Here is a 144,179-nt window from a genome sequence, read left to right on the forward strand (position 1 = left end):
GCCAGTTATCACAGGACCATCAAAACAGTGCCCATAGAGGTAACTCCTAGGAATTCTTTAAATGTTTGGAGAACGGTGTACGGACGTAATTTCGCTAAAAAAGGTGAAGAAGCCTATTTTTAAAAAAGGTGATCACGTAAGGATTTCAAAATCGAAAGGTGTCTTTACGAAGGGCTACCAACAGACTTTTAGCACCGAAATATTTATAGTGGAAAGTGTGGAGCTTAAAGAAGGGATGTATATTTACAGGTTAAAGGACTACGATGGGGAAGTGGTGTCCGATCTTTTACAAGGACGAGTTACAAAGGATACCCGACGACCCGCACAGGGTGTATAGTGTTGAAAAGATTCTGAAAAGGAAAGGTAGAGGTGCTAATAGCCAGGCATATGTCAAATGGCGGGGATGGCCGGAGAAAATTAACAGTTGGGTGTTGGCCAGCTCCCTGAAGGGTGTGTGAGCTGAGGACGTCTGAAAGCTGCTGTTAAGATGGAGACAACACCCTATTATATCACCCTGCCATCCAACGCTTCTAAAGACATGTTCCCCGACAACCAGATTTCTAATTATACCGTGAAATTGGCTAAGCCGGTAGACCTGAAAGGGGATTGGGAGGTAGCTCTAACCAAGATCCAATACCCTAGAACCTGGAATACATTTACGGAGAGCGAGGCTCACGCTTTTCAAAACATGCATTCAGAATCTGTATTTCTATGCTGCCCCATACCCCATAATTAAATTTTTTTTTTTAAAAGACAAGTGAGACGGGTTGAAAAGTTATAATAGTGTTTATTACAAACAGTTATGTAGGTTGCGCATTACAAGGACATCTATTACTAAAGAAATATATGAAGAAAAATCAGACACGATTATACACGTAATAGGCACATTTTATTAATAAAGTCTCTAGAAACATTAAGGATGAATCCATTTGGACAATGGCCTTTTTCTACGTACAGCCGGCGCAAGTGGAGTGCTCCAAGAGGGGGATAGTAGAGGGGCGTCAGAGGCGGCCGGCGATGGAGGGAGGGGTGTCTTTAAACTTTCAAGCATACGGCAGTGATTGTTATTACCCACGAGTGTGGAAGGGATGTTGAGTTCAGCGGCTGCTCGTAGAAACTGATCCCAACCTCTAGGAGCATTTTGATGCGTTAGGGGCTTGGGGTGTGTGAGACCTTTGACTAGGTCGTACATGTGTGAACCAACAACTGGCTGCCCCTTGTAGAGAAATTCACCTCGCTCATTCCACGCTGTTAGGTCTTTAGAAGTGGTGAGTTTACTCATCAACATTTGCACGGCCCCCCTGTGCCTCTGACTTATATTTTTTAGGAGATCATCAACAAAGATATCTGAGGCCGGGGATGGGGTCGGCTGCGGCTATTGGGGGTGCGTAGCAGGAGCAGGCATTGCTGACTGTTCAGAGTCCGGGGCATATACAGTTAGCTTATTTGTTTCGGTATCCCACTAGAAAAATTTTAAGGGTGCTGGTGTAAAGGGTAGCTTTGTTGTACGGGTTTAGATCCGTCCGGTTCAAAATGTCTTTAATGTCAGCATCCAGTCGTAGAGTCTCATTTCGACGTATATCCCAGGCATTGTCCACAGAAGAGCCCAGTTTCTCCAACTGTTGTCTAGGAACCAAATACATCTTTGAGGCATGCTCCATCACCGTGCTGATAGGAGGCTTGTAATTATGGGTATAGCTATGCCCAGCAATGAGCCTATAAAACCCCCAGACTGTTTCACCAGTTTCTTCTTGATGATGAGTGAGGCCCTTTTATTACTGAGCTTCTTGATATGATGGCGGTTCTTCCTCAACACTTGTAACTGGCTCTTTGATATAGGGACGTTGCCTTTTAGGGTGTTTAGAGCTATTTCTGAAATGGCAGCCACTAAATCGACATAAGCAGCGCAGAGGAGGGCCTTTCTGTGCTGGGGACAGGCTGTTACCAACATTTTCAGGAGCGCCAAATTGCGACGTAGGCGGTCAGACATGGTCAACACCTGGGTTATAAGGGCCGGGGCTACAAATGTCTCTAAAGGTCTTCAGCGCTGCTTTTTATAGGCTCGGGACTTAGTCTTTGGGGTGTAAGCAACTGGGAGATCAGGGGGAAAAATATCAGCCCTCAGTCTGTTGTCTTCTAGAGTGTTATTTTTTGAGTTGACCAGCAGGTAGCCGTGGGGTTTTGATGTAGCATCGTTAAAGGCCTCCATGAAGAAGTGTGTGTTTCCCGGCTACATCTGCTTAGCTATGATGGATATTTGCTGTTTGTCACAGGGATTTTTAAATAAAACAAGGTATGAGGCATTGAGTGCCATAGAGCGACTGTTCTTACCCTTGTAAAACAAGTTCTGCACAATGTAGTTTATGCTTAGATTGCGATGGTGTGAATATTGAGTAAAAGCTCGCTCTAGCACAGGATGGTCACCACCTTCACACATTAGGTCATCGACAATTACAATGTTTACAAGGGTCGGGAGTCGCAGCTCATCATCATTGAGATTATCGGGTATACCTTCTATAAATCTGATATGAGGGAAGCTGCGGGACAGGTCTATATCAAGATGTTATTAGGTGTTTGGGATAAAGCACCTGCAGCATTTTCTAAGAGCTTTTTTATAAAGTAGCTTTTACCGCAGTTTGAGGGCCCTGCTAACACGCAGGAGAACGGATGCTGTAATCTGGTGTCCATTGTGCTGTTGGCGTCCTCTCTAATGTGCCTAATAACCGTACAGCAGTGTTTTATAGTCCGTAGTCAGGACCCTTTTGTCAAAAACAACGTGCAAGGTTTTATGTAGGGGCTGGGTTGTAATTTCCCACTTCTTTTTGGATCTGACTATGCAGGGCTGGCTAACAACTATGGGTCTATCATTTTCACGATCGGCCGATGCAGAGTATTCTTGCACCAGATCCTTCAGACTGTCAAAATTAATTTTTAGGGTGTTGCTGACGTTTAATGTTATACCTTTGACCTTCATGCACACTTTGTTGGTGTTCGTTTTCTACAAGTAGGTCTTAGGCCCTGCTGAGGTATATTCTATTATGTGCTCATCCTTATTGAGTTCGCTGTTCAAATTACCTAGATAATTCCCAAGAGGTGGATCTTCATCCCCCGGTTTACTCAGAAAAATCACAGAGTCGGTATCATGATACAGGCAGCGGTCCTGGAGTTTATCTATAACCCCTTAAAGCTCTAGACGGGCGTGTGCAGTCGTGAAGCATGCTATGAAGATGTTTATGTTGTTACACATTGTGGGGTACTCCTTTGTGTATTTCCAGCACACAGCAGCGGTCTTGTCATCGATAAACTCGCAGCTGGACACCTCGTAACAAGGGGCAAAAAGGTACTTAAACAGTTTGTCAGGATCTGCTATTAAGGTCATATTAGACATTTTTGTACGCTGCACAAATTTTCCCTATAATGAGTTGAGGCAAAGTTTGGCTAACTGGCGGAGGGCAGGGTTGACCTCTATCAAATGGGGTCATAAACGTATACCCTCGTGCGTGTGGTAGTCATCAATGTATTTCTGCTTTGCATCTTGACTAGTACACCAATCGGGATATCCCGAGGCCTCCTGTTTGTCTCTGAGACACAAATTAACCCCTTCGCCGCGGCAGGAATTCCGCCGCGGCGCTGGGGGGGTTTGGGGGCAGTTGCGGGTCCGCTGTGCTCGTGACGGAACCACTCCATCACGAGTCACGGTTGAGCTGTGCTCATGACGGAGTGGTTCCGTCATGAGCGGGGAAGGGATTAATGTAGCGTGAAAAGAGATGCTTCGTGGTCCTCTTAAAATGCCACACCTCGTGTACTCTCCCGAGTCTGTTGCCTTTCTCTAAGGCAGCTTGGACCTCGATACTGCACTAGGTCCCTGTGAGCATCCTTTGTTCTTCGGTGTGACTACAAACACCGACCTCTTTGAACATGGCGCATGTTCGACAGAGGGGGAACATCAGCTTGCCATCGACTCTGTATAGTAACACTGGAAAGTAAAGCTGCCGTGGAGGATAGATTTCCCATTTGACTAGCCCAAAGTATTCGGAAAGGGGCTTAAAGTCCCTATATATGATGGTAGGGTGTCCTAAGGGGTATACCTTCATTTAGTTCACAAACGGGTACAGACTGGTGACATCATAATAGTGTATTTTCTCACCTTCACCAACAGCCTCTTTACAGTTGTATGGCATTTGTACGTCCCCCGAAAAAGGCATTGCGGGGTTCCAGAGGTTGTGGTAAGTCATGACTCTGAAGGAAAGAGCGGAGCTCTGTGTCGGTTGTTAGCATATCTAACCACTCATGCTCCCATAGGATCCGCATAGCAAAGCCACATTTTTCAATATACTGTGCCCTCATCAGAGTACGTCTGTGTAAGCGTTCAAATTTGGCACCCATCAGTCTGTTAAACTCATGGGGTTTGTAACACTGAGGACAGCCGTGGTAAAAACAGCCGTTGTATTCAAAGGCCGTCGGCACTCCCTTAATTACAGCATACCCATCCAGGTAATAGGGGCCCAGGCGGTATTCTCCACCCTGTAAGGCGTGCTGAATATGAATGTGTTCCTTTTCAGAGACATACATGAGCCATTGGATAGACGGGGTTGAATAACTTTTCTGTTTACCGTTATAGAGGTCTGGCGGCACTAGAGCAATACTTTTTGGTCTTAAAAACATGTGTTTGTAGATGGACATACACATGGAGGCCAAGGTGATGTTTTGAAAAGGGTCTATGTATTCAACCGACTTTGTCATTTGAGGCATCAAGGGTTTCAAGACCTTGACTTTCTTAGTCATTTGAGACGTCTTGGGTTTCAAGACCCTAACTTTCTTAGTCATAGACACCACAACATCTCTGAAGAGGTTGCAGGCCTGTCGCAGGATCATTACATCGGCCTGGCAATAGGCTTTCAACTCGGTTTGAAAATGAAACTCCTTTTCACGGTTTTCAGAGTACCACTGCAGAAAGCTCTCTTTCTCAGCAGGCATCATATAATCAACCCCCTAGCTGGCCGGAGGCGGCATGGGCCCCACATAATTCTGGTTCGCCCAGGTGTTAAAAAAGTGTGCAAAATAACCTTTACACCCGGGGAAACCAAAGGCTTTTGGCAGCTTGCTCAATTTTATGGATAGGAAATTCAGGGTGTCTATGAACCTTATTTGTAACTGGCCTGCCATTAACAACATCAGCTTGGAACCTTGAGTGATGAGTTCTACTTGCACCTTTTCATGAATCATATTATGTCAAATAAAGAATGAGTCGTATGCTTTTGAGTTATGGGCCAGCATGGTATACCCTTTGAATTTGGATTGAATGAATATATTAAGGAAATCACCAATGCATGTTTGCCCCTCAAACTCCCAGCAGTCATCAGAAGTTAGATGGTGAGCGTAAATATAGGTAGGTTGGTGTACCCCCGTCTCTTGTGAGCACTCTATATCAAAAACAATGTAATCTCCGGTTTTGGTCTGGGGTCACCTTTAACCATGTAACAACGGTTTACAATTCCTGCCCTACATGGAATCTGACACCTTGGGCATGTCTTTGCATTTGTGATCTGTCGCCACTTACCGGCCCCACTCTTGGCAATCCATTTTAGGGCTGTATTTAACAGCTTTGCGGTGTATGCGCAAGCATTCTTGCGAGCGACAAAACATCTTACAGTTACGGCACAGCACCTTCGGGGCGACGTCTACGATGCACCCGTCCCTCTGGCACATCTTACTGTGTATTTCACACTGATGATGTGCCTTAGTGTTGTATATATGGTCAAAATGTTTGCACACGTACTTGACTCCCAGAAAACTTTTAAGGTTCAAGATACCGTAAAAGTGATTTTCATGGTGAAGGACATATACGGTCTTGTTTTTCACACGTTCCCCGGTTGTAAAGTACTTCCAAGAACCGTTGTGATAAAGAACTTTCACCGTAACGGCAAAATAGTTCTCAAAAAGACCTACGTCGCCAAAGCCGACCATGCGGTCTGGAGGTATTTCAAGAACCTCATGGGCTTCAGCCGCTCTAGACAGGGTGACAGCGTCGGTGGTGTTGTGCCCGATCAGCAACCGCACGATGCTGGCCGCCATACAGGTGTTAACTGCTCCGTTGTTAAAGTTGAGCAACCAACGTTGTTTCTTACCAATTATCTTGCTGTATAGGATGCTCTTTAAAGGCCTTGAAACACCCCTCTCACGACCCCATACAATGAGGGCTATGACTCTGAAAGTGCCATAGGTGACTAGTTCAGCCTTACTCTGTAAAAGCCTTGAGAGGTTTTCTAAAAATTCCACGGCATCAAACACATCGAGGGACCTTCGTTTGGTGAACAAAGGACTGTCAAAACCCTGCCCCTGGAAGCATAGTTGGAAAAAATCATTAGGACCCACATTGTGCATCAACCTTTCTATGAGTGTTTGCACCGCCTGCTGTATGGCTAAAAGCCCATGCGTGGAGGACCTTATCTGGTGTAGGTTAATAAACCTAAACTCCTCGTAGTGTTCTGTAGCGTTAAATCTCTCTACAGTACAACTGTAGCTTCTAACGCTCTCTAAGAACACTGTCTCAGAATCCTCATCTTGAGGAATCTGACTTTTGGGGGAGTTTGCTGCTGTATCATTTTGGGGATTCTGGTTTAGTCTGGGCTCTGGGGGCCTTTTAAGCCATCGTGTAGCGCATATTCTGGCTTTCTTTAGTTTACTTTTCAAAAGCCTGCGCTGCTTAGTGCTATTATCCCAGTTTTGTTTTTTACGGGACCATACTTTTCTAGGTAGCCTACCCCCTCCTATCTGAACAGTATGGTTTGTGCCTGTGGGTGATGTGCTCATAGATGCCTCTGCTACAGACCCAGCCCTCAGACCTTCTGTGTCTTCCTGGTATTTGCGTGTTGGTGCTCTACCCCTCGATCCCTTCAATTGCACCCCCCTGGCCTGTCCTCTCCTGAACTTATGTAATGCCTGGTGCATTGTACAGGTGTATGTGATTCAGGCAGTGCTTGTGAAACTGTATGACAGTGCTTGAGGGGTTCCATGTACTTTTGACACTTGAGCAAGCATTAGAAGCGCAGGTACTTTGTCAGTACCGTCTGGACCTTCCTGCTATATTTAGATTTGCGCTTACTTTTATTAATACCAGGGGCTTGTTGGTTCTTTAGGGGCCTACGTAGGCATAGTCACGCAGGGATACTCCATATGTTGGCCGCTGTTGCTTGACACGTTTGGAGGATCACCCTTTTACACTGGTCAACCATTTGTAGTATCTTTCGCTGTGCCTCCAACCCCGACCTGTCGTCGCTACCGCACACCCCTAGTTTTAAGGTGGCGGTGTTCGCTTGGCGTTTTAGCTTTCTGACCACCAGATGAATGTCTTTCACATGGGGCCCTAGTACCTCTTTTGGGTTTACAGAATCGTATTGCGGCGGATATGGGATGAATACAGTGCTTGGTTGTATAACTGTCTGTAACACCCCTGGACTCTCTCTCGCCCCATCTGCCGCAACACCATTCTGTAACTGAGGGACCGGGCGGATCATAGAAACAGGGTCCCAGTGCGAACACCCAGGATCCTCACTAAATACGTCCTCCAAACCCTGATTTGACCAGTCGGCCCAACCCGTACTATTATCGCTGTATATTGCTGGTGGTGATGTGTTGTTTACACTGGACGCGGAGCGGGGTGGGTCATACGCTCCCAGAGGGGTGATAGGTGACATAAGGGGTGGGGTAGTGTAAATGGTGTCAAAATAATCGATGGCACTATCGGAATTGTCGTGGTTGTGGGCGGGAGAATGTCTAACGTCCATATGCAAATCCCCATTGTACGTGTTAGAAGGACTCTTGTGCGCTGCTTCTGAGGGTCTATCAAGTTTGTCTACCAGCCCTGTCAACGACTTGAGACACCAACTGCTGCCATTAGAAGGGGGTCCTGAGGGTTGAGCATTTTCAGACTCTGAGTTCCTAAGCCCATCAGGCATGATTATAGAAGGTTTTGATGGTTGGTCTAAGCGGAGTCCCTCTACATATGCCGTTAGTTTATTTGAAACTATAGAGGGTTTCAGGGTATGGGTAGGGGCGTGCGGTGTAAGGGGCTTGATTAAGGAATCTGCTACTGTTTCCACATGTAACACCAGTACCCCCTGCTTCTTCTTAAGATATTTTCTTGAGAGACGATTCACTTTAGGGGGTTGGGGCTGTACCAGATCTTCTGCAACTGCCGTCACAGCCACTGGCCCATTAGAGATCAGGGATGTAGAGGGCTCCTTCACAGATGTCACAATATTTTTTAATGAAAGATCTAGAGGCATAGTTTGGGGTTCAAGGACCATAGGTTTCTTCTTGAGGTCTAAAGGCTCTGTTTGGGACTCTGGGACCACAGGTATCTTCTTGAGGTTTAAAGGATCGTGTTGGGGTTCCTGATCCCTCTGCTTCTTGTTAAGGGTGGATTTGTTTGAGAGGGGACTCCCTTTTGCAGCATGGAGAGGGTTCAGATACGCAGAATTGCTTTTACACCGAACAGGCGTTACATTGTCTGGGCTTGTAAGCACGTTTCCGCGGTTGACCCGCTCCCTGTGTAGAATAGACAATCCTGTAGGAGTGTTCAACATGCTGGAGGAGGGCTTGATCAGGCATTTCACAACAGTGCCGGTTCTCTGTTGTATGTGTGTGTAGTATGTGCAGAGCTTGTCCTGATGTACACGCCTACTCACACATTTTGCTGCAGGCTCTGCATTCTGAACTGCCTTTGTTATGTCCTTTAATGGTTTCGCAGACCTCTTGACCTTACACGTATTTTCACCGGTGTTCTTTTGAACGCCTTCTAGAATGTAAGATAAAAAAATATATATATTAGAAAAAATAAAGAACATGTATAAGATGCTTACACTACCCACAGACACCCCACCACAATAATTTCTACACGACCCCTTTATACAACCCCTACTACACAACGGTGTCCCCCCTTCTACTTGCGAGAATAAAACACAGAGTTCTTTTTTTCGCACACTTTTGTAAAAACACACCTGTTAGAGGTCTTTTCCCAGCTCCTTTCTTTGTCACCGGTCCCTTTCCAGAGGTTGAAGCTTTCCTCTTTAGCGATCTTTCTTTTGTTGGCTGTGCAGCCTCTTGCAGAGCGGCATCGGCCATGCATGACTCTGAGGACCCTGCAAAGAAAGAAAATAATCACATTTGTGGTATAAACAAGGCCTTAGCAATCCCTTCTGAGGAGCCCTCCTACAGTATGCCCCTGTAGTTTTTGGTCTAACAAAGTCTAACTCTTAGACAGTTTAAAGAACCCTGGCATTTTTTGATTTACCTGAAAGAACCACGTTATTCTGCACACTCTGAGACGCGTCTTGAGTCCCCAGGTACAGCGCTATATCGTCAGGATCTAGTTGTAGAGCGGCATCATAATCTATAAAAGCATACATACATGAGAATACCATTAGAAAAGCAGAGCTTCTGAGACAGCGGTGTACAAAAACTACTCAGAACTATGTAACTCTAAATACATATACCTGCTTGCAGGGCTAGCATTACTGCGTCAGTGATGTTTATTACAGGGATGTCCTGTGTTTAGGGTTAGATAAAAAAAAAAAAGGCGGTTTAAAACTACACCTCATAAACGCTGCATTACAGTTTGTTACATGCACCTTAGAAAACGTAAATACATATTACATAGAGACAAACATCCTTACACTGGGAATACGTACAACAACATCTAGGTACATGTTACATCTGTCAGAAGTACACAAAGTGTAGACATGCCATGACTGCCCACAGCTAAACAGCCTAGTTAAAGTTTTGGGAAAACATAAATTCAAAATTGAAAACAACCTTGCCTTGACATTTACTTTTTTTAAATAAGAACACCTCATTCCTACACACAAGCCCCAACGCATGTACAACATTAACCTATACACATATCTATAGAATGGATTGTGCAAGCTGCTCTCGGGAACCCTTTAATAATTCAGTGCTTTATATCAGGATTTTAACTTATAAACTGTAAGTAACAAACGGATATAGCGCTGATACACAATGCTTTGCACTGAACTTACATTATATACACACTCTGGGCTGCCTGGCGAGAGCAAAAGTATGCATTTAAAATGGCTGACTGGGGCGAGCAAAAGCATGTATTTTAATAGCGCTGCCTGGGGAGAGCATTAGCATACATTTAAAAAGCATGAGAAGAAACCCTGTTCAACAACCCGTGTTTCTGGGCAAATCACTTAATGTACCAACACACACTGTCTACCTGAAATGAGTATACCCGTATGTAACTTAACAGTGGTTTCAAAAAGCGCTCCAAGACCTTCAGGTCGAGTTTGCGGTATATAAAATGACACCTTTGAAAACAAAAAGAAAAGAAAAACCACAGGAACGCTGCTATATGGTCCCTGTGGCTGTAAATACATTTCTGTTGTTTATTTATAGCCCACACACATGGGGCGAGTTTGTGCTAAATAAATATGCCCCCATTCGAAGAAAAAAAAAAGCCACAGGGACGCTGCTAAAACACATTTACATTTTTTTTAAACACATTTTTTATTTTTTTTATTTTATTGAATTTCCCCTTGGGGCACAGCCATCGTGTAGGAATCTCTGCAGGGCGCTTTCTCTTCGTGTCTGCGAGGGTTGGCCCCGCCCCTCAGTGATGTCAGGGGTTTCCCCAGTGACATCATGCAAGGGGCTGGTCCTTCCACAGCAGTCACGTAGAGGAAGCTCCCTGCACCACTACCGCCGCCATCGGAATCCCTGGGGGATCCATGGAAATGCCGCTATCTGCCCAACCCCCAGAGCAGCGTATTCCACACGCATGCTCTGGGTGGCTTCTATTTTAAACAACAGGGCCTCACGCCCCACACCGCCCCAAGACCTCTGGAGCCCCCCAGAGTCCCGCACTTGGGAAGCGGTCTCTGGGGGTGGGACTCTTTATTTTGTTATAAAATGGGGCCACAAGCCCCCACACGAAGCCCGGCCGCAAAAAGGACGATGCAACCCTCGGCCCACACCCTGGAGCAGCTCAAGGACCGCCGCGTGCTCCGGGGGGATTTATTTAAAAAATACGCTGGGGACTGCTTGCCCACCACTGCGGACCCTACAGCCCTTGGCCCACACCCCGGAGCACCTCCATGTCTCAGTGTGCTCCGGGGGATTTATTTTAAAAAAATACCCGGGGCCCAGCCGCCCAGCACACAGCGGACCATGCCACACAACCCTCGGAGCTCCGCATGGAGCACAACGGGCTCCGTGAAGTTCATTTTTATAAAATTTGTGCCGCGAGCCCCCATCCAGCGGACCATGCCGCACAACCCTCGGAGCTCCGCATGGAGCACAGCGGGCTCCGGGGGCTTAATTCTTTTTTAACTCTGGGCCCCACCCAGCGGACCATGCCGCACTCGGCCGCACAACCCCGGAGCTCCGCATGGAGCACAGCGGGCTCCCGAGGCTTCATTTTTAAAAATCAGGGCCGCGAGCCCCACACCTGCCAAAGTCCTCAGGAGCTCCCACCACTGCCGCACAAGCCCCCAGAGTACCACGCATGGAAGCGGACTCTGGAGGCACTTATTTTTAAAACGTTGCAGCCTCAATCCTCAGAACACCACCAGTCTGGGGCCTTTATATGTACACAAGGGGCCTCAAACCCCACACCACCCCAGGACCACCCTCGGCCCACAACCCCAGAGTACCGCACGGACCTCAGCGAGCTCCGGGGGCTTTATTTTAAAATATGCTGTGGGGCTGTGACCCCCACACACAGCAGACATTGCTGCACACACCCAGAGCCCTCCCGGCCATCCGAGGGCTCTTGGATACCTTGGTTGTCCCCACCAGAGGCTCACGCTGCATATCCCCAGAAAGCCCTTAATTAAACCGCATTAAATTCAATTGGTGCCTCTAACACTCCACACCATAGACAACGCTGATTAACCTGCCTCAACCTGGAGCAATGTGGACACTCCCTGTGACCCAGGGCCATCCCTGAGAACCCCAACACATACTGCAGGTACCCTGCTACACTACAGTTCAGATGGGAAACCATACGTTTGACCCTTGAAACTCTACACATATAGTTGTATTATTTATTTATTATTATTTTATTTGTATACAATGTATATTATGTGTACACATATTGGTCGCACACTGCTCGTCACACCAGCAAGTTGCCCCAAAGGACTGTGGTAAATGAAGTGGCGACGGCGGGTACGCCTATGCCACGATGTGTAAAGAGAACAGTATGTGTTGCATTTAGCCATCCCTGGACACGTGTTTCGAGGTAGTTGCCTCTCGTCAGCAGGGAGTAGGACAGTGTAAAGGGGTGCCGTGTGGACTGCCAAAATGTAATTAAAAACAGGTCAAGTACCTCTCATGGCGCACAGGTGCAGATCCAAGGCTCGTCAGCCTGTTAGCTGAAGGGAGCCGTAATAATTTGTACACAAATTGGTCGCACACTGCTCGTCACACCAGCAAGTTGCCCCAAAGGACTGTGGTAAATGAAGTGGCGACGGCGGGTACGCCTATGCCACGATGTGTAAAGAGAACAGTATGTGTTGCATTTAGCCATCCCTGGACACGTGTTTCGAGGTAGTTGCCTCTCGTCAGCAGGGAGTAGGACAGTGTAAAGGGGTGCCGTGTGGACTGCCAAAATGTAATTAAAAACAGGTCAAGTACCTCTCATGGCGCGCAGGTGCAGATCCAAGGCTCGTCAGCCCGTTAGCTCAAGGGAGCCGTAATAATTTGTACACAAATTGGTCGCACACTGCTCATCACACCAGCAAGTTGCCCCAAAGGACTGTGGTAAATGAAGTGGCGACGGCGGGTACGCCTATGCCACGATGTGTAAAGAGAACAGTATGTGTTGCATTTAGCCATCCCTGGACACGTGTTTCGAGGTAGTTGCCTCTCGTCAGCAGGGAGTAGGACAGTGTACAGGGGTGCCGTGTGGACTGCCAAAATGTAATTAAAAACAGGTCAAGTACCTCTCATGGCGCGCAGGTGCAGATCCAAGGCTCGTCAGCCCGTTAGCTCAAGGGAGCCGTAATAATTTGTACACAAATGGGTCGCACACTGCTCGTCACACCAGCAAGTTGCCCCAAAGGACTGTGGTAAATGAAGTGGCGACGGCGGGTACGCCTATGCCACGATGTGTAAAGAGAACAGTATGTGTTGCATTTAGCCATCCCTGGACACGTGTTTCGAGGTAGTTGCCTCTCGTCAGCAGGGAGTAGGACAGTGTAAAGGGGTGCCGTGTGGACTGCCAAAATGTAATTAAAAACAGGTCAAGTACCTCTCATGGCGCACAGGTGCAGATCCAAGGCTCGTCAGCCCGTTAGCTGAAGGGAGCCGTAATAATTTGTACACAAATTGGTCGCACACTGCTCGTCACACCAGCAAGTTGCCCCAAAGGACTGTGGTAAATGAAGTGGCGACGGCGGGTACGCCTATGCCACGATGTGTAAAGAGAACAGTATGTGTTGCATTTAGCCATCCCTGGACACGTGTTTCGAGGTAGTTGCCTCTCGTCAGCAGGGAGTAGGACAGTGTAAAGGGGTGCCGTGTGGACTGCCAAAATGTAATTAAAAACAGGTCAAGTACCTCTCATGGCGCGCAGGTGCAGATCCAAGGCTCGTCAGCCCGTTAGCTCAAGGGAGCCGTAATAATTTGTACACAAATTGGTCGCACACTGCTCATCACACCAGCAAGTTGCCCCAAAGGACTGTGGTAAATGAAGTGGCGACGGCGGGTACGCCTATGCCACGATGTGTAAAGAGAACAGTATGTGTTGCATTTAGCCATCCCTGGACACGTGTTTCGAGGTAGTTGCCTCTCGTCAGCAGGGAGTAGGACAGTGTACAGGGGTGCCGTGTGGACTGCCAAAATGTAATTAAAAACAGGTCAAGTACCTCTCATGGCGCGCAGGTGCAGATCCAAGGCTCGTCAGCCCGTTAGCTCAAGGGAGCCGTAATAATTTGTACACAAATGGGTCGCACACTGCTCGTCACACCAGCAAGTTGCCCCAAAGGACTGTGGTAAATGAAGTGGCGACGGCGGGTACGCCTATGCCACGATGTGTAAAGAGAACAGTATGTGTTGCATTTAGCCATCCCTGGACACGTGTTTCGAGGTAGTTGCCTCTCGTCAGCAGGGAGTAGGACAGTGTAAAGGGGTGCCGTGTGGACTGCCAAAATGTAATTAAAAACAGGTCAAGTACCTCTCATGGCACGCAGGTGCAGATCCAAGGCTCGTCAGCCCGTTAGCACAAGGGAGCCGTAATAATTTGTACACAAATTGGTCGCACACTGCTCGTCACACCAGCAAGTTGCCCCAAAGGACTGTGGTAAATGAAGTGGCGACGGCGGGTACGCCTATGCCACGATGTGTAAAGAGAACAGTATGTGTTGCATTTAGCCATCCCTGGACACGTGTTTCGAGGTAGTTGCCTCTCGTCAGCAGGGAGTAGGACAGTGTAAAGGGGTGCCGTGTGGACTGCCAAAATGTAATTAAAAACAGGTCAAGTACCTCTCATGGCGCGCAGGTGCAGATCCAAGGCTCGTCAGCCCGTTAGCTCAAGGGAGCCGTAATAATTTGTACACAAATTGGTCGCACACTGCTCGTCACACCAGCAAGTTGCCCCAAAGGACTGTGGTAAATGAAGTGCCGACGGCGGGTACGCCTATGCCACGATGTGTAAAAAGAAAAAAGTATGTGTTGCAATTAGCCATCCCTGGACACGTGTTTCGAGGTAGTTGCCTCTCGTCAGCAGGGAGCAGGACAATGTAAAGGGGTGCCGAGTGGACTGCCAAAATGTAATTAAAACAGGTCAAATACCTCTCATGGCTCGCAGGTGCAGAACCAGGGCTCGTCAGCCCGATAGCTCACGGGAGCCGTAATAATTTGAACACAAGTTGGTCGCACACTGCTCGTCACACCAGCAAGTTCCCCCAAAGGACTGTGGTGAATGTAGTGGCGACGGCGGGTACGCCTATGCCACGATGTGTAAAAAGAAAAAAGTATGTGTTGCATTTAGCCATCCCTGGACACGTGTTTCGAGGTAGTTGCCTCTCGTCAGCAGGGAGCAGGACAATGTAAAGGGGTGCCGAGTGGACTGCCAAAATGTAATTAAAACAGGTCAAATACCTCTCATGGCGCGCCTTTATCCCCTGCACACACTCTGACACAAACCTTGTGCTACACCCCAAAGCTCATCTCTTGGTTGGGCTACCACACATTCATCATGTCCCCAAACTTTTTGTGCACCAGCTGTCACTTTTAAGGACACACAGGCCTGTCAGTTTTAAGGACACACAGACCTGTCACTTTTAAGGACACACATGATGTGTAAAGGTATCCCGACCTTCTACTAACATATCACCCAACTCCATGGATGCATCAGAGCAACAAACAAAAAACATATCACACACTGCTGTTGCACGATCTGAATAAAGCAAAGACAAATAAAAAGCATTTGCTCCACACACCAAACCACAGAGAGAGAGAGAGAGAGAGAGAGTGAGAGAGAGAGAGAGAAGTGCCTCTCACAACTGAGAGCAGTTGAAAATGAACGGGATCCACCAAGTTTTTGAAAAATAACAATGCAGCTCTGATTGGCTAAGCTTCGGTTACACACATCCATCCAACATCCCTTGTCCCTGGTCAAAGGTATACACCTACTCTACATTGCTCTGTTGTGTTCTGGGAATTGTAGTCCTGGGGTCCCAGTCACAACTACAACATTCCAAAAACAAGGAGACAATTAACCCCTTCGCTGCGGCGGAAATTCCGCCGCAGCGCTGGGGTTTGCGGGGGGGCAGCGCGGTGGCACGGTGCTCTTGACGGAGCCACTCCGTCATGAGCACACGGCAACCGTGGCTCATGACGGCGTGGTTCCGTCATGAGCACGGAACGAGTTAAATAGCTCAAGCAACAGGCTGTTGAAACACATGGCACATCACAATCCTTAATGAGTTCTTAGCATTATCTGCCTCTCTCTGGTGAGCTAGTGCTGTTTTCCACCTTGGAAACTGTTTACCTAAACATAAACATAAACATTAACATTATTTGCATGGGGAGAAAGCATGTGCCAGTTGCTTCTTCCCCTATCCATTAAAAACAACCTGTTGTTCACTGAGGGTAGATCAGCCTAAAATAGTGACCGATATGCACGCTGGGCAGAAACAAAATAAAACATATGTTCCCTCAGGAGGAGCAACCGTTGGGCAGCCAACCGCTACCTCACACAATCAAGAAATCTCTGGGGGTCTGGTGGATTATATGCCCTCCCAAACCCCACAAAGAACCTGCTGATATGTGCCTGGGGGCTGAAACAAAATATAAACAAATGCCCACCTTAGGGAGGAATGACCATTAGCTAGGGGGCCAATCCCTCCAGTAACGAAAATAGCCTTTGGGTCCAGTGGGACATTCCCGCTGAGGGATCGTGGTCTGGCTCACGATCCTGAGGATAGAATGCACTAAAAAGAGAAAGCGGAGAAATAAGAAATAATGACAGATCCCCTCGTGTGTCCTTTTCCTCCCAATTCCTCCCTAGTGTGCAGATCTTCCCAAATGTAGATCCTGCTGGGAGATGTGCCGCTTACAAAATGACTTCAGGTTAGTCTCTGACCAGCATTGTGACATTGGGGGGCCCTGCATGCACTGATGTCAAGATCTCCTTGAGGGAAAGTTCAGAGGTAGCAGTGCATGTACTTACGCTGCCATCCCCGGAATGGGAGTGCAAGAGAGGTTAACAAGGGGGAAGTGCAAGCACTTTCCTGGGGTTTGGTTTCGAGGAAGTGCTGGGCATGTCCTGAGAGGTGATACTAGCGATGTGTCCCCCACGTCCTTAGCACCCAAGTGGTTAAGGATTATTACAGAAAATTAGAAGAAAATATATATCTTCACATAATACAATTTAGAATGAAATTCAGCTCACTTTGCTGGGACACAAAATACTAACATTCTGGGATTCATATTGAAAGGGCCTGGGAATTATTTAGGCAGTCAGAACAGACAATATCATTAAAGAAACAAAGAGGTAGAGATAACATCAACTATGCAAATGCATTGCCGTGACACTGATAAACTTCCTTGTAAGTCCTAAGAATAGGCTGTATTTTTCACTACCCCTGACCAATATTCGTATTGCAAAGAGGCACAACGCACATATTGCTAATCATAAATAAAGCTGCCCAGGCAGATACAAAAACAAAATTAGAATGGCACACTTGGCAAGGCCCAATTGAGAGAGGTCGTAAACATGTGTGGTGCAACATTCTTGAAACCACAATTGAGAGGACTAATGAAACCCACAATAAAATTGCTATTTCTTTTCCATTCTCGGAAGAATCTTATATGTTTGTTCGCTGAAATCAATAGAATTGCTATGAATGGAAGGGGACACAGAGGGCTAAGCCTAGAAAATATGCTTTTTTTGTTTAATTCTCTAGATATGAGTCATTTCTAGGACAAACAATGTGGAAAACTGAAAATCAGCGTGGATAAACGCTAAAGAAACAAATATACATGGTGTTCTATGAAGGTCCTTGTAATATTCTTTTCAGTCTGTGCAGTGAGTGCTGATTTGTAACACAAGTCATGATCCTACAGGATAACATCAGCATATACTCTTTTTCCGGGTGCAGTATGCAAGCCTTTGCTTTTCCTTTTTTTCTGTGAGGTGTCACATCCTTTGCTGCCCTGGAGTGTACTTTCTTCAATGATGCAATTTAGCCTCAAATACCAAGATGACAGGATCGTTTGTCAAATGAACTCGGTTTGCTGGGCTATGGTCTCCTCGCCTAATATTATGAAAACACATGAGAACCGCTGCAGAGCGGTTAGAAAATGCTCCTGCTGCTCTGATTATTTAACCCCTTGCATGCCCGCCCCTTTCCCCGCCCAGTGCCGCGCCTTGCATTAGCGGGCGGAGTTCATGACGAGCTGGACTCGTCATGGGCACAGCGCCACCGCAGCCCATGACGAGTCCAGCTCGTCATGGGCACTGAAGGGGTTAAGCGCCTTAATATCTATCCCTCTGTTGCTGTTACTGCTTTGTCATGAGATTTTCTAAGCCAGAAATATAGGGGCATGTTTACTAGAAATTGACACAGCGCAGCACTGCAAGCCACCTTGCTACGCCAACATGCGTGATTAGGAAAGTGCAGGGATGCGTTGTATTCACAGCAATCCAACGCATCCCTGTGCGTTCCTCTGCGCTGGTGCACAATTGGCTGCCTAGCGCCACCGCAGACACCCTTGCACCATGGTGCATGGGGGCCTGCATTGCAGGGATGATTGTTTTTGTGCAGGAAGGGACACCTTTCTGCACAAAAACAATAATTGATGCTGATCCTCCTTCTATGGGTGCTCAGTGGCGGCTCCTATGTTATGGCAAAGGAGTGTCGCCCCCCTACTGAAATCCAGCAGAGGCACACAAGAAAAATAAAATAATAATAAAACAATTGTATTGTCATATTATGTTTCATCCTGAAATCTGCAGCCAAGCCGAGGAAGAGGCGGGGCCATCCATACTGACACTGCAGCTGCAGCACCAGGGAGGAAGGGGGAGTGATGGGCACTGTTAAGTTTGCATGACGTTTTGGCCAGCCGTCTGGGACCAAAAAACCGTCATGTGCTCTTAGCCTTTCTCCAACCCGAGCTTTGTTGTACAGCCGAGTGGAGAACCAACACAGGCTCCCAGTCCCTGTCTGAGTGCCAAACCAGGGCACTCACTACACACCCAGCACTGCTCTCATGCTGGAAACAGTATTCCCAGCATGAGAGAAGCACTGGGATTGGCACCTGGCAGCCTGTGCAGGGTGCAGTAGTTCTTGGACGTCTGGAAGCCGAGGGTCAGGAGCAAGGTGGCGGCTGTCGGAGTGGCAGGTTGTTGCAATTTTATATATGTATAATTCTGTCTTCCATGATTTTTTTGGTTTGTATTCTCCCACCCCACCACTTTGTAATGTGAGCGGCCACTACTGTGTGTGCTGCAGAATGCAGCACAGATAGAAAGAGTAAAAAAAAACGAAATATAAAGGTATTTCTCCTCCTTGCGCCACTTTAACGCCTCCCCTCGGCAGGCAATAGAATCTGATGCATTCCCAGGTTTACAATACCTTGTAAATCTGATAATGCGTCAGAATCTGTAGGTGATCTGTGGGAACACCCACAGCAACACCCATGGTACATCCCTTTCACATAGAGTAATATGTGAAAGGGTGCCATATTTACAATGCCATGAAAAGCCATGCATGGGGGCTTAGTGTGGTCTTGTAAACATGGCCCTGCATTGTGTTCCACCAGAGCATCAAAAAAGTGACAATCCGGTGATGCAGGGGCTTTGCAAATGTGCCCCATAGTCTCTAAGTCATAGTTTAGATTGCACCACATGCCTTTGGGATGGTATTGCTTACTACTATGTACAACGTTGTGAAAACTTGTGCTAAATTTGAGTGAGAATTCACAGTCTGGCACCATCCCACTTAATCTCCTTAGTTAGAGTTGGCCTTTCTTTTGCTAGTTCTTAAGCTTTTGTGATGAGCATTCATCCCAAAGACATGGAACTCACCAGTTCCCAAAAAATAACTCTCCAAAATATTTCAATGTACATCCAAATTTCTATTTGTTTTTCACTTCACTCCAGTCACTATCAAAAAGCCAGGCGACGCACATGGCTTTTTCTACAGGATGCTACGCAAGAGCATCCATGTTTCTATGGCTTCCGAGGGGCGAGGACACTAAGGTTTGTAATGAGGAAGAAATGGCCAGTTCTCTGTCCTCTAAAAGTATATGGTAATTGATATAATGTTAATTGGCAAAGACAACCTACCTGTAAGTCCCTAGTATATGGTAGGGAATGTAGGTTTACAGACCCCAGTGGACTTAATGCACTGCTATGGTGTCTGGTGTCATTATAAAGCCAGGCCTACCTTTCAGGCTGGTTTTAAAATAAAACTAAGCCCACATTCGAATTGGACATTAAAAGTACTTCCAAAGTCCACAACTACCTTTTTATTACTTATAAGTCACCCCTAAGGTCTGCCCTAGGTGCCCGATAGCTAGGGTGCATAGTTATGGAATGGAAAGTACATTTGTAAAGCGCAGCTATCACTCCAAGGAGCATCTTGGCGCTTATAAAAAGCATGGACAATATAAAATATGTTTTATATACCCTGGTAAGGAATAACAGCTAAAACACTTTTTCCCTATAGTAGTGCTGCTAACTCCATAGGCTAATAAGGGGCAGGCTTTATTAAACTTAATAAAGTCTTTCTTTGCTTGGGAGCTAGCTAGCAGCATTTTTGAAAGTTTCAAATTAAAGGTAACATTAAATTCAGCAGCTTGCCAATGCAAGGTTAGATTTAATGTAACTATTACAGGAAAGTAGTTTTAGAACTTACTATCATGAAGTTACCACAAAAAAGCAGATGTAGCAGCATCTTCTGATTGGTCAGCTTTTGACAGCCTGAGCCAAGCTGCTCTCTGAGTAGGAGTGAAGATGTCTGGGCCTGAAACAATACATCCATTCAGTGGGAGGAGACTTGCTTCCTGGAGAAGCCAGGGAGAAGAAGGAGGCTAAAGAGATAAGCTGGACTCTAAAGGCAGGAGCACAGATGTCATAAACCCAGGCCAGCTGCACTTTCTTGATCCCAAGTCAGATGGGAGCCCCCTAACTAAATTATGAGAGGGATTTTAAAGAGAGTGTAGTCTGATGTTAGCCATTCCTTTGGGCTGGGTTTCACAGACACACAGACCAAGAAGAGATTTGATTTTCTCCATTTTGAGTTTTAGAGAATAATGGCTTGTGGTTAAAATATGCCACACTTCGCAGGAAGTGGCCATGGCAGAAGAAGGTAACGTTGCCCCTGTTTGTTGTGGTGACTCCCTCTTGCCAGCCCAGAATGGTGGATAAATATTTGAGAGCTGCTGGAGCTCCTGAGAACACCCGTCTGGAATAAAAGAAGGACTCCCCTGCTGGACCCCTGGACTGCACCACAGGAGGCTTGCACTCAGAAGGCTGAACCTACTGCACTCACTAGGCTCCACAAAAAAAGGACTGCATGACTTAAAGGAAAAGAAGTGGAGTCCTTGATCAGCAACGGATACAAGAGAGCTAGAAGAAGTAACCTGCAAAGCCAAAGAGATCACCCAAGCTGACCAGTTGCAACTGGATTTTTCCAGGACTGTGCAGGTGTAGTGTAGGAAATTGAGTCCTAACCACCAAGAGGCAGTGCAGAGTATTGGAATCCTTGCCTGAAGCTACTGTACCTTTATTTTCCCCCAAAGGAACTCAGTAAAATCCAGAAATTAAAGTTTGGAAATTTTCATCAAACCTTTGTGGAAAAGCTCTAGGAGGAGACCGGCTCGCTGGCACTAGTGAAGCAGTTGTTGTCGAATCGTAAAATGGTATGACCATGCTGGTTTGTTCCGCTGAAAGCTCCAGATGTCCTCATTGTGCATGTCAAGGTCAAAGATTTCCAGAGGCTCACCAAGGCATCGTGCTGCAGCAGGCCACCGTTTTCGAATTTAACTTCCGATCTTTGAAGCCCAAGAACTCACCGATGAGTCCGCTGATGAGAGAAAAGCCCCAAGAAAAAGACAGGACCGGATTTATATCTTGGCGGGGCTCCCATTGTCCTTCCACGGCAGAGATTACCTGCGGGGTAGAGTGCGTTACCTGACCTCCAAGCATCACAGAGAACTGTTGGTGGTTCTCCCAGTCCCCCCCCTTACAACTTTTCCCCTAGGAGGCGAGGTAATGCAAATCCTACATCCTGTAGGATTGACAGAAATATTTTTTCAACAATATATCTTTGCTCACATTGAACATTCAGATTCAATTGCTTATAGCTGTAATTACTCTTTCTGTTTCAGTTCTTGCATGCAAAACCTTTCTTTTCTCAATCAATCGCCAAATGTTGGTATCTTTTCATGTAAAGTTCTTTAAATCAAATATCCATTTTTCCAAAATCACTTTGACAGACTTAGCCAATGCAGTTCATCCCTTATAGGGACTTCATCAGGGCCTTTAAATTGACATGCGGTGTGTGTTTCCGTAGCCTCCTCAAATTGTTCTGGAGGACCCTGGCCCCCATCGACCAAGTCTTGGGATCTCTCCATCAGTCTGAAGACATGATGGGTCAGGTCCTGACAGAGTTTCGGGAGATGAAGCAGTTGAAGAGGGAGCACAATGTACAGATGGAGAGTCTGAACTCCATTTGGGCTCCCTGACTGGGGTGATGCATGATATTTTTACCCATATATGCATGGCTTTCCCAGCAACATCTTCCCCTTGTTGTGGTCCAACAACATCTGAGCCAACTACATCTGCTACAGCCACGGAAAGGGAGGCCTGCCACAAAGGGCAACAGCTGCACCCACCTAATCCCTGCAACTGTGGATCCAGCAGCTCCCCTCAGGAGGAGATGTTCAGCATGACTAGCAGGAGAGGATGGCAAGATCTCCACTAGCAAGAGAAGAAGAATCTAATTTCCTCCAGTGTGAGACAAACATTCACTGTGGGGACTCATTTATGGACACATTTACTTTTTTTCATGCCAGTTGTATTTTGAACATTGGATTCCAAGCAATGTAGGCCCTTCAAGATTAGTTTTATTCACCATGATTGACCTTTTATGCTTTTCTTTTTTTTTTGTTAACATCCTGTTTTGCTTCATGTGGTTTTATTAATTAACAAAAAAATAACAAAAAAGACTGGTGTATCTTTTTCTAAATTTGTTCACTTTTTGTAGTTTCATTATACATTTTAAAAAGGCAAAATAAAAAAGATTGTTTCATCATAAATAAATTCCATAAAGGTCGTGTGTTTCGGATGTTTGCAAATATGACAAAAATGAACAAAAATCAGAAACTAGGATATTTTTTAATTGAAATAAAGAAATGTTACTCATATTCTCCTAATACATAACCCAAGCATATTGCAAAATTATATTTTATTTTATTTTCATTGACAGTTCCAGACCTTGCCACCATGGAAGAATGGGGCATAATCAAAAATCAGATTAAATAGCCCAACTCTGGTTGATGGATGTCATCAGCTGGAGCTAGATCTTCTTCCTATACACGTCAATGACATCAATAGTCCCTTTGGTGGGCAGAGGATCATTCCAATACACTGTTGCAGTCTCTTGTGGAATGTCACAGCCAGCTTTAAGTGATGTGCTATCAATCAGTCAATCAGGATTTGGCGAGCTCAGCTGCTTCACCCGTGAGGGACTTGCAAGCTGTCTGATAAAACAAGATTGTTCTACTATCGGTTGAAGAGCCACGTCTTAAGGTCCTTCCTGAATTGCTGTAGCAATGGTTAGGCTCTGGTTAGGCTCTGAAGTGCGGGGGGTTGTTCCAGTCTTGCCCACCAGATGGGTGAAGGAGCAGCCTCTGCTGTTTGTCTGGTAACAGCTAGGGTGCGGGATCTGAGTTTCTTGGTGGGCTGGTAAAATGTTGCGTGTTGGTTGAGGTATGCAGGTTCTTCGTTGTGTAACACCTTGTAAGCATAGGTGAGTAGCTTGTACTCTTCATGACTGGTAGCCAGTGGAGTTTTCTGAGGTGAGGGGTATGTGCATCCATCTGGGGAGGTCAAGGATGAGCCTGACCACTGTGTTCTGAATTGTCTGGACCCTCTTCATGAGTTGGGTTGTTATTGCCGTAGTCGAGTCTACTGGTAGCACGAGCCTGGGTAACAGTTCACCTGGTGTTAGTCAGGAGTCATCTGAAAACCTTCCTAAGCATATGGAGCGTGATGCCAAGGTTGCGGGCGTGTTTGATGGGGATAGGGGTTGGTCCCAGCTCCGGGGGGGTATGCAGACAGATTACCGAGTTGCAAATGTCGACTTACACAAATATCGAGTTGGAAATAGCGTGACACAGAAATATCGACAGCAAGAATATCATGGTCAAGAATATCGAATTTAAGGTAAGAAATATCGTTTAAAAAAAATAGAAGTCATTAATATCGTTTGCAAAAATATAGTTGTTTAAAATATCGATTTTTTTCTTAGGGGCCGATTCCGATCCGGGTTGGAAAGCAGTCCGACCGAGCTGGATCCGTAGTGTTGGAGTTCTGCAGTCCAACCGAGCGAGTACGATGCGGCCGTATGCTGTCGGACTCGGTTCGGTCGGACTCCCATAGAAGTCAATGGGAGCCAGTCGTACGACGCGTACATGGGCTCCGATTGACTGAATGGGTACATCGCGGACAAGTGCGCCTCCTACAGTGAGTACGCATCGATGCCATCCGCACCGTACATGCCTGTGTTGGGGAGACCCATGGGTCTCCCCCTGTGTCCGAGTCATAGGGCTGCGGGTGACAGGGGGTTCGACCCGGACCCCCAAAGGCAACCACCCGGACGATTTGCGAGCCGGACACTGCGGTTCGCACAGGCTGTCCGACGCGTGCATCATACTGGATCGGTCGTGAATCGCATCCATTGCATGCCACGGTTAGCTTCCGACCGAGACGTATGGAGCGGTTCAGACCCGGAAACGAGTTGGTCGGTGAATTTCATGTAGCTCGCATCGTATTTGCTCACTCGTACAGCTGTGCGAGTCGGGCGGAAAACACACTTACAGCACGTAGTTTTTCTGGCCGGATCGCGTTCGGTGCCCTTCCGACCCGGATCGGAATCGGCCCCTTAGTGTTATGTATGTTAGTTTATATTTTAAATGTATGTGATGTATGTTCTTTTCATAAGTATTGTTTATGTTTTTAATATATGTGTAATAGTACTAATCAATTTTATTTTAAATAAATTGGGCTTTTTTTAGTACCGTAGCTGGTTGCGGGTTTATAGGGGACTAGGGTTGGAAGTAATGTAATTATAAGTAATTAATGATTATTTTTTATTTATTAATATATATTTAATTGAGATTTTATAGTGCTAATTGCGGGAAGTAAATTATTTGTAATGAATTAATAATTGGTTGTTAATTATGAATAATGAATTAATTGGTAATTAATTAGGGTAATTGTGCAATATCTTTTAGGTGTGAGTTGTGGGGTTTATAGGGTTAAAGGGAAGGAAGTAATTTATTTTTGATTAATTAATAATTAGTTGTTAATTAATAATAAATAATTGATTGAAAATTGATCATGGAAATTGTGTAATTAATTGCAGGTGTGGGTTGTGGCGTTGATAGGGGTAAATAATTAATATTTAGGTGCCGATTCCAATCTTGTAAAACCTGGGTACGAATGGTCGTACGGAGTGTACTCTCTGTACGACTCGTACCCGAGAAATCCACCTTACAAACCAGCAAGTACGAGTCGTACAGAAATACCATTTCCGTACGAATCGTACAAAACTATGTACGGCTAAAAATACCAACAATTCTGATCCGGGACATCGCGTCCGTGACGTCCGTACGGAGTCAGACAGCGTTTTACGGACCAGCAAGTACGATTCATGCCTACGTCACTCCGCACGGCTCATTTTTTACGGCAGCCAAAAACTCCTGGGAAATTGAGTAGGACGCGAATAAGGAGCACCGGTACGCGATGGACAGCCATGGACCCCATCCTACGTGTCATCCCGTCCCACCTAGCCTACGACCTGGTGCACCGAACCTGACGAACACGCCGCAGAAGGTGAGAAAAACACCCATGGGTCAAGGGGGGTGAGGGGCATGAAACATACCCCCTACCCAAATTAAAACATACAATATGGAGGACATACATTACCTACAGGGTCTGGTTTCTTCGGGGGGTGTGTCCACCAATCCCTGCGTACCGCAACAACGGAAGTGGACGTGTACGTGTACCCGTCACCACTACAATGACGTAGGGGTATGCGTGGTACGGACTGTGCCCACGCCCTCGGAGCATGGGTACGGTCCGTACCACGCGTACCCCTACGTCACCACTACAATGGTGGTACGGACCGTACCCACGCTCTGAGGGTGTGGGTACGGTCCGTACCACCATTGGAGTGGTGCCGTAGGGGTACACGTGGTACGGACAGTACCCACGCCCTCAGAGCATGGGTACGGTCCGTACCACCATTGTAGTGGTGACGTAGGGGTACGTGTGGTACGGACCGTACCCACGCCCTCAGAGCGTGGGTATGGTCCATACCACCATTGGAGTGGTGACGTAGGGGTATGCGTGGTACGGACCGTACCCACGCTCTGAGGGCATGGGTACGGTCCGTACCACCATTGGAGTGGTGCCGTAGGGGTACATGTGGTACGGACCGTACCCACGCCCTCAGAGCATGGGTACGGTCCGTACCACCATTGGAGTGGTGCCGTAGGGGTACATGTGGTACGGACCGTACCCACGCCCTCAGAGCATGGGTACGGTCCGTACCACCATTGGAGTGGTGACATAGGGGTACGCGTGGTACAGACCGTACCCACGCCCTCAGAGCGTGGGTACGGTCCGTACCACCATTGTAGTGGTGACGTAGGGGTACGCGTGGTACGGACTGTACCCACGCCCACAGAGCGTGGGTATGGTCCGTACCACCATTGTAGTGGTGACGTAGGGTTACGCGTGGTATGGACCGTACCCACGCTCTGAGGGCGTGGGTACGGTTCGTACCACCATTGGAGTGGTGCAGTAGGGGTACGCGTGGTACGGACCGTACCCACACCCTCAGAGCGTGGGTACGGTCCGTACCACCATTGTAGTGGTGATGCAGGGGTACGCGTGGTACGGACCGTACACACGCCCTCAGAGCGTGAATACGGTCCGTACCACCATTGTAGTGGTGACGTAGGGGTACGCGTGGTACGGACCGTACCCACGCCCTCAGAGCGTGGGTACGGTCCGTACCACCATTGTAGTGGTGACGTAGGGGTACGCGTGGTACGGACCATACCCACGCTCTGAGGGCGTGGGTACGGTTCGTACCACCATTGGAGTGGTGCAGTAGGGGTACGCATGGTACGGACCGTACCCACGCCCTCAGAGCGTGGGTACGGTCCGTACCACCATTGTAGTGGTGACGTAGGGGTACGCGTGGTACGGGCCGTACACACGCCCTCAGAGCGTGGATACGGTCCGTACCACCATTGTAGTGGTGACGTAGGGGTACACGTGGTACGGACCGTACCCACCCTATGAATGCGGGGGTACAGTCCGTATCACCCGTACCCCTACGGCACCAGTACATTTGTGATACAAGGCTTACTGACGCCACAAATGTTGGCTTAGGGCCTGGTGCAGCATATAACCAGTATATTGGGGGGGGTGTGTGTATGCCCAGGACAATAGTGTACTGCACCAAGAGTGCTTGGTTACCTAGGATTCCCAGCAGTGGACAAAGACATGTGAGGGGTGGGTGCCTATCACTCCCAGCAGTGGACAGAGACATGTGAGGGGTGGGTGCAGAGGAATACCAGCAGTGGACAGAGACATGTGAGGGGTGGGTGCAGAGGAATACCAACAGTGGACAGAGACATGGGGGTGGGTGCCTATCACTCCCATCAGTGGACAGAGACATGGGGGTGGGTGCCTATCACTCCCAGCAGTGGACAGAGACATGGGGGTGGGTGCCTATCACTCCCAGCAGTGGACAGAGACAAGGGGGGGGCTATCACTCCCAGCAGTGGACAGAGACATGTGAGGGGTGGGTGCATATCACTACCAGCAGTGGACAGAGACATGTGAGGGGTGGGTGCAGAGGAATACCAACAGTGGACAGAGACATGTGAAGGGTGGGTACAGAGGAATACCATCAGTGGACAGAGACATGGGGGTGGGTGCCTATCACTCCCAGCAGTGGACAGAGACATGGGGGTGGGTGCCTATCACCCCCAGCAGTGGACAGAGACATGTGAGGGGTGGGTGCCTATTACTCCCAGCAGTGGACAGAGACATGTGAGGGGTGGGTGCAGAGGAATACCATCAGTGGACAGAGACATGGGGGTGGGTGCCTATCACTCCCAGCAGTGGACAGAGACATGTGAGGGGTGGGTGCCTATCACTCCCAGCAGTGGACAGAGACATGGGGGTGGGTGCCTATCACTCCCAGCAGTGGACAGAGACATGTGAGGGGTGGGTGCAGAGGAATACCAGCAGTGGACAGAGACATGGGGGTGTGTACATCATTATCAGATAACCACAACTCCATGGGTGTATGTACGCATCCCTAATTTTCGAATATGTTGGTAGTGCCATAACAACACATCACTGACAGCAGTGTCCCACTCCCATGAGGATGGATGTCTTTCCCCCACTGCATGACACACCACATGTGGGTGTGAGGGCAAATGACACATGCATACCCACCCCTGGCGGATGCAGCACAATACACACACAGAGATCATGCCACAAGACTGTATAGTCATGTCAATGCCTACTAAACTAAGAGAACCAAAGGGAACACACACTGTCACGCACATCCCAGGACAGATAGGAATGTACAGGTGTTGGACAGCCACCAAGATGTTGTCTCTCATGGAAGGAATAGGGTGGAGTTCCCACAGATACAATGCCCACGATTGTGAGTCAGGTGCCCAAATACCCTTCAGAACAAGTACCATATGTGTGCTAGGGTGGAATTACACACATGCATAGTGCGGAAAAGGGAGAATTTCTCCATGAAGGCATGTCAACATACTCAATATACAAGTACAGTGACTAGCAAGGATGGCACAGACGATGCAGCCGGAGACATTGCTGAGCAGGCATGGCCATAGTTGAAGGGATCCGTCACCAACAAAGGGAATGTATACACAGGTCAGCACAACAATTGTGCAACTCTCTGCAGGGAAGATGTCAGGTGCCACGGAGGAAGGAACACTCCTTGGTACAATGTCTCAAAAAACAATAACACACACGACCAAAGATCCTTTGCAGAGACCTTGTGATGGCATGCAGATCCCATGGTCCACCTCATGACCATCAAACTCGAACCTTTGCCAGAAACATAACACATTACCACAACCCCAACTCCTGGAGCATCAGCACCAACATCAATACCTGAAATGCAATAGTGTTCAAAGTAAAAAGAAAATGCTTTAATCAGCATGACATTTTTTTTTTCAAGAACACTATATACAAAGGCCAATGGCCAGTCCAGAATAGAAGTCCTTGGGGAGACACATGGGCACGCGTCTCCCCTAGCTTGCCTGCACAGTGGAACCCTCAGGTTCGTCGACTGGGGGGGGCATCATGTGGGGAAGGACCAGGCACCGCAGGGACAGGAGGTGTAAGGGTAGGTGTGGTGGGTGCAGGGCCGGACGCCTCCACCACCGGGGGTGGGGCAGCCCCAAAGGTGGAGGTGAGGTCGGCGCTGCACACTTCTGCCAGGGCGTCCTGAGTATCCCCTGCACCGGAAGAAACCACAGGCACAAAGGAGGGGGGGGTCGGAGGGATGGGGTGCAGCGCTTCTGGGGGAGGGGGTGGACATGAGGGGGACTCAACTCCCCTGCCCGGGGAGGCCCTTGCCCGCTTGCGGGCTGGTGACACACTGGGGCTGAGGCCCAGCACAGACATGTAGCTCACCTTGTCTGACTGTGTGGCAGGAGAGCCAAGGGGAGTGCTTTTGGAGCGACTGGGTAGTGAGGCATGCAGACTCAGACTGTGGCTGCGTGTATGTCTGTGTGGCCCAGACCCAGTGGGTGTGTTATGTTATGTTATGTTAAAGGGACTTGTAAAGCGCACTGTTACCGTTGGTTGTCCCGGCGCTGAAATGCGTTGCCTACTGGTTGAGAGGATGAAATACATGATTTGAATTAGGATCTGTTTGGAAAAAAGCCAGGTTTTAAGGCGCCTTCTAAATTCCAGGAGCCCAGCCGCTGCTCTGAGCTGCAGAGGGAGGCCGTTCCAGAGTTTTGCAGCACAGCAAAAAAAACTTCTGCCCCCCCAACTAGCTGTTTTAACACGTGGGACTTTTACCAACCTTGCTTTGGTTGAACGGAGGACCCTGGAAGGGGTATACCATTGAAGGTATTTACTCATAAATGCCGGCCCACATCCCCCCAGGGTTTTGAAAACCAGGCAGAGAGCCTTGAATTCTATCCGCTGTCTCATGGGTAACCAATGAAGGTTCCGAAGTCCCTTTCTTATGGATACAAACTTGGGAATGCCCAGAAGAACTCTGGCAGCAGCATTTTGTACCGTCTGTAGACGATTAAGCTGCCTTTTATGAATATTGATATATAAGGCGTTACAATAGTCTAGACGAGACATAACAAGTGCCGTTACTACTGTCCTAAGGCTGTCATACGAGAGGAGGCGCTTAATTTTCCTCATAATCCTGAGTATAAAAAAGCAGGATGATACCACCTTACTTATCTGATCGGCAAAGGACAGTCTGGAGTCTATCATAACTCCCACATGTTTTGCCTTCTCAGTGGGAGTTGGAGGTGAACTCAAAGATTGTGGCCACCAATTGGATGACCAAAGATTTGAGGGATTACCGAAAATAATCACCTCAGTTTTTCTTGCATTGAGTTTTAAACAGTTTACTGACATCCAGCCGGCAACGGATTGCATACAGTTGTAGCAGTCCCGACCGGCCTCAGCCTCTTTGCCTTTTTGGATGGATAACACAATTTGAGTGTCATCGGCATAAGAGGTCAATTGGAAACCAAAAGAACGAATGAGGGCTGCCAGAGGAGAGACATATATATTAAATAGCGTGGGACTGAGCGCCGAGCCCTGGGGAATCCCACAGGGCAGAGAAAAAGGCTTTGAGCAATCAGAACCAATGTCTACTGTTTGAGTTCGATTTAAAAGAAAGGATCTTAAAAGAGCAAGAGCCTTGCCTGTAACCCCCTTTCCGCTTAAACGGTCCAACAGCACCTCATGGTGGACCGTATCGGAGGCCGCCGAGAGGTCCAACATGATCAGGATTGCCGCGCCGCCCTGGTCTAGTGCTTCTCTAATTTCCTCCGTAGACTTGATCAGTGCAAGCTCCGTACTATGTTCTGTACGGAATCCAAACTGAGTAGGGTCAAGAAGTTCATTGTTATTAATAAAAGCACTCAGCTGGTTGTTCATTTCTCTTTCGATCAGCTTGGCAGGTAGAGGAAGTCGAGAGAATGGCCTATAATTATTCGGCTCTTTGGGATCCAAATTGGCCTTCTTAAGTAGGGCGAGAATTGAGGCTTTTTTCCAGATTTTGGGAAACAAGGCACACTTAAATATACTATTAAAAACCGGGGCAAGAGCAGCTCCAATGGTGTTAAATGCTAGTTTGGCTATGTGTGCAGGACAGGGATCTAAAGGAGAGCCTGATTTGATTACCTGCAAATCCTTAACAGTATCTTGGGCACTCATATTCTCAAAACAGTTCAATAAAGGCACTATCTTCGTGTCCGTTGGACAATCCCAGACATCCTTCTTTATATCTTCTGCCAGTGAGTTACTGAAGGAAGAGAAGATTGTGCCTACCTTTTCTTGGTCATTAATTGCAGAGCGCTAGACGGACACAGACGTCTTTGCCGGGAACACTATTAAGTGGCGATCGTTTTGACCGCACCACTCTTTTCCAGTTGAATAAATCACTGTAAAGAATTCATGATTAATTCAGATGTCGGCTGACATCTCTAATGTGAGATCAGGAAATTAAATCCTATAAAATTCTGATTCCAGGCAGCCAGCCCAACTTTTTGTCCTGAGGAAGACCCGCTCTAGATGCATACAATCCAGCACTACTATATAGGGTCGAAACGTCGACGTTCTTTGTCCAAATTGTCCACGCACCTCCACAATCAGAATTAGGAAATCATGTCCAATTGTGGTTAATGCTCTTGAGTTTGGACTTTGTCTGTATTACTGTATTTTTGTTATTCGTGTATATGGTAAATGTGATTCTATGTCAATGAGTATGTTCAATCACTGATTGTTGGATGTTGTATGTGTATCATGGTTGGTCAGACCTGTAAATACATACCTTTTTGAGAGAAAAATTTCCGGATACTGATTACAGAGTACAAATTAATTTAATCTCTGAATCCTTCTGTTCATGTGTGTATAATTTTTTCGCTCTGTGAATGAATATTTACTTATTGAGAATTAGCATTAACTGCATATTTAACTAAGCTTACAAAATTCCCAACAGAACCATTTTTTGCCTTTGTCATAAATGCCCAGGTTCTGAGGGTTACTGGGTTACCCCATTATCTTTAATGGTTACCTTTTCTTGAAAGGCAGAGGCGAGAAGTTCGCAGAATTCCAGGTCGCCGTGAGGTTTAACCTAAGTTGGTGTTGTGAGCTTTAGAACTGTATTAAATAATTCTTTTATGGAGGATTTTGCTTTACTATCTGTTCCCCATAAAACATCTTTTTGGTTTCGGTGAGCAGTTTTTTGTAACTGTGGAGGCTGTCTTTATACACTTTTTTGGAAGATAAGGTATAGTCCGTCCTTCACATACTTTCTAATCGTTTACATTCTATTTTTTTGTGTTTTAAGCTCTCATCGTACCAAGGGGCCGAGGGTGTCGTTCTTCTAGGGGTGTAGACTTTGACTGGAATTGCATTTTTGCAAGCCAAATCTAGCCATTCAGTATATGCCATCACGGCCTTGTCAACCGATGAGGGCCAGACATTCAAAGTGGACTTCAGGTGGTTTTCGAAATTCTCACTGTTAATATTTTTCCAAGCCCTGATATTAACTTTGGGTAAAAATTCAATTGTTGGCTTGGAGAGCCTAGTAAGAGAAATCTAAAAAAAAACGGCTGCATGGTCCGACCAAGGAATTGGTAGTACATTGCTGAGTTTAATATTAGGATTGTTAGAAAAAATACCATCTAGGGTATGACCGGCCTTGTGGGTGGGGACTGAGACTAGTTGAATGAGTTCCCCCCCACCAAAAATTTCCTGAAGCTTGGCGTTGTCTACATCCAGATCATCCTCCAGATAAAAATTACAATCTCCTAAAATAGTAAAAGAGTTTGCGCTTAGTCCTTCTTCAAGGAGTGATCCTGCTAGATCTAAAAACGCACCTCTTGCTCCGGGAGGACGATATAAAAGAATAGCATAAAAAGTGTCATGAGGAGAAATGCTAACATTCACTGCCAGAGCTTCACATGTCGAATTTGGTACTGGTCAAAAAGAGGGTTTTAAGGAATTGTGATAAATTATCACCAGTCCTCCCCCTTTCCTGCCCAGTCTGTCTTGAGTATAACATAGATAACCTGGTGGCAAAGCTTTAACTAGGTCAGGGCCAGAAGCTTCATCTGACCAGGATTCAGTGATAAAGGCCATCTTGATACTGTGGTCCTCGATTAGCAGTGCATATTCATCACTGTGTTTAATTAGAGACCTAGCATTAAGAAGCATTTCTTTGATAGGTGCAGAGGCATTCTTATCTTTATTCCTGGGTTTACCTCTATTCAAACATTCAGTAGAGGACGGGAACTTCCCAGAGCAGCTCGAGCATGAGGCATTCTTATCTTTATTCCTGGGTTTACCTCTATTCAAACATTCAGTATAGGACGGGAACTTCCCAGAGCAGCTCGAACATGATGCAGGAGTTGCTTTTAGAAGTGTCTCCTGATTTATTCTAGGACAGCACATATTACTTCTATTGGGATTTAAATATAAGAGAGCCTCTCTAGAATACCTGATAGAATCTGGTGTTGTAGAACCAGGGGGACATGCCCTGAGCCCGGACCGAGCGCGGATGGGCGCAGACGGGCTTGCCTTAGGCGCGCCTTTGGCGTGCCAGCGGCGCACCCGCTGCGCGGGAGTGTCAGCGCGGAAGATATGGGCAGCAGTGCAAGGCAACTAGAGCGCTAACCATACCGGCTCAAAAGTTCCACTTCCGCTTTTACCGCGGAGCAAAACCGAGTACAGGCGTCACGAAGTAAACAGTGCACAATATATACTTGATATGTGGACACAACTGAGGGCGAAAAATTAGCAGCAACTAAGAATCAATTTGTAAAACCGTATGTGCAAATGAGCAATTATGTGCAGAAGCAGGATCAGCTAAAGTTCCGTTTAAGAACACAGTGTGCAAATAAGCAGTTTGACCAGATAGCGAGTGTAGGAGGATGTATGACGTTACAACGCATGCTGTTACAACGAAAGTTTTACAACGCGAGTGCATTGACAACGCAGGACATTACAACGCAAGTCTTTACATCGACCTGCACTAGATGGCGTGCTAACATTAAAAAAGTGTAATTTACTATTCCAACTCCAGTCCACGTAACAGTAGGGAAGGTGTTGAGATAGTAAACTACACTATTTTTAATGTTAGCACGCCATCTAGTGCAAGTCGATGTAAAGACTTGCGTTGTAATGTCCTGCGTTGTCAATGCACTCGCGTTGTAACAGTTTCGTTGTAATGGTAGTGCGTTCTAAAAGTTGCGTTGTAAAAGTTGTTCCCCGTGTAGGAGGTTGTCCTACCTGTCAGGCATTCAACACAGCTCTGACCAGGAAGGCAAGCGCTGCACGGTCGCATCAGCGCGGAAGATATGGGCAGCAGCGCAAGGCAACTAGAGCGCTAACCTTACCGGCTCAAAAGTTCCACTTCCACTTTTACCGCGGAGCAAAACCGAGTACAGGCGTCACGAAATAAACAGTGCACAATATATACTTGATATGTGGACACAACTGAGGGCGAATAATTAGCAGCAACTAAGAATCAATTTTTAAAACCGTATGTGCAAATGAGCAATTATGTGCAGAAGCAGGGTCAGCTAAAGTTCCGTTTAAGAACACAGTGTGCAAATAAGCAGTTTGACCAGATAGCGAGTGTAGGAGGTTGTCCTACCTGTCAGGCATTCAACACAGCTCTGACCAGGAAGGCACGCGCTGCGGGGTCGCGTCAGCACGGAAGATATGGGCAGCAGTGCAAGGCAACTAGAGCGCTAACATTACCGGCTCAAAAGTTCCACTTCCGCTTTTGCCGCGGAGCAAAACCGAGTACAGGCGTCACGAGGTAAACAGTGGACAATATATACTTGATATGTGGACACAACTGAGGGCGAATGATTAGCAGCACCCCCAAGAGCATTTGTCACCCGAGTGGGACGGGTATGCTAAGACGTGAGTCCCGTGCTCTCCATGCCACTGGAATCAAGCTATCCTGGCTGAAGAGGGGTGAAACCCCAGAACCGGTCCTAGGATGCTTGTTTCCTGTCCAGGGAGGACCTGGCTTGGCAGTTCGGGCTGGACTGTTCCCATGAGGCACAGGGTCAAGACTGATTTGCATATGGCTGGGTTCAAACTGGAATGGCATGGTGAGCAAAAAAACTCTGGATTTAGGCCCAGATCTCTGTACTGGGGTGAATGTATGACATTGTTCTGCATTCTGTCCATCAACTGTTTTTCTGCATTTGTCACCCCGAGTGGGAAGGGTATGCCCAGACGTGAGTCCCTTGCTCTCCATGCCACTGGAATCAACCTATCCTGGCTGAATAGGGGTGAAACCCCGAAACAGGTCCTAGGATGCTTGTTTCCTGTCCAGGGAGGACCTGGCTTGGCAGTTCGGGCTGGACTGTTCCCATGAGGCACAGGGTCAACACTGATTTGCATATGGCTGGGTTCAAACTGGAACGGCTTGGTGAGCAAAAAAATGATGGATTTAGGCCCAGATCTCTGTAGTGGGATGAATGTATGACATTGTTCTGCATTCTGTCCATCAACTGTTTTTTTGCATTTGTCACCCCGAGTGGGAAGGGTATGCCCAGACGTGGGTCCCTTGCTCTCCATGCCACTGGAATCAAGCTATCCTGGCTGAAGAGGGGTGAAACCCCGAATCCATTCCTAGGATGCTTGTTTCCTGTCTATGGAGGACCTGGCTTGGCAGTTCGGGCTGGACTGTTCCCAGGAGGCACAGGGTCAAGGCTGATTTGCATATGGCTGGGTTCAAACTGGAACGGCATGGTGAGCAAACAAACAATGGATTTAGGCCCAGATCTCTGTACTGGGGTGAATGTATGACAATGTTCTGCATTCTGTCCATCAACTGTTTTTTTGCATTTGTCACCCAGAGTGGGAAGGGTATGCCCAGACGTGTGTCCCTTGCTCTCCATGCCACTGGAATCAAGCTATCCTGGCTGAAGAGGGGTGAAACCCTGAAACCGGTCCTAAGATGCTTGTTTCCTGTCCAGGGAGGACCTGGCTTGGCAGTTCGGGCTGGACTGTTCCCATGAGGCACAGGGTCAAGACTGATCTGCATATGGCTGGGTTCAAACTGGAACGGCATGGTGAGCAAACAAACGATGGATTTAGGCCCAGATCTCTGTACTGGGGTTAATGTATGACAATGTTCTGCATTCTGTCCATCAACTGTTTTTTTGCATTTGTCACCCCGAGTGGGAAGGGTATGCCCAGACGTGGGTCCCTTGCTCTCCATGCCACTGGAATCAAGCTATCCTGGCTGAAGAGGGGTGAAACCCCAAAACCGGTCCTAGGATGCTTGTTTCCTGTCCAGGGAGGCCCTGGCTTGGCAGTTCGGGCTGGATTGTTCCCATGAGGCACAGGGTCAAGACTGATTTGCATATGGCTGGGTTCAAACTGGAACGGCATGGTGAGCAAAAAACGATGGATTTAGGCCCAGATCTCTGTACTGGGGTGAATGTATGACATTGTTCTGCATTCTGTCCATCAACTGTTTTTTTGCATTTGACACTCCATGATCATGGCACACACTGTGCATCACAAGCAACACCAGGCTGATGGACAGCACCTCCAAGCAGTTACATGCCCCAGGCCACTGACGCAACCTCAGCAGAGTACACAGACACACACAGGCACAGATCAATCACCTGCTATTGGCAACAGCGGATACAAACCTCACTCTGCACATGTGCCACTTGCCTGTGGGGTGTCACAGGTGTGGGGCTAGCTCAGCAAGTCAGACACACAGCACGGCTTACTTCTTACATCAGATGGGTAGAGCTGTTGCCTCCTCCATGCAGCTGTGGTGCAACACTTCACATAGACACTCACCCACATGACAAGGAACATTCACACACATCAATGTCCATGGGGCGTACACATCACTTGGACACTCTCACCACAGCTCCACTCAACTCACACACATCTGTGGGTACAGTCACCTGTCACACCGGGGGGACCACTGAATCACCTCAGGACTATAGACAAAAAATGCCACAAAGGATTAGCCAGGCTGAATGTGTCATGCACTGTGCAGTGAATGTCACAGTAAGCACAATGCAAGTGAGGAGTGCACACATGAACTACATCATGCTCTGCATGGGAGACATAAGCCATTCCTCCCCTGGGACCCACTCTAAACAACATTGCATGTCTGTCACACCTGGACACAATGCCAGAAGTGACAGTCACAAAAAAGGTGCACAGTCAAAGGTAGTGGAGTCAGCACTCACCTGCTCCCCTGGTCTCCCTTACAGGCTGGTGTACTGTGGGAGGATCACATCCAGCAATGCCTCATTCTCCTCCTGGGTGAATGGCTGGGCCCTCTCCACAGACCTTGACATGGTGCCAGAGGAAGCACAGACAGGTTCAGTGTTGTCAACAGGAAAGTTGTGCAGGCGAGTGCCCTCTCATGGGTTCTGGCTGACTTATATCTGTCTTGCTGAGGGGCATTCATTTGGAGGAGTACATAGTGATTGGTCAGATTCATTCACATCTTACGTTTACTCCAATCCCTTTCCACATACACCAGTGACAGCATTTGCATCGTTCAAATTTTGAGCATTATGTCAAGTCAACAACCACTTTGCAACATTGTATTTTGTGGCCAACTGACTTTTCCAGGACACCTGATGGAAAAATTTGAACTGAAAACTCTGTATCCATGACAATCAGCATGCATTTAGTGCCTAATACTTGTCCCTTATGTGTCCCCTATGTAATTTTCAAATCCACCCACAGGTACGGTGCGTTTGACACATACCCCTACGGTACCAGTTGCACAGTGCGTTTGACACGTACGTGTACGCACTGGAAGTACACGTACCCGTCCGTGTACTACCAGTACCTACACGTACGTGTACTACCAGTGCCTACACGTACGGGTACGCACTGGTAGTACACATACGTACGTTTACTACCAGTGCGTACACGTACATGTAGGCACTGGTAGTACACGTACCCGTACGTGTACTACCAGTGCGTACATGTACGTGTAGGCACTGGTAGTACACGTACGTGTAGGCACTGGTAGTACACATACCCGTACGTGTACTACCATTGCGTACCCGTACGTGTAGGCACTGGTAGTACACGTACGGGTACGTGTACTACCAGTGCGTACCCATATGTGTAGGCACTGGTAGTACACGTACGGGTAGGCACTGGTAGTACACGTACGTGTGTACGGTCCGTACCACGCGTGCTCCTACGGCACCACTACTATAGTGATACGGACCATACACACACCCTGAGAGCGTGTGTACGGTGCGTTTCACACGCTTACACTGTTGATAGGATGCGCACACAAAAGGAATGGAGGTCTCAGACTCACACAAGGATGTACATCAAGTCATTGTCATTGCTGTCCTACATGTGCAGGGCCTAGGTGTGTCAGGAAGTGATATTGCACGTCTTCTCATGTATTTGCACAATTGATATGTGATGACCTGTGTACACATGTCATGTGTGATGGGGCACTATGTGGCACACTTCCCCTTCACACTTTGCACATGTGTGCATGTAGTACAAACGTGTCAAGCACAGCATCACTGGTATGGCACAGTCACCACCACCCGCAACTGTCCCCTGATGCCAGGGACAGGGACACTAACAACTGACATTTAACGACCAGCATGCACCGATGTGACTATGTCATGTGTGTGTCATGTGTTCCCATGAGCTTGCTGTTGGTGTTCCGTCAACTGCATCTGCTGTTGCTGCATCCAACATGTGTCTGTGTGTAGATGGGCATGGCACACATCTACGCACACCATGCCACATGTGGATTTCCACGTAACGTGTGTCTGTATGCATCGGACATCATATTTTGACATGAGGACATATCTGCGTCGTCTCAATGTCTATGTTTTGTGTTTTCCCATGTACCCCTTCATCGCAATGTGTGTGATCTGTACATTTGACATTCCATGTGATCTGTGCGTCTAGCTTGCCGTCAGCTGTCTGTATGAGATGACATCCTTCAAATGCAGATATGTGGATGTATGTCACTCTTGTGATGTCTCTGGCTGTTCACTGACACTGGCCACAGCTCCTTTCAGGGCATGTCATGTAGACTTCACGATCAACGGGTGTAGCTGGCTTTTCGTAGGAGTATCACCTGGCTGGCATACGTGTCCTGGATGTATTGCACAGACCAGACTCTGTATTTAGCAGATGTGTATTAGCAGTTGAGCATGTGCTCAGTTCATTGACATTGATGTTGTTATGTTCTCACTCTTCGTTATTCATTCCAATTCTCTGCAGGGCACCGCCTGTCCCCAGACCAATGCCATACTTGGGTGCCATGAGGTAACGTGACTGCATACAACGTTACAGATTCACCCAACAGTTGATTGAGGACTTGACCGCCAAACTGGCACCACACCTCCAACCACGACACAGGTATCCTACTGCGCTGACCCCCAAGATGAAGGTGATGGCAGCCCTACATTTTTTTGCCACAGGTACGGTTCAATTCACCATAGCTGATGTTGGTGGCATGTCACAGACGATGTTCAGCCGTGTCCTGCATGATGTTTTAGCAGCCATGTTGGAGCACCTGGATGAATTCATCCATTTTCCGACTCCTGAGGAGTTGACAGGTGTCAAGGGTGATTTCTATGCCCTGGGAGGGATGCCCCATGTCATTGGGTCCATTGATGGGACACATGTGGCTTTGGTACCACCACAGGCACAGGAGGTCGCCTATCGCAACCGTAAACATTACCACTCTATAAATGCCCTTGTAGTGTGTCTTGCTAACATGCTGATTTCTCATGTCTGTGCACGTTTTCCAGGGTCAGCACATGATGCCTACATCATGAGGCGTCATGAGGCGTAGCAGGGTGCCAAAAATGATGCTGTGGCTGCACAACGAATGAGCATGTCTTGTTGGTGGGTATACTCTGTCCTGTGTTTTGCGGTATCTTTGTATCTTACGGCATCTCCTGACCCACTTCTTTACATGATGTTTCCATATAGGGGAATCTGGCTATCCCAACATGCCATGGCTGATGACGCCTCTCCGCAACCCAAGATCAGCTGCAGATCACCGTTACAACAATGCACACGGGCAGACCAGGTGAGTGATTGAGAGGACGTTTGGCCTCCTGAAGAGCCGATTCCGGTGCCTTCACAAGACAGGCGGGTCCCTCCAATATGCCTCGGCAAAGGTCTGAAAAATCTTCCTCGTGTGCTGCATGCTGCACAACATGGCAGTGGAGAAGGCAGTGCCACTCATCCTGGAGCCGCTTGAGCAGGAACATCCACCCGTGGAGGATGAAGGGCTTGGTCACGAGGCAAGTGAGGAGGAGGATATCTGGAGCTCATACGCAACTTCTTCTCATAATGGTGAGTCACTGGGTCTGAGTGTGCATGCTTGGAGCCTTGTGTGTCACTCGAGTGATGATGTCATTTCACACATTTTAGCTGAGACACTAAATTTTCAATTCGCATGGTGACAACATTATTCCTGTAGAGTAAATGACCATGTATGCGGATAACAATCTTTTAGCTGACTTCTTGTGTGTCTGTCATCCACAGGTTCTTGCGCATGTTGTCTGGTCGTGTCATCGTTGGCCTCCTGCTATTCCTCATGAGTATTGCAACGTGTGCTGAATCAGCATTCCATGTACGGACATGGGGAAAAGTAATTTTGGGTGAGGATTGCAGCAAGGCATTTTGGGGGTGTTATGTGTTTGGAATGTGTGGGTACTGCTCCTGTGCATGTTGGGTTACAATGCATACATGTCGACTCACCATGGGGCACATGACATGTAGCATGACTCCCATGAATTGATAGTAAACCTTCGTGACAGTCATCTGTAATGGTTTGTGGATTCTGATGAAGGCATCAATGTGTGTAAAACTTCCCTCAGAAACATACAGGATGCTACGGGTGGACATAGTGTGGGACATCCCCATAAGAGGCTCAATGGGGAATTGCAGTCTCTCCGTGTGCAGCAGGGGGTGTTTGGCTCATCCCCTTAACTTGTGTGCCAGGCTATTTGGATTTACAACATCTGTGTTGTGAAGGGGGTGTCCAGTGTAGGTCCCACATGTTCAGCCAAATGACCTGTGAGTCTGTTCATATTGATGCATTTCCCTTAGTGTGAGCCTGAGTAATAAAGGTGTTCCTCACCCTCCAAGGTGCCTCATCTCTGTCAATGCAGGTCTCTTGCCACTTTGCATGTGGCATCTCTGGCATAGTTGTCAAAGATTGTGCATATGAGTCTATGTGTAGTTTGGCAACATGCATGCAGTTCTTCATGGGTTAGAATCTCTATTGTGCATGAAGTCCATGGTTGTGTATGTAATTGGGCATGTTGGTCCCCACGACGGGCCGTCAACGCCTGCTGAGGGTGTGTCTCCTGTGCGCAGCTCGGCCTTCTGTTTCCTGATCCTGTGTCAGTCATCTTTGGTGATTGTGCATCCATTTTCTCTGGGTGTGCCATGGGTAACCGGACACTCCTTCCTTTACTTACGCCTGTTGCAGTTGTCCTTTCTCACATCCTTGTCTTTGTGTGCTACTTGTGGCATAGTTTCCAGGACATGCCGCCTGCTGCTGCGGCCCCTGCAGCAAGGGCCCACAAAGTAGCGGGATTCGGCAACACACACGCCTCAAAGATGCTCCTCCCTTCCTCACTCCCCCCATTCATTTGGCTGTCATCATCTTGTCTGTGCCACTGTTGCGGCCACGCGGTGCCAAAGGCAGGACCGCAGCACATGCAACGTGCACATTGCACAACCCTCGTGTCCTTCCATGACCCACATCACACTACAGTCTGATGTTGCAGCCACCCTCCAAGCAATGTGCATCCGAAAATCAACCGCCTGCTCTCAGGCATACCCTGAACGCACACACAAACCTTTGCATGCTGAGTGTGCAACTCCAACTGCCTACACTGCGCTGCCCCGCCTTCCAGGCCCTGTCACACCAACCAGGTCATGTCCCTCCTACTCCACACCGGCTCCGTCAACCAGCCATGCCATGGGAGTGGGACTCAAGCCTTCAGCATGTAGTATAGTGGCGTCATCTGGCACATGGCCCTGGGATCATCTCTCAGCGTGTCAATCTTCAATGTGTCCAGGACCCCCCTCTCCACCATCACATGCACACACAACCTCATCATCATGTCGTATGCCATTGACAGACAGGTTCTCCTCACCCTCACCAAAGACGCAGCCATTGCCAGTTCCGACATTCAAGAAGGCATGAGGTCCGTGGATGAATGGCTGAACATCAGCCACCTGAGGCTGGACTTGTACAGGACTGAGGTAATCATCTGAGGATTGTCCCCTTACAGCTGGCTCACCTCCTTGTGTCCACACCCGCAGGGGCCCTACACAAGCACCCAGTGGCCACGCACACAAGATGGTGTGCATCATGGATTTGTCACTCACATTTGCCATGCAAATCACCAGCATCTGTACCTCATGCTGCACACCCTCTGCATGATGCACATGATCCATAGATAGATCCACTCCAAGGAAAGACAGACCATCCCCCAGGTCCACGACACCAGCCGTGTCAACTACTGCCCCGCCCTGTACGGAGCAAGTACATCCAAACTCACGGGAAACTTGTCCACATCCAGGGTGCATCTGCACACCTCAGCTTCAACATCCCGCACCACAGCCACATCACCGTCCACCTGAGATAGCTGCAATGGATCACTGTCTGCTGAAGGATGACCTTCAGACTCCTCAACCACACTCAGGAGGCAGTCCACAACCCCAGACCCCAAACCAACCTTGGACGTCTGTCTTCCGAGACCCCGTTGGGCCAACTTGGTGCATCCAACCTTGCCCTGGCCACCATTCTTCACATGCACCGTACTCCAGCATGCAGGACATAGTTCTCACACCTGGCCAAACATACCTGGTACTCCCTCCCCAGGACAATCCACATGAGCCATGATCTCTACGCCTTAATGATACTCTTCAAAATTGGTCTGTCCGCACAGTATTGCAAGCCCCCCCTCAGCAGCTTGAGGCCATCACGGGAGAGTATTGTGCGCCATGTCTCTATTGGATGATACATTGTGACCCATGTGTGTCCTGTACCAGACTCAGATCCCAGGGTATGGAACGCTGGAGTTAGTTCAACACTCAGGCATAGTTTGATATTTTCCCACACGTAGGTTGTGTACTCATGCAAAATGACGGCAACATCTAATTAATGAAATTTACTTTTATTCTAGGTGGGGGGTGTGTATCGTGTTGAAAAATAGTTGCTATACAGTGTGCATAGAATCCAAAGTTCACAGGGGGAGATGGGATCCTTGTCATTTGAAGTCATCAGAGTCCAGCCCACAGTGTTTGGCATCATTGTGACCAGCAAGTCCATGTGGCAGAGAATGTCATTGAATGAGGTGCTGCTGTTACATATGAGAGCCAGGTGCCAGGCCAGGTGACCTGGGAGATGTGGATGGTCCGCTGCCTCTCACGGTCTTTTCCGTGGACGACCCACCTTCCTCGGGGACCCTCAGATGCAGCCCTTGACGATGCTTGGGACACTCCGACAGACGAATCTTCCTCCTCCTCCCTCCCTGTGGCTGGTGGTGGTCTTCGCCTGGTGGCACAGGGAGGGTTGCCCATGTTGTCGGCGATCCGACGGAGTGAACTGCTTATGTGCGTTTGCACCGCCAGGAGCTCAGCCAGTCTTGCCTCCATCCGTCCTTGGTGTTGTTGTTGACTGGCGTGTTGCTCGGCCTGCTGGTTCTTAATCTCTGTGAGGGTCTCCACTACTTGGCTGATGGCCCTGGTGTCACGCCGGTATGTGTCCAGGATGTGGCGTATGTGTGACATACCGGTCCCTTCAGCTGGCTGGTCAGGTTCTCGCCTCCACCTGCCTCCACTCCCACCACCCCTGCCCACACGAGCCTGGCCTGCCGTTGTGGGCACATCAGATCTACGGGACCCCTAAGGGCTGGCATTTGCGGGGTTGTCTGCCTCCTCCTGGGTGCCCGGAGAACCTTGTCCCTCCAAGTCAGACTGGCTCAGTTGTTCAGTGCGGGCAGGGCTCCTGGGTGTCTCCTGGGATGTGGCAGGAATGGGGGCGGTGGTTGGCACAGATGTACCTGAAGCAGGTGCTGCAGGGGCTTGGGCACCAGAGGGTCCAGGTGGGTTGGGTTCATCCACGGAGTGTTGAGAGTCGTCGCTGCCGGTGGGATCAGCTTCCTGCCGAGCCTGGGACTGTGATTCTTCCCCCCCATTGTTGGGGGGAGATCCATGACGTTGCCCTGTGTGTGAGAGAGAGACAATGTTAATGCTGTTTCATGCGACATCCATGTTTCATGCATATTCAAGTTAGCACAGTTCCTCCAGGTAGTTGGATGTGCCTAGCATTCCTCTCAATGTTCACTTGTGGATGGGTATGTTGCGGGGGACAGATTGATATGTTCTCATGAGTGTTTGGCATGTAGATTTTTGGCTGTGATGCTTCTTTGGCTATGGATTGATCTTGTTGTGTCACTTGTCCATTGTGAGAGTGGGTAAATCCATTGCCTGCCCCGGGGGTGTGTGCTTGGGTAAGGGGTGTGTGTGACAGGGCCTGCTGGTGGGTGTAGTGTGATTTGGCTGCGGGTCTCCCAGGTGATGTATCTGTACCCTCATTGTGCATGCTGCCATGCCAGTGAGTGTGAGTTCCTGTCCTAGATATCTGAGCTTGTGTTGTTGGTGTTTGAATTAACAGTGGTCACAGGAGGGCCTTGTGCTGCCTACAGCAGGGCCAAGTGTCAGCTACCTTGTCAGTACTTTGCCAGTCCCTGTGCATTGAGCATGGTGCATCGGTATGTACCTGGGCCATATGGGCTGAGGGCAGTGGTGTCTGATTTACAGTTGGACAAAGTGTTTTGTGAGCCCCACCCTTCCAGCATCCCGGACATCCAGTCTTGGGTTTGTGCTTCGTGTAGCCTGGGACATGGCATGGCCTTGCTTTGTGGATGGGGCATACACATGTTAGTGGTATGAGCGTTGTTTTTGAGTGTGGTGGTGTCCGGTGAGTGCTTGGAGGTAGTTGCGTACATTTGGTGTAGTTGGGGTGTGGATGCCATTACCCCCATGTTACGTAAGTTGTTTGTGTACTCACCAGGCTCTGCAACTCCTTCGACTCCGTGTACTCCCACCGGCGGAAGCAGGGCCATCCCCTTCTCCTCCCAGGGATGGTAATGTACCGGTCTGCGGGGCAGCCCACCTCCAGTGATGTTGCTCTGGGCGTAGTCCTCGTTTATTTTGCGCTTGACTGCCCTCCGCAGATCGTACCCCCTGGCTTGGCATTCATTCCTGGTCCTTCTGATGGGCGCAAAAGCATTCACCCTATCGACGATCCTCTGCCACAGGTGTGATTTTTCGGCTATGCTGGTCTGTCTGACCAATGTTCCAAAGAGCTGTGGCTCGACTCTGATGACTTTGTTGACAAGGATGTCCAGCTCATCCCTTGTGAACTTTGGATTCTTGACTATGGGCATGGTGTGGGGTGTTGGTGTGGATGGTTGTGGGTGTGAATGTGACGGTGTGGGTCTGAATGTGAAGAGGGGGTCTGTGTGAAGGATGTTGTGTGAAGGTGTGTACGTTAAGGTGTATGGGTGCAGTTGTTTGTATGTGGTGTCTGTCAGCAGTGGGTCTGTTGCAAAGGCTCATGGTTTGTGAGTGTGGGCCATTTTTATTGGTCCATTTGTGGGTGTGGCGGGGTTTGAAATTTTGGTGGGTGTGTTATAAGAGGTGGTTGTGAGTTTGGGTCTCTGTTTGGATGTGCCAGGTCAGTCATTTAGATGTTTTTTCTACTGTAGACGTGTTTTGTGGTGTTGTGCGAGTTGAATTGACCCTCCTTGTGCTGTTTTACAGTGTCGTGGTTCTGTACAAGTCGTTTTAGCGTATGTAAGGTGCGTACATACACGATGTTGTTGTACAGTGCTCACATATGCAATGTTGTACGGTTCGTACATACGCGATGCTGGGGTACGGTGGTGGGGTACGGTGCGTACATGTACGAGGCTGGGGTACAGTGCGTCCAAGTACGGTGTTGGGGTACGGTGCGTACAAGTACGGTGCTGGGGTACGGTGCGTCCAAGTATGGGGCTGAGGTACGGTGGTGGGGTACGGTACGTAAAAGTACAGGACTGGGGTACGATGGTGGGGTATGATGCGTACATGTACGGGGCTGGGGTATGGTGTTGGGGTACGGTGCGTACATGCACGGGGCTGGGGTACGGTGCGTCCAAGTATGGGGCTTGGGTACGGTGTTGGGGTACGGTGCGTACAAGTACGGTGCTGGGGTATGGTGCGTCCAAGTACGGGTCTGGGGTACGGTGGTGGGGTACGGTGCGTACAAGTACGGGGCTGGGGTACAGTGGTGGGGTACAGTGCGTACATGTACGGGGCTGGGGTACAGTGTTGGGGTACGGTGCGTCCAAGTACGGTGCTGGGGTACGGTGCGTCCAAGTACGGGGCTGGGGTACGGTGGTGGGGTACAGTCCGTACAAGTACGGGGCTGGGATACAGGCATACATGTACGGGGCTGGGGTAGAGTGCGGACATGGGGGGGGTACGGTGCTGACATATGCGGGGGAAAGGGGGGGCTGTACGACTCGTATCCCGGGCACAAGTTTACCCGGATACGAGTACGGGGCCTTTTCCATGCGCTTGTGTTTTCGGAAGGTCGGTACGGATCGTACTTGCGCGCTCGGACTTCAGTTTTACGATTTGTATGTCCGGGTACGTCTCGTAGACTTTTCCCGAAGCGATTCGTATGTATTTTTCACGTACGAATCGTACTTCACCGGTTGTATGGGACTTGTACGATTCGTACGTAAAAAAATACGGATACGAGTCGTACGGTAATTTTTTTTAACGGATCGGACTTGGCACCTTAGTTGTTAATTATTTAATTTAAAATTAAATATGGAAATTTTGTAATAAATTTTAGGTGTAGTTTATGGGAAGTAATTTATGCTTAATTAATCAATAATTAGTTGAACATTAATATTTGTTTATATTTTTGTGTGTGGGTTTTACTTTTATAGGGGTAAAGGGTGGCGTGTAAATTAATTTTGCTTACTTTATAATTAGCTGTTAAATACTATTATTTTTTCAATTTAAAATAAGTTTAAATTGTGCAATGATTTTTTTTACAGTTTAATTTTATCTGTGGTTTTTGGAGATTATAAGGGTAAAGTGTGGGAAGTTAATTAATTCTTATGAGTTTTAATTTGTTTTTTAATTAATAATGTTTTTTTAACTGTTAAATAATTATGTTGATTATGGAAGTACTTTTTTTAAATTTAGATGCGGGCTGTGAATTGTGTGATGTTATAGGGTAGGACGGTCTTTCCGTCAGCCACGGTGCCCCCGCCATACTAATATGGCGGGGGGTGAACCAGGGACATTTGGCGGGCGGACCGCCACCGCCGGCCCGGCGATCCCCCCGATATACTAATGACCCCCTATGTTTAGTATAACAACTGTATTTACCCAGTGATAGAAACACCATAAAGAAGCTTGCGCTGTAACAATACTTGGCAGCAGAGGATGGTTTTATCTAGTGAAGTGAATGATTTGGGGTGCCCAAAATAGATTTCCCCAGTCCAAATCCCATGGTTAGGCACAAGGATTGATAGAGTTCTAACAGAATGTCGCCTCGATTCCAACGACTTGTAGCTGCAAATAAGGGTGAGTATTAATAGGGATACACATTGCGATTGCTTTGGCTTAGGTTGCCGTGTTTTAAAATGGCTGTGTGATGTAATGCGAAATTAAAAACTTGTGTGCGCCTTATTGCTTAATGCAAAGAAGTTGAAGTTGCGCCCGTTTGTGGCCTAAAATCTTGAGATGTACACCATTGTGGTGGTCTCAGTTAAGAAGACACTGAGTACGTTGTCTGCTGTGGTGTGGTGTTTATCCTGAGACGTCGCTGACATCATCTAATGGATAGAACTTTCATTTGGGTGTTAATGCGAAGTGGAGGAAATTAGCTAAAAAACAATATTTGACTTGCAAACCAGGTTAGAACTGTACTTTTAGAATAATTTTAAAGTTGCTGCAGAAATGTTTTCACTTAGAAATGGGACACAGACTAAATGTGCCCTCATTTTAATGTGAAAGAAATCCTTCTAATGTATAACTAATATATGCAAAAATAGTTAATTTCCATTTTCCAACTTTATTTCGGTTCGATGAACCATAAAAGTGCACGGTGAAAAAGCATTATAAATACTTAAAAACATAACATACATATCACAGCTCATAACAGTAAAAGTATATAAAACAATTACATCCATTGTCAAAGTGCTGCAACAATACTAAGACATAAACCAAATAACCAAAAATTTCAGAAAAGTCCTTAGAAGTGGGCTCATTAAGGGTCTGCTATGTCACCCCGATTGTCTGTACTGTGTTCTGGTTTGGGGAGCTCAAGCATACTCACTGAGATCGGTAGGATAACATTTCGCACTACAATGATTAAGAAGGTAGCATTTTAAAACAATAAAACCTAAATAGTGTCTTTATACGGATGCATCTCTCCCTACTGTTCTTGCCCTGGTATAATCATAAGAGCATAAATCATGATATCCGATGTTCGGTTTATGCATGTCCAGGTTAAATGAAAGACATTACAAATGTTAATTTGATTGTAGAAGGGGTTGCCTACCCAGCTCTTTATCATCATTCACTATTTCAGCTTTATAAAACCATATTAGTACCGAAAACGATATCATACTGTTCATCATGTACTAATTAATTGCATCCAATTTAAAACCATAAAACACACTATATAAAAATTGACCTATAAATCAGCTCTACAGATAACGGTACATTATATGCTCACAAAAAGCCTGTTCTCAAATTCTGCTTCTCAGATTGGCTGGCATAAAATTACCTTAGTTTGACCAGTTTAAAATCCAGAGTTTAAGGTCCTAACATCTGTTTACCAAACTTTATATGAATCCTTTTCCTACACAACATATAGAAAACAGGTACCTTGAGACAGCAAAGACTATTGATTGAGAAGCATCATATTTCAGTAATCTAAGTGCCGTTTGGCAGCTAGATATTCCTACATTCCTACAAATCTGGACTATCCACTTATTGTGCCTATGCTTTTTGTAAACTAGGCAGAAAAAGAGAACATGAGCCTTGGTTTCTTCTAAAACTCCACATAAGAGACATTTGAGATCTTGCTCCAGACTGCAGACGCAAGTAAAGACACGGAACTGGAGGGTACCATGCCTAAATGGTAGGTGGAGTTTCCTGGCTGTTTCTCATCCACAAATGTCTTTGCACTACAAACATCTTTGATCTAAACAAATCTCTCAGTAAGAGAGGCGAAGGTTATTCCTCTAAGCGTCCTCAGACAGCATGGTTTTCCCCGCAGCTCCGAGCTCAAAACAACTATGTAAAAACCAAGAAAGACGCTGGCGTAGTACCCATGATGAGAGATAGAAAGATAGATTAAAAATGACACTCGCTGTGGCTACCATAAAAACATTAAGGCCGCACAGAAACCCTCCACCAAATTCTTCAGTCCTTTACCAATCTCAAGGCCTGTGATAATCTAGAGGCCCCTCACACTCTCTCTGCAATGACATCGCACAACATTTTCCCCAGAAAATAGAGCTTATTTATGACAAGATAGTCTCATCAGGGAGCCAGCCTTCGGTCGCTATGACACCTGACCCACCAGAACATACAAACCCCCGGCTGCTAGAGAGCTTCCCCCCTCTGACCTCGATAGACGTAGAAGCACTGCTTCATGCAGAAAAAATCTGGCTCCCCCAAGATATTATCCCGGCCAAAATCGCAGCCTCCCTGTCCCGTCAACTGTCTCCATACATAGAGTTTCTACTCAATCTCTCCATGAGAGAAGGCCGTCTTCCTTACTCCCCCTCCTGAGCAAACTACTGGAAAACCATATCAACAAACATCTGTCTGACCATGTCAAACGTACTGGCAGCCTAGATTCTTCCCAGTCAGGCTTTAGGCCCAAATTCAGCACAGAATAAGCCCTGCTAGCGGTCACAGATAACATCAGGATGACCCTAGACAGGGGCCAATCTACAATTCTGGTGCTGTTGGACCTCTCTGCTGCGTTCGACACGGTCTCACACCAGATATTGCTCAGGAGATTGGAGGAGATTGGACTTAGAGTGTCACGTACCTGGCTCCAGCCCCCGCTTTCCACATCCCGCAGCCAAAGGAGGCAAACTGGGAAACCTGGAAATCCGTCCTTCGGCCGTTACTGTCCGGCTGGAAGGAAGCATAGAGGCAGTAGGCTCGCCCGCCACGGAAAGAACTACCTCTCCCAGCATTCCGTGCACCACGTTACGCATGCGCGCACAGGAAGTAGGGAGAAGCTTCCGGCCGGCTATGAAAGCCGGCGGCTTCAGAGAGACTCCACAGATTATTCGAACGGGTTGGCGATTACAGCTGTTTGGAATCGGGACCAAGAGATCTTCGGGAGGCGCGGTAAGGGTGTCGGTGACACCAACATTCACTACCTTCCTATGTTCAAGGGGTTGCTGGCACTTTCGGAGCCTGAACGATATTAGCGCTTAAAGGGTGTTCACAATAGTTTGGGGGACATCTGCTCTGAAGGCGCTCGAACATTTGTCTGCTAATTGCCTTAAGAATACCAGGTGGTATAATCATCTATGTGGAAGATTGGTGTGTTATGCTCAAACATGCTAATAGTACAAACAATGTTTATCGATGTTGGAGTGTGTGACGTAACACGCTGGATAAAAAACGAATCTTGGTTATGAATCCTAAAATTGTGTGACGTAACACGCTGGGAGTGCACAAACAATCCTTTGATGAAAACAGAGTGTGGGCACAGCGATAAGCTGGATTCGATGTATATACTGTGCATGAGTGAAACCAACAATGTGGAAGGTGCTAAACAAACATACTGTCTGTATGGGTGTGCAGTGAGCCACAAGGCACTATCAATCATAGAGTTTGGCCTTCTACCATATTTATGTTAATTGGAACACTGTGTGTTTTGTTGTCCATCTTATAGCAGGGGGACCAGTGAGAGGTGGAAGTTGCACCTTCCTCCCTTGTGAAGCACGACCTAAACCAGAGCATGTCATCCATCAGGGGCACAATAGAATCTACGACAATACAATTCCATGGTATTTCTTGGTGATTCAGGAAAGGCTTGCATCGACCTTCCTTGCTTAACCATAGACGGAAGTTTCTTTTCTTTGCAGGTGTCTCTCCCCGCTGTTCCCTTCCTTTCCTTCCCCCGATTGACCACCTTAAGCTTCCTTGCTACTATAGCTTTCCGGAATTAAGGGTGTCAATAGGTGGACCCATTTGAGCAACAAGCTGATCCTGAGAGGCCTCCGAGGGACACGTGTCAGAATAATCTGCATCAAAATAATATACCTCTCCCGGTTGGTTTGTTGTGATCATGGCCACCTTAGAGGATGTGTTGGCCACCTTAGCACTCTTACAGCAAGACGTGGCAGCCTCTAGGGCCGAAACCGCAGCTCTACAACTAAAGGTAGATAATATACAAAAGAATCCCTTCCACATCCCGGTAGGAAGGGGAACGGAAGCTAGTACCTGGCAATTTGGCACTACTCAGCAGCAGGCACCGATTACCGTAGAGATTCCCACTCCGATACCTCTGGCCGCACCTGAACGTTTTCAAGGAGACGCCTCCAAGGTGCAAATATTTCTAACCCAAGTAATGCTGCATTTCACCTGTAGGCCCAAGACCTTTCAGACCCACCAGGCTCAGGTGGCGTTCATGATTTCTTATTTAACGGGGGACGCTGCTCAATGGGCAGTACCTTTCGTGCGTAGGGATGACCCCATATTATACGACTGGAACGGGTTTAGGAAAGAATTTGAAACCGTATTTGATCGAAGGGCAGCGTCTTTTTCCGCAGACCGGGAGTTGTTAGAGTTACGTCTAGGCAATAAAGAGTTAGTGGTTTATATTAACTCCTTTCAGCGCCTAGTGGCGGAAATCCAGTGGCCTGAAGAAAATAGGGCGGCTCTTTTTTATCAAGGCTTACGTGACGAGATGAAAGACGTCCTAGCTCAGATAGACCCTCAGCCCTCCCAATGTGTCGATCTTATCAATCTAACATTGAGGTTGGATTATCGTATGGGAGAACGTAAAGGCGACAGAAGGAGGACGGAAAGGCCCGCACCTCGTTTTGATTGAACTAGAAATCCAGGTGCCTTTTCGAATTCAGCCGTGGAACCCATGGAGATAGGAGCGATACGCGCTCCTTTGACATAAACGGAGCGAGAAACCAGGAGAAAGAATGGCTTGTGCATGTATTGCGGCAAGAAAGGCCATTTCGTGAGGGAATGTCTTAGTAAACCCAGGACTAACACTGCATATATAAAACCACAGGTGGCAGTAACAGAGCAGTGCAGGAAAACTGACGAACCCAAAGATAACTGAAGGTCAATCTTTGGGTGGTGTGACTGTCCCTTCTCCTCAATCTCGTATTAGTCGTTCCCCCTACCATTTTTTTGTCCCGGTGCGGTTGAAGACAGCTACAGGATGGCAGGAGGTAGAAGCTATGATAGACTCTAGAGCCACAGGGATTTTCATAGATGATAAGGTTGTTAACGAGTTAGGGATAAAGCTAGTGGCTAAGGACAATCCGGAGGAGGTACTCACGGTAGATGGGACAGAACTAAGTACAGGTCCGATTCGATATCACACAGAGCCTTTGTTAATGGGGTGTAGCACAGTCCATCTCGAGACCGTGAGTTTTAATGTGATTCAAGCCCCCCAATATGGTGTTATATTGGGGTTACAGTGGTTGGTACTACACAATCCCACGGAAGATTGGGTTAAGAGAACCTTAGACTTTAGTAGTCCTTGGTGTCAGGAGCACGGTTGTTTGCAAATAACACCCTTGGGGCAGGGTTTGGGTCTAGTGCACAACATAGCAGCAGCGGCAGAAACCAATGTAGCGCTACCAGACTGTTATGTAGCATACTCAGAAGTGTTCTGCGAAAAGATGGCAGACACTCTCCCCCCGCATAGGCATTACGACTGCCAAATTGACTTGGTGCCTGGGGCAGTCATTTCCTGTGGGAGGCTTTATGCCTTGACTGAACCAGAAAACACACATCTGAGAGAGTACATCGACAAATACTTGGAGAACGGGTTCATACGACCATCTAGATCCCCTGCTGCTTCACCCCTTTTTTATATTCCCAAGGCTAATGGTGAAAAAAGGGCCTGCATAGACTATAGAGCCCTCAATAATGTCACCATAAAGAACAGATACCCATTACCCTTAATCCCTGTTTTGTTAGAACAAGTCAAAACAGCTGTCATATTCACCAGGTTGGACTTGAAAGGGGCCTATCACCTGGTACGAGTAAGAGAAGGCGATGAATGGAAAACCGCCTTCCGTACCAGGTATGGGCTGTATGAATATACGGTAATGCCCTTCGGACTTTGCAATGCTCCCGCTGCTTTTCAGTATTTTGTAAATGAAGTATTGCGGGAGTTCTTAGACATCTTTGTAGTGGCGTACATAGATGACATTTTGATTTATTCTTCTTCTGTTGGTGACCATGTACGCCATGTGAAACAGGTGTTCGACGCCTTAAGAAGGAATAAGCTGTATTGCAAACTAAGCAAATGTGAGTTTCACATGCAAAAGGTGGAGTTTCTGGGGGTAATGTTATCCCCAGGAGGTCAAGAAATGTTCGAGCGAAAGATCCTGGCCATAAAGGATTGGCCTAAACCCACCAATGTTAAAGATATACAATGTTTTCTTGGGTTCGCCAACTTTTATAGGCGATTCATAAGTCACTTCTCTTACATAGTGGGCCCAATCACTAAACTCCTGCGAAAAAGGGTCCCATTCAGCTGGGATGACAAAGCCAAAGCTGCATTTCAAACGTTAAAACAAGCCTTCACGACAGCCCCCATTTTGGCTCACCCCGGTCCGGAAAAACCGTACATTGTAGAGGCCGATGCCTCAAACGTGGCCATAGGGGCCATATTATCACAAAGAAAGGAGGAAACCGGCCAATTGCATCCGGTAGCTTATATGTGCAGAAAACTGAACGAGGCCGAAAGTAGATACACCGTAGCAGAAAAGGAACTTCTCGCTATCAAGGCCGCCTTCAGCGACTGGAGACACTGGTTAATGGGGGCTAGACATGTAGTAACTGTGTATACGGATCACAGGAATCTACAGTTTATGGGATCCACTAGAATGCTTTCTCCCAGGCAGCTTTGATGGATGCTCTTCTTTTCAGAGTACAACTTTATGGTAACATATCGACCCGGCACGACAACAAAAAAGCAGACGCTCTATCGAGACAAGAGACAGACCCTATAAACACGGTTGAAACGACGCATTCCATTCTACAGCCACACCAAGTAATCGGGCTGCTACAAACCGATTCCTTTCTACAGAAAGTAGCAAAAGGGGTGCAAAGGCGTTATTGGACGGAGTGGATGAAGAAACATACCCAATGGACCTTGGTTAAGGGACTAATGGTGAATAACAAACAGCTGTTAATTCCAACCGTGGCCTTACGAAAAGAGGTGTTTCACTGGTGCCATGTCTATCACAGTGCAGGACATACCGGAATAGAAAAAACCCTGGACAGAATTCGACACCAGTTTTGGTGACCGTCGATGGAAAAGGATGTCAAGGATATGATTCACAAGTGCAAAACTTGTGCACAGTCAAAGACCGAACATGGGAAAACCTGTGGGTTGCTGCAACCGCTTCCTACTCTGATGGTACCGTGGAGTACAATATCACTGGATTTTATAGTAGGTCTCCCTAAAGACAAAGGCTGCACAGCCATCTTGGTAGTGGTGGATAGCCTTACAAAATTGGGGCATTTCATAGCCTGTGCACAGGAACCCACCTCGGGGCAACTAGCACGATTATTGATGCAAAACGTTTTTAGGCTACATGGATTCCCAACTAATGTTATCACGGACAGGGGCCCCCAGTTCACAGCCAGGTTTTGGACCGCATGGTGTAAGGCTCTTCACATAAAATCCTCCAAATCAACCAGCTTTCACCCGCAATCAGACGGGCAAACAGAACGACTAAATCAAACATTAAAACAGTATCTACGATGTTACGTCGCTCAAAACTCCGATGAGTGGGTAGAACTCCTGTGTTTGGCCGAAGTAGCGTATAACAGCGCAAAACACCAGTCCATGAGAACAGCTCCGTTCTACAGTAGTTACGGATTCCATCCCCGGATCATACCTCTGACCAATCCAACAGTCAATCTCCAGGTGCCAGAAGCACAGAAAAGAATAACCCACATACAACACACCTTGAAACAAACCTACAAAAACCTGAACGAAGCCAAGGTCAAGTATAATGCGGCGGCCGATAGGCACCGCCAGCCTAATCCTATGAATCAGGTGGGAGATGCAGTTTGGCTCTCCGCGAGAAATATTAGTTTCCACAAATATAGCATCTTTAATCCCCGATACATCGGACCCTACCAGATTAAAAAGGTGATCTCGCCTGTGGCTATGCTATTGGCGCTTCCAAGAACCATGAAAATACACCCTGTTTTTCACGTTTCTCTATTAAAACCCTCCTATACACCGGTGAAAAAGCAACCGTGTCCCATCTGGGTCAACAAAGAACCAGAGTACGAGGTTCGCGTGATACTGGATTCCAAACTAAGGGGCTCCAAACTTTGGTATTTGGTGTCCTGGAAAGGATACGGTGTGGAAGAGAACTCAGGGGAACCAGCGACAGGAATGCACGCTCCAAGAAGAGTTAAGGCGTTCCATGTTAAATACCCCAACAAACCGGGTCCGTGTAAACGGTTGAGGGGAGAGGGATGTGCTGTCACGTACCTGGCTCCAGCCCCCGCTTTCCACATCCCGCAGCCAAAGGAGGCGAACTGGGAAACCTGGAAATCCGTCCTTCGGCCGTTACTGTCCGGCTGGAAGGAAGCATAGAGGCAGTAGGCTCGCCCGCCACAGAAAGAACTACCTCTCCCAGCATTCCGTGCACCACGTTACGCACGCACGCACAGGAAGTAGGGAGAAGCTTCCGGCCGGCTATGAAAGCCGGCGGCTTCAGAGAGACGCCGCAGATTATTCGAACGGGTTGGCGATTTCAGCTGTTTGGAATCGGGACCAAGAGATCTTCAGGAGGCGCGGTAAGGGTGTCAGTGACACCAACATTCACTACCTTCCTATGTTCAAGGAGTTGCTGGCACTTTCGGAGCCTGAACGACATTAGCGCTTAAAGGGTGTTCGCAAATAGTTTGGGGGACATCTGCTCTGAAGGCGCTCGAACATTTGTCTGCTAATTGCCTTAAGAATACCAGGTGGTATAATCATCTATGTGGAAGATTGGTGTGTTATGCTCAAACATGCTGATAGTACAAACAATGTTTATCGATGTTGGAGTGTGTGACGTAACACGCTGGATAAAAAACGAATCTTGGTTATGAATCCTAAAATTGTGTGGCGTAATACGCTGGGAGTGCACAAACAATCCTTTGATGAAAACAGAGTGTGGGCACAGCGATAAGTTGGATTCGATGTATATACTGTGCATAAGTGAAACCAACAATGTGGAAGGTGCTAAACAAACATACTGTCTGTATAGGTGTGCAGTGAGCCGCAAGGCGCTATCAATCATAGAGTTTGGCCTTCTACAATATTTATGTTAATTGGAATACTGTGTGTTTTGTTGTTCGTCTTATAGCAGGGGGGGACCAGTGAGAGGTGGAAGTTGCACCTTCCTCCCTTGTGAAGCACAACCTAAACCAGAGCATGTCATCCATCAGGGGCACAATAGAATCTACGACAATACAATTCCATGGTATTTCTTGGTGATTCAGGAAAGGCTTGCATCGACCTTCCTTGCTTAACCATAGACGGAAGTTTCTTTTCTTTACAAGTCTCCCTCCCCGCTGTTCCCTTCCTTTCCTTCCCCCGATTGGCCACCTTAAGCTTCCGTGCTACTATAGCTTTCCGGAACTAAGGATGTCAATAGGTGGACCCATTTGAGCAACGAGCCGATCCTGAGAGGCCTCCGAGGGACACGTGACATAGAGACTCTGCTCTCCAGTTGATTATGAGCTTTCTATCCTCCCATTCCCAGACCATCAATCTCGGCCCTTATCGCTCGGCGTCCATGGAACTGACCAAGGGAGTACCTCAGGGCTCTTGTCTGAGCCCTACCTTGTTTAATATCTATGTTGCTGCTTTGGCCAATCTCCTTAAGACCTGTGGTTTTATTCCTATTTCATACGCCGACAATACGCAGCTGCTATTTCCTTTTAGCAAATTCACTCCATCTATTCAGTCGGCCTTCTCCTCTAGTATGAGGGCTATTTCCAATTGGATGAGGTGTAATTTCCACCAATTCATTTCGGGAAGACAGAGATCTCGCTCTTTGGAGGGGCCCCTTTACTGTGGACTCCTGAATGGTGGCCGGTGGACCTTGGTGCTCCTCCCGCCCCCAAGTCCCTTGTTAAGAACCTAGGCATTCGCCTGGACCAGGCTCTAACCTTGAAGGAGCATGCTGCTCGAACAGCTGGCTCCTGCTTTCATTCGCTGGGCCTATTAGGCCGAGTTTTTCCCCTCCTTCCTGACTCAACTCGGAAAACCTTGACGCAGGCACTTATACTGAGCCGTCTGGACTACTGCAATGGCCTCCTGGTCTCAGCCAATGAGTCCTCACTTTGTAGATTGCAGGTGGTTCAGAACACCGCGGCACAACTGGTCTTGAAGGTCCCCCCAGGACCACTTCCTGCTCTCTTCTCCGTCAGCTCCATTGGCTCCTAGTACACGAGCGAGTTAAGTTTAAAGTTTGCTGCACCGTTCATAAAGCCTTATACAACCTCGGTCCTTTCTATCTTGCCGAGAAATTCACGCCGTGTATGCCCTCCAGGTCCCTCCGTTCAGGTACTAAATCCCCTCTTGTGGTCCCCCGAATCAGGAAAGCCAGGCTAGGTGGGAAGTCATTCTCCCACTTTGGCCCTCTTTACTGGAATCAGCTCCCCATTCATTTGAGACAATGCCCGGACCATCTTCAATTCAGAAAGCACCTAAAGACCTATCCTTTTCTGTTTCTGATTTTGTTCTTGTCCATCCGTTTTTCCTGTTGCCTGTCCGAGTCGATTCAGGCATTATATAAATAAATAAATAAATAAATAAATAAATAAATAAATAGAGAAGAACTCTAGAACCCCCTAAAACTGTCCACAAGTTTTCTCCTTGATATTACCAATAATGCTTCGCAGGATCACACTATAAAGATGCTACTCCAATGCTGAACAGGGTATCCCTGATATAGGAGAGCCAGGGTAACCTTTTTGCCCCACTGTTGCCAATAATTTCTCCAGGGCAAGTCTATATGATATGAACTCTAGAGTGGCCCAGATTCTTCGTAGTAGGTCTCAGTCCTAAATCTAAGCAAAGCGGGATTAGGGGAGTGCTGGAGGGAAGATTTGCTAGTTAATTAATAGTTAAAATGTAGGGAAAACTTACTTGTGTGTAGAAATTGGAATACTTTTGTAAAAAAAACAATTGTACCAAGCTATCATTCTTAAACGTGCACATTTAGTTTAGGCCTCAAAACCTTTTCTTTCGACTCTTGCTCATAGCTTAAATAAACGTTCATTTAGAACATCTGCTTATCACCAGCATTTTCCTTAGTAATTTGCTGACTCCTATCATGTGTTTCACTCAGCTTCCTCACCCCAAATTAGATCATTTACCTTGCGACTCTTCTCCTGGAGAGTTGTACTTGCTAAGTTACTGACAGATACTGCTAAAGGTGACTTATTTTCCTTTACCTAAACCTTTTTATCAGAGATAATATTGATGAATGTACTGCAGCTGTGGGAAACTCGGCTGAACTTCCAGAACTACCTTTCATGGAAAGTTTTTACTTATGTTTACTCTTCATGGGTACTATTTAGAGTAGGGTAGGTCCCTTAGCTAGTTTAGTGACACTTTCTATGATGGAACACTGTGTATTGATTTATGCTGTCACTAATCAATTTCTAGAATGATATTTATGCAAACCAACTAATCTGAATAAAATGACAAAACAAATACTAATCCTTTAATATAAATAAAGGTGTTGAAACTTTTACAAACTCTCATCATTGACTGATCATCTACAATTATAATTGTCGATGATATATGCATGAATTATTATTTGTTTTTGCTACATTCATACCACGGTGGGAAAGGTCCATTGACCATGTTTAAAAGCCACCAGGATTTACCAAGGACAAAGTCTGTAACTTGGGTGTTAATTTTTTAACATAAACTTGGCTCAGGCTTTTCTGCATAAGCTGTTGGTATAGTTGATCTCAGGTGCACAAGGAAAAACTGTATCAATTATGGTGAAATCCCGCTGGTTGAGATTTCTTTTGAAGTGAATGATTATTCAGAATATAAACAATTTTTTTAGTTACCCTGGAAGAGTGATAATCGGGTTTCCTTCAGTGGAGCAGAAAGATTTAATTGTTGAAATTGCTTGAATATTATACCATAGATCGGTACACAGAAGCTATATCGGATGCACAACAGAAAGTATGGAGAGCAGATATTATTCTGGGAACAAGAATGTATCCTTTCCATAGCAGTCGAAGGAGACATTATGAGAAAATGAAAGGAGAAGAGGAAACAAATTGACAGAAAAGAGTGATGTTGAAACAGAAGGAAAAAGTAGTGACATAGATTATGATCTTTTAAATGACTTGTTGATGAATCATCCACCACCATACAATGAATCTCAAAGTGGCAGTCTTACAAATGGAAATACAACAGGGATTCCATGGCTGAAATACCAAAATAGACTGCACCTTGTTTCTCATTTAAGAGAGTGAACATAAATAACAGTTAATTTGAAACAATTTGATTTGAATGCTCCAGATGCTTTAACTGTTACTTTTACTATTGGCACTGTTGTACCTCTTTTTTAATCTGGGTCACAGATAAATAATGCACATACTTTGCCTATATCTTCTGGAATAAATATTGCACATGGTACTCCACTAGAATTGATGACAATATCTTTGCTTCATACACCTATGGTCTTGACTTGAAGCATTACTACAGGTACTAATAGTACAGGTTCCATTTTAAATTGTACACAATTTGATCCTAGAAGCAGAATGGTTCAGAGGTTACCACATTTGTATGTCCTCAGAATGAGTGAAACTCCTTTAATAAGTTACAATACTTCTGAAAAGACTCTGCCAAAGAGTAATTTCAGTTCCTGATACGTCCTCATTAAATATGCATCCTGGAACAAGTAGAGATTTTACCAATGGAGATTTGCAGTCAGATACTCAGATAGAAGGATCTGGATTTACTCCTCAAGAATTGGATGATTAGCTCAGAGGGTTTAGTACCCAGATTAATAATCAAAGCACTAGAACTGTTCCAGTCCCAGTGAAGGGAAGAACATCAGATGTGGCCAAGCTAAAGGTAGAGTTAGAAGAAATGATTTTGGGAACTCTTAGACTATCTCAAGTAGATACCTACCACGAGGAGGAACTATTGTTTCACTCTAAAGACATTACCCAACAAGCTAGACAGACACACAAGAAGCTAGGTGAATTGGCTCAGAAATATGAAACTGATGTTCAGATACCAAAGGTTTTGCAAAGGACATACAGATTATACTTTAGCGACAGAGATTTTGCTAACATGAGGCCAAATGGAATGTTATTACTGAATAAGACAATAATGACGCTAATCAAGAAATGGATCAAAAGAGAGAAATGAGAAAGTAAATGTTCAAAAAAGAAGGAAACACAGCGAGTTAGGACTCAGATACCTCCAGTTGTAATTGATGGATGAGTTGGAGAAATACAGATGCTTCCTTTGAGACAAGTACTCAGTGGAGGATATGTGCATGTGTCTTGGACTAGGGCTAGTATTTTGTCATTCACAAATGAATTCCTGAAATTGAGAGGTAATCCAATTGAAAGGTACAGATAGATTGAAAGTTTTGTGAAATTTCAAAAGTTCTGTGGATAGATTTGAATACCCTTTTTGGCATTGTGGCTCCTGGAGATTTGTGGACCGAGTGTCAAGTTTCTGTAGAGTGGCCTGAAACAGAAGCAGAGAGGGATCCTAGAACAGGTGTCCCATCTCCAGTGGTACTGAGGTAATATCTGCAAGAGATTACTTAACTGAAAACCAAGCTTTCTCCTAAAGACATCGATTGGCTAAAAATTGACTAAATGACGCAAGAACTTAAAGAATCACTTCATGCCTATTATGAGAGACTGATACAAAATTTTCAACAGTACAGTGGGAATGAAAAAGTGGCTGATAAAGATATAAGACATGTTGTTTACCGAGTTGTGAATGGTTTGAGATCTGAAATCTCTTCCATGATTCATCAACGTTTACTATGCTGCTAAGGACATATGGGCATTCTTTATCAGTTGGCTAAGGGTGGTAGGAGAAGATGAGTGCTAAACCTGGGGTAAAGGTTGAGTCTCATTCACTGTGTCAAAACAGCAAAATATATATACACAATAGGCGGCTGTGGACCGCAGGGTTCGAAACAGCAACACCTGTGAGCTGTATCGCAAGCGTGGCCACATTTAACTGTTCATGATGCTACACAGTGTACTGTGACTGTGACGATGTAATATGTAACTCGTGATTTACTAATGATGGCGTTTTTTCTTTTTCACTTAATTGTATCCCTTTGCTTTGTTTCCCTTCCCCTTTTTACTTTCATGTTGATTTCTGGTTATTGCAAAACTTCAATGAAAAGAATGCAAAAAAAAAGTTTACTATGCTGGCAGAACAGACAAGTGATGAAATTCTGTGTTATGCAAAGTACTGAGGAGACGAGTTAGAAGTTAACATAAGAAAGTAAAGGAAAAATTGATGAAAGCACAGATAAAAGCAGAATCCTTCGGGTTTTAACAACGCAATTCCAGCACAGGGAGGATTTAATTTGGCTCATGTAATGCAAGGTGTTAATGATTTTCTATAGCATAATTTTCAGTCATAAGGTACAGGTAATGATGTTCCAGTAGGTTCTAGAATGGGTGTTGATGTGTCAGCTTTAAAGAAAATGAATCCATGTCATGAGTGCGGTAAAATTGGGCATTAGAAACACAAGTGTAGGATTAAGGTGAACAATGCTGGAAATCAGATACAGAATGGAGAGTATGCACAGTCTCAGGAAACTAACATGGCTGAGACTCAACAGACACAAAGGCAGAGAGTTCAAAATCCGAATGCATCCGAATCAATGCAGATACCACAAGCTCCGATGCCTCAACAGATTGTTCAGGTGCAAAGGTACAACATGAATCAGAGTCAGCAGATGAACAGAAACTCTTTCCCAAAGCAAAACGCATTACAACAGTATTTGAATCAGACAGGCGATTTCAATCAGGATCCGCCAGCCTGACGGTGACTGAGGGGGAGGAGGACTACCTACTTAGTGCTGCTTTAGAGGTAGACCAGAGTTGTGCATATCTGGACGGAGAGGTAATGGGAGTCATGTCTCCTTCCTTGTTGACACTGGTGCTACCTGTTCTACTGGTAGAACAATAGATGCTTCAAACCTACCCCTCTAGGGAGAAAGTATCCAAATTGTAGGAGCTCAAATAAAATGTTGTCCACCCCAATTTCTGAAGCAGTTTCTGTTAAAGTAGGGTCCTTTGAGGATAGACATCGATTTTTGGTGTATGAGTCAAGTCCAGTGAATCTACATGGACGTTACTTATTGTGCAAGCTTAATCATTCCATCTATTGCATTCCAAACTGTATTGAATTTCATACCAATGATGAGGATGTTATATTTAAACTTGTCCAACAGAGTTCTGACATGGGAATGTACCCTCTCCTGGTGAGAGATGATTTGTCCATTGTATTGAGAAACACTGTGTTACCTAAAGTCTGAGACTTTCCGGGTAAAGATATCAGATGAATCAAAGGAGTTTAATCAGTCCAAATTACAATCAAACCAAATGCAGAGTTTCTGAGAATTCCACAATACAATTTGACTCCAGAGACTATTGCTGGCATTACTCTTGTGATTGACTCAATTATTGAGCAATGAATCTTAAAAGGGATAATGGGGAGTCCATGTACCTCTCCCATTATGGGCTTTCAGAGGCCAAATGGCAAGTATTGTATTGTGGAGGATTTGTGGAAGGTGTATGAATAGTTGTTCCATTTTGTCCTGTGGTGTTGAATCCAGCTGTGATATTGTTTCAGATTCCATTGTTTTCAGTCATTGACTTGTGCCAGGTATTTTTCTCTATCCCTTTGCATGAGCATAGTCAGCTTCTTTTTTTTGTTTCGGCAATTGTGTTTTGGCATGGTGCCTCATTCTTCAATCAGATTCTCAAAACGATTCTTGACTTTTTGGTAATGCCAAATCATTCAGTACTAGTACAGTATATTGACGATCTGCTGGTAGTGTCAAATACTACTGATGCTATTGCCCTTTTAAATTATCTGGCTGAAATTGGACATGGAAATAGCCCTGACACAGTTTTGCCATACTGAAGTCAGGTACGTAGAACACCACATTAAAAAAGGAAGAAGGAAAGTGTCACAATAAAGCATCTCTGTGATTATTAACGTGAGTCCTCCAACTACCCAAAAAGAAGTCTGCATGTTCTTTGGTGAGCTACTGTCGACATTGGATTCCAAAATTTCCTTAACAGCAAAACCTCTACAGAGGATGACACACAAAGACTTGTCTGATCTGGTACCTTGGGATGACAGTTGTATGACTGCCTTCACTGAGCTGCGAGAATGCCTTTGTAGGGCACCGGCTCTGGAAATGACTGATTATAACAAATGCTTTGTGTTGTTCCGTACTCGAAGAGAAGGCTGTGCTCTTTAAGTACTGACACAAATGCATGGAAGTAACCGCAGGCCTGTAGCTTACTTTTTTGTGACTTTTGTTGCCGCAGCGTTGCCTTGATGTTTGAAAGCGGTTGCATCTGCATGTGTGAGTCTTGAGCAGTGTAAAAGCACAGTTATAGGACATCCATATCTTGACCCACATTCGGACACGGTATCTGACTTATAGTCGATTGACAAAGTATGAACAAATACTTCTGGGTGCAGAGATTATAACACTTAAAAGATGCACTATTCTGAATCCATCCACTCTATTGCTACTGCCTGGAAATGAAGCCGTAACATTTCGATGAACCACGATGAACCATTGCCTGCATCTGATGATGTGTTGATTTTAGATGGTTCCTGTTTGCGAGATATTGAAGGAAATCTGAAAGCTGCTTATGCTGTCTATAAAGTTGCAGGTGTTGTGGAAGAGACATGGTTGCACGGAGTGTAATCAGCACAGGTTGCTGAAATGATTGCCTTCACGCTGGCTTGCAGCATTCCAGAACAACTCAGAGTGACAATTTTGGTGATATTACAGATTTGGAGTCGCACATGACTTCGGGCAATTGTGGTCACAGCGTGGGTTCATGACTTCCTCCGAATCGCCTATATGAAATGAAAAAAGTGTTTTTGTCCCTACAATTGCCTGCCCAAATTGCAGTGGTCAAGTGCATAGCTCATAGGCAAGACACTACCATTGTGAGTGTTGACAATAGATATGTCGACGGGATCGCTAAGCTTTGTGCATTAAAAGCCCACACCTTCAATTGGGTGATAAATAATGAAACATCAGGTGTCACAAATTGCAACATGTTGTTGCCTGCTATATACACATGGGAAGAGGTTAGGATATTGTAGAAAGAAATGACAGAAGCTGAGCAACAAATTTGGGTGCGAGCTGGATGCAGCAAAAGGGAAGATGAACTTTAGGTTTACACTGATGGCCGACCTTTATTTTCTGATAGTTTGTTACCTCCTATGGCTAGACATTATCATGGTTCTGCACCTTTCAGAAGAGATGCGCCTCTTTCGACAAGTGTGTTTCCACCCCAGATTCAGATCGATTGCTGAGAGACTTTGCGATCGCTGTGTAGTGTGTCAACAACAAAATGCTGGAAGAAAAACATCAGTTACAAACAGTCATGTAGGGATGCCCCTTTGCAATGGTTTGAAATATGTTTTGATCATTGTTTGCATTTTCTCAAAATGGGTGGAAGTTTATCCAAGAAATGGCAGTCTCACAGTAGCTAAAGTGTTGTTGAGGGAGTTGATTCCAAAATTTGGATTTTTGACTTCTCTTGAGTCAGACCGAGGAACTAATTTTAACAACGAGGTCCCTAAAATGGTTTGTGCAGCACTACAAGTTAAGCATATGCTCCATTGCAGTTACCATCCAGAGGCTTCTGACTTGTGGAGCAGATTAATGGCACATTAAAATTCAGATTGGTGAAGGTTGGTGTTTCAACATCTTTGAAGTGGCCTGATGCATTGCCTCTTGTGTTGATGAGTCTGAGAAGTACATTAGTAGGGAGGATAGGACTGTCACCCCATGAAGCCATTTTGGGCAGAGAGATGAGACAGCCAGCTGTTCCAGAAAATGCTCTTGTCAATATTACAGATGACCTAATATTGGATTACTACAAAGGTTTTGCTTATGTGGTACATTCTGTATCTAACCGGGTGAGGCTGCCCTTGGGCCTCAATAAGTGCAGTGCCATGACTTGGTGATTGGGTAATGGTGCTGAAGCACATGTGGAAGTTGTGCTTGGAACCCCATTGGAGAGGGCCCTATCAGGTGATCCTGGTCACCAACACTGCTGTGAAGTGCAGAGGTCTTCCAAATTGGATACATGCCACACACACTCACGGAGATCTATGTCCCCTTAATGATACAACAGCACATTTTCCTGATGTGCCAGTGGTTACAGTGAGACAGAGGGAGCAGGTTAGTCAAGCTGTTGGGGGTTCAACAAGCAGCTGCGATAGCACTCCTTTGGCCTGAGGGGGGCCTGGGAAAGGCAACTATTGTCGGTACCGAAGGGTCCCAGCCAGTAGAGCTGTCTATGAGAGATACGGATCCTAATGAAAGGCTTACTGCAGTAAGAAACTGACGGAGTAGTACCCGGAAACAGTTGGCCCAGAAGAGGTGAAATACTAAGGCACTAGTAACTGAAGGACCACACACCATTCCTGAAAGCTCTGAACAGTCCGATCAGAGTGACAGTGATGATGATCGAACATCTGTAAGGAGATCAAAAAGAGAAAGAGTTCCCAGTTGAAAGTACTCATCTCCTGAATTTACTTATCTAGTAGCAAATTAATGGGAACATGTATTGTCTGCCTTTTGCTTTAACAAAACTAGTCCAGTTAAACCTCTTTGAAACAAACTGTGTTGGGAATTTGAATTTCAATCGTGGGGTACAACTTGATGGACTGACACATGATATAATAAATATACTCATCAATGTAGCTTATCTCTGTATTTTTTCACACTGAACAGAACCATTGTTTTTTTAATGCCGAATTTTGTAGTGGTGCTCAAATCACTTGATGCTAATTTTCTTTTTTTTTTATGACACGCTCTGAAAAGCCAATAAAATCTCTCTTAGATGCAAACGTATATATGCAGGAATCTTTTCTGTTATTCCCTTGATATTAGTTGCATTGCTTACTATTTTCAACTTGCCGCATTATGTACCCATAGATGATTCTAAATGTATAACTTCTTTCAAAACTGCGGAAACTAATAGCACTGATTCTAATGCTTTGAATGACAAAACTTTACATCTTGATTTTCAGTGCCTTGAGACCCTCGCAGGTGAGTAGTGCGCTATATAAATACCTGATTGATTCATTGATTGATTTTCCAAAAACTGATTGTTCATTAAATGTGCACACTAGTTTAATAAATGACATTGACACAATGGATGCTAGTGATTGCTACGTGTGTATGCAATTACCTACATCGGTTGCTGAAGGTGTTACCTATCATAGTCTACTGTTAACATATGTAATTTCTTGCAGTGTATTGACTAGTTTGTTTTATGGCACTGATCACATGCAGTATTACTATTCAATTGACAATATGGTCTTTTCTGAACTTCCTGTATTAAAAAGCTTAAATCCACATCCTGAATTGTCACGAGCTGAAACTATGGGCTGTCAATTTAAAACAACTGAGTCATTGGACATGGCTTATGCACATAGAAATAACCTAACATGTAAACTAGGGAGAGCTCAAAAGAAATTCATGGATTTAGTAGAAAGGAGATGAGGTAATGTAACAATTACAACTACTACACCTCTTAAAGTAACTCATTGGAATTTACCAGATGTAAAACATAAAATAGGAGAAGGATAGGCTACCTTTGCTTTAGACTGACAACATAGAGGAAAACATTCTGTATTTCGAAAAAGACTTGTGGGCACCGCACTCCGCACCCCCTCCCTTCACAATGCCGCCTTGGTAACTCCGACAATGCCGCTTCATGCTGACATTGACACCGCTGCTTGCACTGTGGTTCGAGGGCACTACTCATAAAGTTACCCAATGCACCACCCTCATCCTGCACCACAGCCTTGGCCTACCAACGCCAGCGCCATTGACTCCAGTTCATCAGCCGCTGCTGCCTGCACCATGACCTGCCAGCACCGTGATGAGCACCACATCACTTTGCACCGCGACCCTGGTCTCACCGACAGCACCATCTGACGCCACCATGTGCCGCTGCTCGCACTGCGACCTAAGGGCATTGCATGCCGCACTTCTGCACTTTGCACCACGGGACCCAACGCCCACTGATGCCAGCGCTCCTGACTTCAACCGCGAGGAGTTCAATCTGCAATGCGTGTGACTTCGAGGGTCTGACGACTCTTGCACCGACCCCCGGAACTGATGCCTGCGGATGCTGTGCTTTTGGAAGCTCAACGAACGAGAGGTTGCCGACACCCTGCATTTATAATGTTACTGTTTTGCGGGTCTCCCCGACACCGTAGCTAGCCCGGGACGCAGCGGTCAGCCAGAACTGTTTTGATTTGTGTGTTCACGACGCCGTTATAGCCCCGGATGTAACTATTGACTTCAAGGAACTTTATTTCAATGTTATTTTGATAACTTCAGATTTTTATGTACTGAATTGTGGATATTTATCATTTTTGGCCTTGTCTTAAGTATATAAAAATATTGGATATTTTTCTAAATTGTTGTGGTGTCCTTTTGTAGTGCTTACACTGTATTACTGTTGGTTATATGCAAGTGCTTTACACACTGCATCTAGGATAAGCCTGACTGCTCATGTCAAGCTACTAAAGGGGTGAGCAGGGGTTATTTTAGGAGTGTAACTCCCTTAACCAGACTAGGAAGAAGGGTCCTTATTTGGATAAAGGTACCTACCTCTGCCAACTAGAGACCCCCATTTCTAACATTGGTTGCAACGGTGGGGTAGGATTTGTGTTTGCACTTGACGTACAGTGATTGGTGTGCACTACTACCATATCGCAGACCATTACATACCACATACTGTTTTTCCCTGTTTCCCTTCAGAATTTGGTTGTCGAACTCTGGTTAGGTGTTGCACCTGTGGGGCCTTGGCAAAATGGAAATCAACTTTTGAGACCTACATATCTACAAGATGAGGGAACTAAAAGTATTTAGCAAAGAGAGGGGGCTACCTGTGAAGAGGAGATCCACAAGGCAGAATCTTGAGGCAGCCCTGCATAGCTATTAGGTGCTGCAATGGGAGGCAACCCTATCAGATGACTCGGAGGAAGAATCTGAGAGAGAGGATCCCCAGCCAGAATACCAAGAGGGCAGTGGCCCTGAGGAGGAAACATTATGGGAAAGATTCGCTCGTGAGGAGAGGATTCAGATTCATGCTCGTGACCTGAGGCTGAGGCAGCTAGACCGGGAGTGTGAGGAGATGGAGCAAGCCTTAGCTGAAGAGAAAAAGTATGTAGCTCAAGAAGTCAGCTTGGCTGGGCTGGAGGTAGAGTCCAGCTCAGATGGTGGCAGCAAAAGTGTTATGTCCTACACTGAGGGTGAGGTACACACACACACAGATTTGGTGCCAGCTTCAAGGAGGGGGTTGACATACACCAGGGGATTCAGGATTGTGAGGTTACTCCAGTGTTGTGCGGTGTCCCTGAGGGTGATTGGCTAACTGGCACAGTGGATCATATTCCTGGTAGTGGGAGGGACACTATACTGACTCTAGATGAGAGGTGCAGGGAGAGGGGTCCCGCCATGGTAGAAGCCCCGGTAAGTGAGGATGGAGCCCAGCCAGAAGTGTATGGGTTGCAGGACAGCAACATTCAGACACTGTCTCACCAATCTTGTGAGAATGATGTGGGGTACTTTTTGGAGTCACTGGATGGTTGGGTGAAGGGTCGTTTGGTTAACACCTGTGTGGGGCTGTGGGATTCAATTGTTGGAGAGCATATTTTAAGTCCTTGTTTTCCAGAGCTATGCCAACACCCAGTGGAGTGTGAGTTCTCTGACCCCAGGGAGCTTGCACTGGAGGCAGACATTTTGGTGGATTCCAGAGGGTCTGGAGAAGCACCTGGAGGTGAACCTGAATGAAGTGGCTTAGGTATTTCCCAACTGAGGGTGGTGGGAAAGGTTCCTGGTAGCCCCGATAGGTCCCGGTGTTGTGGGAAGGGTGTAGGGACTTACGTCTTGTCTCCGCGGAGAAGGAGTGGGAATGGGATGCAGCCCAAGGTGCCCAAAACCCGGTCCCAGAGCCTGGGTGGTTCCACGAGGAAACACCAGATGGGGAGCCTAGGCTGTACTGGAAGGCCACCCATTGAGGGGGAACCCCCAGTGTCTGGGGAAGTGGGGGGGACTGCTGTAGCGACCATCCCACCGGTTCTGGTGTCTGGCAGCACCGCTCCAGTTGGGAGGGCGCATGAGTCCAGAGAAAAGGTTGAGGGGACGACGCCTTCCCCAGTGGAAGGACCAGTGGGTCAGAGGTTGCTAGCTCTGAGGTCAGAGCACCCCAGGACTGACCTTGGTGAGGCCACTTCTGGCCTTGGGGGGTCTTCATGCTCTGTCAGGTGGACAGGAGGCTGGAGACCTGTGCCAGGCAGACTCTCGCACAACTCATGAGGAGTGTGTTTCCCTTGAGGGCATTGGTGTACCCCCCGAAAGTCCTGGGTTGCCAGGCACAGGTCCAGCCTAAGGGTGCAGACCTTGGGTTAGAGCACCAGGTTCACGGTGCCCCCCCTGACCAGGAGGAAGGGGAGACTGCTGACAGTGCCCCTACCAGTTTGCCTTCTGGGGGTGCCACTCAGTGTGGGAGAGTACAGAGCCCCAGGGAGGAGGACCAGGTGTGGGAGAGCCCACCTCAGTCCCTTGTGCAGCCTCAGGGTACAGACCCTGGGCTGGTGTACCAGTTGCAGGATAGCACCCCTGAACTGATGGGCGAATTGTGCAGGACAACTGCCACAGGTGCCCTGACAATTCTGCTAGGGGGAACTGCTCCAAGTGGGAGGGTACAGAGCCCCAGGGAGGAGGACCAGGTGTGGGAGAGACCACCTCAGTCCTGTGTCCAGCCTCAGGATACAGACCAGAGGCTGGTGGACCAGTTGCAGGATAGCACCCCCAAACGGGTGGGAGAATTGTGCAGACTACCTGCCACAGGTGCCCTGACAATTCTGGATTCAAGGGAGACTGCTCCTGGTGGGGGGATGCAGAGCCCCTGGGAGGGGACAGGGTGTGGTTTGAGGGCATCCCTCATACAGTTACATGATGCACTGCCCTCATCCCACACCCCAGCCTTGGCCTTCCGACGCCGGCACCATTGACTCCAGTTTGTCATTCGACAACAGCAATTCAGCAGGGACGACGCCGCTGCCTGCACCGGGACCTTTAAGCACCGCGTCGAGCACCACATCACTTCGCACCGCGACCGTGGTCTCACCGATGATGCCATCTGATGCCGCCCCCGAGCCGCTGCTTGCACCGTGACCTGAGGGCATCGCACGCTGCACCCCTGCACTAAGCACCTACGACTCCGCGGTCAGCCAGAACTGTTTGGATTTGTTTGTTCAAGACGCCGTGATAGCCCCAGATGGAACTATCGACTTGAGCTTTATTTAAAGTTTTTTTTGATAACTGAAAAATTCTAAGTACTGTATTGTGGATTTTTTAAATAATTTTTGGTCTTGTCTTAAGTATATAAAAATATTGGATATTTTTCTAAACTGGTGTGGTGTCCTTTTGTAGTGCTTACACTGTATTACTGTTGGTTATGTGCAAATGCTTTACACACTGCCTCTAGGATAGGCCTGACTGCTCATTCCAAGCTACCAAGGGGGTGAGCAGGGGTTGTTTTAGGAGTGTAACTCCCTTATCCTGACTAGGGAGAAGGGTCCCTATTTGGAGAAAGGTAACTACCTCTGCCAACTAGAGACCCCCATTTCTAACAGTAATGCACCATAACAAAATGAAAAATCTGTGCAAAAGGTTTATGCGATGTGTTATAGGACTGAAACTCTCAGTATAAGTGCTTGACATTATTAGGGTCCAATATTTCTTAAAACAAATGTATTTGAATGATCTTCAGGAACAGTTCGCAAGTAGGTATTTTTTAAATTTTGGTATTAGGGCATAATTAGAGTTGCACATGTTTGTGCAATAATCATTTTACAATCGATTTGATGTATGATTTGTTTTGATTGATTTTGTTATGCTGGAAATTAGTTATGAGTTCATTTTACTACATAAGAAATGCTAACTTTAAAATGTATTAAATTGCCTTTTTCCTTAGGCTGCATTATTTCTTAGCCTGGTGTCAGGATATTTGTTACATTTCGTTAAATGTAGCTTTATCTGTTTTGCTTATGCAACATTCTTTGATTAATAAGATTCTTTTCCAAATACTTCATTGTGTGTGAATTGGTGGGAATGTGACCTCTCGACTTAATTCATGATGGGAAAAAATGGGGATTATTTACAAGCCCCTTGCGCCGATGGTGCATCACTTTAATTTCTCTACATTTTTTCCTCTTTCTCTGCCGGTTGCATTCTGCAGCATCCATAGAATGAGGAAAACAAGCAACGATTGTTTCTGTGCAAGAAGGTGCCCCTTCCTGCACAACAACAATCATCTTCACAACACCAGCATTCTTGCACCATGGTGAAAGGGTGCCTGCATTGGTGCATGGCAGCCAATTGTGCGCCAGGGCAGGGGAAATCACAGGGATGCGTCATATTGTTGTAAATATGACGCATGCATGTGCTTTTAAGTTGATGCAGTATGGAGCAGCAAGATGGCTTGCAGCGTCATTATGTGGTAAATTAGGCCTATAGTAAATACGCTCCCTACCACCTAACCTGTGAGGACAGAATGGACAGTTGTTTCTCACGAGCAACATGGGAAAATAGGTTGGAGAATCAATTTTGTACCTGGTGAATGGAAGAATGGTCACATTATGGTCAGATTATTGTATGGTGACAACTGATGTCACTAATGGATGATGTGGAGTATAAAAAGTGACTCTCCAAGGAGGAGGGTGTCTCAGGAACAGAAGAGCCCCTTCATGTCCTCTTTCCCACATTACTGACTACCTGCCATACCATCTTTACATGAAACTTGCCTTTTTTTTCCCTTTGCTGATGAACTTACCTGCAGGACGATTTGGAGCTGTCTGGTGGGAGACCGGACCTGAACTTTCCTGATTACTGCTCTATTCTCCTTGCCAATGCCCATGGACTTTTTCCTAGTGGACTTTAGCTTGATTCCCTTGCCCATGCTAAGAAAACTATTTTGTACAATCCTACTGCCTTTGTTGATGGAAGGAATCTTTAACCTGAACCATCCTCTTTATGGATACATTTATTTAGATATAAAGTTACTTTGATTAAATGTGTGGTTTTATGTTGTGAGCTGTAAGACTAATGACAGAGCTACTTAAAATGCTACTTATCTGCATTAATTTTGGTTCTTTAATACAATAACCAAATTGTTTAAAATTGCATGAGTCTTTTATTGTGTCTTAATGTTCTTTCAGCAGAAACTGTGCTTATAACTGTCTGATTTCTAAATGCATGATAGAGAGTCTCTGATTATTTTTAGAGCATCAGAATCTTTTGCTCATGTTCTATGTAGCCACAGCAGAGTTCCGGGTTTGTATAATTCTTGTTAGATTGAACTTCTTTAGAAGGTTGAGTCTTACAATTGCAATACTCAATTTCTATAGTAGTGTTCTGAGATTAGTGTACTTGTGATGGAGCAAGGACTCGTAGAAAAGAGACTTGCTTGGAGACAATTCTCTCATATAACTCATAACGTCATACTAATTGTGTATTGTGTTATTAATATGCACCACATTTCAAATATCAAGAAAGTTTTTAGATTGTTATTAATGAGAATTTAATGCGAATTTAAAAAGAAAATGCGTTTTCGTATTACCTTGTGAAAAGAGGGCCAGGCGGCGGAGTTGTACTGACGTCACTGAGAGCCGCATTGGGATTGGTTAAAGCAGGTGGTGTGTGTGACGAGAAAGGGAATTGTGAAAGAGGGGTCAGTTGTAAGGAGTACTACTGTCATCACAGAGTGCCGCGCTGGGATGGAGGAAATCGTAGGTGTGAGGCAAGCAAAGATTGTAAAGGAGGGGTCAGTTGTAAGGAGTTATACTGACGTCACAAAAAGGCCGGGCTGACATTGGACAGATTACGAGCGTGTGCTGGATTTCGATTGGAAGTTTGGATAAAAGCTGATTTAGGATTTGGTTGGTGGAAATTTGTATGGTTGATTTTTATTTGGTGCACGTCAACCTGACAGGAAAACTTGAGGTTTTGCAGACTATTGTTTTATGTATTCACAGTACAAAATGTATGGGGAAAAGAGAAAAATGGCACTTGTGAAGAGAATTAAGAATTTCTTTAAGAAAGACAAGCCAGTATTGACTAGAGAAGGAATTTCTATTCCTCTGCCAAAAACGCCTGCTTCATTCATGATGATGGAAAGAGGCTATCATATGTGTGTATGGATGGAAAATTGGATAGAGTACACGAAAGGCGATGGTGTGTTGGCTTTCCCAGAACATGGTACATTTAATGAAAGAATTTAGCAGAATTTGAGAATGCATATGAATGATTTGGATCCGAGACCCAGAATGACACAGTATGAGGCACTAGAAGAGTGGGAAATTGAATCATATGAGATAGAAAAGAAAATAAGTGGGAGGCATCTGGGTCATTTTCCCAGGTATTTGCGTGAGTCAAGTGAGGGTCAGATGAAACAATGGAGAAAAGCAATAGTATCGGAAGGATTATATCCAGTATTAACAGTTGATGAACAGGCAGGAGGAAAATGTAAGGAGAAAACTAAACCCTTGACAATGAATGATTTTGGAGAATCAGAAGACGAATTTATGGAGGACATTTTAACAAAAAAACATCCACCATATCAGGAAGAACCAAGTAGGACTACTCCTAGTGCACCAGTTTTTGGAATGCCTATGGTTCCACACATTTTACATGATACAACAGTTAATAGGGTACTTCAGAATACAGAAAAGGATGCTTTATATAAGAACAGAGAAGAGTTATTACAGAAAATAACACAATTGAACATACACCCTGATGCATTGACTATACCAGTAACCATAGGTCCAGTTATTCCATTGTATGGAGATAAAGCGAACTGTCCCAAGCCACCAGTTGCAACAACCCCTTTGAATAAACCTAGAAAAGAAATTGTAATAACCGATGACCAAATCAGTGAATGTGGTTCAGTAATATCTTTAATGGATTTGCCAATAAGAGAACAAATCAATAAAACCCCGAGAAAACCTAGTTGTTGAAAAGAAGGACGATCAGTGAAATCCTCCCGAGTCAGAAGTGCTACAGCAGTGACTCCAGCGGATCTGGAGAGATGGGCACAGAGAATAGAAAAACAAAGTTCAACCCCAAAGATTTTAGACATTTTCAAATTGAAAGTGGAGTTAGAAGAGATGATAGCTGGAAATGTGGGCATAGATAGGCTAAACACTTACAGTGAAGAAGAGTTGTTGTTCATATGTAGGAGCATAACTAGAAATGCTAAGATATTTCATGAAAAATTGACAGATCTTGCCTCTGAAATGGGGATTGAAATAGGGAGATCGAAGGTACTACAGAAGCCATGTAGAGCAGTATTTACTGATAAGGATTTGGATAATATGAATATGTCTGGAAGGAGATTGCAGATTAAAGAGTTCATGACCATTTTACAGAAATGGGGAGACTTAGACAGGTGGAAAACTAGGTGGACAAAGAAGAAAGAGGAAACACAGGCAAGTCGGACCGCATCTGAATATTTACTAGAAGAATCTGGAAAAACAGAGAGATTGTGCCCGATGAGAGAAATTCCCAGGGGAGGGTATGTACATGTTCCATGGAGTTGACAAGATATTTTGTCATTTACTAATGATTTTCCAAAGTTGAGAGAAAAACCAGTTGAATGGTACAAGCAGGATGAAAGGTTTGTTAAGGTTTCCAAGGTTTTGTTTAAGGATTTGGATGGTCTGTTTGACATAGTGTTACCTGCTGATTTATGGACAGAATATAAAATCACAGTTGATTGGCCTAGTGATGAGTACCCAAGAGACTCAAAAACAGGAACCCCTTAAGATGAGGTAATGAAGAAGTATCACCAAGTGATCACTTTCTTGAAAGGGAAAATTCCACCAAAAGAAACAGATTGGGTAAAAATAGATAGAACAATCCAGGAACCAAATGAGTATGTACATACTTATTATGAACGCCTATTGCAGGTATTCAAGCAGTATAGCGGATTTGAAAACATTGGCGATAAGGGCATTGGTCATTTTGTGTATCGATTTGTATATGGTTTAAGACCAGAAATTAGTCAGATGATTCAGCAGCACATGCTGTGCTCGCAGGGAAAACCTATAGACGACATACTAAAGTATGTCAAGTATTGCGGGGTCGATATTGAGGCCAGACATAAAAAGTTAAAAGAAAAGATGATGTGGGCACAAGTGAAATTGGCAGAACAGCAAGAACTTAAATGAATTAGCCAGACTGATGGTCAATCAAAAGAACAGGGTCAGAATGATAATGCAGCGAATGGGGGCAAACCAAAACGACGAATGAGTAGAGAGGATGCAAAGAAGAAATTTCCTTGTCATGGGTGCGGAAAGTTGGGACATTGGATAAACGAGTGTAAAAATATTTAGAATAATAATGGCCCAAATCATCATTTAAATCCACAGACGCAGAATGAGGTGCAAATGAGTCAACCGCAGCAGGTTGTTAATCAGCAGTGCCGCCTGCCCCTATGGAAAATTTTGTGAACAAGTCAAAGTACAGTGACGATACCAGATTCCCAGGAGGAAGTGGTAAGAAAAGTTCCACTGTGAGAACAGCAGACGTCTCAAACCTACCCCTCTCGTGAGAAAACATCCAAGTTGTAGGCATGTCAAATAAGCAGATTAGAACCCCGATTACAGAACCAATGGAGGTGCGGATTTGCAATTTCAGAGAAATGCACAAATTTGTGGTGTGCGACTCTGGTCCAGTAAACTTGCTAGGCAGAGACTTATTGTGCAAGATGAACTGCACAATTTATTGCACACCGGATGGTGTTGCGATTCAGACCCCTGATGAAGACAGTATTTACAAAATAATGTTGGCAAAACAAGGCACAGAGGTGGACGAGATGTATTCATTAATGACAAAAGATGATTTACCAGAAGAATTTAAAATGACTGTGAATCCAGAAGTGTGGGATTTCACTGGGAAAGAAGTGAGGTTGAGGGTAAACGTAGATCCAGTGAAGGTGACTGTGAAGGAAGGTGTAGTTTATTCCAATACCAGGCAATACAAAATGAGCCCTCAAGTTAAAGCAGGTGTTGCATCGAAAATTGATTGAATGATTAAACAAGGCATTTTGCAAGAAATAATGAGCAGCCCTTGTAATTCACCTATAATTGGTATTAAGAAACCTAGCGGAAAATACCGGATACTGCATGATTAAAGAAAAATCAAGAAGATTGTGGTACCTTGCTGTGCTGTAGTCCCAAATCCAGCAGTAATTCTGTATCAAATACCCTGGAATGCAGGATGGTTTACAGTAATCGATTTGTGTCCAGCATTTCTTTCTATACCTTTACACCCAGACAGCCAGTATCTTTTCTCTTTTAGATTTGAAGACCGAATTTTAGTTTGGAGTCGTGTTCCTTAAGTGTATACAGAAAGTCCGTCAATTTTTAATCAGATTTTGAAAAAGTGTCTAGAAACGCTAGTTGTGCCTAAAAATTCAGTTCTAGTCCAATACATCGATGACCTGCTCATAGCATCAAGGTCGCGAGATTATTGTGTTACTGATTCCATTGCATTGTTAAATCATTTGGCTGATGGTGGACATAAGGTATCTCCAGAAAAGTTACAATTTTGTCGAACTGGAGTCAAATATTTAGGACACCAAATAGAAAGGGGAGTGAGAAATGTGACCCCTGAGAGAATAAAAATAATAAAACAGATGCAGTTGACACAAACTCAGAGAGAGGTCAGGATGTTTCTTGGTGTAGTGGGGTACTGTAGACAGTGGATTGTAGGTTTCTCTTTGTTAGCAAAACCATTAATTCAGATGACACGGAAATAAGCGAAGGACCCAATAGTTTGGGATGATGAAAGTGTGGAGGCTTTTGTTAAATTATGAAATTGTTTATGTGAAGCTCCTGCCCTAGGTATGCCAGACCATACAAAAGAATTAGCATTATTCTGTTGTGAAAGAGAAAGCTGTGCACTTTCAGTTTTAACCCAAAGACATGGTTTGAGCTGATGTTCAGTAGCATATTTCGCTGCTAGCTTGGATCCTGTAGCTTCAGCATTACCTGGTTGCTTAAAAGCAGTAGCTGCTACTTGTATGAGCCTGGAACAAAGTGAGTCAATTGTGATGGGACATCCTGTGAAAGTAAATGTTCCACATTCAGTGGAAATTCTTTTGATTAGAACACAGTACCTTACCCCTAGTCGGATGACTAAGAATGAAAGAATCATTTTGGGAGCCGAAAATGTGATAGTGGTTAGGTGTACCATGTGAAACCCTGCTACTTTATTGCCAGATGGACATGGAGAAGAAGTGATAGATGAAGTTGAGCATGATTGTCTGGATGTAATTGAATTATGTACTAAGCCCCGTCCAGACATACAGGAAGAACCCCTGAAAGAATCTGATCATGATCTATTTGTAGATGGCTTGTGTATGAGACATGAGGAAGGAGGACTAAGTGCAGCCTATGCTGTATGCACAATAGCTGGAATAGTTGAAGCATCCTGCTTACCAGGAGTCAAGTCTGCACAAGTAGCCAAATTGATAGCTTTATTTAAAGCATGCAAAATTGGGAAGAATTGGAAAGTAACCATTTTTATTGATAGCCAGTATGGTTACGGGGTTGTGCATAATTTCGGCCAGTTCTGGATGCAGAGGGATTTCATGACTTCTTCTGGATCCCCTATTAAAAATGGGAAATCTGTAAAAGAACTGTTAGAAGCAATACAATTGCCAAAACAAATAGCAGTGGTCAAGTGTGCTGCTCACCAGTCAGGAAATGACTATGTGGTAGCAGGTAATCCATAAACTGACCAGGTTTCTCAATACTGTGCCAGAAATAAAATGGCAATAAACAAGAAAATTGAAACAAGTGGAATCAACTGCCAACTTATGCTATTCTCTGCTCTAGAGACATGGGATAAGGTGAGACAATTGCAGGATAATGTGGAAGTGAGTGAAAACAGGTGTCAAAGGAGGGCAGAAGATGACCTATGGATTTATCAAGATGGCAGACCAGTCATGTCAGATTGTTTGCTTTTACAAATGGCTAGAATGTATCATGGAGACACACACATAGGCAGGGACGCCATGATCAGACTTTTCAGACAGGATTGGTACAATCCAAGATTTAGGGCAGCCGCAGAGAGCCTTTGCCAGTGATGTTTAACTTGCCAACAGATAAATCCAGGCAGAAAAACAGTGGTCAGATTGGGGAAATATTGGAAAAGCAGAAGGACCACTTGTAAGGTTGCAGGTAGACTTCATACAATTACCACCATGTAGGGGACTAAAGTACATCCTTGTTATAGTATGCTTGTTTTCACGGTGGGCGGAGGCATACCCTACTAGAAGAAATGACAGTATAACAGTTGCCAGACTGCTCTTGAGGGAGTTAATTCCGCGGTTTGGTTTTCCAGTAACTTTGGAATCAGATAGAGGATCTCACTTTAATAATGAAATAATTTGATTAATCTGTGAAGGATTTAAAATTGAATACAAACTGCGCTGTGCATACCACCCAGAGGCTTCTGGAGTGGCTGAACAAATGAATGGCACAATCAAGTCCAAGACTGGCAAAGGTGTGTGCATCCACATCACTGCGATGGTCAGATGCATTACCTCTTGTTCTGATGGGTCTCAGAAGCATTCCTGGAAAACAGAACTGAGCCCCCATGACATTCTCATGGGAAGAGCAATGAGACAAGCATTTATACCAGGACATAAACTGTAGAATCTAACTGATGATCTGGTATTGGACTTCTGTAAAGGATTGGCTGACCTAGTGTGTTCAATCTCTCACCAGCTTGGAGAAGATGCAGTTGCCAGACAGCCGGATCAAGCACATGATTTGAATCCCGGAGACTGGGTGGTAGTGAAGAATCACACCCAAGAGTCGTGCCTAGCACCCAGGTGGGATGATCCGAGACAAGTCATACTGGTCACAACAACAGCAGCAGTGAAATGTGCAGGTTTGCCTAACTGGGTACATGCCAGTCATACCAAAAGGATTCCAGCTCCTGAGGAACAGGGATCACAACTGACATAAGCAGTTGAGGCCGCTGAAGGTTGTGCAGCTGAAGAATCTAGAATAACAGATTCTGATGAAACTGACAGAGAACAACCGAGGACAAATCAGGACGACTGGATACCAGTGGTTGACATACCTGAGGTGATTGTTAAAACCAGAAGCAGAACCAGATTAGAAAGACAGAAAACTAGAGAGGATCAGTCAGGTGTAGAAGAACAAGCTCAGGAAAGGGTGAATAAAACTGCTGGAGACCCTGAACAGGACCAGACAGGGAGAGAAGCAAACACTCAGACAAACAACAAATTTATTGAACTCGAGCAGGGACAGACAGGTGTAGAAGAACGCATTCAGGCTGCAGAATTCCAAGGCGCAGTAAGACCTGTACAGGACCAGTTAGGAAAAGAAGAACAAGTTCAGGAAGAAGAACAAGCTGGAAAAAGACCTGAACAGAGTCAGATAGAGGAAGAAGAACATGTTCTGGTGGATGATGCCCAGATAACAAACCCTGAACAAGGTCAGATAGAAAGGGACTCTGAAGACAAAGAAAATCTAATTGTGCCACAACTTAATGAAAATAAAAGGGTTCTCGAAAGAGACGAGGAAAGTGAAAATGTAGTGCAAGCCAAAAAGATCAGAAAAGGTGATAACTGGCCAGGTAGTGTCAAGAGGTTAAAATATCACTTGAAAACAATAAGTGAGGAACCTGAACAAGTGAATGAAGTCACTAGTCAGTCTGGACAGTTAATTGAGAAAGCCAGACGAAGAAGTCAAAGACTAGAATCTTGAACAATAAGTTCAAAGCTCCTGAATAGACCTATGTGATTCTTGAAGAACTTGAGAATCTAGATTTAAATGAAGAAAGTGACGAAGAAATAATTGCAGGTCAGATTGACGAAGGAGAAGTGAGACCTCCTTGAAGTAACAAAAGAAACAAAATTTGTAGAGCAAATTAAAGAAAAGAAGAGAAATCTTCTTAGACTAAAATGGTTGAGGATAGAGTTGCTGGAAGACCAAAGCGAAATTGTTTAAAGAAGTGCTGTAGAATCTGTATATGTAGCATATTATTAGTGATCATAGTTTGGCTATTATTAACAATAGCAGTTCCTTACTTAATGATAACAGAAAAGAAAAATAACACTGATACGAGTGAAAAGTTAGCTAACATAAAAGGAGAGAGAGTAGAATTAGAAGCACCAGATGATTTAGATTTACATCACACTGTGACAGATAACGACACTGCTTTAAATGTATTCACAAAGTTATTGTTTCAGTGTGTACATACCATGGAGGTTAGTGATTGTTATGTATGTATGAAATTACCAGCTTCAGTAGCAGAAGGCGTCACATATCACCATCTACCGTTAACATATGGCCTTTCATGTAGTATATTAACCAGCATATTTTATAGGACAGGAAAGTTAAAGTATTATTATTCAAACTTAGATGTGATATTTTCAGAGATTCCTATTCGAAACAGTATGAATCCAGTACTTACTACTCAAGCTGCACAGTTTATGGGTGAATTTTTCTTGACACAGAAGACAATAGATATAACAGAAGCACAGAAGAGCAATTTAACATGGTTATTACATGAAGAAGAAAATATATTTTTGAATTTAGTAGAAGAAAGGAGACAGGACTTCCAAAGAAAAGCTTCCAAAAAGAAACCTCAGATTCGTCCATGGGCTGAGAAAGAGAGAATTTATACAGCTGGCAAGACTCATGCTGCAATGTCCCTAGATTTTGAAAAGAAAGAGAAGATCTGACTCTATAGACTGAAAAGTGACTATAACAATGTATTTATTGGTTCCAGTGAGTGTGAACATAACTTTTTAATTCTTGGGGGTTGGGGGAAAAAAAGGGGGAACAGATCTAGTTTTTCCTGGAGTTTATTTGGTGTGTGGGAATAAAGCTTATTTTAAGGTACCTGCACGGTGGTACGGGGATGTTGCTATTTTGGAATAGTATTCCCTTAAGTTTACCACGTAAAAAGAATCACTGGACACAATGAAAACAATAAAGAACTAATCCGTAGTAAAAGAGCTAGCTTTTCAGAGAAAGTAGGTGATATATTTATTGCATTGATACCTTCAGTGGGAGTCATTCTGAATTCACGTAAAATGTGTCAATTGTCCACAGTAGTTGATCGCTGGGGGTTTCTTAATGATCAATACTGAAATGGTTGCAATTAGATCAATGGTTTTACAAAATCGACTTGCGCTTGATATATTATTAGCAAAGTAGGGCTGATTCTGCAAAATGCTGAAAGCGCAACATTGTTGCACTTATATACCGAACAAAAGTGTAGAAATTGGAGGATATGTTAAAAATATTTTGAAACTGGAAGAAGAATTGAAACCACTGGAAGGTGATAGTGTATGGAAGAAATTAACAAATAGTATAACCTCAATAGGGACTTGGGGCCTCATGTAGGTAGCTAAATACCGGTCGGTAACGGCCAAAATTCGGTAAATATCCCGTTACCGACCGGTATTTAGCTATTTGAGATGTAGGAGGCATAATTTCAGGATTCTGTAAATTACCGAATCGGTAAAATACCGAATCGGTAAATACCGAATCCTGAAATCATATGTAGGGAGCACTCTAGAGAGTGAAAATTAGTATTAAGAATTCATTATTTACCACCAAATACAGGTTGGTGATAACTAACGAATACCTTGCAAAAGTTAATATTTTGCATATTTAAGAGTGCCATGTGGCAGACATACATGCCCTTAGGGCATGTATGTGCGCCACATGTGCACACATGCAAGATTCAGGGGTGCAACAGGGTGTCAATGTGACACCCTGCCACCCTTGAATATGCTCCCCCCATTACCGAATCGGTATTTACCGAATCGGTAATGAGGCATACCTTCCCATTGATTCCTATGGACCTCCAGGCCCATAGGAATCAATGGAAAGGTATGCCTCATTACCGAATCGGTAAATACCGATTCATAATTACCGAATTTTTCCGATTCGGTAACATTTACCGAATTATTACCTACATCACATTTACCGATTCATAAATACCGAATCGGTAAAATTCGGTATTTATGAATCGGTAAATGTGATGCTACCTACATATGGCCCTTGGTCTGCTAACGTAGGGAAGAGTTTTATAGGTCAAATAATACTACCAATAATTGTTATAACAATATTAGTCTTAGTAATAATGATATGGTCTAAATGTTGTAAAATTAGAAAAAGATATTAAATAAATGAAAAGGGAAAGAAAAGAAAGTATGAAGAAATACAATTAGAAGAAATAAAGGGGGAACTATACAAGAAGATGGAAAACTTAAAAGATAAAAATGAGGAAGAGAATGAAAAGAAGGGTAAGGGAATTGAGATGTGCTAAAGTTGGCATCTGGTTGGTGATGGGTAATTTTGGGATGGCACAAAATGCCATCAGAGAGGGGATTGACGGTGCAAGGACTCGTAGAAAAGAGACTTGCTTGGAGACAATTCTCTCATATAACTCATAACGTCATACTAATTGTGTATTGTGTTATTAATATGCACCACATTTCAAATATCAAGAATAGAGAACCTTGCATATGTGTCTTATTAACAAGTAACTTGAGTGAAATCTAAAATTGCCGCTAACGCGGGAAATTGCATTACACATGCTTCAACTACACCTACGTAGTATGACGAGCTTTTGCTTGGAGGAAATTTTCTACACTTGCGCAGACACCTAAAATGGCCACTTGAAAGCTCACATGCTAAGCATCTGCTTTGCTGAAACTAAATGACACTATTTTACTAATTGCTAATGCGGAGAGAGCATTTACAAGTAAATGGGATTAGAGTAGAGATAGGTGGTATGCAGTGAAATCATTTTATTTTGAAATTAATATATTTCTTTCTGATTTTCTTATTAGTTCGTTCGGGCCTTTTGAAAGAGACTATGGTCTATATCCCATGTGACTGTTACACATGCGCAATCTAAGTGAGCCAGAAGCCGCACTGGCATTCTTGAATGCCATCCAAGAAAAGAAACAGCAACTTACCCTGGGAACCAACATGATGTCCTGAAAAAAGAAAAAATATTACACCAAATGTATACTTTGTGTGATAAAAATGTGAATACGGGTGGGAATAAAGATTTTTGAACAAAGATTAAGGGGAAGGATCACTAGACAATGAACTAAAGAAAATGACGAAACTTAGCATGGTTTGATGATCATCCCCTTTGCCTGTCCAATCAGAATTAGGAGTTCTATGAAACTGAAACATGAAGGCGTGGTACGTGGCATTAGAAGGGTATAATTGAGGTAGTTTAGTTAATTATTTAGAACAGAGAGACCAGAATGCTGCAGAGTTTGGGATGCTGTCGGAGAAACGAGCGAACGCTGGAGAAGAATCATATTGCAGACTTAGAAAATAAGCCAAATAATTAGAAGAAGATCGCGGAAGAATCGAGGAGGAAGATAGTGTCAGACAGAGGTGCGACGCAGGCGTCGGATCTAGAAGAGATCATCTTATCCTGTCCTGAAATCCTGTCCTGAAACCTGAAGCCTTTTGTCTCCTGTCGTTTCCCGGGGGACCCTTCCCAACTCCTTGGCTAAGGGGTCGGTTCTTCACACCGTCCTAGGTAACTATAATGTTCTACAGATTTAATTTGTGCTGCTCTCTCTATCCTCTCCTTTCCAAGTACCGTCATTGAAAGTCCTATTAATTTGAATCATTTTTCCTTCTATGGGTGACGGAGACCGTTCTGTACTTTGAATTTGGCTCACATGAATTTCATTTAGATAAACATTAAAAATTTTCCCAAGTCTGTGGTTATTTCATTGCAGAGAAAGTGGATTTAATTCATGTCATGTCACCATCAACTAGTTCAACTAATGGTCCATTGACCAGAGGAAAAAACTTTTTATCTATCAAAGATTGGTTAGAAATGTCAGATAATGAACCTGAGAGAGGTAAATATAAAAATTGACTCCAGTGGATTTAACTGGCCTGTGTGTGAGTGTGTTTATGGGCCCAAGGTGAGTATGAGGTATTAGAGTATCTGTGGCTGGTTTACCGCTGGATCACTTGAACCTGATTTCTAATTTGTGAGTTTGTAACCAAATATTGGTCCTCGTAGGGTGGCCAACAGTTGATTTCTCACCGCTCACTACGACAAAGAAAGGTCCATCTGAGTACCAATGCCTCTTTGCGTGAAGTAGAGAATCTGAATGTAATGGCTAAGTTTAACATAACAACTGTAATGGCCCAGTGAAAGAAAAGCCAAAAAGAGCTCCCGCTACATCCTAGAACACTTACACATAAACATTCTATCACTATGTTATAAGATACAACAGAATGCTCCCCTGAAACCTCATCAATACCACAGGGTACTGGTAATTTCAGGGGTAAATCAGCCCTATTATAAGTGCATTCCAAGTTTTCATGCAGAAAATGGGAATATTTTAGAGAATTTGGATTATTATGCCCCATTGCCGCTGTTTTTCCCATTAACATCCTCCCAGTATTTGACCTGGACAATTTCTGCTGCTTTCTACAGCTAAAGTATATGAGTGAAACACACAGGATATGCAGATCACTTAATCTTGTAGGGACTAGTGAGGATTTGTAGGCCACAGGCAAGCAATATTGTGGGTCCCCATGTTAAGAACATTGTTCAATTTATTACCGATATTCAGCTAATTCAATCTGTATGCTGCCAACCAATATTTAATAGTATGTTGATGTTAGACCTGGCACCTTGGTGTGGGTCTCCCTTCCATTTTTTTGCTGTTACCTCATGTGTTTTTGCTGGTGTAAGATGCTTTGGGCACTCTGCCACTGCTACCCAGTGCCACAGTGCAAGTGCTCCCTATTGTAAATTGATGTATGGATTAGTAATTCCATGATTGGCTGGTTTGGTTTACCTGTCAGACCCTAGTACAGTGCACCAGGAGTGCCCAGAGCTGGTAATCCAAATGCTGCTGGTGGGCTTGCAGCACTGGTTGTGCCACCGACAGAAGCAGCCTGTTAAAGTGTGTCTAGGGCTTGCCATGGCAGAGCCTGTGTGCAGTCTGGTACAGTCATACTGACTGGGCAAGTGCACCCACTTGCCAGTCCCTAAACCTTCCCTTTTCTTCATATCAGACACCCCTGTGGTAGGCCCAAGGGCAGGGTGCATTGTAAGTATAAGGTAGAACATGTCCTGGTGTGTGTGGCATGTCCTAATAGTGAATTACAGCCATTTTCGTTTTTCACTATTGCAAGGCTACATGTTCCCCATAGGCCAGAATGGGCAGTTTGATTATTATATATTATAATCCTAACTGACTCAGGGAACTAAGTAGAAATTTAAGTTTAGTATGCCTGAACTCAGAATGATAAAATGCATCTTTTAGTGAAGTTAGTTGTAACATTCTGTGTTTGAAAATACCACTTTTAGAAAGTAGGTATTTTCTTGTCTAACCATCCAAGCCTGCCTCTGCTAGGTTGTGTATTACTTGTCTGGAATTTGAGGGACAGGGGCTGGGGGATTCCAGGAGACAGGGTGAGTCAGCACAGGGCTGAATAGAGAGATCTGCATGCAGATGGGTGAAAGGAGTGGACCTGGACCTGAAGAGGACCTGAATAGGGCTGTACCTTCCCTCCACACTTCTGGCTCCACCTCCTGTGGTGCATCTGATGTCCCTCCCCTGCACTGTGAAAGGAAAGAAGGAGTCATGTAAACAAAGTGCTCCAGGACTGACCAGAACTGGTTTGGACTAGGCAAATGCCTCTCTGCCTTCAGAGAACAAAGAGAAACTGTGTATAAAAGGGGGACCCAGATCCCAGAACTTTAGATCACTTTAGGAAACAAGAAGAAACCTTTGCTGAGTAGAGGAACCAGAGAGACCGAGGAGAGACTATCCCTAAGCTTGAGGGATTGACCTGCAGTGGTTGCCTGACTGCCAAAGAGAGGAGAAAGGAACTTTGCATGTACTTTATTCAACTTGTGAAGTCTCTCCAAGGGCTTGAGAAAAGAGCTTGCCTCCTGCTGAAGTCTCAGGGACAACAGACTTCACCAATCAGCTCCCCAAGAGTTCTTTGGAAGTGCCTGCAGTTGTGTTGAGCTTTCTGAGGGACTGCATGTCGCAAGAAGCTGGAAGCGTGACTCACGAGCAAGAAGCATGACGCCAAACTGCCGCTGTCATTTCACAATGCGAAAGTGCCTTGCATCGCCGGAGAAGAGGATCGACGTTGCATCAGACGCTGCCGCATCACTGGGAAGCGTGTCGCAGGGCCTGTCTCGGCTCAGAAGAATTGTTGAGTCACCGCAGGGCCGGCGCACTTGCATCTAGATTGTTTTTCCACCAACAGCAATATTTTACAAAGACATCAGTGTCTAAGCTGCCCCTTCCTCCCATTGTATGAAAGACACGGTGGGATGACTTGGAGGATGTTTGTATCTGGTATTTATAAAGCGTGAACTAATCACCCCTAGGGGTCTCAAGGGGCTGGGAGCCTTTGGGGAGATTAAGTGAGCTATTGCCTAGAGTCACAGGGTGCTGAGCTAAGCTGCGGCTGGGGATCAAACTGGGTGCCCCGTGCTCCGGAGTCAGCCGCTCTGGCCGCGGCACCACACCTCTAGTGCATAACTTTCAAATAGGGCACATATACATTTTGCATAAAATTGTAGCTTTAGTTACCAAATACTCATAATCACAAATAATTCTCCTTCACAACTGACATTCTCACTGCACCTGTGCAAAACAAAGCATTGTTTCGAGCATTTTTACTATTCTCTTCAATGAAATCCGATACATTACTTCTCGATTCTCTTCCCTGCTTTATCCTTCCCCTTCTCTTTCTATGTGTATACTTCTTTGGTTAGACAATTCCCTTTCACTTTGTATATTGAGAGAAATGGTAAAGAGGCAAAGTGAGGTAGTTAGAAATGAAGATACAGAGGTAGACAAAGGAAGAGGTATAGAGAAAGATTCATACGTCGACAGATAAGGTTTTAGAGTGAACTAGACAGATCTAGAATAGGGAGAGGAGTGGAGTATACCAAGAAGTGAGGTAGAAAGAGAGAGGTAAGGTACAAAAATGGTGAGCTAGATTGAGGTAGATGGGTAGAGAGATAAGGTCGTGAGAGATTGATAGAGAGAGGCAACTTAGAAAAAGTAGTTGGGGAGAGAAAGGGTCAAAATGATAGGAGGAGTAGAAGGACATCTTGGGTGAAGAGAGTAGCGAGGATTTGGAGAAAGGTAAGGGGAAGAGAGGTAAAGGGTAGAAAAAGATGAGGTTTGAAGAGAAAAGCAAGAAAAGCGATGAAGTCATTAGACAGAGTCAAGGTAGAGATAGAGAGGTTTGGTTCATACAGATATATAGAGAGAGGATGACTTAGAGAATTGTGAAGTATAGAGATAGGTACTTAAGAGAAAGATATGAAGTGGTAGATAAATGTATAAAGAATAGCAGAGAGAGGTGAGTTGTGGAGTTTTTGTTGAAATAGAAAAGAAGGTGAAGAGATCAGATGGAGAAAGAGAGTTGTGATATAGAAAAAGGTAGAGAAAAATTTGTAGGAAGAAAGGAATAAAGTATTGACAGAATGGTGAAGTAGACAGAGGAGTGACAGAAGAAGGTGAGATGGCAACAGAGTAGTGATGTGCTGAGAGAAATGTGAGTTAGACAGAATGTTTTGGTAGCGATAGAAGATAGAAAGGTAGAGATGTAGCGGTAGCCACAGAGAGTAGTAGTGAGGGAGGTAAGTTTGTGAAAGGGCGGTGGGGTGAAGGTGCATTGTGAAAGAGGTGAGGTAGGCATAGGCGATGTAAAGAAAGATTAGATAGAGTGTGTGTAGGGTGATAAAGATGTGGTAATGGAAGAGGTAAAATAGAAAATGTGAAGTGAGGAGGGAGAGACAGAAATAATATTTTTAATTTAATTGTCACAAACTGACTGAGAGAGTAAGATTTAAAGTTGGGCCGTCCAAACATCCCGGGCTGTCAATTTATTTAAAAATGTGTTTAATTCACACAGTTAAGTTATCAGCCCAGCTGGAAGATGGGGGCACAATACAATAGTCTGCTTTCCCCATACCTTAAAACATCTCTGCAGCAGCAGTTAACTCACTAAGCTTTATTGCTAGGTTTGTAACTTGTTTTGGGCAGTTTACTGAAAGGTTTCTGTAACAAAAGCACTACTTCAGTCAATCAATCAGTAGATCTGTAGAGCGGTTCTTGTGATCCATGAGGGTATCCAGGTGCTGGCAGGGTCAGTTGATTAGCTGAATAGTCAGGACTTCAGGGACTTTCAGAACTCTGGAAGAGATGGGGAGGTCCATAGATAAAAGGGTAGCTCGTTAAATGTCTTCGCTGTTAGGTAAGAGAAGGAGCGACCTCCGCATCTGCTACATCGGATGTGGAGGATGAAGCTTAGAGAAAGGAACGTGGAGCGGAGGTGCTTGGTGGGCTGGTGGAAGTTCAGGCGGTGGTTCAAGTAGGTGGATCTGTAATTATGTAGGGCCTTGTATCCATGGGCCAGGAGCTTGAAATTACATATTTTCTATACAAGGAGCTATTGGAGTTCCCTGAGGTAGGGGTGATGTGGGTTAATCTAGGGAGATCCAGAATGAGTCTGGCTGCAGCGTTTTGTATGGTCCGTAGTCATTGAAGGAGGTGAGCTGCGATCCTTGCATAGAGAGCATTAACGTAGTTCAGTTGGCAGGAGATGAGGGCTTGGGCAACGGTGCGTTTTGAGCTTTCGGGGTAGCCATTTGAATATCATTAGGCTTTGTTAAACAGAAAACAAAAAGTTGACCTACATCTGGCAGACTATGTGGAACACTAGGAACATTTGCTGTCTAAACTAGTGCTTTAACCACTTGAGCAACCTTACCAATGTTATACCCTGCTAAATGCTGGAAAGGGTTGGGTCTCTGCTGTAGGAATCTTAACCCCTTTATTTGTCTTAAGAGGCAGCCATTTTTAGACTTATTACAGACAAGGGCATAGCTTGATCAGTAAGTCTGAGGGGTGAGCTTCTGCTTTACTGACAATCACGCTGGCATATCCTGTTAATCATATGAGAAACAGCACCTGGGGGGAGCTTAAGATCAATGGAAAGGAAAGGGCGCGCAGATTGTTCACAAGTAAATGTTGGAGCGCGGAGTTGCGCCAAATTTGGCAGTGTAATGCTTTGGCATTTCCAAAATGCAGGGATCTGCCGTACTTAGAACAATATGGCACACCCCTGTGTTTTCTCTAGCGCTGGTGCTAAAATGAGATGCTTAGCGCCAACACAGGCACCCTTGCACTATAGAACAAAGGTGCCTACATTGCAGGGAATTAATGTTTATGTGCAGTAAGGTTTTCCTTCCTGCACATAACATAAACAATCAATAATGACAATTTGTTACTTCTAAGTGTGCTGCATTCTGCTGCACACATAGAAGAAGCAAATCATAATTATTTAATTATTGTTTATGTGCAGGAAGGGCCACCTTCCTGCACACAACCAATCATTTATGGTGTTTTGCTCTATGTGTGCTGCAGATAGCAACAAACATAGAAAAAGCAAAAACGAGGAGAAATACTATTATTTCATTGTGGCATTCAAATGCCTGCTATTGCATTGCACTGATTTAACATCCTGCCATTCTGCTCGTCTGATCCTGGCTCCATAGGAATTGCTCATTACTGATCCTGCACGCACGGCGCGGCTCGCCGCTCCCTCATTCACCGGCCTTATTCCCCTTCCATTCTGCACGCCACAGAGGACCTCAATCTTGTCACTCTGCCAGGCCGACCCAGGAACTCAAGGAACCTGCTCCTCGCTTATCCTGCCCGCACGGCGCGGATCGCCGCACCTTGTTTCATCTGCACAACTTCCATATTTATCCGCTAGCCACAGAGGACTTCTACAAGTTTGCGAGTCGGACCGGGCACAATTCCGTTCCCCCATGTCCACACGCCGTCTGAGCGGCTGCGCTCTATCGCCCTTGACCTCGGACCTCCAGCGCTGCATCCATCTATCTCTGCCGCTCCCGCAGTTCTCCGGCAACTAAGCTACTTCCCAGGCACCCTTATTATCGCCTTGTCCTGAAGAGATCCCACTATTCGTATGGGGATCGAAACGTCGTCGACCGTCGTCTCTAAACTCAAATCTATACTATATATTTGTCATTTGAGTATGAGATGTTGATCTGACTTTTACGTAATTTCACCCTTCACCAAAAAGTCACGTTTTAAGTCACCAGCCTGGATTAAGGAAATCGGCTGATTTCCCTTTTAACCACCGCACAGCTAGTTCACTTATTGTTGTGTTTATTATGTTCTGTGTATTTTCATCCTAAATCATTCTTCATAAAATTGCATTGATTGCTCCTTTGTATTCCAGTTTCTCATTTTAGAAATTGTGATAACCTTTTTATCTTTCTTGCATGGGACCTCTGTTCCTTGAAAATGCTATTGCATTGCATTAAATTTTGGTACTGCCCAGATTTACACATCCTTGTAAATCTGGGGCAGCGTCAAAATGCAAAGGGTGTTGCAGTGGAACGCTCACAGCAACACCCTGTGCATGGCCCTTTCACGCAAAGTGATGTTTTTAAAGGGGACGTATTTACAAGGCGGCGTTAAGCCATTCAAAGTGGATTAGCGCCGCTTTGTAAATATGGAGAAGGGCATAGCACCACCAGAACGCCGCTAAAGTGATGTTCTGGTGGCGCTGTACTCCAGTAAATACACCCCAGTATTTTTTTTAAATAACCATACTTTAAGAACTTCATAACAGAGACAAGAGTGTGGATGTGTTGTTTTTTTTGTCTGAGAGAGTATTTAAAAATTCCAGGTGAATTCTCACTGATACCTTAACATACCCAACTTAAATAAAGATCCTGTTCCCAACTATTTAATAAATAATACATTCATTAGGGGGGTGTAACACCCCAAATACTTCCCTTGAAGCTACGCCCCTGATTATGAAATGCCAAGCCAGCTTTTCTATCAGATTTTCGTTTTTAATTTCATTAAAGGTGGAGTTTCTAGAAAACGAATCCGACTATACTGGTACACCACAGGTTGACTGTCATTCATTCTCCTTCTCATGCGTTGCCCATCGCGACCCCGTTCCCTTCCGCTGATGGGAGGGGTCTCAGGGGGCATTTTATACTGGCGCAGCTCTGCCTAGTATCCAAGCTCGCTAGCACAATACTATGGGGCAGATTTACAAGCCCCTTGCGCCACTTTTGCGTCACATTTAACATGGGAAATGGAACGCAAAAGTGGCGCAAGGGGCTTGTAAATCTGCCTCGAAATTTTTAAAAAACCCAAACATAAATGACGGGCTTAGCTGGCACGCCAGCACAGACATCTTGCTGCTCTTATGTTTAGTTGTTATATGTCTATAAAGAGGGCGGTATCCTAATGATGTCAATAAACTGTGTAGAAGTGCACAATTCGATAAATTATAGGAAGCGTCAGTGAAAAATGTAGACCAAAAAATACAAATTGAAGGAAAGTTTGCAATCTCACTTTTAGATAAAAGTGTGCATATTCTTCTTACTTATGACTTTTACATCCAGTAGAGATGTTTGTTTCTGCGTCGCGGTCATACACACGTCTACCTTTATCGGACTGGAGTAGTACCAGGACTGTTAATCAATCAATCAATCAATCAATGACATTTATAGAGCGCACTACTCACCCGTAGGGTCTCAAGGCGCTGGGGGGAGGGGGGTGCCGTTACTGCTCGAACAGCCAGGTCTTCAGCTTCTTCCTGAAGGAGAGGTGGTCTTGGGTCCGGCGCAGGTCGGTTGGGAGGGAGTTCCAGGTCTTGGCGGCCAGGTAGGAGGAGGACCTTCCTCCTGTTGTTGCTCTTCGGATGCGGGGGATGGCGGCGAGGGCGTGGTTGGCTGATCGGAGGTGGCGTTTGGGAGCGTAGAAGTTGATTCGGTTGTTGAGGTAGCTCGGGCCTTGGTCGTGTAGGGCTTTGTGTGCGTGGGTGAGGAGGCGGAAGGTGATCCTTTTGTTGACGGGGAGCCAATGCAGGTCTCTTAGATGTCCGGAGATGTGGCTGGTTCGTGGGATGTCGAGGATGAGTCTGGCTGAGGCGTTCTGGATCCGCTGGAGTCTCTTCTGGAGCTTGGCGGTGGTACCGGCGTAGAGGGCGTTGCCGTAGTCCAGTCGACTGGTGACGAGGGCCTGGGTGACGGTCTTCCTGGTCTCGGTGGGGATCCACCAGAAGATCTTCCGTAGCATGCGTAGGATGTTGAAGCACGCCGAGGATACGGCGTTGACTTGCCTGGTCATGGAGAGGGAGGAGTCCAGGATGAAGCCCAGGTTGCGCGCGTGGTCTGTTGGTTTGGGTGCGGAGCCCAGGGCGGGAGGCCACCAGGAGTCGTCCCAGGCGGAGGGCGAGGAGCCCAGGATGAGGACCTCCGTCTTGTCTGAGTTCAGCTTCAGGCGGCTGGTCGTCATCCACTCGGCTACATCTTTCATCCCTTCGTGCAGATTGGCTCTGGCGGCGGCGGGGTCGTTGGTCAGGGAGAGGATCAGCTGGGTGTCGTCGGCGTAGGAGATTATGTTGAGGTTGTGTTTGCGTGCGATGGCCGCGAGGGGGCTCATGTAGACGTTGAAGAGGGTGGGGCTCAGGGAGGAACCTTGAGGGACGCCGCAGATGACTTCGGAGGCTTTTGACTTGTACGGTGGTAGGCGGACTCTCTGTGTTCTTCCGTCGAGGAAGGAGATGATCCATTCCAGTGCCTTCTCCTGGATTCCGACGTAGCTGAGGCGCTGTACTAGGGTGCGGTGGCAGACAGTGTCGAATGCCGCGGAGTGGTCTAGGAGGATGAGCGCCGCTGTGTCTCCATTGTCCATCAGGGCTCGCATGTCGTCGGTGGCAGCGATGAGGGCGGTCTCGGTGCTGTGGTTGGCTCGGAAGCCAGACTGTGAGGGGTCGAGGGATCCATTCGTCTCAAGGAAGGCGGCCAGCTGCTTGTTGACGGTCTTCTCGATGACTTTGGCTGGAAACGGGAGGAGCGAGATGGGGCGGTAGTTCTTGAGTTCGGTGGGGTCCGCTGTAGGTTTCTTGAGTAGAGCGCTGAGTTTGGCGTGCTTCCAGCTCTCAGGGAAGGTGGCGGTGTCGAAGGAGGTGTTGATAATGTCCCGCAGGTGGGGTGCGATGACAGCGTCGGCCTTGTTGAAGACGTGGTGAAGGCAAGGGTCGGTCGGAGATCCGGAGTGGACGGAGTTCATCATGCGGATGGTGTCTTCGGTGCTGATCGGAGTCCAGGTGCAGAGGGTGGTGGTGGGGGGCGGTGGTTCGGTCGTGGTGTGCGTTGGTTGGGTGCTGAAGCTGTTGTGTATGTCTGCGATCTTGTTGTGGAAGTATGAGGCGAGGGAGTTGCAGAGGTCTTGCGATGGGGTGATGTCGTTGTTTCCTGCGCTGGTGTTGGATAGCTCTTTCACGATGTTGAAGAGTTCCTTGCAGTTGTGTGCGTTGTTGTCTAGCCGGTCCTTGAATGCAGTTTTCTTGGCGGCGCGGATCAGCTGGTGGTGCTTCCGGGTGGCCAGCTTGAAGGTGGTCATGTTGTCCGGTGTTGGTTCCCTTCTCCAGACTTTCTCGAGGGCTCGGCAGTTCTTCTTGGAGCTCTTGAGTTCGTCGGTGAACCATGGGGCTTTCTTGCTGCCGGGTCTGCTGGGCGGGGTCCTCAGCGGGGCGAGTTCGTCCGCGCAGTTGCTGATCCACTTCGTGAGGTTGTCGGCGGCCTGGCTGGGGTTCGCTGAGCTGGCAGGAGGGTGCTGGCTCAGGGAGGTGGCGAGCTGGTCGGCTGTGATCTTGTTCCAGCTTCTGCGGGCAACCTGTTGCTGGTGGTGGTGGGTCGTCGTTCTTCTGAAGGTGAAGTGGACACAGCTGTGGTCCGTCCATTGAAGCTCTGTGGCGTGGCTGAAGGCGATGTCTGTGCTGGATGAGAAGACTGCGTCGAGTGTGTGTCCGGCGAGGTGGGTGGGGGTGGACACCAGCTGCTTGAGTCCAAGATTGGCGAGGTTGTCGAGCAGGGTGCTGGTGTGGCGGTCGTTGTTGTTCTCCAGGTGGAAGTTGAGGTCCCCCAGGAGGATGTATTCAGCGGAGGGGAGGGCCTGCGGGCTGACGAAGTCGGCGATGTCCTCGCTGAATTGAGTGCGTGGTCCTGGAGGTCGGTAGATCAGGGTGCCTCTGAGGGTGGTCTTCGGGTCTGTGTGGATCTGGAAATGCAGGTGTTCGGCGGTGGTAAGGGTGTTGTCGGTGTTGGTCGTGATACGGATGGTGTTCCTGTGGATGATGGCGATACCTCCTCCCATCTGGTTGGCAGTGCGGTCCCTTCGGGTGATCTTGTATCCCTCTGGGATGGCGATGGCGATGTCGGGCGCTGAAGAGGCGTTCATCCAGGTCTCCGTGAGGAAGGCCACGTCAGGGGCTGTGGTGTCGAGGAGGTTCCAGAGTTCGATGGCGTGTCTGTGGACGGAGCGGGTGTTGAGCAGGATGCACTTGAGGTGGTTGCTGCTGGTGTTCGGCTTCGGCTTGGCGAGGCAGGTCTGGATGCAGGTGAACTTGCAGGCGTGGCAGCTGAAGGGTCCGTGGGTGCATCGTGGGGTGGCTTGGTAGCATCCTGGGAGTCAACCCGTGTTGAGTGCGCTGAGGGTGGCGGCGGTGTACACCAGGCGGGTTGGCCGGGGTCCTCGTGGGCCAGAGGTCCTGGCACTGGGCGCGGTCCAGGCGCGGACGGGCGTAGACGGGCTTGCCTTTGGCGCGCCTTCAGGGCACAATCGGCGCGCCCGCTGCGCGTGACCGCTGCGCGTTCGCACGGTCGCCATATATGGCGAAGTGCGCGGGGGGGGCGGAGCAGCTGGGAGGCGGGAGCGGGGAGGGAACAGAAGGAAAAAAGGGGCGGGGTTAACGGCGGTGGCGGGAATCGGGGAGGGAGGACGATGGGCAACGAAACGTCCAAACAGGAAGGAAAAACAAGTTTACAACTATTACAGGAACAAAAAGATGAGAATAAACAATTTAAGCAGGCAAAACAGCAAACACAGCAGGGGCAGGACAGGCAGGCACGGACCACGCTGCTCGAAGGCAGGGGGCGTGGTCACGAGGCGGCAGCGAGGCAGTCAGGCAGGGGGCACACGCAGCAGCTGGTGGCCGTGCGGCGCGGGGGTGTCCTAGAACTAGGTCACACTCACCTGCGTCGCACGGTCGCCATATATGGCCAAGTGCGCGGGGGGGGCGGAGCAGCTGGGAGGCGGGAGCGGGGAGGGAACAGAAGGAAAAAAGGGGCGGGGTTAGCGGCGGTGGCGGGAATCGGGGAGGGAGGACGAAGGGCAACGAAACGTCCAAACAGGAAGGAAAAACAAGTTTACAACTATTACAGGAACAAAAAGATGAGAATAAACAATTTAAGCAGGCAAAACAGCAAACACAGCAGGGGCAGGACACGCAGGCACGGACCACGCCGCTCGAAGGCAGGGGGCGTGGTCACGAGGCGGCAGCGAGGCAGTCAGGCAGGGGGCACACGCAGCAGCTGGTGGCCGTGTGGCGCGGGGCTGTCCTAGAACTAGGTCACACTCACCTGCGTCGCACGGTCGCCATATATGGCCAAGTGCGCGGGGGGGGCGGAGCAGCTGGGAGGCGGGAGCGGGGAGGGAACAGAAGGAAAAAAGGGGCGGGGTTAGCGGCGGTGGCGGGAATCGGGGAGGGAGGACGAAGGGCAACGAAACGTCCAAACAGGAAGGAAAAACAAGTTTACAACTATTACAGGAACAAAAAGATGAGAATAAACAATTTAAGCAGGCAAAACAGCAAACACAGCAGGGGCAGGACAGGCAGGCACGGACCACGCCGCTCGAAGGCTGGGGGCGTGGTCACGAGGCGGCAGCGAGGCAGTCAGGCAGGGGGCACACGCAGCAGCTGGTGGCCGTGCGGCGCGGGGGTGTCCTAGAACTAAAGCTTCGTTTTATGTCCCAGTCAATGAATCTGTCAGACAAGACATTCTGTACCCATTCTGTAAAGGTGATGCCACTTGAGTACTGTGACATGTCACAGTACTCCTAAAAGTGGCTGAGTGAAATCTACAAGATTTATTGCCAATGATTCTACAAGATTTATTGCCAATGATTAGCCATGTTAGACTGAACCTTACTTTCTGTTACAGTACAATTCCAAGCGTAGTGATTACTTGAGTACTGTGACATGTCCACGTGCACTGAGCAGTTTATTTCACCCTCTCTTTACGGGCTTTGATAATTAATCGGTACACGTCTTGATTAGGGTATTGAGCTGAAAGGCCATGCCAAGCACAGCTGCACGTCTGTTATGTGAGTAGGTCACCGATCCCTGGTGGCACAAGTGATTTGCGGGGCCTTTTCTTCTGTGAAGCTCACAACTGAGATGACCTTTGCCACGGACGCTATAACGTATGCGTGCTGGGTCATGGCGATCCGGCACTCATGGCAGTCTTTGACCTCTATTATACCTGCATAATGTATTGAAGGATGCTATGAGCCCACACTCACTCGCTTCCATTCTGGTAGGAAAGATATGGTGAGGAACAAACCTGTTAATATTCAACATGTCAGGAACTGAATACAAGCTCCTTTTTTTAAACAGGCGCAGAAGACTTGTTGGATGGTAAATTGTTCATGCTCTTTGTGGTATATTATAAATGCTCTGCTTTGTTGTAAAAAAATGTAATAAAAAAAGGGAATGTGGCCTTGCAATTGGAGGTTGGCACGCCGGGGATGGGATTTACTAATATTTCACGCAACGCAGTACAGCAAGTCACATTGGGGCAGATTTATGTTGCACTTGCGCCACTTTTGCGCCGCCGTTGCGTCACTTTTGTGACGCAGCAGTGGCGCAAATCCTGCACCATGGTGTGGGGTATTTACAACGTGACGCATCTGTGAGATGCGTCACGTTGTAAAGCCCTGCGCCACATGTAGGCGTTCCAGGGCAGGTGGGGGCGTTCCGGCGCAGGCACGCCTCCTAAAAGTGGCTGAGTGAAATCTACAAGATTTCACTCAGTCACTTTTAGGCCCATGCTGCGTCAAAACCCTGCGCCTGCTTGAAGCAGGCGTAAGGATTGACGCAGCATTGTACAGATAGGGCCCCCCAGAACATTGCTGGAGCTGCGTCGCGCTTGCGACGCAACTCCAGCAAAGCGCCACTTTAACGGCACAGATGCGTCACGCATCTGTGCCGTTTTTGCCCCATGGTGCGCCGCATTTATAATGCGGCGCATCCATGGTGGCGCAGCTGTGGCGCATTATAACTGGCGCATCCCTGCTGATATGCAGGGATGCGCCAGTTATCATAAATCTGCCCCATTGTGTGAAAGGAGAAGGGCCAAATGCGCCATGTCTACTAAGATATGCCGCACCTCTGTTCTCTCAATGCGCTGGCGCACTTCAAGCAGCCTATCTCCAATGCAGGCACCCATTCACCATGGTGCAAGGGTGCCTACGTTGCAGGCAGAATTGTTTTTGTACAGGAAGGTGTACCATATTAATGTTATGTGCTCTAGGACACTCATGGTTCTGGCTGGACTCTGAAGAGGAAACACGTCATATTCGAGGAGATGTTAGGAGAGTGGTTAACGTGAAGTATAATGTAATGAGCAGTATGTGAGTGTATGCTGGAGAATACAGTCATGCTTGATAGCAGCTCCTCCATCGCATAGTTTATCTGCATGCTCCTCGGCTGGATAAGACATTATAGGGGGGATATCTTCCTGCAAAAAAACAATCCCACCAGGCATTTTCCTCTTTCAATGTGTGCAGTATGCAGCACACACAGAAAGAGTAAATAAGGAGAAGAAGAATCTCTTGCGCCATCCCCTGGGAGACCTGGCAATTTCACGCAATTCCAGGGTTACAAACCTCTGTGAATTTGTGGTTGCGTGAAATCAATGGGTGGAGGTACAGGAACACCTATGCTCAGCCCATGGAAGTCCTCCCCAAATGAAATGTAACACAATGCAGCCCAAGGTGCTGCATTGAGTTACATTTCTTTATAAAGCCACACAAGGCTGTGATAATTGTAAGGCTTTGTAAATATCTTCTAGCACTTTGCATCATGGCTATGCCACGATGGAAAATGTTAGTAAATATGGCTCCTGATTTGCAAATGTCAGTTCTCTGCGATAGCACAGTAGAGCAGTAGAGTATAAGAAGATACATAGAATAGATACAGTAGAGTATTAGAAGTGCTTTATATCGATTAAAGCATTTCACTCCAACAGTTTTGTGCTGTCTGCTCTTTCATAAATGAGGGAAAGTAGAAATACCATTGATTTTAGTTCTTCTGTGAATGCAAGCTCTCAAATCTTAACAGTAGGTCACTGTGCGTCAAGAGTTCTGCTGAATAATTTGCTGGCCACAGATCACAAACAGTATCTGCACAGAACAAGTATTTCCACTTTTGAATGCTAGTTTATGTCAGTGATTCAGAAAATGCTTCAGTTCAGTTTCAGTTCATTTGTTAATGTTTTGTCCTCTTTGACATCGTAGTACAATCATGACACGTCAAAAATGTATTCTTAAAATATTATAGAGTACTGTATATAACAGCCTACCCATTCCTTGCTGTAGTCTACGACAATAATCACACATTGAAGACAAGTACTGGTCATGAGACCTTGGACTGCTCCCATCAATACCTTACACCATGTTGATGTCAGAAGTGCAATAAGAAACTTCAAAAGGCCATGAAAAGTTTTATTTTTTTATTTTGAAATTATTTTATTGAGATCACAGATGCTAAGAGCAGCAAAAGCAAATACAATCAGTGGAAATCCAAGACAGTGATACAGTTGTGAAAGGTGATGCATGTGGATCTGTCAAAAGGGGGCAGCTGAGCCAGTGTAACCAGATACCTGTCATCATATTCCACTCCCAGAGGTGGAGGGGGGATGGGGAGGGGGAACAGGGAGGGAGAAAAGAAAATATGGCAAAGCAGAATATGGCAGGGCCATGAGGGGTCTTGAGAATGACTAACTTAAAACCTCAAAGTAGGCCTTTTAATGGGGTGAATTGCTGTATAAAAGTCAATAAAAACTGCGTTGAGCTGCGTAGAGAGGATGCCGTCTATAATATCATAGTTATTTTCCATGGCTAATTTGTAAAAGGCCAGCGATTGAGCATTGAAACCCAGATGCTCTATAGGAATAACCCCTTTGTCTAAGTGTTCCAGAAGACTCTTAACAAAGCATCCCAGAAGCATCCAGGAGGCCAACCGTTTATTGCCAATGATTAGCCATGTTAGACTGAACCTTACTTTCTGTTACAGTACAATTCCAAGCGTAGTGATTATAAGCATATTTAATCCAGAGACTTTCTAGTAATCAAGTTGGCTCAGGAGCCTTCTTTGTGCCTACATGTAGGGCAACAAAGTACCAAAAATTCCTAGTATGTTTTTATGTAGCTTCTTATAGAGTTCACACCATGACAGATCTTCATGTCTACTCTTTCACTTTTTCTGATGCTTCTTCATGAGGGCCTGAATGTGTTTTGAATGACCTGAATGACCAAGCATTCCACTTTTAGTTCTGACATTTGAGACAGCTTTAGCTGTCGCGCCAGACTATTGTTAAGAAAAATATTACATATATTACAGACATATAGAGCTGTTTTATCAAACATCTTCACTCATTGGTCAGTTAGTTGCCATTCACTCTTTGCTTCCGCCCACAACAGCATTCAACATGAGGGAATAGGATAGCGCATGTCGGCCAGTGATGCCTATCACCGTAAGTGAAGGTATACTGCTTGTGCACATGCACATGTGCACATCCTTCCAAAGAAAGTTTATTTCAACTTCGTTCACTAACATTTTGAAAGATTATTTCATGGACTTTCCAATGCTGTTTTGTTTAATTTGCTAATTTTTTCTTTTTGTTTGAGTTTTTAATGAGCGTCCAACAAGTCTTGTCAGATTATATCGGGCAGATCTCGCTGCCTCTTGTTCAGATCGTTGCTCAGTGAAATGAATTAATTTTAGTTTACTGCCACATAGTGGGGCATATTCACAAGGAGCTATCGCCGAATTAAAGGCACTTCATCTCAGTCAAAGTCGTGATACATTTACCTCCCCATTCACAAGCTGGTGATAACAGCCCACAGCACCAGTTTACCCGTGATAGAAGCTGCAAAAAACATCGCCACAGAGGCCCCCCGCATCTGTCGCTAATGAGATGCAGACTGGGCGTTCCCGTGTCAAAAGCCGCGACAACATCACACCTCAACATTCTCAACGACCAGACAGATCTGCGATAAAAACACAGAACAGGTGATAAGGCGCGTTAGCACCAGGAAATCTACACCTGCTCTGACCTGGTGTAAAGTTGGACGGAAGCCTGGACCACAAAAGGGAGACTAGCCCAGGGCCACATCGGAAGGGCAACAGATACCATGGAGCCATCCATCATGCGGCCCGGACACCCAAGAGGGCCACAACACCCTCTGACACCACACCCAGACCCACAACACCCCTCCCCCCCCCCCGGGACCACCCCCAACTCCAGACTAAGAAACTGCACACCAACCCCACGAGTCCTAATACAAACATTTTGCATGATGTCGCACAAGTAGGAAAATCAACAAACATGCATGGCCAGGAGATGGAGACTCAGTCAAACAGCAATGCAATCCCCAACCCAAAACACAATACAAACAAAAGCCAAAACTACCCTTAGGATGAGTCCTAGAGACTCCTCACTGGACAATCCGTAGCACACAGCCTGGAAGACCAAATCCAAGAGAAGAAGGTTTGCCATGCGCCCAACAAAGGAAAGACAGGGAGAGAGCGAGGGAGATAGACGGAGTGAGATTGCACAAGCAGCGCAAGGCCCCTCGGGCACCTGGCTCCACATGCCAACATGTGTGTGTGTATCGCCATCCGTACACCATGAGCCCAAGGCCATGTCCCAATCTCAGTGCCAAAGCCACATCACATTCCGAAAACGCAAGTAGTAGTCAGACAAACATCAGGGTTGAAAGCTCCATTGTTCCAATGCAGAAGGCAGGAGGACACCTGTACCTCTGACCTTGGTCCAGAATGCACCTGGAACACCCCGAGAGAGATGCCATGGCAGACGGGGATGACTCCCACACCACGCATTTCACAAATGAACTATCCGACTCATCCACACTCCACACACAGAAGCCCCTGCCTGTGGTACCCCCGCATGGGATGCCCTTGACACTCAAGGAAATAGCAACCCACTCTCCCCAATGTTGCACACACATTCGAATAATTGCTCAGAGCTGTGGCATATCCTCCACACAGCTGCTGCAGTTCAGAAGAGTGCTGGTTCCACGAGACGCACCAACGCAATGGCAGGCCATACCGGGGACATTCACAACCCCCGTCATGTGGAACAGTACCGTGCATGTATGCTGTATTTACTGGGCGCAGTGCCACTGGCAGTACTGCGGATCAGTTACCGGCTCAGCTTCCGCATTGCCTATTTCACATGCATCCAGACCTGGTTCCACAGCCGAACATGCACATTCGAGTGTCCCATGGATGTCTGCCTATCCAGCACAACTGTTTATGAATTGGACTATGACTTGTGTCAGCACCCCCTGTTGGATCACGAACAGAAGTGTAACCGAGACAGCCGTGCATGGAATGCCCTGACATACTGCATATGTATTGGTAGTTGTGCATGGGATATTGCACAATTCCTTGTGTGCAGTGACCACATCGAGGCGCTCCCCTATTGGGCTGTGTTGCGGATTGGTGAAACGGCGTGGGCTGAGCACACCTGCCCAGACCACTTAATGGATTGGCTCACCCTGGGGTTCCTTGAACACGATACCAAAGTACTATTGGAACACATTGCACATGAAGCTGCACGGGCATTCATGGACGAGTAACTACGTTCCTGCAGTCACATTAGATTGTCACCCACAGCACATGTCCCAACAACTTGTTGCATCATGGGGATTGCTCACACATCCCACCACAACAGAGGATACGTCTGCCTACGTCTGGGCTCTGGATGCATGTGCGTGGAACAACATGTGTGTACACACACCTGTGAAAGGTGATTCAGGTCCATGCCCGGTGCAACCCAGCGTCGTTTGGCAACATTGCCAATTCGGACACACTGCTGGGGGCGAGCACACACATGGCATTGGAGCACGACATGTGAAGCTGTCGGACCCTCACACCTGATCACTGTCAGCAGAGCAGACAATCAGCGTACTCCGGAGGCAGAGCACTATGCAGATCCCATGGGCAGTGAGTCATGCCCCCTCACACGGGGCAATGGGCAGACGCCAAACAACACATGACTCATCCAGCAAGGCAAGGTGGTCTGAGAGCGTTGCCATCCATGATGAGTGTTGCCCATTTTAGCCCCAACATTTTCTGAACTTCGACATGTACCCATGCTGCATGTAAGTGTCTTAGGCATGTCCCTGCCTGTTGTGGCTGTTGCCTCGTCCGCACTGACACGCACATGCCAATAAAGTCAATGCAACTCCACTGGTGTCTAACTGTGAGGTGTGTTGTTTGGATTGTCCACTCATGTGCCACAATGGGCATGGTCCCTACACAGGGAGGAACTGACTGACACATGTGCAATGGGGGGTGTCCCTTTGGCAAGCTCCACCTCTGTGAGCCAGACATTTTTATTGGTTAGGTGCTAGATGCCATGTGCAATTCCGTGACTTCAGCAATGTGAGTATGGTGTCCAACCCCTGACCATGTGGAGCAATGTCATATATCTCAACAGAATGTGTCCACACAGTTGTGTGTGAGTAGGTATGCGACGTGAACTTCTGGTGTCACACGTGCTGTAGGACACCACTCCTGGCCTGCTTTCGTTTGGGTCAGTCCTACACACAGCCCTATTCAATACATGGACGTGTGCCTACGTTGGGGGTTGTGAGATTGCTGTTGATGAGCAATGGGGACACAGCTAGTACTCACTTTCACAGTCATCCAATTGGCCATGTGTCTCAGGGATACACATGCGCATAGATGTCAGTAACCAGGGTGTACCATCATGTCCAATCATTGTACCTACATCCTGCCATACCTCCATACGTGAGTGAACATAGTGATGACACATCTGTGTGATTTAGAATGTTTTAGTCACATTCAGGTGATTGTGGGAGCTGAGGCTGTACATGTGATGCATAGTTCATAACCAGGCAGGGACAGGCCATACGGCGGTGATGGCTGCTACTGTCTCCTACCCCACACAGTAGTTCACATCCCCTTCTTACTTCCCTGATACGGGTTCTGTGTCCGGGGTGTCCGATGTGTCCAGTGTGTGTGGCGGGGTGATGGCTGCATTACTGTGTGCCACTGACACATCAGACTGTGAAGGTGATGGGGCAGCATCACTGTGTGCCACGGACACATCAGGGGTCAGAGCTGTGTGTGTCGATGTTCCTGCTGCAGTCATCTGGGAACGGCTTAGTGGCAGCAATGGCAAGATGAAGTACTGCAGGACATTGAAGTCCCCAGCTACTACTCGCTGGTGTCCATTCGTGTCAGACATCCTTCCAGCCTGCATCTGCTCCATGGTCTCCATTGACCTCCGCATCTGTCCCAACTCTGTGCTGTCATGGCTGGTGCCTGTCTGCCCACACAGTTCTTGTGTACGATTCATGGAACCAGCGAGGTCAGCCAAGATCTGTGGCGGAGCATGCTGCGGACAGGGGGTGTCCAATAGGGACTGTACGTGGTCCTTGATGGGACTCAGACACCCACGTATGGCATCAAGTTTGGCTGCCATGAGCTCGAAACCCACCCGCAGCTGTTCAGCCAACTCCACCTGGGAAGACCACAGATGTTGTATGTGCTCCATGTATTGGTCGGGGGGTCCTGGGAGACAGCCGTGGTGGTGTTTGTTTCCTGCTGTGTGATCTGTGCAGGTGGTAGGGTCACCTTGAGGCAGCTGGCCTGCCCTGCTCCTGGGGGTGGGGTGCACAGGCTGTCCAGTATCCGTTGGAGGGTATCTTGACATATGTGCAGGTTGTCCCCTACATCATCAATGATGGTGTTTATGTTCTGGTCTGCAGTAAGCGTTGATTGTCCCTCTAAAATGTTAAGGGGAGATGCAGGTTAACAGAGTTTCACATGTATGTTGTTGATTTGCATATGTTTACATTCAGACTGCATGCCAATGTATATTATAAATGTTTTGGGGGAGCTGGCTATTCGATGGCAGTCAGTGTGTTTTCCGAATACATGACGGATGTGTGGTGGTACCCATTCATTATCATCATACTGTGTCAGGCAATACCAGATGTGAGTGGACAGTTACTACGCACGAACAGAACCTGTTGTGGGCTCTGTCCTGTGGTGCTGGTGTTGCACATTGTACCACATTGCCATCGTTGCTGATGTCCTGTGATTGCCATGTGTGTGCTGCATTGTAGGGGAGTTGCCCCTGCAGCTCTGATTTCGTGTGGCCTTCTCCCTTTGTGGCAGAGTGCATTTGAATTGTGTGCTTTTGGGGGCCTGATTTGCTTTTGACTTGGGTCATATGTGCTCTTGGCCAATTTTTGTGGCCTGGTGCATTGATCATCTGCTGCGTGTACTGTACGGCATGTGTTGTGGGTGCACGTGGACATGTCAGGGTGTGACCTGCTCCTTTAGGGATGTGATCCGCACTGGACTACCTCCATGTCGATTCGTGGGCCATGTCATTTTTTTGGGCTGCTGCCATGCTATTGGACATGCAGTGTTACTTGCTTAGTCAGTGTGGGTCACAGAGCCGCTGCTTTGCTGGATTTGGCACATGTGCATGGGTCGGTTGTGATATTGGTGATAGGGGGGGCCCCTCAGTGCACATTGTGGATGGGGCCCTATATGGCATTTCTATGTGTGCTGTAGTGTGCCAAAGCAATCATGGACATGTTCCAAGGTCATTGTGGGTGTGCAGTGTGCTACGCATACTTGTGCATGTGTGCCATTGTGTCCATCTCCCCCATCCCCCCGTCCCTGTCGTTACTCACCCTGTTGCTGTTGGGTCAGGTCGTATCGTGTCCAGGCCCCCAATCCTGCCACCGTCTCCTCACTGCTGACTGTGGCCACCGTTTGCTCCAGCTCATCCAGCTCCTCCTGTGTCGCAGGAGGCCCACCTCCAGTCGCCATTGCTTCCTCCCTGTTGTCGGTGAGCTTATGTTTGGTCTGCCTTTTCAGATCATGCCAGCACCTCTTGACCTCCTCCAGTGACCTCCTCGACACTCCGACTGCATTGACATTGGTAACTATGGCCTGCCATATTTCGGTTTGGGTTGCCAATGCCGCAGTGGAGGTGCCGAACAGTTGTTGATGGTGTTCGGTCACCTCCGTGACGAGGATCCGGTCTTCCTGCGGACTGAACCCCGTCTTCCTCTTGTCCTTGCCCTTCCATGAATGCGGGGTTCCTGGCTGGTCCTCCGTGGGGCTTGTGGTGTCCGGCTTGTCCACTCAACTCGGTCCAAGTGCATCCATGTTGCTACGCAGTTTGAAATGTTTTTTGGCTTCTTTTTTTCTTGCTTTTGTGTTGCTTTTTCCCACCAGACGCCTGGGATTTGCAGGCCTGTGGCTGGTCTTCGCTGATTTGTATATCGCGATAGTCCTCATTGCATGATTTTTCGCGTTTTGCATTTTTGCGGCATGGCGTCGATTTTGAAGCTGACATTTGACGCGTTATCTGGTGTCTATCGCATGCTACCGCCTTGTGAATTCCACGTTCACACAGGGTTATTTTCCCGTGATGGGCTGCGATATTGGAAGCTGCGTCACGCTACTCTTGCAGTAGTTATCACACGTTCTTGGGAATATACCCCAGTGTCTTTAACAACACCACAACAGTGTTGTGTTAGGATATTATTGTGTACTTCAGCAACATTGGAGAGACAGCACAGATCCACATGCAGTTATGGAGCTTGGTCTTAAAGAAGGAAATTACACACTTCAACTAATTTTCTGATAGAGCCCACTTCAATATGGCCGAAATAGTCTTTTTCAACACTATGTGACCTGTCTTTTTCCCTTTTTTGATTGCATTAGGGATTAGTTGATGGGTTGGAAGCTTTTAATTTTTTCAAGCTAAGTGTTGCACTGTTAAATTCATTTAGCATATTCTTTTAAATTGCAAAGTAAAGACTTAAAGGTTTTATTGAAAGTACATGCATTCTTTCAAATATGGCTGCTGAGTTCGGGCTTTTACTTTGGTTTAACTTTTCATAGCACGTTCTAGTTCAACGAATCCAACAGCAACATAATTGAGGATGCACAGGGCCTGACCTCATTGGCAGCCATTTAAAGTAAAAATTATATTTGCCTGCCTTGCTTTGCTCTTCGTCAGTAGGATTGAGAAATTTCATATTTGGAGGAGGACAATAACTTCAATATTGTGGAAAGGATGGATTATGAACTATACCTGCATGTTGCTAAGAGGCAAGAGAGTGCCCTCTTTATTTTTGGGTTTCCTGAAAGTCATTCTATAAGAGTGCAGGATTTTTTTACACCCTCATCCCATCCCCTGCCTTCAAAACTATAATGAATGTTTCCTGTTGACATTAATAATAGTTTACTTTAAGGCAGGGCCACTCTGTCTGCTTCTTCCTGTTAAGTTTACAAAAGGCCTTTGATTTAACCACAGGAAATATTCTCTACTTGAAATCAGGAAGATTGACACCACCAGACTTCACAGCATAATTATAACCCTAATGCGGGAGCATGGCTTGTGGGAAGCAAGATGGCTGCAACCTAGGAAGGCTCTGCCGAGCCAATCCCGAGAATCTCCCCATAAATCCGTACACCATCGGCTACGGGTCTAAAATTCACATTGTTAAAAGCCAGTGGGTGCCCTGAGGTCAGTGGCCCTGAAGAGAGACTCTACCTGCTCCAAAATGCTGGTATAGCAGATGCGGCGAGTACAGGCCCAAAGCTGCAGACTCCAGTAGCGGACCCCAGTGGCGCACAATGGATGTCGTAGGATGGATCCGGCGGGTTTAGAGCTGCGGTACAGAGGCCCTACAAGTCACAATTGCTAACGGCTCAAGGTGAGTGACGCTAGAGCGTGACCTGCTGTGATGCGACCAGTCTGATGTGAACTCACACCGGGGGATTGGCACCAGCAGAATAGAAGCAGGAAGTCCTAGCTATGTAGAGCCTGGGAGGAAAGAGCAGGCCATCCACTGGGATCAGATACAGGGCCTGATAGAGCCGAAGCAGACCCGGCCAGAAGAGGCATCGCCATATCGGACAAAGATGGCCAGTTAACCGCGAAGTGGGGTGCTCTAGAAGGAGAAGCAAACGGATGGTAGCATTCTCTATGTAGGAGAGGAGGTCGAGAGAAGTGTACCTGCTCAAACAGTGAACTGCTTCCCTCCCTCGAAGAGGAAACAAAATAAACTTGTCCGGATCAGGCTCTGGGCCTCTTGAGACACACCGAGTTTAAGGCTGTGCGATGTGCTGAGCTGAATAAGGCCTAGAGCAGGCGCAGGGCAGTGGCATACATAACCAGACCAACTGGAGCAGGTCACCGGCAGGAACCCTGACAGGCCACCAGGAGAGTGGTACATACCTGGGCAGGCGGCGATTCTTTCTGTGGAGACCCCTTGGGAGACTCCTCCCTCTAATCCACGAGTGCACTTGGTCTGTGAGGGACAGCGCTGGTGGAGCCACAAGCATTGAGCCATGATGGGCAGAAAAGGGCCTCAATGCGGTCATCAAACAAAACTGGACAGATATACACTGCTCAAGGAGATGGGGCAGACAGATGACAGTGGCTGATCCAGACCCTGCCTCATCACCGCCCGCAGCAGAGGCAGGACTAACTTTACAAGTAATAATGTCGGTATTACAAGGAGTAAGGACAGATCTTGCTGGGAAGATTGACACAGTGACTACAGAAGTCTTATTGATTAGGGAGGACCTGAGAAACATGAGCGCCAGAGTGAAAGGAGTGGAGGATGTTACAAGTTCTCTAGTAGTCAATACAAAGGCACCACAAAAAAAAGCGCAGGACATTGCTGTCACAGCCAGTGCTCTGGAGGCAAAGCTGGAAGCCCAAGAGGGCCGCTCCCTCTGCAACATTGTCTGCATTATCGGAGTCCCGGAGAGGACAGAGGGGTCAGCTGTGGACCTATGCGCAGTGGATCTCATATTAAAGTCGCTCCAGCCAAGAGGGCCATCCAAATACTTCTCAGTGGAAAGGGCCCACAGAGTCCCGGGCAATCCACGAGCAACCCCAATACTAGGGATCAGAACTTTCAACAGACTATGGCGATACAGATAATAATATGATTTGTACTTCCCACTACTGCAATTGCACCTGATTTCATAAACACTAAGGGGACATAACTATGCAAGATTTATAATAAGCCCTATAGTTCTAACAGGGGGATCAGGGTTGACTTGCAAATGGCGCTATGTTTGAAAATTCAGTTTTTGGGTGACAGGCACTCTGCAAGTTGAGGAGGGGGTGGGAGGTTCTGTGCCCACCATGCAGGGAGTAGGGAGGGGGAAGTTACAACATTTTGGGTTAGAAGTTTGCATGTTTATTTTTCAATACAGTAGATTTATAGATTTGATGCATAGCGAGAGATGGCGCCGGGGAGGGCGGCAATGATGCCACTCCTCAATACACTATCACTGCAACATCAATAGCTGAAATAAGAATCCTGCTGAGCGAAATTTATGTACTCACAAACATCTGATACATTCCCTCTGACGCCACCTACTAGACCCAGACTCACAGGGAGAGACCTAGTGGTCATGACTTGGAGCGTAAACGGTTTGGGGAATAAAATCAAACATATGATGGTGATGCAATATTTTCCATGACATACCCCAGATACAGTCCTGCTACAATAAACGCAGTTGATGGGAAACACTTCATGCTTTAGATAGATTTGGATACAAACTAGTGTCACATGCTGGATTCACCACTGGGTCTTGGGGGTGGGAATAATTATCAGAACAACTTTGCCATTTACACCCCGCAAGACATGGCCGTATCGCCTAGGAAGGTATGTGGCCACCACTGGGATGTGGGAGGGTCAGCTCGTCAACTTGTGCTCAGTAGACGTACCACCCAGAAAGCACTCGAACACATTGTTGACCATAAGTACATTACTCCTAGAACTCCCATTCGGAGAGTTGATACTGGGTGGAGACCTCAATGCAGTAATGGACCCCTCCAGATATAGACTGTCAAGTGCAGGGAGAGAGGTTGGAAATGATGCCCTGAAGACATTTGTAGAAGCCTTAGGCCTAGTGGATCTTTGGCGCAAACACTACACCTTAGCTACAAAATACCCCTTCTTCTTGGCACCACATGGAAGATACTCCTGGCTCGACTATCTAATACCACATTCTGTCATGGCAGGCAGGTTCAGGGGGACAGTGCATTGGGTGAGAGATATATTAGATCATTCGCCAGTAGAGGTGCAAATATTGATATCGACTAAAACTAGTGTTCTGCCACCCCACATAGACCCATGGCTACTTTAAAACAAAAATATGATGGATAAAATTCGAGAACGGACAGAACACTACTTTCAGGACAATCAGCAGGATGTGAGAGATATTGCAAAAAGAAAGGCTAGGGACTGTGCTTGAGGGTCCCGGAGGAGACTGTATGAAATAGGTGACAAAGCCACCAAGTTAATGGCATGGCTAGAGAACAGGGACAAGGCTAGAAACTGGGTACTAAAGAATAATGCCCCAGATGGTCCAACCCGTGAGATGGGTGAGGATATAGCCGCAGCCTTTGCAAAATACTACGAAGAGATATATCAATCCTCTTCGATAAGAACTAAAACTGACTGTATAGAATTCCTATGAGACGCAAACCTCCCTGTACTGTCACCAGATGACAGGGAAGACCTTGACAAGGAAGTCACTACAGAAGAAATATGAGATGCGATAAGGGCTCTGCAATCGGCCAAGGCGACACTGATAGCCCCCCACTTGTTAGACATGTTCATGGAGTTGCTAGACCGAGGTGGTCTACTGGAGGACCAAAGAGTAGCCACGATAGAAGTGATCCCGAAACAGGACAAACCACCGGAAAATTGCTCCGCATATAGGCCAATTTCATTATTAAACATTGAAGCAAAGATACTGGCTAAGATCCTAGCAACTAGACTTATTAAATTAATAACTGCCTTAATTCAGCCTGCCCAATCCAGATTCATGCCACATCATAGCACCAGATTAAATTTGCAGCGATGCTATGGATTCCTGCATGCAACTAAGAGTGAGCTGAAGGACAATGCTTTGCTGCTGTCTGTAGATGCTCGTATGGTGTTTGATAGCATTAAATGGCAATCAGATCAACTGGGATAAATCGAATGCATTCACACTAATGGGACACGCCAATCAGGCCTCCCAATGGGAATGCAATAAGGATCAGGCATAAATTTAAATATTTGGGTATTACGATTTTGCGCACTGAGGCTGAATTCTTTGAGGACAATTTATTCCCTCAGCTGCATAGATTTCAGAAAGTCATTGCACACTGGAGAACACTGCTGCTCTCACTGATGGGAAGAGCGGCTCTCTTTGAGATGATGGCGCTGCTGCACCTATTTTACATCCTCCAAAGGACCCTATATAAAATTCCTACAGAATTGTTACATAAGGTGGATTCATAGGTGAGACAATTAGTATAGGATGGAGGGAAGGGGTTTGGCAGTGCCTGATGCCCACAAGTATTACTGGGCTGCTCAACGGGTTACCCTCCATGACTGGATCTTCATGGGAAGGGAGAAGCCAGCATATTAAATGGATCACCACTTGATGAGACAGAAAAAATACCTAGATGCACTCTATAGTAAGTAACTAACGAATAGACTACCAGAACATACACAAACAACTATACAACATTTTAGGGAGGTGACAAAATTCCTTGGATGGGAAGGCAAACTTATGGAACGTACACCCTTGTGGAATAGTGACCTTCTGAGAGAGGTACGGGGACTACGGGGCTTTCATGCGCGGACACTACTGGGCATTTAGTACCTAGGGGATAGGTCTGGAAAGGTCAAAAGCTGGTAGATTTTCAGATTAAACAGGCAGACGATCAAATGCCAGGCACTGAGCAATTCCAATACATAAAATTGAAACACACCCTAAAAACACATATTACTCTGGGAGACAAAATATCTGAATATGCGCCACTAGAAGATAGAATACTCCTGGATCCAATAACTGAAAAAGCCACCTCCCTCATATATAAAAAGAAATCATGTATAACACTCCTGACCCACTAGTGACCCTGAGAGATAATGGGAGATAGATGTAGGGATTCTGGAAGACGATGATTGGGAGGAAGCCATATAGCGCTCCTGAGAAATAGCCATGAGAGCATGATTACGTCTCATACAACTCCGAATCCTTCATAGGTCGTACACAACTAGAACAAGACTGTACAAGATGGGTAGAAGTGAGTCCAGCAAATGTACAAGCGGATGTGAGGAAGAAGGTACCTTTTATCAAACGCTATGGAGCTGCAAAAAGCTGCAAAGGTAATTCAGCAAGATCACACAGGTGATGACTGCAGTGACAGGGCAATTGGTTTCACTAGATGCCAGATGGCATACACTATGTATTGTGGGGGAGACCAAAGAGCCAAGGCATTTTATGCTGTGGTTATTGTTGGCAGCTGTAATCGCAAAAAGGAATTTAGCCAGGGCGTGGGGGGCAGCACAGCCCCCCACAGTTACAGACTGGGAGAAAGAAGTTGATTGGTGCAGAGCAGCCGAAAAAGTTGTCTATCAAAGTCGGCGATGCCCTGAGAAGTGGGATAAAATATGGAACAAGTGAATGGAATATAGAGCTACTTAAAATGTTGTAATGAGGTAAACAATGCAAGATGTGAAGAAATGATGGTGTAGGACCAGAGCCAGTCAAAACTAAACTACTCAACTAGATAAAGCTGAAAGTGGGGATAAGTGTTAAAGTGATATAAGTGATGAAGTTTTTTTCAACACTGTACACGCTATGGTATTGACCTGTGATATTTGCTATGCATCTTTAAGTTTATTAAAAAAAAATTGAAAAAATGACAACCCTAATGTTTTTTCACATACATTTTGGAGTCTGTTTAATTGATAACTAATAACATGTCTGTGAAAATGGAAATAAGCACACTGTTTTTGTAGCTTTCATTAGTTCTCAAATTAATGTGAACAACTCATAATTGGAGGTTCATCTTAGATCCAGTGCCACTGTTAGAGCGGAGATTCTTAAATATCGAACGTCGAGTATAATCATTAAATAAGTCTCGCCATTGTTTGTGTTGGAGCATGATTTTGCTCTTTCATTTGTAGATTTGTGGGGGTGCTTCATAATCATGGGTAGTTTGGGCCCGCATGTATCCTGTATTGTGTTAACATTGGGTCATTAGATCGTGTGCTGTAATAACGTGAAAAGTTAAGTGCTAGCTGTATTTCAGAGTAAATGTGAAGAAATTAACGTTGCAATTAAATGTTTCTAGATGAAAACCTTATGGTATAGGGTTCATATATGTAGCTAATGAAATTCTTACAATGAATGTGCTTATGTAATGTGTTGATTTGAACATGCTCAGTAATAATGTTCATTTATACATGTGTTTTATGAAATGATGTGCCATTTCTTATGTTGGCCTATTTCTGTAGGCCTGAATTGTATTTCTTCCTGGAAGCTCTCCTATTAGGATCACTAGTGAATTTCATGTGCATGTGGAATTTGTTCTTTCTCACGTTTCTGTTGTAGGTGGAAAAATGCATCCTTGTTAGTTAGAATAATGTCTTTGTTTTAGGAGTCAGGCTTATGGAGGAGAAGATACATTGAATGGTGATGCTGATAATGAGGAACATTTACTTCAATTTTGGAGATAGTCGGGAATCAAGGTCATCAAACTGAGGCCTGGGAGCATCACTGCCAGGTGGAAAGTTACCTACAAGGTGGTGGCTTGCTTGGATGGTGTGATGTTGTGTTGCATTTTAGGATGTTACTTGCAAGCTCATGTACTGAAGTTAGGGACAGAGTCTGGGGACTTCTGCCTTGCCCTGAGAGAGAGAGCATCTTAGAACGAGCTCTGTAGCTTTATGCTACTTGACCCATTTAACATGAATGGACTTCTTAGGAAGCCTTCACGTGCTGACACCTTTACAGAACTTGCCTGGGAAATGCTAATTAGGGATGTCACATTAGCGGTAGTGTAGGTATAGACTAATGCTTTTCATGTACGAGCTTCTAATAAAGAGAAATTTAAATGTTGGTGCCATTCTTTTCTGTATCCTGATTCTATAACTGATTATTCTGCACATGCTGCAACGTCTCAACTTCACTTGTAGGTTTGGCTTTGTATTAGTTCCGATGTATTTCTACACCCTCGTCTTGAGGTGCCTGTATTTCCAATTGTTCTTGGCTTTGTAATAAATGTATTAAACTCGATTGGGAGTCATTGTTCATTGGAACAGTAATGATTGATTGGGTAATGATTTCCCTCCCCTCCACACTTTCATCCAGACAAAAAGAGACAACAGCCTAGGGTTCCAGATTCAAATCTAGAATGTGGAACCCGGCTCCTTCACTTGTATGTACCTTTGCTAGATGCCAATGGTGCGATGATTATGAGCAATCATTTAAATCAAGCACCATGAACAGTGAAGTCCAATTGGGGCTTCATATGGGGCTTCATAACAATCGGTGTGAGTTTAAAGTTTATTATTAACAAATTAATTCAAATCCATGTATACATTTAGTAAGTATTCAATTTAGTCATCATCATTATATATTCAAATAATCCATTAGTCTATATTTTAAAACAAGATAAAATACCACATTAGTAAGAATAACAAATAAAATAGAGAAAATGCAACAATAGTGTTCCTTATAGGAAAATCCCTAATCTAAATTAATGGGGTTTTTAGACATAAATGGCAATTTCTTCCTGAGACAAGGTAAGGTGTCCATTTCAGAAATCCAAATTAAATGGGTCTGATTAGATAAAAAGAATGCATAAGCATGAAGCTTTAGCACTTTATCAAAAGCTGGAAAGTATTCTCAGCTCAGAGTCAGTAGGTATTCCTAAGGTCTGCTTCCTAAGTTCTGCAGCAAGTTCTCTGTACCTGGTCTCTGAGATATGGAAGCTCTTTGAAAGAAGGAGGGCTGTTTGTGAAGGGCTCTAATGGGTTATATAATACGTAGATATAGTATTATACAGTAATATAAAACTACAAAAGCATCAATAACAACAAATCTTACATTGCCTATTCCCACCAACCAATCAGTTTCTGGCAAACTCTGGAAACAGGTTTACTCCCTACTTTCTCACGTCTACACAATGCATTATGGAAGTTTATCATTGGTTGATTTGATTAAATCCTGTGGTTCAGACAGTTTTTCCCACAAGGCGCATTTCCTGCCATCTCCTCTGCTCCCGGTCAGAACCTCACTCTCAATTGTCTAATACTTAATAAGTGCCTCTTCACTAGCTAACAAAAGGCTACCGGAAAATTACTGCATCTGCAGTGGTAAGAGAAAAACATCTTGTTTAAGGCAACAGCTTACTGCAAAAACAGACCTGTTGAAAAGTGGATTATTACTGGTGGTAAATATGCTCCGGGGGCTCCGAGTCCTTACATCTAGTTGCCATTATAAGCCTGATAATCGTGACTGAGATTAATACAATACCAATTTGGCCTTGGTCCAGCCCTATACTGTTGTCATGCCCCACAATCATAAGTTAGGGAGTTAGGGCAACACTTCTACCTATGGTCTTCTCCCAGAATTTTCCTAATTCCCTTTTCAACAGATCTAACTTGGGGCAGCCGTAAACCATGTGCATCACCTCAGCCGGTCCAATCCCACACCTGGGGCATTTATCATCCTCCCTTTTTCCCCAATTGAATAATTTAGCTGGTGTATTATATAGGTTAAACATTGCCTTAAAATGTTGGGATTTTAGGTTGGCTGATAGAAGCGTTTTTTTGGCCAGCACCAATGACATGTCTATATCTATCTCAAGCCAAATTGTTCCCATTGTTTGCCGATAGCATCATAAAACGCCAGGGGTAAAAAGGACACTACTCAAGTGTTTTTGAATTTTTCCCCAAGTTTTCCAGGCGTTCCTGATAATTTTGAATCATACCTTTTTAAAATAGCTGGGTTCGAGCTGGCGAAGCAACAGCGCTCTAGCACTATTCGCCAGTGCCAACTCATAAATTGTTGGGAGACCCTCAACCCCTACAGCTCTATCTCTGCCATACTTTTATAAGAGAAGTAAACTCATATATTGCAGTAATGCTGCCCAGTGGTAAAATGTAAGATTAGGAACAGCCCAGCCACCCCGTTTTTGTGGCAGAGTAAGAAATTTCAGAGACCTCCTAATCTTACCATATTGCCAAATAAAGTTGCTAAATATAGAGTCTAGCGCTTAAATTATTGACCATTCAATTTCTACTGGAAGTGCCCTAAATAAATATGATATCTTGGGAAGCATTACCATCTTGAGGACGTTGATTCTCCTTATGATAGTCAGATGTAATGAGTTCATCAGCCTGAGGTCTGATGCTATTTTATTGATCATTGGATCAAAGTTAATTTGAGCAATCGGATCCATATCTGAATTGATCCTGACCCCAAGGTAAGTGGCCGTGGGTACTTATCCTGAAAAATGATATTTTCGGTGCATAATATTTGGGTCTTAGACTTATTCAGTAAATACCCCGAGTCTCTACCATATATGATAGCAATGTCTTCTATTTCCTTCATTGCCATATCCAGGTTAGATGTTAATGCAGTGATATCGTTTGCGTAAGCTAGCACTTTAGTTTCAAACCCCTGGGTTACGGTTAGGATGACGGCCTGATTTTCGATGATCTGTTGAATGAACGGATCAATATATAAAGCAAATAAGATTGGGGAGCATGGGCACCCTTGCCTTGTTCCCCTTGCCACTCTTATGATATCAGATTCTTTGCCCATAAACTGGAGCTTTGCAGATGGTGCCTTATACATTATTTTGATTGATGTAATAGCCCATGGGCCAAATCCCTTGGCGGCCAAAGATCGCCTTAGATATTTCCATGTCATCTGATCAAACGCCTTTTCCACGTCCAGTAGTTTCATAACCAGTTTCCTGTTGGTTTCCTTGGTAATATCAAACAGAGCTACGGAGCTCTCCTTATATGATCTGTTTTATCTCTGCCGAGAAGGAAACCATGCTGCCAGGGCGATACAAGACTGGCTATGAACCTCAGAAGGTGAATTGCAAAGATTTTGGAATAGATTTTTGAATCCGTATTAATTAAAGAGATGGGTCTATATGAAGTATGTCAGGTGGCTTATCTTTCTTTGGAAAGATAACAATATTAGTACCCCTCCAAGACTCCGGCAGGATTTCAGAGTATTGGACCCCCAAGAATAAATCCAGCAGCAAGGGAGCTAGCTCTAATTGAAAGATTTTATACAATTCCACCGGTATCTTATCAGGGCCTGTTGCCTTCCCCGAAATCAGCTGCTGTATTGCCATTTGCACCTCATCCAATACCAATTCGGCATCCAATTTGTCCCTCTCTGCCCCACCCAGTCTCCCACCGTCATCATTTTGAGACCTCGCCCGTGGACTTTCCTGGGGACCCTGTTCCTCCTCATTGTATAGATCTTGACAGAATTTATGAAACACAGTAATTATATCCGCCAGATCTGTATATGTGGCCCCCCGGCTTATTATAGAAGATATCTGGCTCTTCGCTGCTTTTTGTCTTGTTTTTAAAGCGAGATGTCTGATACTCTGCTGCTGCTTTCTAGGAGTAATACGCGCCTATCTCCGCTTTTGTTACTGTAATATCTAGCTGCGTTGTAGCCCCGCCCCCGCAATATTTTAGCAAGGTGTTCTCTTTCTAAGTCCTGAAGCTTGGCTCGCAGCTGCTTGCTCTTCAGCTCCTGTAGTTGTTTTTTGTGTGAGACAAAGCTAACCATCTCTCCCCTCAACCCGGCCTTGAACGAATCCCAAACCATATTGGCAATGTACTATATCTATTTATATTAATAAATTCTATTATCCACTTTTTAAAGTGTCCAATGAATTCCTGATTTACCAACAACTTCCGATCAAATGTCCATGGGCGCTGCTGCGATTGCCTTTGCTGAATCTTTATCTCTAAGATCAAAGGATTACGATCCAACATTATTTTTGGCAATATCTCTATCCCTGCCCCACCCACAATCTGATTTGAGATAAAGAAATAATCCAACCGGAGATATTTTTGATAAGGGCATGAAAAATAGGTATATCCAGGGTCCTGAGGAAACTTAGAGTGCCATACGTCGATTAATCCATGACTTTTCATAAGTGATGACGTGGCTCTATAGACATTGGGCTTCCGTCCTTGATATCTGCTTGACCCAGAGCTCCCAACTCCTAAGCGGATATTAAAATCCCCACACATGATCGGGGGTGGGCCAAGATGCAAGCTACAATTCTAACTCCTCTAGTAACTCTGGCTCATCCTGATTTGAACCGTAAACCGTATTATCGTTATACCTGATTCTAGTTCTACCAAGGCCCATCTTCCCCTGGCATCAACCAGTCTTCGTTTAGCTGATCTTATTTTATTTTTGGCTAAAAGAGCCACCCCCGTAATATTGGATCTTTGAGAAGAGCAGGCCAATAAAGAGTACCCCTTTACCATGATTAAATAGATAGTTATCTTAACTATTTGGTCTTAATGAATGAGCCTTCTTAATTTTAGCTCCCAGCCTTTTCCTCCAACCCTGGAGGGAACAATTCATTGCATTTTCTCAAGTTGCCATTGTTAATTTACAATCCTGCCTTGATACCTTCCTAGTTTTCTCTCTGAGTTTTTTGCCCCAATTTTTCCCCCTTCTCTCCTGTGCCCTCACCCAAAGAAAGCCCTTACTCTCCCACCCCCCTACATCCCCTCTCCCCCACCCACCCTGGCCCCTTCCTTTCGCCCCTCCAAACCCGTCCGCCCTCTCTTTGGGAAGAATCCAGACCGCACATCGGTCTGTTGGGAGATGAGGAGCGAGTTGCCAACACCATGAACTATCGTGTATACTATATCACTATAATAAGGTGAAGGAAAAAAAAGGATACGAATAGACAAATAAATGGCAGAAAACAAACCCCCATTCAAATTGCCGGTAAAGCTACCCAGATATCAAGATCCCATCCTGAACTTTCCTGATTTCTCTTAGTCTGATTTTAGCCTAAGCCATTAGGATGTTCTGCCTTCATCCCTATCAAAAACTCTTTGGCTTTTATCTCTGACGTAAAAAACCATGTTACATCTTGCCAGACCACTTTTTAAGACGCCGGATTGTTCAGAAATGCATTGGCACCATTATCCTGGAAGGGTTTGATTAACTGCCGGAGTCCCCATTTTCTCTCAACGGTGGCGTGGCAGAAGTCTGGTCTGACAAAAAATGAGAAATTCCCTACATTTCTCCTAGCCTCGGGTCTCGCTTGTTCAAATATCACCTGCCTAAAAAATAAAAAATCCCGAAAAAGACTAGGAAGGCCCTTGGATTGACCTCTTACCTGACAGGATGTCTCAAGGTAAAATGTGTAGTTGAAAGACAAAATTCCCTTTGGAACTATTCAATGTATTCCTTATAGAAATAATAGCACTTGACCCTTATATCAAGCATACAGTTACATACCAAGACAACTCATAATATAAAAATGGAACCACTCTACTCAAGATATGAAAGCACTTATGCTCAAGGTTTAATACACCAAATAGAAATTACATCAAATTATAAAAATACATTAAAATGACAATACACACAATGTAAAATCAGTTTAGAGACCTCAATGGGGAAAAATGAATAAAAAAATTCCTAGCAAGCTCAAATAAGTACAAAATACATAGATAGACAAATCCCCTGGAAAGGAAACTACATAAGACAATGAACTTTGCCTTTAGATCGTTAATTTGAACAATATTTTGGCAGAACCTAGCAGGGTAAAACCTTCCCTGTCTAAATGGCCACTGCCACACCACAAATTTAACAAGAATCACTGCGTCGACACGTTTCGGTGGTCATAGATGAATAAGGCCACCTTCTTCAGGACTATACATTTCTTTCCTCATCCACAACTCAATTATTAAACCTGGCACAAAAAACGACAATGGAAAAAATAAACATTTATATTAGAAAAAGTCATTAGCCTCTCATTTTATATACAATCAACTTGTTTAACTGTCCCAATATGATTACATTCATATTTATACGCAGTAGTTTAGCATTTAATTTGAAACATTTCTATTATCCTAATATAAAAAACTCTTTTTTCACCATTGTATACATTATTGGCTCACATATTTCTTGAAAGAGCTCAAAGTGAAATAAAAAAGACTTCATACATTCAAAACAATTACCAGTCCCCCCTATTTAGAAGAAATTTCACCTACACTCACCGGTGCCTCTGCTCTCAGTTTGGTATGTCTCCCACACATGTGTGGAGAAGAATAACGATTTTATTGTTTGTCACTAAAAAATATTTTAAAATTCTGGCATTAGACCCCCAAATAATTGTTTGATTTCAAAGGAGTTTTATGGCATATTAAAGTATGAAACCTATACCTTTATTATGTTATTCTGTCGTTTATGAACAAACACCTGTTTCTTCAGTGGTTCAAACTCTGGTCAGACACCTCCCTGTTCAGATAATTGGAACATTGAGTCAAAAATCTTTAATTAGCTCATTAAAAGGACTCACTATTAATTTTCATTAGCACGATTTTGACATTTTAAAATCTCACCTCAAATTAGATAAAATTGTAGGAGAATACCCGTTTGTTGCATTGACCAAAACCGGAACACGTTTCGGTTAGTCTAGAGGAGCAGAATATGTATAGAATGGAGATATATGTCCACCTGGTTTATTTGTCTGTACAATGGCTTACATTTTGTAATTATAGCTATGGTCATAGTTTCCTGTATCTCCCCTTGTAATTACTTCGATTCCTCAAACTTTCAGAAACGACGGCAGCAGGTCTATTTATTCATCCTTTTATTTAAAATAAACCGGAACACATCTGGGTGGGCGTAAAATTGCAAACGACAACATGTATCTTTGTCTGTCTGTTGGGAGTATCTTGTCTATTATACTACCCTGTTGCCCCTAACTCTAATAAGACTGTTTTATTAGTGCCCCTGTTTACAATACATTATTGGGTACACAACTTTTTCAAATTGTACTCTATGTCATTTTTATCCTTACACATTGTATATCCATAGTGGTTTAAATCACAATAATGTGTTTATATGTACACACATCCATATACAGAGAGATCGCGTTATGCGTACATTTAGATATCACCTGCATTTTAGACCTCATGGTACGGGGAAAAAAATTAACTCTCTCCTTCTATGATATTGTGGATTTTTGTTAGGGATATAGGTTAATTAGACCCGTGAAGGGAAAGGATACATAACGCCAAATTTAAAAGCCACTGCCTCCACTGTGCGGTCTCCTTATCTATATAGCTCTCGATACCCCGCGTATTCCGGCACTTCCTCTTCATCTAGACAGCAATAGTTATCGTAACGCCGACAATACAGGCCATTTATATGGCTTGTCTCATCTAATTGGATAGGCGCTTTTTGATGACGTCTGAGCACAATCCAACTACATAAGTCCTGTAGCATGTATTACCTTGTTTGAGGAAAAAATCCCGTCATATTGGAGTTGGTCACTTGTAATGCAATAGGTCTCGCATTTATACGAGTTTGAGCTATTGACATTGCAAATGACAATGCCTTTTATTTTTTATTTTATTTTTAACACATAAATAAAAGGCATTGTCATTTGCAATGTCAATAGCTCAAACTCGCATAAATGCGAGACCTATTGCATCGAGAATGCTTGTTCTCTCTTTTACTGAGGGTTAAACTCTGCAGATGAGGAAAATATGCCCTGGGAGTGGGCCCCAAAGTGCCACTGGTGCCAGAGAGGGGTCGGGGCAGAGAGCTGGGAGGAAAGGAAGCAGAAACCTAGGGCCGCGTGAAGGTGAATGTGACAGGAAGTGCAGGAGGGTGGCAGAGAGCACGTGAAGGGACAGTGAACAGTGAACCCCGAGGGTATAAAGGGTAGAGACAGAGTGCCACGGGGCAGAGAGGAGAGGTGGAAGAGACCCCAAGGGTAGAACAGGCACTGAGGACAGGGGGAGGGCAGACAGGACAGGGACAGTGAGCAGAGAGCACGTGAGGAACAGTGTACAGTGAACCCCGAGGGTATAAAGGGTGAAGGCTGAGAGCCAAGGCAGAGAGGAGAGGTGGAAGAGACCCCAAGGGTATAACAGGCACAGAGGACAGACAGGACAGGGACAGTGAGCAGAGAGCACGTGAGGGACAGTGCACAAAGAACCCTGAGGGTATAAAGGGTAGAGGCAGAGTGCCGCGGAGCAGAGAGGAGAGGTGGAAGAGACACCAAGGGTAGAACAGGCACGGAGTACAGGGGAGGGCAGATGGGACAGTGAGCAGAGAGCACGTGAGGGACAGTGCACAATGAACCCTGAGGGTATAACGGGTAGAGGCAGAGAGTAGAGGTGGAAAAGACCCCAAGGGTAGAACAGGCACGGAGGACAGGGGAGGGCAGGCAGGACAGGGACAGTGAGCAGAGAGCACGTGAGGGACAGTGTACAGTGAACCCCGAGGGTATAAAGGGTGAAGGCTGAGAGCCAAGGCAGAGAGGAGAGGTGGAACAGACCCCAAGGGTATAACAGGCAAGGAGGACAGACAGGACAGGGACAGTGAGCAGAGAGAGACATGTGAGAGAGTCCGAGGGCAGAATAAACAAGGAGAACAGGGAGGAGCGGGAAGTGAGCAGAGGGCAGAGATCGAAGGAGACAGATGGCGTGAGGGTGAATGTGACAGTAGGCAAGCAGCAGAGGGCACACAAAGGATAAAGGGCAGGTAGCACAAGGGCAGTGAGCACGAGAGTACAGTTAGAAGTCAGGATAGGGCAGAGAGCACGAGAGCACAGTCAGAAGTCAGGATAGGGCAGAGAGCACAAGAGTACTGTGAGAAGTTAGGATAGGGCAGAGAGCACAGAAAAGTGAGAGGTAGAAATGAACTCGGGTGGAGAGGGAGAGCACAAAGGAAAGAAGACTGGGGGTAGACAGGGCGGAAGCTGTATCGGAGCACAGGATGGACAGAGACGAGTGGGGGCAGAGGTGACAACAGTAGTGGGCACAATAATTGGGGCAGAGAACCCCTCACTGCTCACCTGCTCCTGCCCCAGGCTATCTACAGCCCCTTACTGCTTACCAGCTCCTGCCCTGGGGTATATACCGCGCCTTGCTTCTCACCAGCTCCTGTTCCGTGGTAGCTACAGTGCCTCACGGCTCACCAGCTCCTGCCTCCTGGGCTTCATGGCATTTGATGGCTGAAGGGGAAACCCAAGGTGGGCAGAGCCGGGGAGGAAGGAGAGACAAAGTTCTGAAAGCGGGGTATTTGATTAAAGTCAATATAGACATTTTGTTGTCAAGGGAGGAATATAAGTAAAATTAAAAAATAGCACCCGAGTGCCTGTGTAGACGGTGCTACGGCTGTCGGCTTACAGCCCGGGATCCCCTAGTATGAGCACCATCTTGCGAAAATGTAGGGGCATTGTGATGGGAGAAAGAGGGCGGGTAAAGCATAACGTGGAATGTGCCCCGAGCCTCGGACTCCACCCAGTGTGATGGTAATCTTTCTACCTCTGTGTGTGAGGTCGAAAAAAAGGAGGGCGGAGAGGAAAGAGCAACCTGGCAGAATTAGGGCCAGGGGGTGGCGAGAATTTAGGAAAAGTCCCAGGAGGCCGATGGCTGAGAGAGAAAGTTTTGTACGGCATGTTGGAGGGAGGCTGTAGGTAGAGCCAGAAAAAAAGCCTACGCAGGTGGTGCCCCCGATCTCTCTAAATCTACTACAGGGCAAGACACTTATTCAACATTGGAGCTTCATCTCAGCAGATGCACGACACACAGATTCTGGTGGAATCTTTACCGGGCGAGCAATTTTTTTTGCGCAGCAGACTTTAGGGTCAGTGAGTTGGCGAGCACTGGGGGCAGAGAAAAGCAAGGGGCGCTTCCAGCAACTCCACGATGTCCGAGAATGGTGAGAAAGATAAGAAGGAGCGTAAACTCAAGCTGGCGGCATTTTGTTGTCAATGGAGGAATAGAAGTAAAATTTAAAACGAGTGAGGGGCCCGTAAGGTGGGGGAGAGAGTGGTGCACGAAGCGCGCTATTGTTGGTACTGGGGAGCCAAGGACGAATCTCGGCGTCAGCTCAAAAGCCTGTTATTCTGGACGAATCCCTTAATCTCCCAATGCCTAGAAATAACAAGCACGTGAAAAGAAACAGTGAAAGTGATCACGATCACGCGAAAAGAAACAAGCCCGGCGGAAGGGGTGCTACCAGAAGCCCCCCACCCAACACAAGAGCACCCTGGTATTATCACAGCGGCATGTTATTTGTCACAGAGAACACGGCTCCTTGCTGGCGCAGCTCAGATTACAATCCCCATTGAAAGCACTAAAAGTGTTGTGTGTGTTTATGCTGGGAGGCGGCGTGCTGTGTGCGGGAGGAGTATTACCAGTGGACAGCTGGGGAAGCTTTAGTAAGCGTGGTAAATGGGAGGGATCTCGCAGAGAGCGCACGTCAGCAAGTCTCATAGTGGAGGCACTGCCAGGAGGAAGCAGCTTTAATAGAACTTTAAACTGGCATCAGCAAATGCGTTTCAAAGCACACAAAACACGCTGCATTCAGCAAAAGCGGGTCAGCCACGACTCCAAAAGCACACAAAACACGCTGCATTCTAAAAAAAAAAAAAAATTATAACATAGGGCTTACCGATTAAATGAAGCAAACAAAACACGAGCCGTGAAAAAAGATGAAGCACGGTATCCGGAGGTGTGTTTCACCAGTGGACGGCTGGGGAAGCTTCAGTAAGCGCGAAAGTGAAAGCATTTCGCTCACGCTTGGAGCTGAATGCCAAAGAAAACAAGCCCGGCGGAGCGTGGCGCACGCGCGCTTGGGGGCGGGGGAGCGGACCCTTTGAAGTGCTCCCAAAAGGCTGATTGCATGGCGGCACGATGCGCGTGATTGTGCGCGTGTTAGCCATGCAATTCGCTTTTTGGGAGCACTTTTCAAACCCGCTCTCTATAGTCTCGCTTTGCGATCGCTTACGCGATAGCAAGGTCGAGACCTAAAAAAGACCAAGCACTGTGCCATTATTTCAATGAAGTCTTATAAGTGGCCCATTAGTTTTCATTTGCTCGATTTATACTAGGTTAAAGGCAGCCATGCATCAATATTTGACGGACGCCCGAGAATAATATCTCGAAGGTTTCAAGATGTTCTATTTATGGGGGCGTGGTCTCGCACCGCGAGAAGATGGCGGCTTGATTTTGAGCTCCGCTCGAACGTGGAGATATTTTGCTTGCTGCAGCCTGTTGTTTGGCCCCTGGAGGCTCTTCGAGGATGGGTTTGGAGTGCTGAAGGGTCGGTGCGGCGATTTTGGTCGTTCCGACCCTGGATTCTGCTTTCCCGGATCCGGTAGCTGTGGCGGTGTTTTCACCTCAGTGGAATGCGAGCGGCGGCCGCCATTTTGTGCTGGCCGTTCGCAGATTGCTGCATGTTGTGAGGTAATCCGGCGTTTCAGGATATGAACGCGCGGCAACGTTTTCTTCTATTTTTTATTCAATACCACTTGCTGTATCGAAATAAGGAATGATTGTTGCCTGCTACCATGCCTCGCAGCAGATGGTGATTATGCTCTTCCCTTCCTCACCTCGTGCTCAAGTCGCAGCATGTTATTTTCAATATAATTTCGGACACTCTTCAGAGGTGTTGCCAGTTGCATTCTTTTCTCCTTTCTCTGGCTTTTATATTTAGCATGTGCCTATTTTAATCTTTTTGATTTATTTCTGTCACATTTCCTAGCCTCTTGGTGATTTGTCATTTTTAGTTGTGACGTTGTTTTGCTCACAAGTGTCTCCTATCACCAGAGTGCTGTCGGAAGGTGACGTTCTTCACCTGCACATGCTATCTTTTTTGGCTTTTTTCATTTCTTTGGTCTCCGAAGACTTGTTGAGGAGTGTGGTGTTTTCTTCTGACGGATGGGCAGACGGAAGTCCTTATTGAGAATCACCTCTCGACCGTCTTATCATTTCAAGATGGCTAGTGAAGCCTCAAATGCGACTAGAGCAGTTTCTTCTGGTACCAAACCCAAGAGAGCCAAGAATGACCCTCCCTCACCCATACTATCCTCTCAAAATCCTGTTCTTGACACTATCTTGGATGAAGTGAGGGGCCTTAAATCTTTCATGGCCACTGCTAATGAGAAGCTCCAACTAATTGAGGATAGATGGATTACTATGGAAGCTAAGGTGTTCGATATGGAGCAGCGTATTAGTGATGTTCAGGATATTTCTACTAAAATTCCAAACTTGGAACAGGAAATCCAACGTCTTAAGCTTCACACTGAGGACCTTGAAAATCGCAATCGACGTAACAACCTGCGCCTTTATGGTTTACCAGAGAATCTGGAGGGTCCTGATTTGCTTCTCTTCCTGAAGAATTTTCTGACTGAACTCTTAGGCATTTCCCCTGATCCTGCATTAAATATTCAACGTGCCCATAGACTTGGTCGTTTTCAACCTAATGCTTCTAAACCTAGAGGTATTATCATGTTGTTTTTGGAATTTACTGATTTAATGCGAGTCCTTTCAGCTGTCAAAATAAAACGTCAACTTACTTGGTCAGGTCACAACATCTTTATTTCACAAGACTTATCTAATGCTACCAACGCAAGAAGGAAGGAATTTCTGGCGCTTCGTCCTCAAATGAGACAGTTGAATATTCGTTATGGCATCCTCCATCCTTGTTTGTGTAAAATCACTCATGAAGGCTCCACTCCCTCATTTGATGACCCTCTTAAACTGAAATCGTTTCTTCAAAACCTATCTTCTCTCCCTGCAACTGGCTCTCCCTCTCTTCCTTAATGTCCTCGCATCTTTTAGCTCTCTCTTTTAGTATGGCTGTTTCTTAGTTTTCTATTCTTACCTTTTTTTCTGTCGTTCCGTCTCTCGTCGGTGCTGTTACGCCCCATGCATCTGTTATTGTTGTTGTCTTTTAGATCTGGATATCTTTCCTTGATCTATCTTCTTTCACTTCTTTTTCTATTCTCTCTTTCTTTCTTCGCTTTGTTGTTTTATCCTCTTACATGTCCTTTTACTCATTTGATAATGTGCTGTTTATCGCATATGTCCTTTGGAACTGTGTATTGTTTTATTGTATACTTTTTTTATTTTGATCAATTTTGGTGTCTCTTTTTTTTTAGCTGTATCCCTGAAGTGTATCATCTCCTTACGTATTGTACCCCTCCGCTCCTCCATTATGTGTAATTTTGTCACATGGAATGTTCGTGGTCTTGGCAACCCCGTCAAAAGACAGAAGGTACTTTCTCATTTATCCAAATTAAATTCTCAAATATCTTTCATTCAAGAAACACATTGTACTGAAGCGGAATCACTTAAGTTGAAAAGACAATGGGTAGGTCAAGTTGTCTACTCCCCTGCCTCTAGTAAGAAAGGGGGTGTTGCTATATTGTTTCATAAATCTTTGTCTGTACAAATTGTATCTACGCAAAATGATGCTGATGGACGATGGGTAATGGCCAGGGCTGTTGTGCAGGGCAAGGATTTGGTCTTATTGAATATTTATGGTCCGGTTAAACCTGACCCCAAATTTTGGCATAACATTAAGGTTCTACTTTCCTCCTTTGACTGTCCTAATATTATTATTGCTGGTGATTTTAACCAATGGATCGACCCCTTTTCTGATAGACAATCTAAGTCCAAGTTTCATCCAGACAAATCCCACAAGGCTTTTCAATCGGCCATTACCTCTCGTCCTTTATTTGATGTTTGGAAGACATGTAACCCGGATTCTCTTGAGTTCACGTTTTTTTCCAATGTTCACCATACAAGGTCCAGGATTGATTATATTCTAGTCAGTAAATCCCTACTCCTGTCTATTCAATCCTCGGAGATTGGGTAAATTTTCATCTCTGACCATGCACCAGTCCTTACTGTTTTGGATCTTTCGTTAAGCTCCCAAAAATTTAGTCGTTGGAAGCTTAATCATGTTTTACTATCGGATTCTACTTTCATTACAGAAGCTACTTCCTTTGTTAAAGAGTTTTTCATGTTTAACAATCCCTTAGCAACCTCTGTTTCTAATAATTGGGATGCTTAAAAGGCCTCCTTTCGGGCATTTGCTATTTCTTATGTATCTAAGAAAAAGAAAATTCCTCGGAATAAATATTTAGCTTTACTACAACATTTTAAATTATTGGAGCATAATTATTTCACTTCCAAATCACCCTCGGCACTTCATGAGCTCATTAAGGCCAAATCTGAAATTAACAAACTTGCGACAGTTGAAGCTTGTAATATCCTCCTTAAAATTAAATCTAAATATCATGGTGGCCAAAATAAAGCCGGTAAGATGTTAGCCAACTATTTAAAGATCAAATCTGAACGTAAAAATATTGGTCCCATCTTAAATGAATCCACTAAACGTTTAGTCTCCTCAGATGACGACATTGCTAATATCTTTCATGATTACTATGAGACCCTTTACTCTGATGACACGAATCCTTCTAATCAAAATTTAGATATTTTTTTTTCTGGCCTTCCTTCTCCCCCATCCTTACCCAGTGAATTCGACTCATTGGAGGTTGCGGTGACTGCCCATGAGATTATTAATGCCATTAAATCCTTAAAAAAATCAAAGGCTCCAGGACCGGATGGCTTTTCGGTTGAATTTTATTCTACCTTTGCATCGATTTTTGTCCCTAAGGTTCTGGCACTGTTTAATTCCTTTATTAATGATGCGAAGGCCTCTGGCTCTTTTATAGATGCTTTAATAATTATTATTCCCAAACCTGACAAAGATCACTCCCTGTGTAAAAACTGTCGCCCTATTTCATTAATAACTATGACTGTAAGATATTTGCAAAGATTCTTGCTATTCGTCTTGAGAGTCTTCTTCCATTATTGGTTAAGACTGATCAAGTTGGATTTATTAAGGGTAGATTAGCAGCAGATAATGCTCAAATGTTTGCAAATGTTATCTCTCATGCCAAAAAATTTAAATCTCCTCTTGCAGCGCTGTCTCTAGATGCCGAAAAGGCTTTTGACCGTATTAATTGGCAATTTATGTTTAGAACCCTCCAATGGTTTGGTTTTGGTCCAACTTTCATTTCCTATATTAAATTATTATACTCCTGTCCACGGGCCAGTATTTTTGTAAATAATCACTTTTCAAAATCTTTTTCTTTATTTTTTGGTACGCGTCAGGGCTGCCCTCTTTCCCCTTTGTTATTTGTTCTTTGCCTCGAACCCTTTCTCGAGCGTATTCGGGTTAATGCTCATGTATCTGGCTTTACATATAACTCTTTAGAATTTAAATTATCAGCATATGCTGACGATATATTGGTATATATGGCTAATCCTCTTACATCCCTTCCCCCCTTCTTGGATGAGGTTCGGTTATACTCCAGCATTTCTGGTTATAAGTTAAATCTCTCTAAGACAGAAGTTTTACCCCTGAACTCGTTATGTTATCAATACATGTTTAATGATACTAATTTTGCATGGTGCCCCACAAAAATTAAATACCTAGGTATTTGGTTCTCTGCTTCCCTATCTGCCACAATTAGATATACATTTGAAGCATTAATTACTAAAATTCAATCATTGCTTCTTACCTGGACCCCACTTTATCTTTCTTGGTGGGGTAGGTTAGATACTATAAAAATGATGATTGTACCTCATGTCCTTTATATATTGTCCATGTTGCCTATTCGCATTCCCATTTCATATTTGTCACAAATTAATTCCATTTGTGTAAAATTTTAATGGAATAAGAAACACCCACGTATTGCCCTTACAAAACTTAAACGCCCTAAGTCTGAAGGTGGAGTACGTTTTCCCGATTTTAAGGCTTATCACTCAGCCTTTCTAATCAAACAGTCCTTTGCTTTATCCTTTGATTTTGCTGATACCCCTATACCAAGATGGATTGTTTTTGAGCATTCCTCTCTAAAGGAATTTTCTTTTCAGAATGTGCTTTATATGTCTAATTGTACCTTCATCTCTAATAACCCTATTATAAAATATTCCCAAAATTTATTGTATAATACATTCACTAAGGGTTTAACTCCATTTCAATGCTTTCTATCTTCTACTATCTGGTATAATAAATTTCTTAAATACAAGGGTAAATCATTCTATTACAAACACTGGAAGGAGAAGGGTAATATTTTTGTGCATCAATTAATCCTTCAACACTCTGTTATTCCCTTCCTTGATTTGCAAACACGATTTCAACTACCTGATACCTCTCTTTCCGAATATCTTTTAGTTTCAGCTGCTTTACAATTACAGTTAGCTTTTTTTGACTCTCTTGCAACCCTACCATCCCTTACTCCCCCAACACCTTTATTTTTTTTTTGTTGAAACAGTTTTTTATTATTTTCGTACCAACACCCCAATACATTTCCACAACAGCCCCAGCCCGCCACCGGAGAGTGTTACACATGACATTGCAACTAGTTGTGCATAAGAAAAGTCACCCTTCCCGCCTGGGCTCCCCCTACCCTCTCCCTCCCTCAACCCATGCCAGTGTGCCCCAATCTACCTATCCTCCCCCTGATGTGACCCCCCCATTACTATGATTCGTGTATGGGTACTCAAACCTATCTCTGGCAGCTTGGGCTTTCCCCCATGTCCAACCGCGTCTCATGTGTCCACCCATCATCCTGGCCCCCCTCCTACTCCCCACTTGTCGCTTCCTCCTGTCGATCGGGTATACTCCCTTCTCCTCCCGTGTCGGACACCAGCCCCTGAAGTTCCACCACCAATGCCTCCCATGCACGGGCCGTCGCTAATGCCTTTTCATCATTCCTCCTATGCGCTAATTTCAACCGAAGTGTGCCCTCTGCGCCTGCCCATTTCGCAAACGCCGTCCTCCACCTCAGAAAGCTAGGCCCCACCCGTGATTTCCAATGCATGGTTAGCTCCCTCTTAGCCATAATCAACCCTAAGTCATAGAACTTACTGGTAACCTTCGTTCGGCGGGTGTGGGGGAACCAAAGCAACAGGCAGGCCCCCATTTCCGAAGCAATGGTGCGGTCTGTCACCTGGTTCAGGCAGTCTATGACGTCTTCCCAGTAGTTACTCAACTCCGCGCATGACCAAAACATATGTCGAAAATCAGCCCCATCCCCCCCATACTTCCCCAACACCTTTATACAGTCTATTTCCTGTGCATAAACCTAAAGCCACTCTTGTTTATAAACTATTGTTGTTGCATATAACCGAGAGACCTAAATCTCCTACTGAACTTGGGAAATAGACTTATCCCTTTCATTTACTATCGATGTCTGGGATAAATTATGGTCTAAGTTATTTAAAATTTCTGCTGCTGCCCGTATAACTCAATCCTTGTATTTTATTTACAATAGAGCTGTTATTACTCCTGTTTGCATATCCAAGTTCTCCCCTTCCTTGTCTCCACTTTGCTGGTCTTGTTCTAAGCATACCGGCACTTTGAGACATCTACTCTATGATTGTTCCAATGTTTTGATTTTTTGGGAATCGGTTTAGTCAACTTGCATGAACATTTTTAATTGTAATCTGAGTTTATCATTTCATAATGTTTTTTTTAGGTTCCTCATCACCTGATTTGGATGACTCCACTTCTATTTCTTTATTGTTTGATCTTTATATTGCATTGGCATTCAAAGTCATTTTATCTTCTTGGAAAGACAATTCGAAAATATCTTCATTAATGTGGCGGAATTTTATTTGCGATGAACATCGGATTGCCAGTGTCTCTTCTTCTGTCCTTTCTCAAAAAGTTAAATCTGATCTTCTCTGGTTACCTTTTACATCTTATCTTTCTTCACATGCTCCTCTACCCTAATTTGGTTCTTTTTTCTGGTATCTTATGTGGTCTTAGGACATTTGCTATTCTTTGATTTATGTTCTTTATTTCTTTGGTCTCTACCCTCCTTTTACTTTTCTTTCCCCTTTCTCTTTAGTTCTTTTTCTTTTCTTCTTTTCCGTTACTGTTGGATCATTTTATGGGATTTTTATATTGTTTCTTATTAATTGGCTTTTATAATTTGTAAGTACGATTTTGATTTCCTGATTGATTGTATTCCTCTTGTATTTTTGTGTTTTGTTTCTCTTGAAAACTCAATAAAAATTCTTAAACAAAAAAAAAAGATGTTCTATTTATGTATAGAGTATTATACCATAATCTAAATTATTTTAATTGTTGATTCAATATAAGTTCTAAAAAGTTTTTATATATATATATAATTTTCTAAATCATTTGCTATATTAAAGTCCCAATATTGTCATGTATACTACTTCCGAGTAGCCCCATCTTAAAATGGTTTTCATCGTTCCATAATCTATCTGTATTACATTATTAATGGGCAGAAAACAAGATGCATCTAACCTGTCATGTTGGACTAATGTCTTAAATAATAACATCAGCCCATTTATACGCAACCATCATTCGCTAGTAGTTATAGACGGTTAAAGAAGACCGGTTATAAATAACACCTATTTACACTTGGGAATATATATTTTTATAGTTTCACATGACACTTTTTTTCAAAACTTAAAGGAAGGGGTGACTACTAAAGTTGCACCTCAATCTTTATATCTAATCTGTGTATGGCGCGTGGCTCTGAAGGTGTTAACCAGACTCTTACGAATATTGTCATTTCGCTTAAATGGAGTTTTTGGAAGTTTGATTTCATTATCTTCAATTAGGATGCTCCAATTTGAATTAACTAAATTTTTCAGCTTATTGCTGATATTGGAGAAATGGCTCACATATACGATTTTGTTGTTTGAAGCCGCATCTTTTTTATTTTTCGGTTTATGTTCTAACATACTTTCACGATTGTAAAACCTCGCCCGTTTAAATGCATGTTTAATTAATTTCTTCGGGGAACCACGATCTAAAAGTTTGCTTTTTAAATTGTCTGAATGTTTATAAAAAGTCATCTAAAGAGGAGCAGTTTCTCCATAAGCGGAGAAACTGACCAAATGGTATATTATCTCTCTGGGCCCGAGGGTGATAGCTTCTATAATGTAATAACGTATTCTTGTCCGTTGGCTTTGTAGATAATTCAACTGTTAGTGTGCTTAGTACATTTTTGATGGTGATATCTAGAAAATTAACTGCACTGAGATGCCCCAAATAGGAAAGCCGCCCAAAGAGGTAGGAACACTACTAGTATTCCCAAGAATGGGAAACAAAAGCAAACATCTGAGGCAGGTCCCAAAAGAAAGAAACTGTGTGAGGATGTTGCAGTCACCATTGAGGAGGGTGAGGGGCAAGCTTGAATTCCCCTCCCTGGGCTTCAGACCTGAAGGCAGAATTGAAGAATCATTCAAGAGTGATTGTAAGAGAAGAATTGTCTCCTTTATTTAACCATTTAGATAAACTGATAGCAGTTGGGGAGAATATAACACTTAATTCCAACCTAAATCCCTCCCGTTCAATAGGAAAAGGGATAGACATGGGCTGCCAGGGGGACACTCCTGTCCCATCAACTCTGGACGGGTTGGGTGGGCAAGCTCATACCAGTCCCACCACAACTCAAGAGACAAGGGACTTGAGCGTTAAAAATCACCAGGCAAGCATGAGTCCTAATTTTGTTACTGGGACACAGACAATACCTCTCCCTATAAGTGATATGAACAAAATGACCCTCCCTTTACATGGACCAAGTGGGAATCTGAGTAGGCAGGCACCGATAGATGAGACCAATGTCATACCCGAAACAGCCAATTCGCAGACTATAAATCTACCCCCTGCCTGTTCCCCGTATGTAATCATATTGGCAGGAATCACTGTAATTACATCTAACAAGAGGGAAAAACAACTTGACCTTAAAAATAAATGCCTCTTCTGGCTAGCAAACCACAGACTGTTTGACTATGGTAGGGCGGGGGAAATTTTGATGGCTCGTAGAGTATGTTGGGTGGGAAATCGACAAAAACAAGTTCAAGAGGACTGTGTAATCATTAATTAAAACAATTCCAATACTGTGACCAACTTACTTGATCAGAGTAAATATCCTCAGGATACACCGACAGGATTTAGACTCTACCCTCTGGAGTTCTTTTATATCCAGCACCAAATGCCACCAAGGGGTTATATCCCCTACTTTATCAAGGGATATTGAATCTCCTAGTACTAGTGCTCCTAAGGCCCTTGCTGGTAAAAAAGGGCAAGGCAATAGCTTGAGGATCTTGTCCTGGAATTTGGTAGGACTTAAAAATAAATTACCTTCCCCAGACTAGGGGCTCTTTATGGACAAGCAGGATATCTGTATGTTCCAGGAAACCTGGGCTAGGGAAGACTTCCAGAGGTTGGGCTTTGCTACTTTTAATATTTTAGCCACTTCCAGGGATAGAGGCAGACCCTCAGGGGGCCTTTCTATCTGGGTGAGATCACATTTGTGCTACAGAGCTGATCAACAACAAACCCCCTCGAGCAACATTCAGTGTGTCTTGCTTACCTTCCCTTCAAAGACAAAAATTGCCCTTTTTAATGTTTACTCCTGACCTGTTCCCACCTGCCAAGAACCCATCACCATAGACCAACTGGGTCTTTTTTTGCCTACTATCGAACACCCGCCACATGGTTGATCATTGGGGGGGTGATTTTAATTGCCAATTTGAACCCCTTACTGATTCAATTAATACCTCCCCTAGTGAAGAAGACCTACAATGGCTAATCCCAGACCCACAAATCCAACCTATTAAAGCCTGGTTCCTGCTGGCATTGCAACTCAACTCACTTACGCTAGTACACTCTTTAAGAGCCTGCAATGGTCGAACAAAATCAGAAATAAGGAGAGGGGAGAGGAGGATATGGCTAGGTTCGTCCTCCTAAGTACTAATAACGCAAAAAAAGATCCGCGTAGTATTTAGTAGTTAATCAAAATTTGCCTCATCGTCTGCCGGGGTGGAGGAGCCTAAATAACCTTGACTCAGCTTGCCTCCTTGCATCTTGCGGTCCGCCGATGGGATCCAATAGGTCAAGTTGACGGAGGCAAGCCGAGTCAAGGTTATTTAGGCTCCTCCACCCCGGCAGACCATGAGGCAAATTTTGATTAACTACTAAATACCACGCGTTCAATCTAACCGTATGTAATTGATTTACGCTGACACTATTGTGCGCGTTTATTTTTCCTTTTTACTTTATCACCCTATTATAGGTCTTTGGAGTGGTACACATGGGGCTGGTCCCCATGCGGTCCTGAAGAAGAGGTTTAGGGGATAACCTCGAAACATGTTGGCTTTCAATATTAGTGACTATTAGCACATTATTACCTAATTCCTCCCTTTTATTAACCCCCCTTTTTATCCTTTACCAACTACGAGCAAGAATAAACTCATTTACGCTCACTAGCTAGGTCATTTTTAATTAAACCCACACCACTCCCCTCTCACTGCACTACACATAGTCTTCACTAAATAGTGCTCCTACGTAACTGTCGCAAGTCGCAGCACGCCCCAAGCAGTAGATGCTTGGGATGGCCCCAATGATGAAGCATGTCACCTAGGGGAAACCTTTGGTGAGTGAGGGGAATCAAGAAAATTATTTTCTTTTCTCTATTTGAGGTGCGTCTTACTCACTAAGTAGACCCCTCCCTTCCCATCTAGCTAGGTTCTCTGATCCCTGATGTCGAACAAAATCAGATACACCAGGGCAGTTAACGTTTAATAGAGTAAGCCAAGCTTCTTTGTTGGACCATATTCTGGTGGAAACCAGATTATGGCAAAAGGTCAGGGATTTTTATGACATCACGAGGCAGGATAGTGACCATAATGCCCTGATTTTGGTTCTGAAGTCATTGAATTTGGGCCCCAACAACTCTCAACCTACTTCGATACCTGTAAATAGTGCGTTAAGTTTAACAAACAATAGGAGGAAAGTTAGGTGGGAGCAAATCCTACAGTCACCCCACAAGTTGGCAACAGTTTACCAGCTAATAATTCCATCTATGGTAAAAATGTGAGAGGCAATATCTGTAGAAGGTTTGACGTTGGATACTGGGAAAGTTGCCATAATACATCAAGAGTTATTATCAAAACTGGCAGATATATTCTTCCCAATAGTATGCCTGAGGCCAAATACTCAGTTTGAATGTACCTGGTTCAATTCCAAATGCCGTTCAGCCAAGCAGGCCCAATTGGCAAAGGATAATCAACGTACTAACCCAGGCACTGTACAAAGCGACCATTCAGCAGGAGAGGAAAAATTGGAAAGTGGAGGAATGGGACAATCTTAAACTTGCACTATTGAATAAAGACATGAAGTCCTTTTGGGCTATTGTGAGCGTGGGTGATATTCAAGGGAAACCAGCAATTGAGCCAAATATTGCCACTGAAGAAAGGGAGAAACATTTTCTTACTCTTTACACCAGCTATGAAAATGTAACTGAAGCTCCTGTACCTCGAAAAGTAACCACCGAGTCTTGTCAGGGGTTGGCGGGGGAAATCACTTTATCTGAAGTGACAAACGCTATAAATAAGCTCCATAGCAATAGAGCACTAGGCTTAGATAAATTACCAGGGGACTTCTTTTGGGAGGAACCAGCAATATGGGTATCATATCTGTGGACCCTATTTAATGCCATTTTGAATGGCATGGATCCCCTGATACTTGGCGTGGGGCAGAAATTGTCCCAATCTACAAAAAAGGTTGCCCCCTTCTTCCTACTAACTATAGGCCGATCACTGTATGGGGCAGAACTGTAGGGGCCTCGCCCTATCAATACTCTGAATAAAGTGTAGAATAACTTTATGAGGAAGCTATTAGGTCTTCCACTTAGCACACCTCTTATTCCCTTGCGCTTGGACTTGGGTATTAGGCCCATTAATGAGGAGATAGCCCTTACTTTTTGGCACTGCCTCTGGGTTACCCAAGAATTGGCCACCTACTGATATGAACTCAAAGGGCTCTTGAGTATCCCTGATATTACTAAAATACACTGGTTCAATTACATCAGGTATCTTTGTATACAGCTGGGCAAAGTGGACCGATGAAGATCACCTGAGGAGTCATGTCCCTTAACTTCACGGTTGGAATTGGTAAGAACATACAGATCCTATAGTTTCTCTGCCATTCAGGAAAATCGCTCTTGTGGTCGATTAACAGCAGAGTTTCTATTGATAAAAGATGATTACAAACTGGAACTTTTCCTGGATGACATCCAACCAACCTTGGCTGGGAAATTGTACATGCAGGTTAGATTAGGGACTTTGCCTCTCCATGGCAACACAAGCAAATGGTCCAAAACCTAAACTGGTGTTTGCCCTGCCTGTGATTATAAGGAAGAAACTGAGCTACACGTCCTTTTCTTTTGTCCTACTTATGTGTTATCTTGCAGGTGTTGGCTCATTCCCCATGCCCCAATTGTATTCGCCGTTACCCGTTTTCTAAACTCTATGTGGCATGTGTGGAGGACTTTTTTAACTTAGCTAGGCTCTAGTAATGTACTAGTTTATTCTCTCGATTTTTATCTCAATCCTTTTTATTGGTTTTAAGTATTTATCACAACCATTTGTACTGTAATGAATTTGGAAAATTGTTTTTTTATCGAGATGACTGTAAAGCATTGTAAAATCGTTCAAGGACTTGGCCTTTGGATAATCTAATGATGCATTGCATCATGGGTATTGGCGTCCTTTGAAAGAAAGCTGGTTATATTGCAATGCGGAAAAATTTCCTGGGTTGTCTATTATATATGAAGAAATTGTATGTATTTTTTTGTGCTTTTTGATATGTGCTTTTATGGTCTTTGTGACCGAAATAAAGTTGAATGGAATGGAATGGATTTTACATTGTTTGTTTTGTAATTTTAATGTATTTTTATAATTTGATGCAATTTCTATTTGATGTATTAAAACTTGTGCTTAAGTACTTTCATATCTTGAGTAGAGTGGTTCCATTTTTATATTATGAGAGTTGTCTTGGTATGTAACTGTATGCTTGATATAAGGGTAAAAGTGCTATTATTTCTATCAGGAATACATTGAATAGTTTCAAAGGGAATTTTGTCTTTTATCTACTCGCTGGACCTCTTGCGGCCAGCTCCAGTCCGAGAGCTTTGGGGTTGCTTGCCGAAACACATCTAACATATAACCCCTAATGTCTGTTCCCTCCTTCCCTTCTGGAATTCCCAGTACCCTCAGGTTATTATGCCGCTAGAGATTTTTCACTGTCCTCCAGCTTCCACTGAATATCCACGATCTGCTTCTCTTGTTTTTTGGATTGCATAAGTTTGTCAGCCACCTCCGTCTCAACATTGCTGATTCAAGTTTCCAGTTCTGTCATGCGCTCCCCTACAGTATTGCAGGTTTTGGTCAATTTTCTCACTGCACCTTATACTTTCTGTGCTGCGTTCTGGGCTTTACAAGCATCTGCCCAGGTCCACCCCTGTGTTGCATGATCGTTTGGAGTACGGTTTCTAATGTCGGAGGGTGAAGGCCAAGAACATCCTGAGGTGTTGTAGTTTGGCCGGTATTTAGAGTTAGGCAAGGAATAATCCCATTTCAGACTAACGGCCCTCACTTTCTTTCCCCCGGTCCGCTGTGCAGTCATAAAGAGGGGACCCCCGGCTGCATCTGTGTCACTGTCATGTTCACTTGACACAATAGAGGATCCAGAGCCATCAGCTGACCACTCTGGGCCATCAGAGAGAGAAAAGAAACAATTGCGAGGGTCCATCTGAGCCTCAAGATTAGCATATGCATTTGAGGTGCTTTGATCTTGAAATTGGGACAAAGCTTCCACTCAGTGAGCCGATCTAGATGCTGCGGGGCTTTTGCCCATTGTATATCCCCTTAACTCTCCTCCCACTGCCTGCTGTGCTCCCTCCTTCTTCTTATCCTGATTTAAGGATGTGCCCTGACCTTGTTCCACCTGCTGACAGATAGGAATAGTAGGGTTCAATACAGTCCCCTCATTTGGAGTACTTACACTTTGGGTCCCCGTGTGTAGCTCTTCCACCATACTTGTATGAAGACCAGTATCTTCTGCAGCTGCTGGTCCACTCCCTCGAACCAATCCTTGGGAGAGACCTGTTACCTCTGCCTCCGCTGCAGCAGCCACAGCTTGTTTTCCACTCAGAGCGCACAGCAGTTCCAACACTGTAGTCCCTGGGAGGCGCGTCCTGAGGAGACCCTGCCTCCTCCCTGCCCTGCTGCCAGCTCATTCTCCAACGCTGGCCTCAGTGAGAGAGGCGTTTGTTTCGAGCCTTGTCTGCCTTTGCCGCCTTCTGGGCTTCCCCCTTTTAGCGCTGGCGACTTTGGGCCCCATGGGTGTGGATGCTCTTACTCGGCAGCACCGGCAGCCTGTAGGGGAGAGAATCGGCCTCGCCAGCCTCGTCAATTGATCGAGCACCACACAGCAATCCCGCAACAGCGTAGCCCGTGGGCAGCTTCCAGATCCCGATCGGGAGTCGACGATGACACTGAAAACCACGGCGTCCAGGGACATCCAGTATGTATACGCCCTTTTAATCCTTTTCTTTCCTTATCATTATTTCAGATCCATTTTCAAGGTGCTTGGTGGCAGGTTCGCGACACAGCCTGAGGCGGCCGCCATCTTGCCTCCCCCGCCCACAGCCGATCTCACGTATTTATTCAGTGTTCTCTGGCGTCAGGCTGGAGAGCACTCCTGTCCAAAGAGGTACAGGGCAACATCTCAGAGCATTACAACTTCCTCCTGGCTAATCCTGGTAACTATCACCATTCAGGGAAGACAGCAGGAAGGCTTAATATTGGTGTTCAGACCAAAAAGTCTTATAACTTCTTTTCTGCACAATTTAGGATAAATTTAGCAATGGTATATTGCTGGATTTATCAATATCATTCATCTAAGTTTTGTAATGCTATATAAATTCAAGTCCTAGCAATATATATGCTCTCATAAACTATTGCCATGTTATCGTATGTGGCTATATATCTACAATAAGGATTAAATGTGCAATTTCTCCGTCACCACTGCAAATAAAACATATTTTATAAAGGCCCTGCTTATTGTTACATGACCCCCCACACCTGGGACAACTAGGGGAGTCCCTGGGAGTACATAATATGTAAAACATAATGTATATATTCACTTTCTGAGTGCCCCTACCACCAAAGTCGAGTTTGGGCACAATTTACATTTAAAAGCAGTGCTGCAGAGCAGGGCTGCTTTTAGAATGACCTCAGGCACTCAGCAGAGTACACATATAAGTGCAACAAAGGCTGCTGGACTCTAAATGTCCATGCAATGTCATGTACTAGAGTCTTATAGATAGTTTCAGTCCCCTGCCCCACTATGTACTAGGGACGTATAGGGTAGGTCATGTCAATTATAGGTGTATCCTATCACATTGTGTACACTAATGCATGTCTGTGTTTTCACTTGTGTTTTCAACATAGTATTGGCCTGGACCTGTCAACGGAGCCCAGGGCACAGCCAGAGTCAGTTACTACCAATATCCTTCAGAAAATAATGGGGGTGCAATAAGGCCTCTTAACCCTAATGTTTAAAGTCATAATTTAACATGGCATCAGTAGTCTGACTAACTCAAATCAACACATTCTGTTAATTCATTCAAGTTTGCTTATAATTCCTAAATAGGATTACCTTCTACAAATGTTTGCATTTTTTTTGTGTGTGTTATTCAGTATTGAAAATAATACTTTCTAGGTAAATGCGTTTAGTTTGCAAAATAAGGAAATTCACTATCTAATCACTGTGTTTTCTACTGTAAGTAGACAATATACAGATGTTACTATGTGTGTGAGACAACACAACAAATCTTGTTGAGATCTACTTTTTTCTCTCTATGTTTTATGTATATATAATATTCATATTCTATTTCTCAACTTTATTTTGTTTTTAATGGTTATTCAGCCTAGGTGGGAATGTGTCCTGCGCAAAGACATGTTTACAGTGCAGAAAACATTTAGCAAACTGTCAAATATTAGTGTGAAGATCAAGTAGGGGTTTTAGGTCAGACCCTCAGTTGCCACTGCTTCGAGCCCTTATGCACTTAGGTGACAGTGTACTGTAGTTCCTATTTCCCCTATAGGCTCTGCGCATTGGAATAATATACAGTATAATTGTGGCATAGGACTGAGGTCAGTATGCCTCTATCGATTACATTAAACTTAACTACTTTGTGTGCCAGCTAACTCAGAGGCCACTAGAAACTCCTTGAATAAACAAGAAGGGAGTATTTTCTGGCAACCGCATAAACATGACAACTTTGTTTCCCTTAGAATCTGAACATGTCTCAGAATCATGGAAACAACAGATAACAGTTTCACTCAGTCAATCGTGCATGCTTAGTTTCTTCAGAGTTACACAGAAATAGATAGACGGGCGTTTCAATAAAAGGATTTATTGAACAGTCTTGTTTCTCGTGTAAGAGATATGAGCTGTTACAATCGCAAGACAGTATGTGAGATATAATAGTTACAGCGTAAGCAGTAAGAAGAAATAATACTGCAACAGCATTGTCTTCTAGCTATGACATATATTCATATACACATACATAAATAACATAGGCTAAAAAATGGATACTCGTTTAATGCTTCTAAATAGTTCTACCCCAGTGTACCTAACCTAAGTGTAGTACAAGGTAAGAAGTAGGTGTTGTATTCTATAGTATGGTAAGCTATAGTTTTGCATATGCCAAGAGTCTCTCTAGGTTCTAGTCAGTTCCATACCTCAAAATGAGAGAGGTGGGATTCTCTTTCCGGGTCTCAAACTCTAACACCCCACGAAGCGAGTCAGAACACTGGGAGTTGGATTCTCTGTGAGCAGGGATGACAGCGTCTGGTCAGTGCGTCAGGCGGGGACTCGAATTCCTTCTGAACTTGCCGTGGCAAGCCGTATTGAGCTGTGCAGCAGAGCCGTGGTTTGCCATGGTAAGGGAAGGTATATTTAAACCTGGAAAGTGCCTAGGAATGTTAGCATTGACGTAAAGTCGGGCAGAGGAAGACGTCAGGAATGAACCCCCTGAGGAATAGTAGTTCATGCATAATAGATGAGTTCTTGGAGAAATCAATAATCCTAGCTAGGGAAAGTTCCAAAGGCTTAAGGGTCTCGTTTCTATGAACTCATTGTGACGTTGGGATGGACGGATGTAGGTGACCATGCCTGTATTTGGAAAACATGGCTAATGCCTAAATAAGAACTGGGATTCTATGCCTAAATAAGGGCATTGCGAATTGTGCTTATATAAGGACATGATTTAGGAAAATCTATATACGGACATCTAAATCGAAACACAACACCCACTCCACTTTTGAATGAAGGATAATACTAAATGCTAAACATGAAAATGCTAAACATATAAAATTGAGTACCACATGTTGCTAAAAACATTCGTAAAAGCATACTAAAATAAGTGTTTGTTAAAAATTTTTGCTAGACATGAAATGCAAAGGTGTTCTACATATTAAAGCAATGTTTCATTCTAAGCATATGTTTACAGTGAATGCTAAATGAATGAACATAAATATACACGTGATGAAATGGTTCACAATTACATGAGAAAAGTTCAAAGCCATTTCATGTCATAGTACATAAATGAAATTGTTGTGAATAAAGGTGACAATGTGTCCCTGGAAGTGCTCAAAGAAGTCTGTTCTCTGTGAATAGTTCTAATTTAAGCATATTATTTTGCCATAAGAAGAAAAATTCAAATTTTGAAAAAAAAAAGAAATTGTATGAAAAAGTTCCAAGGTTTGTCTTTGTTTTGAAAAAAGGAAGGCCAAATTCATAGCTTTCCCGGTACACTGTGAGCCGAATCAAAAGTCAATGTAAGGGGCTGGTGAAAACATGAAATCCTCTATTCCTGTAGACAAACAATCGTCTACCGATGTCGGTGATAGTTGGAACACCTCGTTTAGAAGAGTAACTGCACATAGATGTGAAGCATCGCCAGTAGCAATGTTCATTTCCGATGTTACCTGTGTGCCTGTTGATCCATCTCGTACCTCAGCAGTAGCTTGTTGCGTCTGTGAGATCTCAACGAATGCCGTCATCAGGATTGGTAGCCTCTGGGGACAACACAGAGCATGGGCCGTTATTGGGTCCAGCAGAGTATCGATATCTGTTGGCATGACTGATGGGAGTGTTAGACAGATGTCTAGCACGCATTCTTCACCGCAAAGCAGGCAGCGTAGAACAGGTAAGATGCAATCTTGCCAGATTGGTCTGAATGACAGAAACCATGTGGTATTTAATTCTCGTAGACGAGGTAAGCCCAAAAGTTGTACTATGCGCTCACAACACTTCCTTTCCAGTAGAGCTTTTTCCAAGGTGCTGGGAGTGACGCTGGTGGATTGGCTTGCCATATCATCGTAGTAGGAATAAAAACAGGATTCCTGCAACGAGTGCTAGAATTAGTGGCAGACCACCAAACACCGAGTGCACGAAGTTTGGAATGATTCCGAGGACTGCTTGAAAAGGTGTTAACAGTCCTGAACAAATGGTCTTAAATACATGCAAAATATGCTCATATCAGACAAGTTTAAGATACGTCCCAACATTTCTGTGAAATGTATAGGGCAGTTTGTACGTAACAGAGCCTGTATCTCAGCCAAAGTCCTTGCAACTTGTAGATCATAGGTTTCTTTGGCCGAGGTCAAAGGCACGGTTTGTTGTAAAAGGATGGCTTTCGTTCTGCTTAAAGTATCAATTCGTATAGAAGAGATGATCAGTGAAGGCCATAAAGGCGACTCCCTGACTGTGTCTATTTGGGGGAACAAAACTTGCATACAGCAAGTGACCCTGGAGCCAACCGTTACTAGATATGGGATACCTGGCAACATGCCACAACAACTCTCATCATTCAACATGAGGTACCTCCCATTTGAAAGTTGGCCAAAGGTTGTATTAATCACAGAGGCTGGTGAACCTTGCAGGTGGCAGGATACATTTGCAGTAGAATTGCTACAGGCCCCGTGTAAACTAATATCCCGACATATGAGTGAACCGCTCAGTGCATTTTCACAGTGTGTACTGCTAAGAAACACTTCTCACCCCCCACTCCAACATCTGTGTGTGTAAGGTAAATCCCAGGATGTCTTGATGTATTCTTTACCCAACCTTTCATATTTGCCTGCTTGCATTTGTTTGAGGAAATACTGAAAATGGAAAGTTGTAACAGGCAGAGTTATTTTGCCATGAATGATCCATTCTGTAGCTGGTTTTTCTGCAACTGTAAATAGCAATTGTTCCAGTTTTTCAATGCTCAGCACTGTATACTTTGCTCCCCTTTGTTCCAGTTCGATCTGTTTATCAGTGAGATTGGATTCTGAAAACAGAGACGACGTGTGGATGAAGCGCCAAGGCATATAGCCTGCATGCAAGTTTTTAAGCGTCCAGTCTAATAACAGAATAGAATGTAATTGAGACTGGCCT

Source organism: Triturus cristatus, chromosome 8 (assembly GCF_964204655.1).
Source record: "Triturus cristatus chromosome 8, aTriCri1.1, whole genome shotgun sequence".
Classification (NCBI taxonomy): Eukaryota; Metazoa; Chordata; class Amphibia; order Caudata; family Salamandridae; genus Triturus; species Triturus cristatus.